The sequence below is a fragment of the Nicotiana tabacum genome, chromosome 17, assembly GCF_000715075.1.
Source record: "Nicotiana tabacum cultivar K326 chromosome 17, ASM71507v2, whole genome shotgun sequence".
NCBI classification, from domain to species: domain Eukaryota; kingdom Viridiplantae; phylum Streptophyta; class Magnoliopsida; order Solanales; family Solanaceae; genus Nicotiana; species Nicotiana tabacum.
This window is the reverse complement of record NC_134096.1, coordinates 36,600,417-36,744,595: the sequence shown is the minus strand read 5'-3', so window position 1 is coordinate 36,744,595 and position 144,179 is coordinate 36,600,417. Positions and strand designations below refer to the sequence as shown.

The following is a 144,179-nucleotide window of genomic DNA, read 5'->3' as shown; positions in this document are numbered from 1 at the left end:
GACTCCTGTCTTGGAAAAGTTTTGGTTCTCCGATGAAGTGTTTAGCAATACAGTAGATTAAAGTTGCAGAAGCATCTTCTCTAGCTTCTTGCTCTGCAACCTGTATTCCTGATTCAGTTTTCAGTCAAAGACGATAAACCAACTATTCAACATCTCCAAACAGAATTAAAATCTGTAAAAGATGAAATAAAAATGGTTAAGCTTAGACTTGACAAAATAGAAATGGAAAATCTTACTAATAAAAAAGAAACTATTGGAGAATACTTCATTGATGATGATAATTCAAAAATTGATAAAGAATCAACTAGCGGTACAGCTGTGGCAAAAATTACTAAAGTAAGAGCCCACAGTTATCATATTCCTATTACCTTAAAGGTAAAAGATATTACGATTAATAAATTAGCATTACTAGACTATATGAGGATAGAAACTACATAATGGAAGGAATAATACCAACCAAATACTTTGAAAAAAGTACTACAAAATTATATTCCGCCACAGGAGAAAAATTAAAGATAGATTATAAACTATCAAAAGCCCACATTTGCAATGATGGAATCTGTTTTATAAATGATTTTGCGGTAACCAGGGATATAAATGAAGAAATTATCCTAGGTATACCTTTTATAACTCAGATTAAACCATTTCATGATAATTTAGAAGCTATTTGTACTACAATATTAGGAAAGGAAATAAAATTCCCTTATCTTAATTCTATCTCCAAAGAGGAAAGTGACTTCCTCAAATCAAAGACTATATTTAAAATAAACTTGCTTTCAAATCAGGTAAATTATTTAAAAAATGATATAAAAGTTCACAAAATTGAACAAACTTTAAAAACCCCGGGAATGGAAGAAAGGATAAAATCTTTTCAAGAAAAACTCGAGTTGGAAGTTTGTTCAGAATTACCTAATGCCTTCTGGGAAAGAAGAAGGCATGAAGTCGAACTTCCTTATATCAATGAATTTACTGAACAAGCCATACCCACGAAGGCTAGGCCTATTTAGATGAATCATGAACTCATGAAAGTTTGTAAAAATAAAATTAACGATCTCTTTAAAAAGAAGATTATTAGACCCTCTAAATCACCTTGGAGTTGTGCAGCTTTTTATGTTAATAAAAATGCAGAAAAGGAAAGAGGAGCTCCCAGATTAGTTATTAATTATAAACCATTAAACAATGTTTTACAATGGATTAGGTACCCGATACCTAATAAAAGAGATTTATTAAAAAGAACTTATAAAGCAAATATTTATAGCAAATTTGATATGAAGTCAGGATTTTGGCAAATTCAAATTAGCGAAAAGGATAAATACAAAACTGCCTTTAATGTCCCCTTTGGACAATATGAATGGAACGTAATGCCTTTCGGGCTAAAAAATGCCCCATAAGAATTTCAAAATATTATGAATAACATATTCAATCCATACAGTAATATGTCAATTGTTTACATTGATGATGTTTTAATATTTTCTGAAGATATAGAATCTCATTTTAAACATTTAAATACGTTCTTTAAAATCGTAAAACATAATGGACTAGTAGTAAGTGCTAAGAAGATTAGATTGTTTCAAACAACTATCAGATTCTTAGGACATGATCTATACCAAGGCACTTACAAACCAATCTGTAGAGCCATTGAGTTCTCCTCAAAATTTCCTGATGAAATATTAGACAAAACACAATCACAAAGGTTCTTAGGAAGCCTTAATTATGTAGCAGACTTCATTCCTGATATTAGGAAAATCTGTGAACCATTATACAAACATCTCAGAAAGAATCCAATCCCATGGAGTCAAGAACAAACTGACACTGTCAAAAGAGTCAAATCTATTGTTCAAAAACTTCCTTGTCTAGGCATTCCTAATCCTGAGGCATTCATGATAGTCGAAACTGACGCTTCTGATGAATGGTACGGTGGTATTCTTAAACAGAGAGTCTCCTTAAACTCTTCAGAACAATTAGTCTGTTTCACTTCCGGAATTTGGAATTCGGCTCAGAAAAACAATAGTACAGTCAAAAAAGAGATTTTGTCTATAGTACTATGTATTACAAAGTTTCAAGACGATTTAATAAATAAAGAATTATTATTAAGAGTTGATTGTAAGTCAGCTAAAGAGATTTTACAAAAAGATGTTAAAAACCTCATTTCAAAACAGATTTTTGCCAGATGGCAAGCACTATTATCTAGTTTTGATTTTCAAATTGAGTTTATTAAAGGTGAGGAAAATTCTTTACCAGACTTTCTAACCAGAGAATTCCTACAGGGAAAAAATGAGACCTAACCAGAAGGGTCCCTTCAGGGTCTCACCAAAGAGAGAAAATAGATATTCTGCACTAGCAGATTATTATCCCCCCTTACCCATGAGACAACCTCTAAATATAATGGTAACCCCTCCAAGAGTTCCCACTATAAATAAACCAGCTACAATTAAAGTCCTTGGTACTATTCCAAAAATAGAAGGACCATTTCAACAAGATTCTTCGAAAGCTTCAACAAGCCAGACTGGTAAGACACTCACCAGTTCAGATTATGAAATGACAACCCCGGAGTCATTCGCTCAACCAGTCAAGCCAGAGACACCATCCAAAAAGGAAGGTAAAAAATCAGTTCCTCAAGAAAAAGAAATATTTGAAATAATTTCCAAAGCACCAATCAAAGTGATAGCATTGGACAAAGGATACGAAAACTTCGACAAACAAGATTTGATCAGACCTTGTTATACAAACAGGAATTATGTTGAAACAAGTGACCCTCTGAAGTCAAGAAGGTATTATGAATTTATTCTTACAGATACAGGTTCAGTCAGTTTTGAGCATACCCTCAGAGATGACAAAGACCCTGACAGTATCAAGTATTCTAGATTTACTATTCATAAAATCATGAGCCCTTTGAATGGGGAATGGATCATTTGCACACCCCGATTGTGCTCTCTGTACAATTCAGACCTCAAACATATAATTTTAAAGATTATATGGACGCATGGTATAACTTCATGTACCTACGCCCGGGTTCTCATACATGGTTCGTAAAATATAACGAACAAGCAACTAAGTCAGTCATACCAAGATGGTTCTATGACTGGTGGAAAATATTTGGAGGAACATAGCAATCAATGCCCCGAAGCTTCCATATTGATTATGAGAGATTCCAGAAAGAACAGGAAATCTCTACTCTACCAGACCATATCACGATTTGCAAATATTACTTTGCAAAATGGATTTCTTTTGTTATTAGTTGGACGTTCGAAATAGAACAAATCGAACGAATTCAATATTTAGTTAAGATACCAAAAATCAAAGGATGGGTTCCTGAATCAAGAGAAATCAAGAAACCCAAACCAGCCAGTAGGAGTGGATCTACCAGTTCACAAGCAGAATTAAAGAAGAGACTCCTAGAAGTCTTAGCAAACATTGAAACAACATGTCCAGTAGAAGTACAGGCTATGTTAGACACAGTATCAGCATCTTCCTCAACGGAAAACCAAGACAACGGGGACATGGAGGACCCACATAGAATAGCTCAAGCCCACCGGGCCTACGAAGAAGAAGAATAGTGACTGAAGAAAATGATTCTCCAGACAAAGACAAATGACTCTTCAAAAAGACGGAGTCATCTGATAATGACAACCACAAAAAGACAAACACAGTACTTGCCTCTTCAGAAAAGCAGCAGACGACCCTTCAGTAAAGCAACAGACAGCAAACTAGGATCGTCCATTCAAACGGTTAAGATTAACTTAACAAAAATCTGAAGTCTATATAAAGACTCCAAACTTTGTAATAGAGGGTAACCCGAAAATCTCCCAAGTTTTTCCTATCCTTTCTTTTCCCTCACTGTAAAATGGTCTATTATGTTTAAATAAAGCTTTTAACAAGTAAGTGCTTTTGTCTTTACTATTTAATTCCGCATTTATTTTACCCTCTATTACAAAGTTGTAAAATGTTCTATTATGTTTAAATAAAGCTTTTAACAAGTAAGTGCTTTTGTCTTTACTATTTAATTCCGCATTTATTTTATCTTAATTAAAGATAAAACTTAAGATCCTCTTAATGGTATCAGAGCCATGTTAAGCATGCTAGGCTAAACCTATTATACTGTCTTTAGGGTTCGTCGAAATCCTGTTATCATGTTCATGTTATAATTCTTAGATATTTCTATACTGTTCATTTCTGCATAGGTTTAATGTTCATCTTCCTTAAAGCTTCTGATCTTACTAGGTTACTGTTCTATGTTCATAGTGTGAGGGATCCTTGTAGGATGTTGATTAAACCTTATTAAACTGCCGTCATTTGCCGTCGTCCATAGGCTAGGGTGTGCCGCGAAAGACAGGACACAACAGGACACAGTTAACACGTTTGATCCCCAACCCCCAAGATAACTTAGAACATAGAACAATACCAAAATAGATCTGCAGTAATTAAGAAGATAAATAGTAAACACTATACAGTTAAGAGCATTATAGAATTATCTAGAAGACTATTACATGCTAGGATAACAGAGATAATAGACTTACACCTTAAAGATAGTATACCTCTTTAATACTGATAATTTTGAAAAACCTTTTCAAATGAAACGCCATCCTATTTTTCATAAAATAAGAATTTTAAATGAAGGCAGATGGATAGGCCTAAAAAGATTAAGAAAGATTAATAAGAAAATCTTTCGTGCTGAAAACAATATTGAAAAATATAAAGAACTTGTTTTTGTTGAACCAAGAAAACAAAGTTTAGAACAAATTTCTGAAGTTTTAAAAACTTTAGTACAAAAATTGTATGTTTATAAAAATAGAAGATTTTATATACTTCTGAATTTAAAAGCAATAAATACTTGTATTAATAGAACTGTATTATTATGAATAATTCAGATAAAAACAAAATCTTAAATAATATAAACCAATCTCTGGCAGTAACAAATATTGCCAAAATAGAAAATGATTTACAAAATTGGAGTATTCCTAGAGAATCCTACAGTACTATCTATCATACTGGTAAGTTTGATTTTATAAAAAATTATAACATCAAAACTTGTGAATCTACTATTGCCATCAATAACTCGATAGAAACAATCAAGTTATTAGTTGCACAAGACATTCAACATTACAGAAAGAAATTCAATTTCCTTCACATCGGATTAGTACGAGTGGCAGTCAAACCTTTATATAGATTAGGTTTAGACACCCCTCTCTGTCTCTTACTAAGAGATGACAGACTTCTTAACTTTGATGATTCTTTGTTAGGAGTCTTACAAAGTAAGTCTTTATATAGACTTCAGATTTATGTTAAGCTAATCTTAACCGTTTGAATGGACGATCCAATGGATCTTAAGTTTTATCTTTAATTAAGATAAAATAAATACGGAATTAAATAGTAAAGACAAAAGCACTTACTTGTTAAAAGCTTTATTCAAACATAATAGAACATTTTACAGTGAGGGAAAAGAAAGGATAGGAAAAACTTGGGAGATTTTCGGGTTGCCCTCTATATTACAAAGTTTGGAGTCTTCATATAGACTTCAGATTTTTGTTAAGTTAATCTTAACCGTTTGAATGGACGATCCTAGTTTGTTGTCCGTTGCTTTACTGAAGGGTCGTCCGCTGCTTTTCTGAAGAGGCAAGTACTGTGTTTGTCTTTTTATCAGATGACTCCTTCTTTTTGAAGAGTCGTTTGTCTTTGTCTGGAGAATCATTTTCTTCAGTCACTATTCTTCTTCTGCGTAGGCCCGGTAGGCTTGAGCTATTCCATGTGGGTCCTCCATGTCCCCGTTGTCTTGGTTTTCCATTGAGGAAGATGCTGATACTGTGTCTAACATAGCCTGTACTTCTACTGGACATGGTGTTTCAATGTTTGTTAAGACTTCTAGGAGTCTCTTCTTTAATTCTGCTTGTGAACTGGTAGATCCACTCCTGCTGGCTGGTTTGGGTTTCTTGATTTCTCTTGATTCAGGAACCCATCCTTTGATTTTTGGTATCTTAACTAAATATTAAATTCGTTCGATTTGTTCTATTTCGAACGTCCAACTAATAACAAAAGAAATATTTGCAAATCTTGATATGGTCTGGTAGAGTAGAGATTTCCTGTTCTTTCTCGAATCTCTCATAATGAATATGGAAGCTTCGGGGCATTGATTGCTCGTTCCTCCAAATGTTTTCCACCAGTCATAGAACCATCTTGGTATGACTGACTTAGCTGCTTGTTCGCTGTATTTTATGAATCATGTATGAGAACCCGGGCGTAGGTACATGAAGTTATACCATGCGTCCATATAATCTTTAAAATTATATGTTTGAGGTCTGAATTGTACAGAGAGCACAATCGGGGTGTGCAAATGATCCATTCCCCATTCAAAGGGGCTCATGATTTTATGAATAGTAAATCTAGAATACTTGATACTGTCATGGTCTTTGTCATCTCTGAGGGTATGCTCAAATCTGACTGAACCTGTATCTGTAAGAATAAATTCATAATACCTTCTTGACTTCAGAGGGTCACTTGTTTCAACATAATTCCTGTTTGTATAACAAGGTCTGATCAAATCTTGTTTGTCGAAGTTTTCGTATCCTTTGTCCAATGCTATCACTTTGATTGGTGCTTTGGAAATTATTTCAAATGTTTCATTTTCTTGAGGAACTGATTTTTTACCTTCCTTTTTGGATGGTGTCTCTGGCTTGACTGGTTGAGCGAATGACTCTGGGTCTTCATTTCATAATCTGAACTGGTGAGTGTCTTACCAGTCTGGCTTGTTGAAGCTTTCGAAGAAGCTTGTTGAAATGGTCCTTCTATTTTTGGAATAGTACCAAGGACTTTAATTGTAGCTGGTTTATTTATAGTGGGAACTCTCGGAGGGGTTACCATTATATTTAGAGGTGGTCTCATGGGTAAGGGGGGATAGTAATCTGCTAGTGCAGAATATCTATTTTCTCTCTTTGGTGAGGCCCTGAAGGGACCCTTCTGGTTCGGTCTCATTTTTTCCCTGTAGGAATTCTCTGGTTAGAAAGTCTGGTAAAGAATTTTCCTCACCTTTAATAAACTCAATTTGAAAATCAAAACTAGATAATAGTGCTTGCCATCTGGCAAAAATCTATTTTGAAATGAGTTTTTTAACATCTTTTTGTAAAATCTCTTTAGTTGACTTACAATCAACTCTTAATAAAAATTCTTTATTTATTAAATCGTCTTGAAACTTTGTAATACATAGTATTATAGACAAAATCTCTTTTTTGACTGTACTATAGTTTTTCTGAGCCGAATTTCAATTTCCGAAAGTGAAACGGACTAATTGTTCTGAAGAGTTTAAGGAGACTCTTTGTTTAAGAATACCACTGTACCCTTCATCAGAAGCGTCAGTTTCGACTATCATGAATGCCTCAGGATTAGGAATGCCTAGACAAGGAAGTTTTTGAACAATAGATTTGACTCTTTTGACAATGTCAGTTTGTTCTTGACTCCATGGGATTGGATTCTTTCTGAGACGTTTGTATAGTGGTTCACATATTTTCCTAATATAAGGAATGAAGTCTGCTACATAATTAAGGCTTCCTAAGAACCTTTGTAATTGTGGTTTGTCTAATATTTCATCAGGAAATTTTGAGGAGAACTCAATGGCTCTACAGATTGGTTTGTAAGTGCCTTGGTATAGATCATGTCCTAAGAATCTGATAGTTGTTTGAAACAATCTAATCTTCTTAGCACTTACTACTAGTCCATTATGTTTTACGATTTTAAAGAACGTATTTAAATGTTTAAAATGAGATTCTATATCTTCAGAAAATATTTAAACATCATCAATGTAAACAATTGACATATTACTGTATGGATTGAATATGTTATTCATAATGTTTTGAAATTCTGATGGGGCATTTTTTAGCCCAAAAGGCATTACGTTCCATTCATATTGTCCAAAGGGGACATTAAAGGCAGATTTGTATTTATCCTTTTCGCTAATTTGAATTTGCCAAAATCCTGACTTCATATCAAATTTGCTATATATATTTGCTTTATAAGTTCTTTTTAATAAATCTCTTTTATTAGGTATCGGGTACTTAATCCATTGTAAAACCTTGTTTAATGGTTTATAATTAATAACTAATCTGGGAGCTCCTCTTTCCTTTTCTGCATTTTTATTAACATAAAAAGCTGCACAACTCCAAGGTGATTTAGAGGGTCTGATAATCTTCTTTTTAAGGAGATCGTTAATTTCATTTTTACAAACTTTCATGAGTTCATGATTCATCTGAATAGGCCTAGCCTTCGTGGGTATGGCTTGTTCAGTAAATTCATTGATATAAGGAAGTTCGACTTCATGCCTTCTTCTTTCCCAGAAGGCATTAGGTAATTCTGAACAAACTTCCAATTCGAGTTTTTCTTGAAAAGATTTTATCCTTTCTTCCATTCCCGGGGTTTTTAAAGTTTGTTAAATTTTGTGAACTTTTATATCATTTTTTAAATAATTTACCTGATTTGAAAGCAGGTTTATTTTAAATATAGTCTTTGATTTGAGAAAGTCACTTTCCTCTTTGGAGATAGAATTAAGATAAGGGAATTTTATTTCCTTTCCTAATATTGTAGTACAAATAGCTTCTAAATTATCATGAAATGGTTTAATCTGAGTTATAAAAGGTATACCTAGGATAATTTCTTCATTTATATCCCTGGTTACCGCAAAATCATTTATAAAACAGATTCCATCATTGCAAATGTGGGCTTTTGATAGTTTATAATCTATCTTTAATTTTTCTCCTGTGGCGGAATATAATTTTGTAGTACTTTTTTCAAAGCATTTGGTTGGTATTATTCCTTCCATTATGCAGTTTCTATCTGCACCTGAGTCTAGTAATGCTAATTTATTAATCGTAATATCTTTTACCTTTAAGGTAATAGGAATATGATAACTGTGGGCTCTTACTTTAGTAATTTTTGCCACTGCTGTACCGCTAGTTGATTCTTTATCAATTTTTGAATTATCAACATCAGTGAAGTATTCTCCAATAGTTTCTTTTTTATTGGCTGCTTGTAATACTTCATTAGTAAAATTTTCCATTTCTATTTTGTCAAGTCTAAGCTTAACCATTTTTATTTCATCTTTTACAGATTTTAATTCTGTTTGGAGATGTTGAATAGTTGGTTTATCGTCTTTGACTGAAAATCTATTCATAACCTCTTTCATATTAAAGGGTTCTATTTTATGATGATTTCCTTTCTGATTAATAATGATATTTTTTAATTCTTTTAAGTATTTTGTTTTAATATCTTCATCATCTATGTGATTGATAATATCAAATAATACTTCTTTAGAGTCATTAGTAAGGACTTTAATAGAATTTTGTCCGCACACACATATTGCACCAGTGTAGTTACAGTTATCTTCTTGAGAACTACTGCTACTGTCTGAGCTATATGCCATGTTTATCATTTCATTGTCGATGCCAGAATAGCTTTCATCTGATGACGATGATGATGTGCTGTTTTCATTTTGTTCAAGAATAGCAAATAGCTTTTCTTTAATGTTTTCATCAAGTTCTAAGGTATTAACCTTTTTCTTTTTCTTGTTGGTGACTGGGCATTCATTAGCTCTATGCCCTGTCTTACCACATGACCAACATTTATCACCATGTTCTTTTTTAGAACGTCTTTTAAATCTTCTTTTCTTAGGAGTTCCTTCCTTTTTTACTTTACGCTTATGGCGTCTTTTTATCTTTTCAGAAGATTTCTTATGTTGTTTTGCTCTTTTAGAAGGAGCAGCAATAGTTTTGAAACCGAAGTCTTGATAGAAACTTTTTAATTCTGTTTTGGATTGAAGTCTGTCTTTTTTTATAAGACTTTTAAGTTTTAGGTATGTACATAAGTCAAGGCCTGTTACGTTAATAAAACTGATTAAATCCTCATATATAAGATTGTCATAAGGGATTTGACCATTAAATCTATCTTTGATTTTAGTTCTTACCTTTTCGGCAAATAATCTTGGTAAACCACTGCTAAATCTTTCTATCCAGAAAGCACTACCGCAGTCTTCTCTGAACATAACCTTTTCTATAAACATATCTTTATACCATCTAAAATCTGTTAATTTTGGACAGTTAAGGTTATTAAGAAGTTCTAGACTCCTGTCTTGGAAAAGTTTTGGTTCTCCGATGAAGTGTTTAGCAATACAGTAGATTAAAGTTGCAGAAGCATCTTCTCTAGCTTCTTGCTCTGCAACCTGTATTCCTGATTCAGTTTTTATTATAGTAGCTATTGTAGTAGCTCCTAGAATTTGATTTCTATTGAATTCTATAAGATAATTATCCCACCAATTTTTTAACATTCCAGTGAATCCTGAAACTATTAAAGTTGCGGCATATTTATCCGAAGCTCTTTTCATTTTATAGGTAGTTACTGCAATACCGACTTCATGTAGTTTTTTGTAGATTTGGCTTTCAGCCAATCCATCTATGTTCCATTCTGTGATACCAGTTCCTTCGTGACTTGAACTAGTTAAATAGATGTCTTCTTCAAATTGTACATCAGGGAATGAAGCCCTTCCATAGTAATTTTTTTTATTAGAATGTCTTGGATCGTTAGTAATTCTGTTGATTTCGGAATCAATGGATTTGATTGTAGAGACTATTTCTAATTTACTAATTTCTTCAGATGTATTTTTGGAGCTTTGTATTAGAAACTCAAGTTTTTCTTTTTTACCAAGAAAATCTTCTTTTATTCTTAAATCATTATAATCCTTTTCGATAGAACTTAATTTTTTAATTAAATTTTGAAGTTCTATAGATTTATTATTAATGCTGGTACTAGCTTGTTTTAAGGTAATATCTGGTTTAGAGATTACTAATTTTGTTTTAAGTTTCTCTTCTATTTGTTCTAGAAGTTTATCTGAAAAATCAAAATTTTCTTCTAATTCTGGGAATATTTCTTTAGAAAATTCAGGAAGTTTAATTAAAGGATGTGTTTCGATTTTAGAAGTTGTTATAGACCTTGTAGGGATTCCTAATTTATTAGTATTTGTTAACTGATTAGAGACAACATGTAATAAATTATTAGTGTAATTATTTTGCACAATAATTTTATTAATGTCTTTATTGGTTGGTCCATTATCCGTATGAATAGTTTCTCTTTTAAAAGGGGAAGCTGTGATTACTTCGCTTTGGACTGGTAATAGAATTTCTTCTAAGGGTGGATTAACGTCTTCAATTATACCTTTATTTTTGGTATACCATTTATTAATAATTATTTTTAAAGACTCCTTTTGATTTGGAATCTGTCCAGTTATTTCAAACCATTTAAAGAATTCAATATCACATTTGATTCTTTTTAAGTCTTTAATCCATTTATCTTTAAAAGATAATCTCTGTTCTAAAGAATAAGTATCTACATACCATTTTCGATTAATGGTATTGTTGGGATGTAACCACAGAGCATCTAGACTTTTCCAATTTATTTCAAAGTCATTGTCTCGGATTACCCTTAATTGATCAACTGTTTCAGCAGTTGGACTTTTCGGAGTAGCAATAAAAGGTCTGTTTTGATAAATCACTTTGGGAACAGTTTTATTAAAATCTACTCCTTTAATTTTTGTATCGATTTCTTCGATAAGTTCTTCATCACTCTTGCTATCCTTAGAAGCAGATTTAGTAAAGGTCATTCTTCTACTGGAAGAAGCTTCACTAGTTGAATTTAGACTTAAGAACTTTAAGTCTATTGCTCCAGAAGGATGTTGAATGACTTGTTCAATGTATGAACTCTCATGTTCATAAATTGGTTGGGTAATGGAGTTAAAACTCCATTCATCTTTCGAAAGAATTTCATCCCATTGAATCTTTCTAGGGACGAAGGTATTACTATATTCTTGGTTTGCTTCCATGAGCATAGTAACTCCTTTATTACTTTCGATCTTAGCTTTAGGGGCTAACGTTGTTTTCATTAGTCTGTAATAAACTCTATAAATTACAGCTATTTCTCTTGTATTAACTTTGCTGTTCATATTTTTTGTTTTTATATTAAGAGTTAATGTATCCAGAACATTCTGATCATTTATGTCAACAGAAAAGTTTGGATAACAATTAAAGTATACTGGGCCTTGGGCTAAGTTACTTTGTAAAACTCCTAACAAAGAATCATCAAAGTTAAGAAGTCTGTCATCTCTTAGTAAGAGACAGAGAGGGGTATCTAAACCTAATATGTATAAAGGTTTGACAGTCACTTGTACTAATCTGATGTGAAGGAAATTGAATTTCTTTCTGTAATGTTGAATGTCTTGTGCAACTAATAACTTGATTGTTTCTATCGAGTTATTGATGGCAATAGTAGATTCATAAGTTTTGATGTTATAATTTTTTATAAAATCAAACTTACCAGTATGATAGATAGTACTGTAGGATTCTCTAGGAATACTCCAATTTTGTAAATCATTTTTTATTTTGGCAATATTTGTTACTGCCAGAGATTGGTTTATATTATTTAAGATTTTGTTTTTATCTGAATTATTCATAATAATACAGTTCTATTAATACAAGTATTTATTGCTTTTAAATTCAGAAGTATATAAAATCTTCTATTTTTATAAACATACAATTTTTGTACTAAAGTTTTTAAAACTTCAGAAATTTGTTCTAAACTTTGTTTTCTTGGTTCAACAAAAACAAGTTCTTTATATTTTTCAATATTGTTTTCAGCACGAAAGATTTTCTTATTAATCTTTCTTAATCTCCTATCCATCTGCCTTCATTTAAAATTCTTATTTTATGAAAAATAGGATGGCGTTTCATTTGAAAAGGTTTTGGGTGTTAGATTTGACAAAATAGAAATTATTGGGGTTTTGGTACGATATGTTTGTATACATATATGGGCATGACGGGGCCCGGTTTCGTCCTTTATACAGTTGTACACTCTATTAGAGGTCTGTAGACAGTTATGTATAGTCGGATAGTGTGTGTCCTTGTCGGCTCGCCCTACCGTATTTCGTATATATATGTACATATGTCTTTTCGGCACGTTTTCTCGCGTATGTGATTCACATAATTCAGTAGTTTACTGCTAGACGTTATGCATGTCCTACACTTATTTCATGTTTTATCTTAGATTTATGGTTAGGGGTGTTCGACAGGTAGGCTCGGGCACTCATCATGGCCCATCGGTGTGGGTCGTGACAAAAGTGGTATCAAAGCAGTTCTGTCCTAAGGTTGTCTACAGACCGTGTCTAGTAGATTTTTGTTTTTGAGTGTGTTGTGCCCCACATTTATAAACAAGAGGCTACAGGACATATAGGATGTTATCCTCCCTTCTTATCTTAGATTGTGCGATATAAGAATTCATATTCCTAACAATGTGTTATGCCTAAGAAGGCTACAACTGCCCAGAAGGGCAAGTCCGTGGCTGATGAGACTACTAGTCAAGCGCCACGAGTTACCAGGACTCGGGGAGAGTCTCATAGTGAGATTCTATCTCAGACTTCACATACCCCACCCTCTCCAAAGGAGCTCTGAGGGGCACCAGCTCCACCGCCTGCCCCTGTACACCCAGCTCCTCATGTAGATGCACCGGGGCAGGAGATGAGAGATGTTATTCAGCTATTGACTCGATTAGTAGCCGCACAATCTCGGCATCAGGAGGTAGGTATTGGTCATGCATACAGGGCCATTAGTGTGAGGGTTCGTGATTTTATTAATTTGGACCCTCCGGTATTCACTGGAGCAGATCCAAATGAGGACCCTCAGGTATTTACCGATAGGATGCAGAGGACTTTGAGGGTAATGAAGGCCACTGCGACTGAGTCAGTTTAGCTAGCTTCCTATAGACTTTAGGATGTTGAAGTTAATTGGTACGAGTCTTGAGAGTTTTCCAGAGGTGAGGATGCCTCTCTAGCGGTATGGCATGAGTTTACAAAGGCTTTTCTTCATCATTATCTGCCACCAGAGCTTAGACCGGCCAGAGTTGATAGGTTCTTGACCCTTTGACAGGGTAATATGAGTGTTCGGGAGTACAACCTTTAGTTTGATTGTTTGGCTAGGTATGCTCCTACTAGTGTAGCTAAGATGTAGTATAGGGTTCATTGGTTCGTGATGGGGTTGGAGCCGCTCCTGCTTAACGATTGTATGTCGGTTTCACTTCATCTAGGCATGGATATTTCTCGTATTCAGGCATACTCTCAGGGTGTAGAGGAGCGTAAGCAAAAGCAGAGGGCCGATCGTGAGCATGATAGGGGCCAGAGTAAGAAGAGCGAGATCTTCGGGTCCTTCTAGTGAGTTTCGAGGTGGTCAGAGAAAACAATACCCGAGGTATCCAGCCCAGCCATCGGCTAGCGCACCCCCTCAGTTTGCCGATAGGAGATTTGATCGTTCTACATATTTAAGGCCTAGTTAGAATTCTAAAGCCTCTAGTTCTCAGTATAGGGGTGAGTCAAGTCAGATGAGGCCGCCCTTGCCACGATGTGCTCGGTGTGGTAAGCAACATGCCAGGAAGTGCCTTATGGGGTTGGGTGTTTGTTATACTTGTGGTTATCCAAGCCACGTTATGAGAGATTGTCCGACGAGAGGTGGTGCAAGCATAGTTTAGCTAGCCAGATCCGTAGCTGGTTCGTCATCATCACTACGCCCCTTAGGCAAGGTTCACAAGTACCAATGGGTCGTGGTAGAAGCAAAGGTAGAACATCTAGCTCGAGCGGTCCTCAGAACCGTATTTATGCATTAGTAGGTTGACATGATCAGGAGTCGTCACCTGATGTTGTTATAGGTATATTATCAGTCTCCTCATATGATATTTATGCATTGATTGATCCAGGTTCCACCTTATCATATGTCACTTTGTTGGTTGCTAGTAAGTTTGGGATAGAACTTGAGTTGATTAAACCTTTGGAGGTTTCCACACCTGTTGGGGATCCAGTGATAGCTAGACGGGTATATAGAGACTGTATAGTAGTAGTTCATAGTCGTTCTATAGTAGAAGACCTGATTGAGTTAGATATGGTAGAATTTGATGTTATAATGGGTATGGATTGGTTGGCTTCTTGTTATGCTAACGTTGATTGTAGATCAAAGATGGTTCGGTTCCAGTTTCCAGGGGAACCTATTTTGGAGTGGAAAGGTAATTCGGCATCGCCGAGAGGTAGGTTTATTTCCTATCTCAAGGTAGGGAAGATGATTAGAAAGGGCTATATTTATCACTTAGTTCGAGTTCAGAATGTGAAAGTAGAGTCACCAACCGTTCAGTCTATCCCTGTGGTTAATGAGTTTTCCGATGTTTTTCCCGATGAGCTTCCGGGTCTTCCGCCAGAGTGAGAGATTGATTTTGCTATCAATATATTACCAGATACTCAACCGATATCTAATTCCTCCTTATAAAATGGCACCTACAGAGCTAAGAGAGTTGAAAGAACAACTAAGGGATTTGCTTGAAAAAGGCTTTATTAAACCTAGTACATCACTGTGGGGAGCACATATGTTATTTGTGAGGAAGAAAGATGGTTCCTTGTGAATGTTTATTGATTACAGGCAGTCGAATAAGGTGACGATCAAGCATAAGTACCCGCTCCCGAGAATTGATGATTTATTTGATCCGTTGTAGGGTGCCAAGGGTTTCTCGAAGATAGACTTGAGGTCTGGGTACCATCAGGTAAGGGTTAAGGAGAAAGATATTCCGAAGACAACATTCAGGACCGGATATGAGCACTTTGAGTTTCGTGTTATGTCATTCGGTTTGACCAATGCCCTAGCAGTATTCATGGACTTGATGAACCGTGTGTTCATACCCTTTCTAGATCTGTTCGTGATTGTATTTATCAATGATATATTGGTTTACTCCCGTTCAGAGATTGAGCTTGCAGATCATTTGCGAAAGCTCTACAAAAAGAGATGTTGTATGCAAAACTCTCTAAATGTGAATTCTATTGAATTCTGTAGGTTTCCTTAGGCATATTATTTCAGGTGAGGGTATCCGGGTTAATAACCAAAAGATTGAGGCAGTGAAGACTTGGCCTAGACCCACGACACCGATGGAGGTTCTTAGCTTCCTCGGTTTGGCAGTTTATTACAGGAGATTTGTAGAGGGATTTTCTTCTCTTTCAGCACCATTGACAAAGTTTACTTATAAGGGAGCTAAGTTTCAATGGATTGATGCTTACGAGCGGAGTTTCCAGGCATTGAAAGACATATTAACTTCAGCACCGGTTCTAACACTCCCAGAGGGAACCGATGGTTATGCTATCTATTGTGATGGATTGGGTTATGTACCGATGCAACATGGTAAGGTTGCAGCTTATGCTTCTAGAGAACTAAGAAAGTACGAGAAGAATTACCCGACCCATGATTTAGAGTTAGCCGTGGTGATTCATGCACTAAAGATATGGAGGCACCATTTGTATGGCATTCATGTTGATATCTATACGGATCATAAGAGCCTTCAGTAGATCTTCAAGCAAAAGGAATTGAATTTATGCCAAAGGAAATGGTTGGAGATACTGAAAGACTATGACGTTGATATTTTATACCATCCAGAGAAGGAGAATGTAGTAGCCGACGTCCTCATCCGTAGATATATATGTAGCCTATCATATTTACAGCTAGAGAAGAGTGGGATAGCCCATGAGATTCATCAGCTAGCTAGTCTTAGAGTTCGATTACTGGACTCAGGCGATACCGAAGTTACTATTCATGACACGACAACATCCTCTATAGTAACTGAAGTGAAGGAACGCCAGTACGAGGATCCTGTGTTAGCTCATTATAGGGATACAACCCTTCATAAGTAGAAGACACCATTTGAGATTACAAGAGATGGGGTCCTCAGATATCGAGGACGATTATGTGTCCCTAATATTGCAGAGCTACGCCGACAGGTTATGGGAGAGACTCACTATTCTCGTTATTTTGTCCATCCAGGAGTAACAAAGATGTATCATGATACTAGGAAAATATATTGGTGGGACGGAATGAAAAAGGATATAGCGGAGTTTGTTGCTCAGTGCCCTAACTGCCAGCAGGTTAAGATTGAGCATAAAAAACCCAATGGATTATTGCAGGCTATAGAGATTCCGACTTGGAAGTGGGAAGTAATTAATATGGATTTCATCATAGGCTTACCTCGTACCCAGCGTAAGTTCGATTCTATATGGGTGATTGTTGATAGACTTACAAAATCATCCCATTTTCTGCCTGTTAGGACTACATATTCAGCAAAGGATTATGCAAGTCTTTACATTAAGGAGATAGTGCGACTTCATGGTGTCCTTATATCTATTATCTCGGATAGAGGTACTCAGTTTATAGCTAATTTTTGGAGGTCCTTCCAAAAAGGATTGGGGATTCAGGTAAATCTTAGTACATCATTTCATCCCCAGATAGACGGACAAGATGAGCGTACTATTTAGACACTTGAGTATATGTTATGGGATTGTGTGATAGCCTTCAAGGGTAGCTGGGATGATCATCTGCCGCTTGTTGAGTTCGCGTATAATAATAGCTATTATTCCAGAATTCTGATAGCTCCATATGAAGCTCTTTATGGACAGAAGTGTAAGTCACCTATCGGATGGTTCGATGTTGGGAAAACTAAGTTAGTAGTACCAGAGTTGGTACAACAGGCAACTGAGAAGATTAAGCTTATACATGAAAGGCTATTAGCAGCTCAAAGCCGTTAGAAGTCTTATGCAGATAATCGACGACGAGACTTGGAGTTTCAAGTTGACGACTGGGTATTCCTAAAGGTATCACCGATGAAAGGTATTATGAGGTTCAGTAAGAAAGAAAAACTTAGCCCTCGGTACATTGGACCATATAAGATCATACGCAAGGTAGTCCAGGTAGCATATAAGTTAGACTTGCCTTCTAACTTGGAGTCTGTACATCAGGTCTTTCATGTGTCTATGCTCCGTAAGTGTATCAGAGATACTTCTAGAATCATGCTAGTTGATGATGTTCAGGTCACAGAGCAGTTATCATATGAGGAAGCTCCCATTGCTATACTAGATAGACAGGTTTAGAGATTGAGAACTAAGGACGTAGCTTCGAATAAAGTACTTTGGAGAAACAATAATGTAGAAGAAATGACTTAGAAAGCTGAAGAAGACATGAAGTCTAGGTATCGTCACTTGTTTCCTCTACCAGACGAGGATCAGACTGAGACATCACAACCTTAAGGTGCGTGTATGGATTCTCGTGTTAGTTATTGTCTTTGGTCATGTGAGGCCATTGTCGCTATTGATAAATATAGCCATGTATGGACTTGCAGGGGTTTCCTCGATTAGAGTAGAGAAGGAATCTTGGCTATTATGCCAGCAGAGTTATCTCTTATGTAAAGGCTCGGCATATGGTCGAGAAGGGGTGTCTAGCTTATCTGGCTTATGTCCGCCATTCTAGTGCGGAGGTTCCTTTCATAGATTCAGTGCCAGTTGTTCGTGAGTTTCTAGAGGTGTTTCCTGCAGACCTGTCGAGGATGCCACCCGACAGGGATATTGATTTCTGTATTGATTTGGCCCCGGACACTCAGCCCATTTCCATTCCTCCATACCGCATGGCCCCGCCAGAGTTGAAAGAATTGAAGGAACAGTTGCAAGATTTGCTTGATAATGGCTTCATTAGACCTAGTGTCTCGCCCTGGGGTGCACCTGTGTTGTTCGTGAAGAAGAAAGATGGATCGATGAGGATGTGTATAGATTATCGATAGTTGAACAAAGTCACCATCAAGAACAAGTATCCATTACCGAGGATTGATGATTTATTTGATCAGCTTCAGGGTGCCAAGGTGTTTTCGAAAATTGATTTGAGATCTGGCTACCATCAGTTGAGGATTAGGGCATCCGATGTTACTAAGACAGCTTTTCATATGCGGTATGGGCATTATGAGTTTCTAGTGATATCATTTGGACTGACCAATTCCCCAGCAGCATTCATGGATTCCTTTGTGATTGTGTTTATTGATGATATCTTGATCTACTCCCACAGCCGAGAGGAGCATGAGCAGCACCTTCGGATCGTTCTTCAGACTCTGAGAGATAACCAGTTATATGCTAAATTCTCAAAATGCGGGTTTTGGTTGAGTTCAGTTGTTTTCTTGGGTCACGTTGTATCAGCAGAGGGTATTCAGGTGGATCCTAAGAAGATTGAGGCAATTCAGAACTAGCCTAGACCCACATCAACTACATAGATCCGTAGTTTCTTGGGATTGACAGGTTATTACCGTCGGTTTGTGAAGGGGTTTTCATCCATAGCATCCCCGTTGACAAGGTTGACCCAGGAGGGTACCCCATTTAGGTGGTCAGACGAGTGTGAGGCAAGCTTCCAGAAGCTCAAGATAGCTTTGACTATGGCACCGGTATTGGTATTACCCTCAGGTTCAGGATCTTATACAGTATATTATGACGCATCTCATATTGGTCTGGGTGCGGTATTGATACAGGGTAGCAAGGTTATTGCATATGCTTCGCGGCAGCTGAAGGTTCATGAGAAGAATTACCCTGTTCATGATCTTGAGCTGGCAGCCATTGTTCACGCGCTAAAGATTTGGAGAAACTATCTTTAAGGCATGCCATGTGAGGTATTCACGGATCATCGGAGCTTGAAGTATTTGTTCAAGCAGAAGGAACACAATTTGAGGCAGAGGAGGTGGTTGGAGCTATTGAAAGACTATGATATCACCATATTATATCATCCCGGGAAGGCCAATGTTGTGGCCAATGCTTTAGGTAGAAAGTCAGCTAGTATGGATAGCCTTGCTTATATTCCAGTTGGTGAGAGACCGCTAGCATTGGATGTTCAGGCCCTGGCCAACTAGTTTGTGAGTTTGGATATTTCTGAGCCCAGCCATGTTCTAGCTTGTACAGTTGCTCGGTCTTCTATGTTTGAGCGCATCAGAGATCGGCAGGATAACGATCCTCATTTACTTGTCCTTAGAGACACAGTGCGGTACGGTGGTGCCAAGCAGGTTACTATTGGAGATGACGGAGTTAGGGTCGTATTTGTGTGCTTAATGTGGATGGACTTCTTGAGTTGATTCTTGAGAACGCCCACAGTTCCCAGTATTCTATTCATCCGGGCGCCGCCAAGATGTATCAGGACTTGCGGCAACATTATTGGCAGAGGAGGATGAAGAAAGACATAGTTGCATATGTAGCTCAGTGCCTAAATTGCCAGCAGGTAAAGTGTGAGCATCAGAGACCTGGTGGTGTACTTCAGAGGTTAGAGATTCCTGAGTGGAAGTGGGAGCGTATCACTATGGATTTTGTTGTTGGACTCCCACGGACTCAGAGGAAGTTCGATATAGTTTGGGTCATTGTGGATAGGCTGACCAAGTCAGCGCACTTCATTCCTGTGGCAGTTCCCTATTCTTCGGAGCGGTTGGCAGAGATTTACATTTGTGAGATCATCCGTCTTCATGGTGTGCCCGTGTCTATCATTTCTGATTGAGGTACGTAGTTCACCTCACACTTCTGGAGGGCAGTTCAATGTGAGTTGGGCACGCGGGTTGAGTTGAGCATATCATTCCATCCTCAGACGGACGGGCAATCCGAGCGTACTATTTAGATCTTGGAGGATATGCTCCGCGCATGTGTTATAGACTTCGGAGGGTCGTGGGATCAGTTCTTTCCCCTTGCAGAGTTCGCCTACAACAACAGCTACCAGTTGAGCATTCAGATGGCTCCCTATGAGGCATTATATAGTAGGCGGTGTCGGTCACCAGTTGGGTAGTTCGAGCCGGGGGAGGCTCGGTTGTTTGGCACAGACTTAGTACATGATGCCTTGGATATGATCAAGATTATTCAAGATCGACTTCGCACAGCTCAGTCCAGGCAGAAGATTTATGCCGACTGCAGGGTTTGTGATGTTGCATTCATGGTCGGAGAGAGAGTGTTGCTTCGAGTATCACCCATGAAGGGTGTAATGAGGTTAGGAAAGAAGGGCAAGTTGAGCCCTAGGTATATCAGACCTTTTGAGATTTTGGAGAGAGTGGGAGAGGTGGCTTACAGGCTTGCGTTGCCACCTAGTTTAGCAGTTGTTCATCCGGTATTCCATGTGTCCATGCTTCGAACGTATCACGACGATCCATCCCATGTGTTAGATTACAACTTTGTCCAGTTGGACAAGGATTTGACTTACGAGGAGGAGCCGGTGGCTATTCTAGCCCAACAAGTTCGCCAGTTGAGATCAAAGAGTTACCCTTCAGTTCGAGTGCAGTGGGGGGGTCATCCTGTTGAGGCAGCCACTTGGGAGTCCGAGTCTGATATGAGGAGTAGATATCCCCACCTTTTCACCAGCCTAGGGACTTTTCTATGTCCATTCGAGGACGAATGATTATTTTAGAGGTGGAGAATGTGATGATCCAAAAGGTCATCTTATATTTTAGAACTTGATTCTGTGCTCTTAAGCCTTAAAAATCTCATTTTTACCCTTCTTAATTTGCGTGCGCAGTCCGGACATGTTTCCGGAAAGATTTTGACGGTCCCGATGGGTCCGTATCAAATTATGGGACCTGGGCGTACCCCCGGAATCGAATTCGGAGGGTCCCTAGCTCGAGTTATGAATTTTTTATGATAATTAAAAGTCTGAAATTTTAATTATTTTTAATAATTGGTTGATGTTTAGCCTTGTTGATGTCGGGTTCATATTTTGTTTTTGGATTCCGATATAGGTCCAGTATAATATTTATGACTTATTTGTGGAATTTGGTGAGAAACGGAGTTGGTTTGACGTGATTCAGACGTTCGGTTGTGAAGATAGAAATTTTAAAGTGTTCTTGAGAATTTCATTTAATTTGGTGCTAAATTCATAGTTTTAGGTGTTATTTTGGCGATTTGATCGTGCGAGCAAGTCCGTATGATGTTCAGACTTATGTGCATGTTCGGTTTGGAGCCCCGAGGGATCGGGTGAGTTTCGGATAGGCTACGGGATGTTTTAAACTTAGAAAATCTGGTGTGTCTATGATGTATCTGGTATCTGATATGTTTTGCTTTACGATCGCGTAGTCACTCTCGCGATCGCGAAGGGGAACCTGGGCTGGGGAGGATTTTACTCTACGCGAACGCGAGACCGTGGTCGCGAACGCGGAGCATTGGGGGGAGTTGCTCTACGCGAACGAGAACGCATAGCTTTAGCTAGGCTGGGCAGGGGACCTGGGAAACTCTATGTGAACGCGAGCCCTGTCTCGCGAACGTGAAGGTAAGGCGGGCTAAACCTTCACAAACGCGTAAATCCTCCCGCGATCGCGTAAGTCCTTAGGAGTTTTCTCCTCGCGAATGCGACAGTGTTCACGCGATCGCGATGAACACTATCGCCCAACACTTAAAATAGAATCAAACACAGGATTAAGCCATTTTTCCAACTTTTCATAAAACAAACGTGCTAGAGGCGATTTTTAAGAGATAATGTCTTCCCCAAAGTGTTGGTAAGTGATTCTAAACCATTTTCTTTCAATTACCCATTTCATTTCATAAAATTTCAACCTAAAATCTAGAGTTTTCATGGTAGAATTAGGGGTTTGGGTAGAAACTAGGGATTTCGAAAATTTGGAGATTTAGACCTCAATTTGAGGTCGGATTCCAAAACCAATTATATATTCGGGCTCACGGGTGAATGGGTAAATGGATTTTGGTACGAACCTCGGGTTTTGACCAAGCGGGCCCGGGGTCAATTTTCGACTCTTTGGAAGAAACATTGGGAAAAATCTAAATTTATGCAATGTAATTGATTCCTTTAGCAATATTTGATCTTATTGAGTCGTTTTTGAATAGATACGAATGGTTTGGAGGTGAATTCTAGAGGAAAAGCTGTGATTGAGTATTAAGTGGCCTTCAGAGTGAGGTAAGTGTTGTGTCTAATCCTGACTTGAGGAAATTAGGAACCTCAGATTATTTTCTATGTGAAATTCATGTGAGCGGCGTATATGTGAGGTGACGAGTACTTATGCGCTGCCAATTTACCTGTTTTCCCTATTTTCTCCGATTTTTCTTATATTGTCTCTTTCTTATGCTAAATTGTTACGTGTTTAGACTAGTGTTGTTAAATTGATCGTTCTTATCATGTTTACGAATTCTCTAGTGATAATTGAGTAATTATTTAAAAGTTGAGATTGACATTGTGGAGTCAAATGTTGAGGTAAGGCTTGTACTTGTTATTCTATCTCTCTGTTGTTATTCATGCATTGCATTATGGTAAGGTAGAGTGTCAATGCACGAAGGGTGATGCCGTACCATATTGTGAGTGTTAATGCACGAAGGGTGATGCAGTGCCATATTGTGAGTGTTAATGCACGAAGGGTGATGTCGTGCCATATTTTGAGTGTAAATGCACGAAGGGTGATGCCTGCCATATTGCGAGTGTTAATGCACGAAGGGTGATGTCGTGCCATATTGTGAGTGTAAAAGCACGAAGGGTGATGCCATGCCATGATATGAGAGTTAATGCACGAAGGGTGAAGTTGTGCCGTTTCTATTGATTTTATGGTGAGATTGATAGTAAAATCACGAAGGGTGATGCCGTGCATTTTTCCTTTATTGTATTCGTGCTCGTGTTGATTCATAGTATATTGGTTGTTCCAGTTCTCATTCTAATATAGCTCTTTATTTCGTATTTCCCCCAGCATGTTTCCCTCTCCCGATAATTCTTGTCTAGCTCTTCATTATTGTTATTTGGATATACACTGTTAAATTGTACAGGTTGATTTGTAGGTTCCTTGCCTTAGCCTCATCACTACTTCGTCGAGGTTAGGCTCGACACTTACCAGTACATGGGATCAGTTGTACTGATACTGCACTCTGCACTTTCTGTGCAGATTTTGGTACCGGTTCGGGTTGATCGAGATTTTAGTTGTTGGACCCACTATCCGGAGACTCAAGGTAGATCTGTCGGCGTTCACAGACCTTGAAGCCCTCGTCTATCCTTCTGTTTTACTGTTTCTTTCATTCAAACAATTGTATTTCTTTTAGACTATTACATGTAGTAAATTCTAGAATGCTCGTAAATTGTGACTCCAGATCCGGGTGGTAGTAATTAATACAGTTTTTATATTATTTCGCACTTATTATATTTCATCTTAGTCAATTATTGTTATTTACTGAATGGAAATAAGGATTTGGTTTAATGATTCTCTAACGTTGGCTTGCCTAGCAAGTAAAATGTTAGGCGCTATAACGGTCCCGACGGTGGGAATTTCGGGTCGTGACACCAACCCTCTTGGTACTTGTTATTCATGATCTTAAATATTTGTAACCCCAAAGGTGACATGATTAACTTACTGTATGTACTTTCAAGGATGATCTCATTTCTAAGCTTACATCAATTGACTTATAACGTACTCTTATGTACGAAAACATGGGGTGCTACATGAGACTCTTGGCGCAGAAGCGAGACCGCACCTGTGATAGGAGACCGCAGAAGCGGAGCCACAGATGCAGCGGATTATCCGTAAATGCAGAATCATTGGGCAGCTAATAACATTTTGAGGGTTTGGTCATTTTTTATTATTTGGAGTTAAGGAGCTCGGTTAGAGGCAATTTTTGAAGAGCTTTTCACCACAATTAAAGACATAAGTGAAGTTTATTTGATTTTGGTGTTAGATCTTAATTATCCATGGATTATTACACCTCGTTTATATGAATTAAAGGTGAAATTTAGGGATTTATAACTATGGTTTTGGAGAGTGAAAAATTGATGATTTGAGGGTCGATTTGAGTTTGAATTTAGATGAAACACATATATTTGGACTCGTATTGGAATGGGTATTCGGAATTTATAAGTTTTGATGGGTTCTGGGGTGCGGGCCTGGGTTGACTTTGCATATTTGAATCAAGATCCTAGAATTATGGTTTGGGGTTATTTCCTATGGCTTTTATTGATGATATTAAGTTGTTTTGGCTAGATTCGAGTCGCCAGGAGACCGATTCACATGGAAGGGCTTTTTGGAGTATTAATTCACGTGTTTTGAGATAAGTAACATATCTAAACTTGGTTTGAGGGTAATTATCCATGTGAACTATGATACTTAAAATGTGTTAGAGGTAACGTCCATGCTAGGTGACGGGCATATGTTCGTACACAGGTTTATTCATGTCCGGGTAGACTAAAGGCTACTACGAGACTAGTTTGCTTTCATGCTTCGTTATATCCGTATTTTCTCTACTTGAATGATAATTTGAGCTACGATTCATGCTAGAAATCATGTCTAGGCTATGTGCTTAATTATTTGAGACATGAAAGAGCTATTCTTATTGTTTTAAGTTTCTTGCCTTGGTTGTGATCATATTCTCAATCATAATTCTTCATCCGCATGTTATATCTCAATCTATGTACATCATTTGTTTGTCATATAACATGATGAGGTTGCCTTTTTTAAGGCCCCGTAAAATTTTACCTAAAACCCGGGGTTTTGTGGTACCGAGGTAGACTTATGCGTTGATGATTGTAGAGATTTTTTGCGGCGAGCTTGCTCGCCTCGATACAGACTTTTTGGGTTGAACAGTGCGTTGAGGAGTTGAAGAAAATTTTTGGCAGTGCAGGGAATTTTCTGCGGTCCATTCTGCGATCGCAGAACTGATCTGTGGACCGCAGATCTACCGCGAAATGAAGCAGAGAATTGAGCTAATTTTAGTACCATTATGCGGCCGCATAATCATTTCACGGGCTGCACAATCCATCGCAGATCCAACATAAAAAGTTCCGAAGGAAAGTTCTGCGGCGCATTATGCGACCGTAGAATTGGTCTGCACAAAGCAGACCTGTCGCAGAGTGAAGCAAAAATGCCCAGTTCCAAAGGGCCATTATGCGGTCCATTTCGTGGGCCGCAGAAGCTTTCTGCGGTCGCATATGCGACCGCAGATCTGCATCGGAGCTTTATTTTTCTAATTGTTTTAACCCAACCCTATTTCGATATATAGTCGTTGAAGACCATTTGTAAGGTAAAAACCTGATATTTTTAGAGAGAGGGGGTGCCAAAGAGTGAGAGAGAAAGTTACTAAGTTTACTATCCATCAATTCTTGCTCAAAGTTGGAGAATTCACAAGGAAAAACTCATAAGTTCTTCATCCAAGAGGTAAGGTTCCATGTCCTAGTCTTAATTTCGAATTTGGGGTAGAAGATGGTTAATGAGGGGTGTGATTCTTGGGTGTGAGAGTGTATCCATGCATGCATGTACAATCATGAGTCATGGGAAGGTAGTTGATCTCAAATGGGTAGACCTTGGGTTGTGGGGTGAAGGAATCCACCATAGGAGGACCTTGAAATCATAATACCCACCTAGTGTTTGATAAAATGCTCAAATGAGCTGGAACTATGAAATCCTTCCTAATTTGTGTTCAATCTTGCTATATCTCTAAATAGATCAAAGTTGCTAGGACTTCTGGAACTGTGTAGTGAATTAAGGAAAGCTCAAAGCGAGGTATGTTGGCTAAACTCCTCTTTTAGAATTGAATCCCACAATGGCCTTGTATGTCCCGTGTTGCTCATTATAAATTGATTATTTGGAATAAGCCTTGTGTCAAAAGATATATGCGTTCAATATGTATCCCAAATGTTCTTGTTATGTTGAGTTACTATTTGAGAAGGTGATTTAAGTATGGGTTGTGTGTTAATATGTTATGACTTGAAAACATGATTCTAATGAAAGCTATCATGTTGAATTGAGTAAGAAATCACATGTGCCTAAGGCCCTTAATTGCTCAAATGTGTACTTAAAGTCTTGAATAGAAATGTTTGTTGTTGACGATCCGTGATGATAATTGAAAGTGAAACAGTAAGTATAGAATATGAAATACAGCCAATGTGCCAACAATGATATTACATTTGGGGCCATTGTGCCAATGAATCAAAGAGGCGAGAACAAGATGTTGAAATGAGTTGTGAATCCTTTTAATAATAAATGCTTTGGGAGTATCGTTTGATTACCGAGGAAGGGTTGGTCAAAATAACCTAACCTCAAAACTACATGTGCCGGTGTAGGAGTAATTGATGGGTAAATCCCCGTGTTAATGTAATGAGGTTGTTTCCCATTATATGGGATGAGAATGATATGTTGAGATGTTTCCCCTTGAATGGGATGAGATTATTGCTAGCGAGATGTGATGTGATGTCGACCCACACGGCATTGTGGTGAGACAGCTTAGCCGGTAGGGCTGAGATCGGATTCCATACCGTGCACATGGTGGTATTGTGAGTGGATGTCTCGGGGTGAGACGGCTTAGCTGATCGGGTTGATATCTGACTCCGTGCCAAAAATACGATGGTGTATCGGTGCTAAAGATCTCCCAACTTAAAATGATTGAAACTTACTTGAAGTTTACCTTTCCCCTAACTTGACACCTTGATGCTGTTGAATCTCTTAATGATTTCATGTTTCCTTCTCCATTTACTGTTATTCGTTCTAATGAGGGGGTGTTTAGTTGTACATACTAGTACTATTCCATATGTACTAACGTCCCTTTTGCCGGGTGCGCTGCATCTTTAATGGATGCAGATGGTTCTTCAGCAGGTGGTGTTGATCAGTGATAGCAACACACCCTCTCCTCAAATGACTTGGTGAGCCCCACTTCATTTCGGGGTCCTGTATCTCTTGTCCTTTGTACATAGCATTTTAAGGTATAGCCGGGGGCCTTGTTGCCGACACTATCTTAGCACTCTTTTGTTTCTGTTAGAGGCTCCGTAGACATAGTATGGGTTGTATCTTGTTTTGGGAAAGTTGAACTAAAAATGTTATAATCTTATCATCTGTTCCACTTTAACTATGATTGTATAGTGTTCTATTTTGGAGACTTCCTAATGATGTAACTTATGGAAATAAATCGGTGTTGTACACATGATCTCTTACCGTCTAATTAATGAAATGTATTCTTCTCTTTATTCATGGGTGAGTTGGGTAGATGGCATTGTGTAGGCTTGCTCCACCGGGGTAACTCTGTTGAGTGTGCCCCCCGAGGTTGGGGTGTGACACCTTCTATATGTTATATTGTGGTAGGGCTGAGTTCTATGAGATGTGAGCCTTTGAGACTTGAGTGGTTGGTGATTGATGTGGGTCATAGATCCGTGTTGTGAGTTATATTGGATCGGATTGCACACCGCAACAGATTGATATTTGTATCGGGTTGCACACTGCAACATTTATATTGATTGATGATTAACGCTTGGGTCGGTATCCGCCCTTCTAGAGCCTGATATTATAGTAAGCACATGCACAATGATATATATGTGCTTTGGTGAGGGGCATTTGTGCCAGGCACCGGTACAGTGCTGAGTGTGGTTGTGTGTGTGATGGTGATGGGCATTTGTGCTGGCACCGTGAGTGTGCTGAGAGTGAGTGTACTTGATGATTTCACTATGATGTTATTGACGTGACATGTATATTTGACATGTAGGCAGAAATATATCATTTTCTCATGCTAGCTGATAAATTAAATGTCTTATTTGTTGTTGGAACTTTGGAAAATCACAGTTTCCTTGATAAACTCAAATTTTAGAAATTTCGGTGAAAGATTGGGCTTTGGCTGTTATACTTGAAAATCATGTCTAATTTTTTCGTAATTATAAACGAGCTGAACATGATATATTTTGAGTTATTTACTTTTACTGTCTTCATTATATTATGAGTTATTATTGATTATTGGTGTTGGATCCTGACTTTCTTTCGAGCTCGTCACTGCTTTCACCCCGAGATTAGGCTTGTTACTTATTAAGTACATGTGATCAGTTGTACTCATACTACACTATGCATTTTATGTGCAGATCCAGGTACTTATGGGAGTGGTGATTGCTAGAGTTCGCACTGCCACCAGCTTGTGGAGACTACGAGGTAGTTGTTTTGTCATTCGCATACCTTGAAGTTCTCTTTCATTTATTTATGTTATCACTGTTTTATTGTTCAGACAGTTTGTATTGAGGATTTTCCCATGTATTTTGAGATTATGTAGTGCTCATGTACTCGTTGACACCTGATCTTTGGGATGGTTGTAGTTGTGTTATTGTTGATTTTTCTCAGATATTGTATGATATTACCATTGCTGAGGTTATTAAGTTCTGTTATTCGATTTTATTGTTATTGTGAAATTGTTCACTTGCCTAGCAAGCAGTGTCAGGCATCGTCACAGCTCTGTTGGGAGTTTGGGTCGTGACGAGAAAACTACCCGAATAAGTAGGGTCAAATACTTATTGCCAGGGGCGTATGTAGAAGTTTTCGTATGCGGTGTCGACACTTAGAGAAGCGAATAAATGAACAAACATAACAGCGATACTATAATAAAAAAAGACAAATTATATGAATAAAATGCAATACAACTATAATACTATAACTTTCCTCAACTAGTTTTCACTTTTTGAAATGTATTCATAAAGCCTCATATAGTACTACATAATTATTTTTATATAGGGCATCATGTAACCACTCAAATTTAAATAAGTTTCAAGGAACTTAAAACAATTCTTTCACTTTGTCCGCCCCTGCTTATTGCTAGGTTGATCACCTAGTGGTTGTTCTTATATCAGTTTTGGTATAATGCTTATGGTGAAAGGTAAAGGATGATTTTTCTTATGGTTAGTCCTAAAGAGTCGAAAGTGATATTAATGACTTAATACCATTGAAAAATTTTATATGATTTTTATTAGAGTTATGGATTTATATAAATATTTTAAAAGTTTATATTATGATCTATATTTCATTAGCCTTTTCATTCAAAATGATAAAGAGCAATACTTGATGTAATCGTTCGCCCTTTTATATTGAATGTTTGTTGCATTATTTTTGTAAAGACTTGTCCCAAGAACTTGAGTTAGAGAGATTGTATGGCACTTACTGAATATTGTGATAGTTCACTCAGCCCTCGCGAGTCCCTCTCCAGGTGTCACGGCCCGACCTCGGGGAGCACGACCGGTGCTCAACCGAGATATCCCAGTCAAGCAAGCCTACTTGATGCCTCTACCCAACCTTACTCATAAATAGTTTAAGAATCAATGACAAGAGATAGATGTGAGAGGTTAAAATGTAAATTACCAAGTTCCATTACTTGTGGGAACTTCATTAATAATTACCAAAAGATTACAAGTTTATATTAAAAAGTGGAATATCCGACAACTACAACATTTATAGTCTATTTTCCCAAATCAAAACACAACCCACACTATGTCTACGGAGCCTATAAATGAAATAGAAAAGTAGTATAAAAGTGTCGGTGACAAGGCCCTGGTTATACCTCGAAATACAATGTACAAGGATCAAAAGACACAAGGCCCCGAGAGGAAGTGGGGCTCACCAAGTCAGCTGAGAAGAGGGTGTACTACTAGCAATGATCGATGTCGCCTGCTGTGGAACCACCTACATCCATGAAAGATGCAGCGACCTCGACAAACGGGACGTTAGTACATATGGAATAGTGCTAGTATATGAAGCTAAATACCCTCTCTTGGAAAAGAATGCCATCATGAGGAGAGAAATATGGAAATAATAAGCATACCACTCATATTTAAATGTCAAGTTAAAACAAAGTAAAACTTCAAGTAAATATTTTAATTTTTGGTTGGGATATCCTTAGTACCGACACACCACCATGCTCATGGCATTGAGACCGATCACTACCCGATTGGCTAAGCCATCTCACCCCAAAGTATGAGGATCGATATAGAAACACAATACCATTATGTGAGCGGCATGGCATCCGATCTCTACCCGATCGGCTAAGCCATCTCACCACAATGCCTTATGGGTATACATGATCCTTGGTAGATATCAACTCATCCCAATCAAAGGAAATAATCTCAATATAATATAACGGGAACTTGTCACCTCAAACAATCCCTACACCGACACGTGTAGTTTCAGGCTTGGGCATTTATAACCCAGCCTTCCTCGGTGACCTAACGATACTCCCATAAACATTTATCATATAAAAGATCGTTTCATAACCTTTCATACTTTCTTTTATTTCATTGGAACTCTTGGCTACACATGTAAATCATCATTGTTCGCACGATGGCCGCATTTTGTACTTCATGCTTTGCATTCTTTCATTTGTTAAACATTTAAAGGCACTTATAAAACATCAAGGGAAAATCAGAGCTTCAGCTCATGAATACATAAGGGCTTAGAACACATTGGGAACATTTACAAATAAGAGAATACTAATTTGCAATTGGAACAAGAATCAATTCATAAGTCCTTGGATAAGCTAACCATAGTAGCAGACTATAATGACAGAGATAAGAACTTGATCAAACCATATTCGAAGTTTGTGAGAAGTTCGAATAATCCGATTCTACGAAAAGAGTTTAGCCAACATACCTCGTTTGAGCTTTTCTTAAGATTACTACAACGTTTCAAGACTCCTAACAATTTCAATCTATAGGAAGATGATAAAATTGAATCATAGTTAGAAGGATTCTCATGATATAAGTCTATTGGGAATTTCATCAAATACCTGCTATGCAAGATCGATTACAAGGCTCTACAATGGTAATCCCTTCTCCCTCACCCAATCTCAACAAGAATCTACCTGTAATAGTTCAACAACACTACATAAAACCTCACATTGGGACATGCATGGCCTAACTCCTACTCCACAACTTACTTAGACCCATAACAACTTGCATGAAAGCTTAGGACAAGGACTTACTCGGATAGTTGATGGTTTAGTGAGTGGCTTCCTTGACTCTTCAAGATTGAGCAAGAATGGATTAGTAGGATGGATGGAGCTTCTTCTTCTCTGTCTAAAGCACTCCCCATCTCTCTAAAACAACTCATTTTTGCCTTAAGAAATAACCCCAATGGCTTTTAAATCAAAACAGGGTTGGATTACAAATTACACAAAATGGACCCTCCAAACCCAGTCTGCAGTCGTAGAATGCACAACAGAATAGGTCTATGGTCCGCGAAAGGGTTGCAAAATTGTCCTCCAAAATTGGGCTGGCCTGACCCAGTCTGCGGTAGAACTGCGGTCCGCATATCAGATGCATGGCCGCATAATGCATCGCAAAATCTCCCTCAGAAAATTCTCATATTGATTTTGTGATGGATGTGCGGCCCGCAAAATGGCTAAGCAGTCGCATATTGAACCGCATAATGACTTTCACCTGGTGCACTCTGTGACGGATCTACGGCCAGCAGAACAGTTCTGCGGTCGCATAATGGACCGCAAAAACGCCATGTTCTACAAATAATTTCATCAACTCCACAATGCATTGCACAACCCAACACATTCGCCTACTTCGACACCATAAAATCTTAAATTTCTTGGTAAAAGTTTACGAGGCCTTACACCAGGGCTCTACCTACTTTATGTATTTAATGATGAGGTATGGTACATGATGAGCGAACAAGGCTATGATGACTCTCTTTCCGAGGCATATGGTGAGATACTACTTCCTTTTGATGGTAGTTATCATGTTGTTGTTACTTTTATTAGTCGGAAATTGTCTCAAGTATTTATTTTTTTCTTGTGTCCTAGAAATTTCACAGACAATTGTTATTCTTTTAGGTTATAATCGATAGTTATTCATATGGAATGCATGAAAGAAATACTGTTATCCTTATGTATTTTTAATTATTGAAAAGGTTTGATTTAAAGATTGTGCATAATGCACGATTTTAATTATTTATAATGATTGTATTTGAAAAAGACTTCTGCATGAAATTATTAGGCATACTAGCTTTAGAATACGTGTGTACTTTATTGTAATGACTCGGCTGGTAGTTTTACGTATTCCAGCCATGCTCCCCCATTTACTGCTTATTTTATGTTTGTTTGTTGTTATTTGACTTGTCGGGGTGGTTGGTTTGGTTTCGGGGATGTTTCGGAATGAATTGGGACACTTAGTCCCAAGTTTGGAAGCCTAAGTTGTAAGAGTTGACCGGATATTGACTTATGTGAAAATGACTCTAGAATGGATTTTTGATGGTTTCGACAGCTCCGTAAGGTGATTTTAGACTTAGGAGTGTGTCCAGATATTTATTTGGAGGACCGTAGGTGATTTTGGCTTGAATTGGCAAAAGTTGAAAAGTTGAAGTTCCGAGAGTTGACTTTATGGTTACCGGGCTAGGATTTTTGTTTCGAAAGTTGGAATAGGTCTGTTGTGTCATTGATGACTTATGTGCAAAGTTTGAGGTCAATCAGAGTTGGTTTGATAGGTTTCGACATCGATTGTAGAAGTTGGAAATCCATAAGTTTCATTAGGCTTGAATTGGGGTGCGATTCATATTTTTGATCTTGTTTGAAGTGATTTGAGGCTTCGACTAAGTTTGTATCATGTTTTAGGACTTGTTAGTAGGTTTGGATGGGGTCCCGAGGGCTTATCTGGTGCCATCGCACCTGTGGTGGGCCTGGCCGTAGGGTGCAGGTGGGGGATTGCAAGAGCAAAATGCACATGAGCTTGGCAGGAACTGCAGATGCGAGGGGTTGTCCGCATCTGCGAGCACGCAGGTGCGGGAGTTTTGGTCGCAGAAGCAGAATTGGCCAGGATGGCCTGGGGGCGCAGAAGCGGACTTTGTCCGCAGGTTCGTGTGCGCAGAAATGCTCTTTGCCCGCAGAAGCGGGAGCGCAGGTGCACCTTTTGTACCGCAGAGGCAGAGACTGTCAGGCTAAAGTTGAAGCCGCACCTGCGATGGATTTTTCGCAGGTGCAGAGCCGCATAAGCGGTTGTTGGTCAGCAAAAGCGAAAATCGCTGGGCAAAAATAGTGAATTCGAGGGCTTTTCATTCATTCTTCATCTTTTGACCTAGAGAGCTCGGGGTGTGGTGATATTTAGAGAGATTTTCAAGGAAGTCTTCGGGGTAAGTGATTCTAACTTGGATTTGGATATTATACGTGAATCCATCATTGTTTTTGACATTTAATTAGTGTTTTGAGTTGGAAAATTTGGGGAAAAATTGTGAAACTTCGTAAACCGAATTTTGGGGATTTGAAAGGAGATTTGTGGTCGGAATTGGATAATTTTGGTATGGTTGGGCTTGTTGTTGAATGGGTGTTCAAATTTAGTATATTTTGTTGGATTCCGAGACATGGGCCCGGGGTTGACCTTTTTGGGTTGACTCTTTGACTTTGGTTAAAGAACTTAGCTTTATCGTATAGAATCTATTCCTATAGCTTGTATTGATTGTATTATGTTTTTTTGTGGCTAGATTCGAGTCGTTCAGAGGCCGATTCGTGAGGCAAGAGCTTGTTGGAGTAGAGATTTGCGCGGTTTGAGGTAAGTAACATTTCTAAACTTGGTTCTGAGAGTATGAATCCCTGAAATACGTGTTATGTGATAGGTATTGAGGTGACACACATGCTAGGTAACAGGCGTGTGGGCATGCACCGTGTGAATTGTGACTCGGTTGTTTCTGCAGTAACGTGTAGTTGTCAAACCTTATTGTTATTCATGTAATCCCTACGTGATAGAGTAATTGAGCTACAATCCATCCTAGAAATCATATTTAGGATACATGATTATTTCGTTGGGACCCGCTGAGGTCATTTTTGCTGTTGAATTATTTGCTTAAACTGCAACGTTATACTCAGTCACATTCATCATTTGCATATCATATATCAGTCTCTGTTGTCATTATTGTTACATCATGTTATCATTGTTTGGGCTGATTGGCATGAGATTTGTGAGCTTGAGAGACTGGAAAGATTGATGACTGAGTTGGGGTCTGAGGGCCGGATTATGAGTGATATTGATGGGATCGGGCTGCAAGCCGCAGTATGTTTGATTGATTCATGATGGGATCGGGATGCACGCCGCAACATGTATTATTTATTCATAATGGGATCGGGCTGCACACCGCAACATGTATTATTTATTCATAATGGGATCGGGCTACACGCCGCAATAGGTTTTATTAGCACTTAGGCAGGATCCACCCCTCCAGACTCTGACATACCAGTAGTGAGCGCAGGTACCGTACAATGCTGAGTGATTGAATGTGATGAGTGAGAGTTGAGACAGTCATATTGAGTACTCTGAGAGCATGAGTACATGGGAGTATCATTGTGATGCACTGCATTTGACATGCATATTTGTTTATGTAGACATAGAGATGCAACATTTCTCATGCTAAATATACTTGGCATATTTTACCGATTTAGCTTAACTATTGAATTTGAAAGCATGTCTACATTTCTATATTGTGTATAAACTGATTATTAGATGTCTCTAAGTATCACTGTCATTTCCCTGTTATACTTGTACTATTATTATTTGGATTTGGATTGTACCTTTATGAGCTCATCACTGCTTCAACCCAAGGTTAGTCCTGTTACTTATTGGGTACATTGGGTCGGTTGAACTCATACTACACTCTGCACTTCATGTGCAGATCCAGGTACATCTAGACCCGGTGGTTGCTAGACTCGGAGTAGTACCTGCTTGGAGACTTTTGAGGTAGCTGCTTTGGCGTCTACATACCTCGACTCTCCTTTTTTCCCCATTATATTTAGTATTGTTCTACCTTTCCAGACAATTGTATTAGAAGTTTTGACTGTGTATACATCTAGTATGTAACGACCTGACCGGTTGTTTTGAGCATTTGCACTTCGCTTGGTGGTTTGAGAGCATGAGTACTTCTGTATGATGTATTACGACTTGTGTGTATCATCAGTTTTGATTTTCGAGTGATTCAGAATTAGTTTGGAAGAATGAATTTCATTGTTGAAGCTTTAAGAGTTGACCAAGTTTGACTTTTATATATTTGACCCCGGAACGTAGTTTTGATGGTACCGTTAGGTACGGATGGTATTTTTGGCTTAGGCGTATGGCCGGATTTGCATTTGGGTGTTTCTAGAAGGTTTCGGCACTATTTGGCAAAAGTTGAAAATTTGAAGGTTTGGAATGTTCATAAGTTTGACCGAGAGTTGACTTTGATGATATCGGGTTCAAATTGTTGTTCCAAGAGTTGGAATAGGTTCGTTATGCCATTTGGAACTTGTATGAAAAATTTGGATTCATTCCGGAATGGTTAGGCTTGAATCGGACGCTTGGCTCAAAGTTAGAAGTTTATGAACTTCACAGATTGATCTTGATCGACGATTCGCGGTTTTGATGTTAATATGTGTGATTTGAGGCCTCGAGTAGGTCTGTAATATGTTTTGAGACTTGTTGCCATGTTCGGATGGGGTCCCAAGGGGCTCGGGTGAGTTTCGAGGTGGTTTCAGACTATTTATAGACCATTTTTAGTTGCTGATTTTTGGCTACAACAGTGTGCATCGTGATCGCGGACTTTGGGTTGCGTTTGCGAAGAGCGAAATGAAAAAAAGGGGCGTGTGAATCGCGTTCGCGAAGAAGAAATTCTGTTATCACTGAGCCGACATTGAAAGCTTATATCTTGCAAGCTATAAGGAATTTGAAGATGATCCAAAAACGAAAGTTTTATCCCTTGGTGTCTAGTTTTCAGAAAATCAAACCGTTTGTCAATTGGAATTTGGTACAAAAGTTATGGCTATTACACTAGAGGCTGTCTGGAAGAGTTGAGCAAGCTTGTTGGAGTTCGTTCATCGCGATCGTGGGGAAATGTTGGCGATCGCGAAGGGTAAACATTGAGCTGGAATATTTTTGAATCGCAATCGTGATGTTGGGGACAGCGATCGTGAAGAGGGACCCCTGGAGCTATGGAGCTCTGATTAGGGCTATTTTTAGGCGATTTTCATCACATGGATTGGGGTAAGTGTTCTCTACTCGGTTTTGATTATATTATATGAATATATCCTTGTTTTTGGTATTTGGTTGATGATTTCAAAAGAGTAATTGGGGGTTTTTGTCTAAAATTTCATAGAGTAAATTTTTGAGTTTTGAACATCGATTCAGAGTCAGATTAGAGTGACACTAGTATGGTTGGACTCGTAATTGAATGGTTTGTCAGATTTTATGAGTTTTGTCGGGTTCTGAAGTACGGGCTTGGGTTTGACTTGTTGGTTGACTTTGGGGCTTTTGATTAAATATTCTACCTTTATCTATTGGATTTGTTTCCTTTTGCATTATTTGATGTTTTGTGTTGCTTTTGGCTAGTTTTGAGCCATTTTGAGGTTGGAATGCGCGGGATGACATTTCTAGAGTATTGTTTGGCTTGCTCGATATTGAATTCAGCTTGTTCGAGGTAAGTAACACTTCTAAACTTGGTGCTGAGGGTATGAACCCCTGAATATACGTGTTATGTGTTTGGTGTTGAGGTGACGCACATGCTAGGTGACGGGCGTGTGGGCGTGCACCGTGTGAATTATGACTGGTTTGATTCTGTGGTACGGTGTAGTTATCTATCTTGTTATTATCCATGAAATTTCTACGTGTTAGAGTAATTGAGTTGTGATCCATGTTAGAAATCATATTTAGGCCATATACTTATTCTGTTGGGACCCACTGAGGTCATTCTTGTTGTTGAGTTATTTGCTTAAATTGTATTTACATACTCATTCTTATTCATTAATTTGCATATCATATCTTAGTCTATGTTATCATTTGTTGTCACATCATTTTATCATTGTTTGGGCTGATTGGCATGAGATTTGTGAGCTCGAGATACTGGAGAGATTGATGACTGAGTGAGGACGAGGGTCTGATTGTGAGTAATATTTATGGGATCGGGCTGCATGCTGCAGCAGGATTTATTGACTCATGATGGGATCAGGCTGCACACCGCAGCATGCCATGATTGGCTTATATTAGCGCTTGGGCAGGATCCGCCCCTCCGGAGTCTGACATACCAACAGTTAGCACAGGTACTATTGAGTGGGAGTGCTGAGTGCGAGTGCCAAGTGTGAATGCCGAGTGATTAAGAGTTTTGAGTGATTGGGAAGTGCTGAGTGATTGAGAGTGTTGAGTGATTGGGAGGTGCTTAGTGATTGAGCATGCTGAGTGAGGTTGAATACTCCGAGAGCATGAGCACATGAGTCTATCACTGTCGTGCATTATATTTGACATGCATACTTGGCATGTAGGCATAGAAATGCATTTCCTCATGCTACACGGTATTGTGACATTCATGACTTCAAATGCACATTGACATGTGGGTATAGAGATGTACTTTCATCATCCTATCTGAGAATGAAACATCTTATCTGATGTTGAAAGTTTTTGGAAAAAATCACAATTTTCTAATATACTCATACTTTGACGATTTCGGTGAAAGATTTGGGATTTTACGGTTATACCTGAAAAGCATTCCTATTTTTCTGTAACTATGAACGAGCTGAACATCATATATTTGAGTTATTACTTGTGCTGCTTTTATTATATCGTTACGAGTTGTTCTTGGCTAATGGTGTTGGACTCTGACCACTGTCCAAGCTTGTCATTACTTTCAACCTAAGGTTAAGTTTGTTACTTATTGAGTACATGGAGTCGGTTGTACTCATACTTCACTTCTGCACCTCGCGTGCAGATTTTGGAGTTGATGTTGCTGTGTATGGCGGGAGCTTGCATTGAAGATGTACCTGCGATCTGGTTGTATCTGCCTATTGTTCATGGTAGCTTTAGATTTATAAAAATCTGTTTATGTACATTTCAAACAGATTATGTATTTATTTCATACCAGCTTTGTAAACTCTAAATCTTAGAAGCTCATAATTTGTACTACCAATCCTTAGGATTTTTGTATAAATGTTCAGTTATTTCATCATTTATTTTCTCTGTAATTCTATTTGAATTGGATTGTTGTTAATTGGCTTACCTAGCAGGTTGGGTTAGGTGTCATTACGATTAGTTGAATTTTGGGTCGTAACATAGTAGCTCATACATTCAGTGACACCCGAATTTTGAAAATTTTATATTTGAGTCACAGTTATGCTTATCGGTTATTTATGAGGTTTCTCACTGATAAATGTATTACATCATGCTTTTAATTTAAAATGAGTAGTTATTTTATGATTTTCGGCTTACCTAGTACTGTGATAGGCGCCATCACGACAAGTTGAGTTTTGGGCCGTGACATTCATATAAGTGAGTATAAATTTTTAAAAATTATACAAATATTATTAACCTATGTAATTGAGTTATAAAATAAAACTAAAAAAACACAAGCTCTTGAAAATGATGAATATTGATCATATATAACCAACTTAATAAACAAATTACTATGAACATCACATAAATGTATTCTAATGTCTTATTATAACTTTGATATATGAGTTGTGCATTTACTTTAGTGGCTCAAACATAATAGAATAATATATTGACTCGTACTCAAATATATTTTGTAACAATGTAATGTTCTTCATAGCCTTAAAAAATAAATTCTATTTTCTCAAGTTCATAATATAAACTGAAAAATATAAAAGATAAAAAAAAAAAAGCTCCATATTATTAGGTTTAACTTCATACAAAGGATTTAACTGGATGAGTATTGTTTAAACCCAACTGTATGCGTTTTTAGGGGGAAAATGATTATCATAAAAAATTAAGGTAGAAAAATTAATATTTATTATTATTATTATCTTAAGCAACATGAAGGTATCGTAATGTAATATAATTCTCAAAAGGTATGAAAATCTATTAATATTTCATGTAAATTTTAATGTGCATTCAAATAAATCATTAATATAGTATTTGCAATGATTATTTTTAAGTTTTAAATAATAAACATACTTTTTGTCTCTCAAGTGAGTTTCACCCCATCAAAGAATATAATTCATATTATCTCAATATGAAAATTATGTTAATTTAAATAAGATAAAATTTTTATTAATTTTAAAGTCCCAAATATTAAGATTTCTTATGTATTTTAAATAAGGAAAGATTTTTAGTAAATATTTTCTTCATTTTAAAGTATTAAATATTAGAAAATTAATTACATAATTATTCCTAAATATTAGAGAAATAATTAAATAACTATTCCTAGTTATTAGGGAATTAATTAGAATGATTATTTTGTCCAGTGTAAACTCTATTTTTAAAGGGTGAAAAAACGAATAACATTTCGCTAAGAGTTTTCGTGCTTTTAATATAGTATAGATAAATTAATATTCTTGTACGATTGATTCACTTGGATCAGGTAGTGTAGAGGGTTCCAGTCACATAATTTTGGATCGTAACATCATCACTCCTTAGATCAAGCTTTATTGTCCTTGGATAACCTTTATTTAATATGCTTATACCTAATCAGTTTGCCTACATGACGCTTATGTTTTCGATCTAGTTTCTACAATTTTCATATATATATATATATATATATATATATATATATATATATATATACCCTCTGCTCTCTTGACTCGAGGTACGGCCTGAGCAGTTACGGGGTTAATTGAGTTTTTGGCTCTTTACAAACTTTGTTTTTAGTTTTATAGCCCTATCTTTTTTTTTATACATGTGAGATTTACTTTTACACATAAGAGATTTACCTTTTACATATAAGAGATCTAAAAAGCTCATTTTTTTTAATTTTAAAATTGTAAAGGGGCATAATATATAAATAGTACGCAGTTAGGTGAATCGTTCTTAACTTCTATTTCAGTTGGTGATTCTCTAGTGGCCATATGGATTTACAAGAGTTGTACCATTACAGTACATAGCCGAAACACTATGGCAGGTCTTATGCCGAAATACTATGGCAGGTCTTATCGAATTAAAAATAATTTGACGTTGATACAATTATGTGCATGAATTGATCTTGTTATTGAATGGAACGGAAATATTAAATTATCGTTGGGTAGGTTTTTCCTACATTAGGACAAGAAATCGCCAAAGGTTACTTTATTAGTGAGAGTTAGGACATAAATATGCCGATGCATCATCCCTTCAGCCCTTGTTGTTTGTGCATAAATTTTTGGATATCTTTCTTGAGTAAGCTTTATGTCAAAGACACAGCCCATATCTGTCTCGCCTTATCGAATGGCTCGGACAGAGTTAAAGGAACTAAAAGAGCATTTATAAGACCTCTTAGAGAAGGATTTCATTTGGCCAAGTGTATCGACTAGGTGTCTACCGGTCTTATTTGTCACGAAGGAATATGGTTCACTTTGTATGAGCATTAATTTTATCATGTCATTGCATTCATATATCTAGTCGAATTGTGCTTCTCTACAGATTTATTTAAATTAAATATTTATACAAATTTATTATCTTTGTATATAACTCTTTTACAATCCACAATCTTGGTAAATAGCCACTTATCAGGTCAGCTATTGGACTTTAGCCACATTTTGAATTGTATTGGCAAAGTAATCACTTATTTGTAACGACCCGAAAGGTCATTTTGAGTACTAGACTTAATGTTTATGTTCTAAGACCTCTCATAGTTTCATTTGATGTTATATGACTTGCAGGCATGGTCCGTGTCATTTTTCAGAAAGCTTTTATGTGAAATTTTGAAGAAAACGTGATTTTTGACTTAAAATGAGGCTAGAGTTGACCACGGTCAATATTTTTGGTAAACGACCTCGGATCGGTATTTTGACGATTCTAGTAGGTTCGTATAATATTTTTGGACTTGTACGATGTAACAACCCGGCCGGTCATTTTGAATATTGTAGCATGTTTTCCCATTTATTGCTTATTTTATGTTCATTTGTGGTTATGTGACTTGCCGGAGTGGTTGGTTTGGTTCCGAGGATGTTTCGGAGTAAATTGGGACACTTAGTTCCAAGGTTGGAAGTTTAGGTTGAAAGAGTTGATTGGATGTTGACTTATGTGTAAACGACTCCGGAATGGAGTTTTGATGGTTCTGATAGCTTCTTATGGTGATTATGGACTTATGAGTATGTCCAAATATTGATTTGGAGGTCCGTAGGTCGTTTTGGCTTGAATTGGCGAAAGGTTGGGAAGTTGAAGGCTTGAAAGATTGAGAAGTTTGACCGAGAGTTGACTTTATTGATCCGGGCTCAAATATTGGTTTCGGGAGTTAGAGTAGGTCCGTTGTGCCATTTATGACTTGTGTGCAAAATTTGAGGTCAATCGGAGTTGGTTTGATAGGTTTCGGCTTTAGTTTTAGAAGTTGGAAATTCATTAGTTTCGTTAGGCTTGAATTGGGTATGATTCGCAAGTTTTCTTTCCCAAAAGAAAAATCGTTGGTGCGGTGTTTATGCTCGCAGAAGCGAGAATACCCGGGCAGAATGATATAGTCGTGAGTTTGAGCCATTTTTTTCATTTTTGGACTTTAGAAGCTCAGATAGTGGTGATATTTGAGAGGGATTTTACTATAATTCAAGAGGTAAGCAACTTTTAATCATTTTTGTCCATAAATATTGAATACCCATTGATTTACACCTAGATTATGTGTGTTTGAGGTGAAATTTGGGAGATTTGTGGTCTATGTATTGGAGAGTAAGATTTGGGGATTTGAGGGTCGATTTGTGGTTGGAATTAGATAATTTTGGTATGGTAGGACTCGTAATTGAATGGGTGTTTCGATTTTGTAGATTTTGAGAATTTTTGAGGCGTGGTCCGGGGGTTGACATTTTGGGTTGACTTTTTGAATTTGGTTAAAGATCTTAGCTTTATCGTATGGAATCGATTCCTATAGCTTGTATTAATTATATTAAGTTGTTTGTGACTAAATTTGAGTCGTTCTAGGGCCGATTCGCGAGGCAAGGGTTTGTTGGAGCATTGAGTTGCGCACTTTGAGTTAAGTAACACTTCTAAACTTGGAACTGAGGGTATAATCCCTGGAAAATGTGTTATATGGTTTGTGTTGGGGTGACGCACATGCTAGGTGATGGGCATGGGGGCGTGCATCGTGAAAATCATGATCTGGTTGATTCTTTTGTACTGTATTGTTAACAAGTCTTGTCCTATCCGTGAAATCCTTATTTGTTGGAGTAATTGAATTGCGATTCGTGCTACAAATCATGTTTAGGCTATGCGCTTATTCTGTTGAAACCTAGTGAGGTTATTCCTGCTATATTGAGTTATCTGCTGTAACTGCAATTAGGTGCTCAGTCATGATCCTTCATTTGCATATCATATCTTTTCTCCATTATCATTTACCGTTACATTACATGTTTTTATTGTTGAGCTAGTAATATGAGATTGTGAGCCCTTGAGACTTGAGAGATTGATGAGTGAGTTAGGATTGAGAGCCGACTTATGGGTGTTACTGTGGATCGGGCTGCATGCCGCAGCAGGCCTTATTGGTATTTTTATTATTGTGGATCGGGCTGCACGCCGCAGCAGGCCGTATAGGCTTTATATTAGCGCTTGGGCAGAATCTTCCCCTCCGTAGTCTGACATACTAGTAGTAAGCGCAGGAACTGTAATTTATATACACGTGCTTTGGTGAGGGGCATTGATGCCAGGCTCCCGTACAGTACTGAGTGATTGTCTGTGATGAGTAGGAATATGAGATAGACAGATTGAGCACTCTTAGAGTGTGAGTACCTGGAAATATCACTGTGATACCGTACTTTTGACATTCATATTTGACATGTAGGCATAGAGATGTACCATTCCTCGTGCTAGCTATACTTGACATGTTCTTATCAGTGTTGGTCTTTAATTGTGAACTTGAAAGCATGTCTAAATTATTGTACCATAAACCAGATAAATATGGAAGTTTCTCTAACCACAAATGAATATCGAAACATCCCCGGAACCAAACCAACCACCCCAACAAGTCACATAACCACAAATGAATATAGAATAAGTATTAAATAGGGAAACGAGCTACAATACTCAAAATGACCGACCGGGTCGTTACATTCTCCCCCTCTTAAACAAGCGTTCGTCCTCGAACGGGTCTAGAATCATACATGAGTCTCAAATAGATATGGATAGAGTCTTAGACCACCTCGAAACTCACCAGAAGGACCTAAAGATCTCGCTATCTTACTTTGGCCCCTATCATGCTCACGGTCAGCCCTCTGCTTCTGCTTACGCTCCTTTACACCCTGAGTGTATGCCTGAATACGATAAATATCAATGCATGGATGAAGTGAGACCGACATACAGTCATTAAGTAGGAGCGACTCCAACCCCATCACGAACTGGTGAACCTAATCCTCCATCTTAGCTACAATAGTAGGAGCATACCTAGCCAAAGAATCAAACTGAAGGTTGTATCCTGAACACTCATATGACCGTGCCGAAAGGTCAAGAACCTATCAACTCTGACCCGTTTAAGCTCTGGTAGCCTTTGTAAACTCCTATCATACTGCTGGAAGGGCATCTTCACCTCTGGACAACTACCAAGACTTGTACCAATTAACTGCAACATCCCAAAGTCTATAGGAAGCTAGCTCAACTGACTCAGTCAAAGTGGCCTTCATTACCCTCAAAGTCCTCTGCATCCTATCGAAAAATACCTGAGGGTCCTCATTTAGATCTGCTCCAGTGAATATCGATTCCTATAGCTTGTATTGATTATATAAAATTGTTTGTGACTATATTTGAGTCGTTCGGGGGCCGATTCACGAGGCAAGGGTTTGTTGGAGCATCGAATTGCGCACTTTGAGGTAAGTAACACTTGTAAACTTAGAACTGAAGGTATAATCCTTGGAAAATGTGTTATATGGTTTGTGTTGAGGTGACACACATGCTAGGTGTAAGGCGTATGGGTGTGCATCGTGGAAATTATGATCCGTTTGATTCTTTTGTATTGTGTTGTTAATAAGTCTCGTATTATCTGTGAAATCCTTCTTTGTTGGAGTAATTGAACTGTGATCAATTCTAGAAATCTTGTTTAGGCTATGTGCTTATTCTGTTGAGACCTAGTGAGGCTATTTCTGCTATTTTGAGTTATCTGCTTTAACTGCAATTAGGTGCTCATTCATGATCCTTCATTTGAGTGAGTCATGATCCTGCAGCAGGCCGTATAGGCTTTATATTAGCGCTTGGGCAGAATCTTCCCCTCCGTAGTCTGACATACTAGTAGTAAGCGCAGGAACTATAATTTATATACACGTGCTTTGGTGAGGGGCATTGATGCCAGGCTCCCGTACAGTGCTGAGTGATTATGTGTGATGAGTAGGAATATGAGATAGACAGATTGAGCACTCTGAGAGTGTGAGTACCTGGAAATATCACTGTGATACCGTACTTTTGACATGCATATTTGACATGTAGGCATAGAGATGTACCATTCCTCGTGCTAGCTATACTTGACATGTTCTTATCAGTGTTGGTCTTTAATTGTGAACTTGAAAGCATGTCTAAATTATTGTACCATGAACGAGTTGAATATCTCATTACTATATCTGTGTTGTAAATATATTGGTTCTGACTGTATCTTTCTAAGCTCGTCACTGCTTTCAGCCCAAGGTTAGTTCTGTTACTTATTGAGTATATTGGGTCGGTTGTACTCATATTACACTCTGCACTTCGTGTGCAGATCTAGGTGCATCTGGATGCGGTAATTGCTTGATTGTTGCCAGTACTTGCTTGAGAAGTGGCTCCTTATGAGGCCTTATATGGGAGGCGGTGTCGTTCTACAGTTGGTTGGTTTGAGCCGGGTGAGGTTAGGTTGTTGGGTATTGATTTGGTTCAGGATGCCCTAGAGAAAGTCAAGTTGATTTAAGATCGGCTTCATACAGCACAATCTAGACAGAAGAGTTACGCCGATCAGAAGGTTCGTGATGTTGCATATATGGTGGGAGAGAAGGTATTGCTCAGAGTATCGCCCATGAAGGGTGTGATGAGGTTCGGGAAGAAGGGCAAGTTGAGCCCTCGGTATATTGGCCCTTTTTAGGTGCTTGAGAGGATTGGAGAGGCGGCCTAGAATCTTGCATTGCCACCTAGTCTATCGGCTGTTCACCCAGTGTTTCATGTTTCCATGCTCCGGAGGTATTATAATGATTTGTCTCATGTTTTGGTATGTGACTTTAAGAGTCACCATTTGGATTTGACGTGCTGCCACATTGGGAGATGTATTTCTTATCCAAATATTTGAATTAATTATCCACTAATCACTTGATTAACTTGTTAATCTCCCATTAACAAATGATTAATCAATTACCTGCATAATTAAGAATTATCTCAAATTACTTAAAATACTACTCACTTTTAACATGCCTTATACACCTCACTATCATGGTCATGTGGTACCTTGTATGGCATTAGTCCTTGAATACGGGGTATTATAGCTTGGATCGTATTTTATCCCCAAATTGCCAAACTTTGACGGAATTCATTTTCTTCGATTTGCTCAACCTCTCACCTTCACTAATTTATTCATCACTTGTTTGAAATAGCATAATGCTTATAATCTCAAAATAATCTCATTCCCGAACTTCCATCAATTTACTTATGGCGTACTTTCACATACGAAAATATGGGATGTAACAAACGTATGAAAACGCGAGACGTAAAAACTCTAGCCATGGTAGATCTGGCATAGCCAACGTCACCGTCTTGACGTGATAATAAACGATAGCGTGATAGGGCGACAACTAGTCCATGCCCAAAATAACATCTAAATCCACCATACTGAGCAATAATAAATCAACTCTGGTCTCAAAACCACTGATAAAAATCAAACACGACTGATACATGCGGTCAACAATAATAGAATCACCCACGGGTGTAGATACATAAATAGAAGAACTCAAAGAATCACGGGATAAGCCCAAATAGGGGGCAAAATAAGATGACACATAAGAATAAGTGGATCAGGTATCAAATAAGATAGATGCATCTCTATGACAGACCAGAAAAATACTTGTGATAACATAATCGGATGCGATTCCTAGCAGGAAGGGCATAATATCTAGCCTGGCCTCCCCTCTTGGGTGACCTCTACCTGTCCGACCTCCACCTCAAGTTGGATGTGCAGGTGGAGTGGCAACTGGTGCAGTAATCATGTCCTGAGAAGTCTGAGAGCCCTGTAGAATAGGTGGAGCCTGCGAAATCTGTGGAGGTGCACCCCTCCTGAATCTGGGGCAATCCCTCACCATATGACGAGTGTCACCACACTCAAAACAAGCTCTCAGAGGACGTGTCTGCTATGACTGGCTCGGGCCTAATCGACTGGACTGACCGCTGGAAGCACCCCGTACAGGAGGTACACTAGACACTAGCGGTGCATAATAGGGATCCTGGGGCCTAGAAGTGGCCGGAGTACCGCTGGCGGCTGGATATGCCGAATTAACAGGGCGACCCCCATAACCCCTACCCTGACGAGCTGTAGATGGGGCACGAGAACTATTATACATGCCAGAATCTTGGGGTCTCTTAGCTCCCCTTTCTTCTCTCTCCCGGATCTGCATACCCTCCAACCTCCTAGCAATTGACACCACTTGCTGGTACGTGATGTTCATCTCCAACTGTCGGGCCATACTGAATCTGATACTAGTATGGAGCCCCTCAATAAATTGTCAAACTCGCTCTCGAACAGTAGCAACCAAGGCTGGTGCATGCCTAGCCAAATCACTGAATCGGATCGCATACTCTGACACGGTCATAGAACCCTAGCATAACTGCTCAAACTCTGCGCGCCATGCATCTCTAAGACTTTGAGGAACATATTCCATCAAGAACATATCTCAAAACTTAGTCCAAGTGAGTGAAGCTGCCTCAGTCGGACTATCCAGCTCGTATTCCCGCCACCACTGGTAGGCCGCTCCTCTAAGCTGGAATGTCGTGAAAGAAACACCACTAGAATCCACAATACTCATAGTACAGAAGATAAAGTGACATTCCTCAAGAAAACTCTCAGCATCTTCTGAAGACAAATTGCTGAAAGTGGGAGGGTGGTACTCTTGTATCTCTCAAGCCTGGGATGTTCCCCCTCCGAAACTACTGCCCTAACCTCGGGCCGAACTGGGACAACTGGCTGCACTGGTATAAACTTTGGGGCATGGTCAACCTATGCCCGTGGCTCTGGGGTACGGGCGGCAGGAGTCTGTGCTCCTCCCCCAGCCTAAGATGTGGCAGGAGCAAGTGGAATCAACCCTGCCTAAGCTAGAGTACCAAACATGCTCAAAGACTGAGCAAGAGTCTCCTGAAATGCAGGGGTAGTAACAGATGTCTCAGGTGCCTTCTCTCCAACTGGAGCTACCGGTGCCTCTGCTGCTGCAGCTCGTGTAAGTGCTCTGGCTGCACCATATGGTCTTCCTTAGCCTCTGCCCCGGCCTCTGCCCCGGCCTCTGCCCCGGCCCCGGCCTCTTGCGCCTCCAACAGGGAGCGCGGGTGTCTGATCATCGGATCTAGTTATGCGTGACCTCACCATCTGTGAGAGAATAGAAAGACAAGAGTTTAGAATTTCGAAGTCAACAAATGCGCACGATAAGGAATCAAAGAAATGAACATTTTCCTAACAGTTCCATAGCCTCCCGAAGATAAGTACAGACATCTCCGTACCAATCCGCGAGTCTCTACTAAACCTGCTTGTGACTCATAACACATATGAACCTAGAGCTCTGATACCAACTTGTCATGACCCCAATTCACCTTCCGTAGGATGTCGTGATGGCACTTAGTCTCTAAGACTAGGTAAGCCTAACAAATTGTGGAATAACATAATAAGAGTCTGAAACTCAAACCTCAATAGTTGTAATAAATGAAAACTGCAAGTCAAAGAACAATAATCACCCAAAACCCGGTAGAAACAAGTCACAAGCTTCTAAGAGAAATACTAATGTCTCTATACATCAGAGTCTACTAAAATAAGGAAAATAACATGATAAGGACAGAGGGGGACTCCGAGGTCTGCGGACGCTGGCAGATGTACCTTGAAGTCTTCGCACACAGGTGGCTCACTGATATCTGGGCTGGTAAGAAGTACCTGGATCTGCACATAAAGATGTGCAGAAGCGTAGTATGAGTACACCACAGCGGGGCCGAGTAAGTGCCAAGCCTAACCTCGGTAGAGTAGTGACGAGGTCAGGTCAGGCCTTACTAAAAATAATAGAAAAGTAAGATAGAGGATATAATAATATAATGAAATGACTGAGAAGTGAACAACACAGCAAATAGAGGTAAACAACAGGGGCGCTCCCGAGGTATCGCCTCGTAGTCCCAAAAGTAAATATGCAGTACAGGAGGATCTCCCGAGGAACTGCCTCGTAGTCCCAAAAGTAAATATACAGTACAGGGGAATCTCCCAAGGAACCGCCCCTTAGTCCTAAAAGTAAATATACAGTATAGGGGGATCTCCCGAGGAACCGCCTCGTAGTCCCAAAATAAATATGCAACAGATATCTGAAGGAAACAACGAATTTACAGCAAAAATCTCACGGTTAAAGATTTAAATCAAATCAAGTAAGCAGGTAATTCAGCTAAGCATGTTGAACATATCGCAAGTAAGAGTTAGGGCACGTAGACATGTGATACTAGACTAAACATGATCACTACATATACTAAAGCAACTCAGTTAAAGAATTTAAAAGAAGACTACTCAGCAAGAACCAATATGTTACATTTCGTGTTTTCGTACGTTAAAGTTTCGTCGTAAGTTAATCGATGTAAACTCGGGAATGAGATTATTTTTTAGATTATAAGCATTTATGCTCTTTATAACATGTGATAAGTAAATTCGTGAAGGTAAGAGGGTAAACAAATCAAAGAAAATGAGTTTCGTTGAAGGTTGTCATTTGGGATAAAATACGGTCCGAGCTATAATACCCGATATTTATGGACTAGTGCCATATAAGGTACCACATGACCATAATAGTAAGGTATATAAAGTATGTTAAACGTGAGTAGTATTTTAAGTAATTTGAGATAATTCTTAATTATGTGGGTAATTGATTAATTGTGGGGATAATTATGGTATTAAATAGGATTAAGTGGATAAAGATTTTTTTGGGGCTGCCACATGGCATTAAGCTAGGCCAAGGTGGCACCAATGTGCATGATGAGTCATAACACATGAGGTGCCTTGCTTACACGTAAAAGTTCTTTGGATAATTACCTTTGTTTGGTTTCTTTATTGGTAATGTAACTTGGAGAATAGGAAATAAGTTATGACATGCTTGCCACTTTAGAGTTTAGACCAGCAACGTTGGTGCTGATTAACAGGTTTAGTTGTTATTCATCATTGAAAATGATATCTTTCAATGGAGTGAATATTAGTCGGATAAGAAATAATGTGCTATGATATCAAGAATATCATACGGATATTTCTCTACTTCGATCCGCCGTTACGTGGTTTGTCGCAATTAAATGTGATGTCTTTAGTAGAACATGTGTGTACTAAGACGTGTAAGCTTCTTGATAAGGATCCCTAAGGCAAGAATATCTATCCACTCGTATGGTAAAAAGGAATAAGAGAATCAAAAGGTAGACATAAGTTTCAACAAGTAAAAGAAGCAAGGTAAAGGAGGGTATGAGATACCTAGTTAATGAAGATTATTAGTATTACAATTCGGGCAGAGAAATATAAGCATTTTGGGTTACCTTCAACAGTAACAGATGTATGTACAATTAGCCACACCCATATCAATTATGCCATATGGGAGCAGACAGATATAGTTTAAGAGAAGGATAGGTATCAGGATCAAGCTAGGGTTAGAGTAACCCAAAATTGTGGATGGATTGTTAGCATTAGTTGACATTTCCAAATGATGTTGCAAATGTGCTAATAGATCTCCTTGTGAGACACCCAGATGGTGCACTCTAAAATAATACAGCTAGATATGAGTACTACAAAGATAGGCACTATTAATTATTACAAAGACAGGCACTGCAAGCCTGGAAGGGATAAATATTATCTTAGTGTGGCTCTCGTCCCTATTAGAGAGAGAATGTTAGGCAACCCAAAGAGCCAGTGGTTGGAGCAAGGGGAGCTAAAAGCAAAAGAATATCTTGTTGAAGTTTTTATAATAATATGACAGACAGAAATGTTAGCAGGGAAATAAGAAGAGAGTTAATGAAGCATTATGAGTAAGATATGATACATGGATGACAACGGTAGATCAAAAAAATGACAGTATTACAGAGTCTATAGTCAAGTGAAGAAAAAGATGAGAGGTTACAGGCCTTGGGACAACAAAAGAGTATAGGACATAAAGTCATATCCTCATTTCGAGAAATAAGTTCGTGACTCTAACATGATTACCAGAAGGAAAAGTTAGACCCCCAAAGTAATATAAATCAGTATGGGCTGGTGAACAAGATAAACTAAACATGAATTAGGGATTGAGTGATTTGATAATAGTTGGAATTATGAGAATTTCAGAGATTGTGTTCCGGCAATAATAGAATGGACGACAGAAGAATAACCTTTAAAGGTCATTCAGGAAGACGCTTCCTTAAAGCAAAGCAATGTGAGCAAGGTTAAGCTTAAGGGACTATGTGTGCCAGTTACACTAGGTGTCACCCTTTTGAGTAAAGAATTTCGTTATCCTTGGTACAGAAGGATTATCGCAAGGCGAGTAAGGATCATAGATGATGTGAAAATATGCCAAAGATGAAGATGTAAAACATCTATAGGTAGATCGTCGTAGCACTAAATCTTAGTACTCCCCAAAAGGGGGGAATATGGAGTGATGTGGCATTAAGTCAGAATTAAGTGGTTCTAGTAACTATGGAATGGTAAAGGAAGAATGCAATAAAAATGAAAATGGGATGAGATTGCACTTATTCAAATCTTACAGATATGCTACGATTCCAGAACATTATGCAAGCGCGACGTCAAGGAGAGGAAGTAAGGGTTCTGTCCTGGGATGTTATTGATAAAGAAGGAGCTAGTGCGAGATGTAACTTTAGACAAAGGAAATAAACCAAGAAAGATTACATGGAATATTGATATGAGAATGGGCCAACGAATAGTTAGCAGTTGATTCAGGAAGAGCCTAGTTATGGCTAGACAAGAGGATACAGACAAATCAATAGATCGTGCAAGATAAATATAGTGAACCCCAACATAGTGAATCAAGTCTCGCAGATAATGATATCGTGATCCTTGAAAAATATTCAGATAGGAGTTGGGGTAGATAAAGGTACCGTATGAGTGTTACAGAAATAAAAGAGAGTGCCACTAAGAAAACAGTCAAAATATCAGTTCAGAAGCAACCCTACAAGAACAAGGGCATGGAGATAAGTAACTACGGATAATTATAAGCGAGAAAGGACATCAAACATTCCGTCGAGTATACGATGTAATAAGCTCGCAGCTTTACAAGAGTCAGAGGGTCCTCCCTAAGTACTACAATGAAAGACTAGCTGAGAAAATAAGGAAGAAGGCGTCAACCTAAGCATAGTAACTTGAAGAAGAAATGGCCATGTAAAAACAGTCTCACTACAACATTGTATGCACTCCATAAGAAAGTGGCATCTACCGTGGCTAGTGAACGGAAAGTAAAATCAAAAGTAATATTCGAGATCATATGAGTTGCACGAAAATTCTGGCATGCGTGGAAACTAAGATAAGCTAAGTATGCACGCAACAAGGGTACAGAAAGACCATAGCTTACGTTTAAAGAAAGATGAGAAGGAACGAAAAGAATTATTCGATCAATGATCCAAAGTTAGTTACGTTATGAACGCACTTAAGATTTCGGAGTATTATCCATGCAACATATATGCTGACAATCATACAGTCGTAGAAGACTCCGGTATAAGTTAAAAGAAAGAATTGAGTCCAGGTCATAGACAAAGGATTGAATCGTTAGAAGATTATATCATGGATATTCCATAGCGCCCATGAAAGGCTAAAGTAATAACTAATACCAGGAGCCGCAGATCGGAAGATAGTTTAAGCCTACATAAAGGTTGATCAGAGGGAAGAGGAAACGAAAGAGTGAACATTGTAGAATCACTCTTAGTATTAGAGGTACAAGAGAGATAGTACAACAACCATATTCTATAACGGCTCTACGATAAAGCCAGTTAGAAGAATACCAGCCTCATAAGAAGTCAGTATGAAGCTCCCACCGGATTGTGTATGCACCAGAGGAACAAGTATTATAATAGAGCTTCAAGTTGTGGATTTACATTATACCTATGTGGAACGGAGGTTATGAAAGAGATAGAAGATGTGGCAAGATTTTAAGGTAAGTAAGGTAAAGGTGAACAATGTACGAGATACTCAAATGCATAAGGTTGTGAATAGTCCATACTTCGGATAGAAGGCTAGAAGCGCGGAGATTCAGAATCCAGGAATGATAGCGGAGTCGTCAGTGGTATATCTTCCAGTCTCTGGTTTCTAGGTATCGAGAGGTCTAGTTAAAAGAGTAAAGAAGAGTTTGAGACGATGTGATGTCTCGCTTGATGTTCCAAAAGAACATAAGGAAATCTATGGTGCAAGCAAGTTGAAGGAAGGTTACAAGTAGTATAAATAGATATGTGTAGGTCCCGAGCTAAAGTATGGTGGAGCGACAAGGTTTTAGGAAGACATTAGTAAGGATAAGGAAAGGCGAGTGAGAAGGTGACGAGAATGGATAAGTCCTCGGGATTAAGCCCAGGAAAACAAGAGAGCGAATAGTTTCTCTAAGTTATAGAAAGTTCAGTATAGCCTGAATGAACTCAAAGAAGTCTAAGACTAATAGCACTTAGAAGAGATGGAATGTTGCTCTGGTAGTATAATAAGGGTGTAATTGTGATAGATAAAGAATGACGTTTGGGCCTTCGATTGAGTAATGATTTGAAAAAAAGGGATTTCACGAACGACACGGGATTAGAATACCCCCTAGATATGAACCCTAGTGGCAGTGTTACATAAGATATCAAGTTATCAGTGGTAGATTGTATATCAATATTGAGGTGAATCAACAATGGATGGATAAAAGTTACAAAGTATGAGATGAGATTAGGTCGTCATTCTTAAGAGGAACAGTAATGAGGAAGCATTAAAGGACTTAGATTTATACATATGGGATAAGCAACGAGAGTAACCTGGAGTTTGGTAGCAGACCTCAGTAACCTGGAGTTTGGTAGTAAACCGAAGTAAGAGTTATGGTATAGTATGACCTACTTAGATGTAGTAAAGCCATAGACGCCCAGAGGTATAACTTGTCATAATTCTGTATATGTTCACAAAGCGAGGCCTAGAGATTAGCTAAAGGCTGGATGAAAAATAAGAGAAGGGTAACATAGGCGCACATACAAGGACAAAGTTGTACAGACTACATGATAGAAGGTAACAATAGTTACGAGATTGAAAGAATTCCAACCACAAGCCTTGGTGTGAGAAAGAGGCCTAAAGGTGGGAATGCCCTGACTTTGGCTTTATTCACAGAACAGTTTCCTAGATGGAAAGGACAATATTATAACCATTTGTAAGAGCTATCCGGTTATAAGATAGATAAGTACATCAGTTAAACATTCGAGGACGAATGTTTCTAAGGGGGGAAGGATGTTACATTTCGCGTTTTCATACGTTAATGTTTCATCGTAAGTTAATCGACGTAGACTCGGGAATGAGATTATTTTTGAGATTATAAGCATTTATGCTCTTTATAACAGGTGATAAGTAAATTCGTGAAGGTAAGAGGGTAAACGAATCAAAGAAAATGAGTTTCAATGAAGGTTGTCAATTTGGGATAAAATACAGTTCGAGCTATAATACCTGGTATTTACGGACTAATACCATACAAGGTACCACATGTCCATGATAGTAAGGTATATAAAGTATGTTAAAAGTGAGTAGTATTTTAAGTAATTTGAGATAATTCTTAATTATGTGGGTAATTGATTAATTTTGGGGATAATTATGGTATTAAATAGGATTCAGTGGATACAGTTTTTTTGGGGCTGCCACATGGCATTAAGCTAGGCCAAGGTGGCACCAATGTGCATGATGAGTCATAACACATGAGGTGCCTTGCTTACATATAAAAGTTTTTTGGATAATTACCTTTGTTTGGTTTCTTTATTGGTAATGTAACTTGGAGAATAGGAAATAAGTTATGGCATGCTTGCCACTTTAGAGTTTAGACCAGCAACGTTGGTGCTGATTAACAGGTTTAGTTGTTATTCATCATTGAAAATGATATCTTTCAATGGAGTGAATATTAGTGGGATAATAAATAACTTGCTATGATATCAAGAATATCATACGGATATTTCCCTACTTCGATCCGCCGTTACGTGTTTTGTCACAATTAAATGTGATGTCTTCAATAGAACATGTGTGTACTAAGACGTGTAAGCTTCTTGATAAGGATCCCTAAGGCAAGAATATCTATCCACTCGTATGGTAAAAAGGAATAAGAGAATCGGAAGGTAGACACAAGTTTTAGCAAGTAAAAGAAGCAAGGTAAAGGAGGGTAGGAGATACCTAGTTAATGAAGATTATCATTATTACAATTCGGGCAGAGAAATATGAGCATTTTGGGTTACCTTCAACAATAACAGATGTATGTACAATTAGCCACACCCATATCAATTATGCTCTATGGGAGCTGACAGATATAGGTTAAGAGAAGGATGGGGTATCAGGATCAAGTTGGGGTTAGAGTAACCCAAAATTGTGGATGGATTGTTAGCATTAGTTGACATTTCCAAATGATATTGCAAATGTAATAATAGATCTCCTTGTGAGACACCCATATGGTGCACTCTAAAATAGTACATCTAGATATGAATACTAGATTGTTCAAAAATATTAATTATTACAAAGACAGGCATTGCAAGCCTAGAAGGGATAAATATTATCTTAGTATGGCTCCCGTCCCTAGTAGAGATATAATCTTAGGCAACCCGAAGAGCCAGTGGTTGGAGCAAGGGGAGCTAAAAGCAAAAGAATATCTTGTTGAAGTTTTAAGAATAAAGTGATAGACATAAATGTTAGTAGGGAAATAAGAAGAGAGTTAATGAAGCATTATGAGTAAGATGTGATACATGGATGACAACGGTAGATCAAAACAATGACAGTATTACAGAGTCTATAGTCAAGTGAAGGAAAGTACGAGAGGTGACAGGACTTGGGACAACAAAAGATTATAGGCCATAAAGTCATATCCTTATTTCGAGCTATTTAGACTTAGATGTTGAGTCTTTTACTCCATGTTTATCTATGTCTTTTATTTACTGATTTTCATTCCTTACATACTCGGTACATTATTTGTACTGACATCCCATTTGCCTGGGGAAACTGTGTTTCATGCCCGCAGGTCCCGATAGACAGGTTGAGAGTCCTCCAAGTAGGCTATCAGCTCAGCGAAAGGTGTTGGTGCGCTCCATTTGCTCCGAAGTTGCTTATTTGGTCAGTATGATTTGGACATATATTGATTAGTATGGCAGGGCCTTATTCTGACCTCTATGGTATTAATCTACTCTTAGAGGCTTGTAGACATATGTCATGTACGTGAAAGATTATATGGCCTTGTCGGCCTATGTTCAGTGTACGAGTGATCATTTTGGTCTTATAGGCCCGTATGTCACATGTATAAGTTTGTATTACATGTTGGGTCATCCAATGTTGAGTATTTTCTCTTGTTTTATTCTACTTATTTCAAGACAGCCTCTCCAGCTCATTTACCTATGATAGTATGATACGAAAGATACGTTACGTTGGTACTCGATTGAGTAAGGTACCGGGTGCACGTCGCGGCCCATCGGTTTTGGTCGTGACACAATATTTCCAAATTTAGCCTATGTATGCATTCATTACCTCGCGTACATGCAAAATGTTACAACAGTATCAAATCCTAAGAGAATTTTCCCCATACAAGGTTAAATAAGACACTTACCTCAAGCCAAGTTTAATCAGTCAATAAGAATGCATTTCCCTAAATTTTTCGACTCCGATCGGCTCGAATCTAGTCATAATTATTCGATTCAGGCAATACAAATTATAGGAATTAATTCCATATGAAAATATAGAGTTTTCAATAAAAACCCAAAATTTAACCTAAAAATCGCCAGTGGGGCCCACGTCTCGGAACCCAACAAAAGTTACAAAATATGAACGCCCATTCAACCACGAATCCAACCATACCAAGTTTACCAAATTCCGACATCAACTCGACATCCAAATCGCAAATTCTTATTTTGAAATCCCTAAGCCCAAATCCTCTAATTGCACCTCAAAAATATGTAATCTAGTCGAAATACTCAATGATAATCTAATATTATTGACTAACAATTATCACAAGTGACTTACCTCAAGTTTTCCCGTGAATTCTCTCTGAAAATAGCCCCAAAACCGTGTTGGAAATGTCCAAAAATGACAAAAACTCGCAACCCTCTGTTTTTCTTACAATGCCCAAAGGTTCCGCTTCTGCGGAATTTTTAACCGCATCTGCGGTTTCGCTTTTACGGTAAATATCTCGCTTCTGTAATAGCCTTCGCTTCTGCGAACAAGGATTCCACTTCTGCAGACTCGCTTCTGCGATGAAGCGTCTGCTTCTGCGGTCCAAGGCCCCCTTAGCCCAGGCTGCATCTGCGACCATTGCATCTCTTCTGCGGTCGCGCTTCGGCGATGCCTCATCCTCTTCTGTGGACCATCCGCTTCTGCGATGCCAGGCTCGCTTCTGCGAGCTCATACCTGCGAGCCAAATTCTGCATGTGCGATTGCATCAGTAGGTAGTAGCATGTTTCAATTGTTCTAAGTCCAAATTTGATCTGTTAACCATCTGAAACTCACCCGAGGCCCCCAGGACCTCAACCAAATACACCAACAAGTCCAAAAATATCATACAAACCTAGTCTAAGCCTCAAATCACATCAAACAACGCTAAAGTCACAAATCACACCACAATTCAAGCTTAATGAACTTAAGAATTTTTAACTTCAACATTCGATGCCGAAACCTATCAAATCAAGTCCGATTGACCTCAAATTTTGCACACAAGTCATAAATGACATAATGGAAGTATTCAAATCTTTAGAATCGGATTCCGGCCCCGATATCAAAAAGTCAACTCCCCGATCAAACTTCCAAACTTAAATTTTATTTTAGTCATTTCAAGCCTAATTTAACTACGGACTTCCAAATACTTTTTCGGACACACTCCTAACTCCAAAATCATTATACGGAGCTATTAGAACCATCAAAATTCTATTCCGGGGTCGTTTATACATAAGCCAATATCTGATCAACCTTTTCAACTTAAGTTCTCATTTTGGAGACTAAGTGTCTCAATTCATTTCAAAACCTCACCGGACCCGAACCAATTACCCCGACAAGTCTCATAACAATTGTAAAGCACAAATTGAGCAGTAAATAGGGGAACCGTATTGTAATACTCAAAATGACCGACCGGGTCGTTACACCAAGACTCTTTTTGGAAAGGTTTTATGTGAAAAATTGATTAAAATGTGGAATTTAGCCTTAAAATGAATTGAGTTAACTACTGTCAACATTTTGCAAACGGGCCCGGATTAGTATTTTGATGGTCCCGGTGGGTCCGTAACGTGATTTGGGACTTGGGTGTATTCCCGGAATTGAATTCGAAAGTCCCTAACTTGATTTAACATGATCTATTGAAAATTAGTAATTTGAAGGCTAAAAGAATTCCTAAGTTTGACCATATGTTGACTTTGTTCCTACCGGGTTCAAATTATGATTCCAGAACTTGGTATAAGTTCATTTCAGTATTTATGACTTGTCTATAAAATTTGGTACAAAACGGAGTTGATTTAACGTGATTTAGACGTCCAGTTGTAAAATTACATGTTCTTGAGTTTCTTTGCAAATATCATTCATTTTGACATCTGATTCGTAGTTCTAGGTGTTATTTTGGTATTTTTATTGCATGAGCATACTTGTATGACGTTATTACACTTGTGTGCATGTTTGGTTTGGAACCCGAGGGACTCGGGTGAATTTCGGATAGGCTACGGAGTGATTTTGGACTTAAGAAATCTGTTGGTTTTGGCTGTTGCTGGAGTCTGACATTTTGTGCTTCGTGATCGCGAAGGAACTCTCGTGTTCGCGAAGAGGAAAATGGGCTGGGGCGGAAAGTATTCATCGTGAACGCAAGGAGTTGGTCGCGAACGCGGAGCAGTAGGGGCTCTACCCTTCGCGAACTTGACCATTCCTTCGCGAACGCATAGTGTTAGGAGGGGGAACTAGGGAATTGAATTTTACTCTACGCGAACGCGAGCCTAGGCTCGCGAACACGAAGGCAAATGGGGCTTAGCCTACGCAAACGCGGAGGGTTGATTGCGATCGCGATGGCCAACTAGGTAGTGCTCTTCGCGAACGCGTTAGGTGTCTCGTGAACGCGATGAACACCTGACGCCCAGTCATTTAAACTTCTAAAAATCGGTATTTCACCCATTTTTCACTATCTTCTCATTAGAACTCGGTCTAGAGGCGATTTTGAAGAGAGATTTCATCCCTACTTCATAGGTTAGTGTACTTTAACTCGTTTTCTGCCATTTCCATCACCACCCATTGATTTCTAACCTTAATGTATGCTCCTTTGTGGTAGAAAATTAGGGATTTGGGTAGAATTGGGGATTTTTATAAAATTGAGATTTAGACCTCAAATTGAGGTCGAATTTTGAAACTAATTACATAATTGGGCTCGGGGGTGAATGTGTAATTAGGTTTTGGTCCGAATCTTGGATTTTGACCAAGCGAGCCAGAGGTTGACTTTTGTTGACTTTTTTTAAATCATTAAAGATTGAATCTTTTTCACTCATGGGTAGTTTCTAAAGCTTATTTTGAATTGTTTGAACGATATTTTGTTAGATTCGATTGGTTTGGAGGCGAATCTTAGAGGACAGGCCCCAATTGAGCTTTGATTTGATCGTGGAGCGAGGTAAGTATCGTGGTTAACCTTGACTTGAGAGATTAGGACTTGTTTGCCTATTTTCTACGTGTTTAATGTGTAGGTACAATGTATATGTGAGGTGACGAGTACTTATGCGTTGTTGTTGGGTTAAAGCGTACGGGTGGAACTTGTTTCCTTGTTATTTATTGCCTTTTTAATTATGATATCCATGCTTATGTTAGATTATCACTTATTTGATCATTCCTTTCGTAATTATTGCTTAGTTAGTAATTGTTAAGTATTTTGGAAGTTGAAGTTTGGTATCTTGGCATCATATTTGACATTAGATACATTCTCTGCATTATTTATTTCCCAAATTTATATTATCTCTATTACATGGTAAGGAAGAGTGTTAAAGCACGAAGGGTGATGTCGTTCCATTGCATTTATCTCATTTATTGATTAATACATAGTAAGGAAAAGCATTAAAGTACAAAGGGTGATGTCGTGCCTATTATATCATTTATTCATTATATTATGGCGAGGAATACAGTAAAAGCACGAAGGGTGATGTCGTGCCATTCATCTCATTTATTCATTCTTACATAGTGAGATTGAGAGTAAAAGCACGAAGGGTGATGTCGTGCCATTTTATTTTACTTATGTCATCATTTCATGGTAAGGAAGAGTGTTAAAGCACGAAGGCTGATGCCATGCCATTTTTATATCATTGGTTTATTTTTCTTCATTGGTTGATGATTTATTTGCCTATTACGTGATGTCATTCCTACCGTAGTTGTCGTATGTTTCCCCTTTCGCGTGTCCCCTCCCAGTTGTACATTGTTAATCTCTTTTTTTGTTACTGCTTCATATATATATATACTTGTACAGGTTTATTTACGTAGGTGTCCTATCATAGCCTCATCACTACCTCGTTGAGGTTAGGCTCGACACTTACGGAGTACATTGGTTCGGTTGTACACATACTATACTTCTACACTTCTTGTGCAGATTTTAATATTGGTCCCAGCGGTGCGTGAGGTGCGACAGCTCGGATCATTACATACGGAAACTTAAGGTAGATTTGTTAGCGTCCGCAGACCTTGAAGTCCCCTTCCTCTTCCCTCTTTTACTGTTAATTTCCTTCAAAACAGTTGTATTTATTTGAGACTTTATTTGTAGAACTTCTAGTTGCTCGTGTACTCGTGACTCCGGATCTTTGGGAGTAGATATTACATGACTTATGTTGGTACTGTATTAGATTGAGTTCCTACCTCATATTATTTATTTTCATTTTGTTTAAACTATTAAAATTTAGCTATTTAACTATCTCACGTCGGCTAACCTAGCAAGTAAATGTTAGGTGCCATCAGGACCCCGAGGTTGGGATTCTGGGTCGTGACAAGTTGGTATTAGAGCACTCGGTTGCCTAGGTCTCACGAGTCATGAGCAAGCTTAGTAGAGTCTGGAGGATCGGTACGGAGACGTTTGTACTTATCTTCCAGAGGCTTTGGAGTTTAGGAAAAACTTCACTTATTTCTTTCGCTATCATGTGATTTTATTCTATCATTGATGATTGACCCATTCTATTCTTTCTCTCTCACAGATGGCAAGAACACACACTGCATCTACAGTTAGATAGGAGCCGGAGCCCCCTGTGGCAGCTACTACTAGGGGCAGAGGCCGAGGCCGAGCCAGAGGCAAAGCTCAGCCTAGAGCTCAAATAACAACATTCACAGTGAAGCCTCAGATTTATCACGAGGAGGAGGTTCCAGCTCAGAGTGTACCCGTAGGGCCAGCTCAGGTTCAGAGGGGTTCATAGCCACTCCAATGCTTCAAGACGCTCTAGTCTTTTTGGTGGGTTTTATGGAGACGGTGTTCCAGGCTGGTACATTCACGGTGATTCCAGCCGTCTCTCACGCTGGGTAAGAAGCACAAACTCCCACCAGTTGGGGTGGTTCAGCCGGTTGTTGCAGCACAGGATGGTGATAGACCTGCTATGTATTCTGAGGCTTTGTTGAGGTTGGATAAGTTTACCAAGCTCTTCCCTGTTCATTTCAGTGGTGCACCTTCTGAGGACCCATAGAATTATCTAGACCGTTGCCGCGAAGTGTTGCGGAACATGGGTATAGTTGAGACCAATGGGGTCGACTTTGTAGTGTTTCAGATGACTGGTTCCGCCAAGAGATAGTGGAGTGATTATATGTTGACTAGACCAGCTGGTTCGCCTACACTTACCTGGGATCAGTTCTCATAGCTATTTCTAGAGAAGTTCATTCTTGTCACTCTGAGAGAGGATTACAACAGGCAGTTTGAGCGTCTTCAGCATGGTAGCATGACTGTTACCCAGTACGAGACTCAATTTGTGGACCTAGCTCGCCATGTCATTATCTTTCTCCCCACTGAGAGGGAGAGATTGAGTAGATTTATTGATGGGTTCACTTTCACTATCAGGCTACAGATGGCCAAGGAGACTGGAGATGATATTACTTCTTAGAGGGCCGTAGATATTGCCAGACAGATTGAGATGGTTCATGGTCAGGAGAGGGGGCTGGTGTATGATAAGAGGCCTCGTCATTTCGATGGTTTCAGTGGTGCCTCGTCTGGAGGCATGGGTACTTTTGGTAGAGGCCATCCTCCCAGGCCATTTCAGTAAGTGCTTCAGGTATCTCACGGTGCTTCGGGCAGTCGGGGTCCTTCTGTGTCTCATCCTGAGCAGCTAGCCTACAGTGCACCACCAGCTCTTATTAATGAACCTCAGATCCAGAGTTATCAGAGTGGTTACCCAGGTCGACAGGGCCAATTCCAAGGTCAGCAGTCAGAGCAGTCGAGGGCTTGTTATACTTTTGGGGATCCGAGGTACCTTCCTAGATTTTGCCCCAGATCACATAGCAGTGTGAAGCAACAGGGTTCTCGTGCCATGATTCTGGCACCGGTTGCTTCACCACCTGCTCAGCCAGCTAGAGGCAGAGGCCAGGCAGCTATAGGTGGAGGTCCGACCATTAGAGATGGAGGTCAGGCCGTTAGAGGTGGAGGCCAGCTAGCTAGAGGTCGTCCCAGAGACGTAGGTCAGAGTGGTAGGACCAGCCCCGATTTTATACTTTCCTAGCTAGACATGAGGCAGAGTCATCTGACATCGTTATCACAGGTATTGTTCTAGTTTGCCAAAGATATGCTTCATTTCTATTTGATCTAGGTTCTACGTATTCCTACATGTCGTCCTATTTTGCTTCATATCTGATTGTGCCTCGTGATTCTTTGAGTGCTCATGTGTATGTGTCCACGCCTGTGGGAGATTCTATTGTTGTATATCGTGTCTATCACTCGTGTGTGATCACTATTAGGAGTCTTGAAACTAGTGTAGATCTCCTGCTTCTTGATATGGTAGACTTTGATGTTATTTTGGATAGGGATTGGTTGTCCCCTTGTTATGCTTTATTAGATTGTCACGCCAAGACGGTGACCTTAGCCATGTCGGGGTTGCCTTGATTAGAGTGGAGATGGACTCCTGGCCATTCTACCAGCAAGGTTATTTCTTATGTGAAGGATTAACATGTGATCGAGAAGGGATGTCTAGCTTATTTGTCCTATGTTCGTGATTCGAGTGCAGAGGTTCCTTCCATGGATTCAGTACCAGATTGTACGTGAGTTTCCAAAGGTATTTCCTGTAGATCTGTCGGGGATGCCACCCGACAGAGATATTGACTTCTATATTGATTTGGCTCCGGGCACTCAGCCCATTTCTATTCCACCATACCGTATGGCCCCACCGAAATTAAAGGAATTGAAGGAGCAGTTGCAAGATTTGCTTGATAAGGTATCCATTAGACCTAGTTTCTTGCCCTGGGGTGCGCCCGTGTTGTTTGTGAAGAAGAAAGATGTCTTAATGAGGATGTGTATAGACTATCGGCAGTTGAACAAAGTCACTATCAAGAACTAGTATCCGTTGCTGAGGATTGATAACTTATTTGATCAGCTTCAGAGTGACAAGGTCTTTTCAAAGATTGATTTGAGGTATGGTTACAATCAGTTGAAGATTAGGGCATCGTATGTCCCTAAGACAGCTTTTAGGACTCGGTATGGGCATTATGAGTTCCTAGTGATGTCATTTGGGTTGACAAATGTCCCAACAACATTTATGGATTTGATGAACCGGTTATTCAAGCCCTATTTGGATTCTTTTGTGATCGTATTCATTGATGATATCTTGATTTACTCCCGCAGTCGAGAGGAGCATGAGCAGCACCTTCGGATCGTACTTCAGACTTTGAGGGATAGTCAGCTATATGCCAAGTTTTCAAAGTGTGAGTTTTGGTTAGACTCAGTCGCCTTTTGGGGCATGTGGTATCAGCAGAGGCTATAAAGATGGATCCTAAGAAGATTGAGGTAGTTCAGAACTCGCCTAGACCTACTTCAGCTACAGAGATTCAGAGTTTCCTGGGTTTGGCGGATTATTATTGCCGGTTTGTGAAGGGGTTTTCTTCCATAGTAGCCCCATGGACTAGATTGACACAGAAGGGTGCTCCATTCAGGTGGTCGAGTGAGTGTGAGTTGAGCTTTCAGAAGCTCAAGACTACTTTAACTACGACGCCAGTGTTGGTGTTGCCCATAGGTTCAGGATCTTACACGGTGTATTGTGATGCATCTCGTATTGGGCTTAGTGGAGTATTGATACAGGATGGCAGGGTGATTGCATAAGCATTGTGGCAGTTGAAGGTTGATGAAAAGAATTACCCTATTCATGACTTAGTCTCTCTTGGATTCCGAGATGTGGGCCCGGGGTTGACTTTTTGACTTTGGTTAAAGAACTTAGCTTTATCGTATAGAATCTATTCCTATAGCTTGTATTGATTGTATTAAGTTGTTGGTGGCTAGATTCGAGTCGTTCGGAGGCCGATTCGCAAGGCAAGAGCTTGTTGGAGTAGGGATTTCCACGGTTTGAGGTAAGTAACACTTCTAAACTTGGTTCTGAGGGTATGAATCCCTAAAATATGTGTTATGTGGTAGGTATTGAGGTGACGCACATGTTAGGTAACGGGCGTGTGGGAATGCACCATAGTAATTGTGACTCGGTTATTTCCGTAGTACTATATAGTTGTCAAACCTTATTGTTAGTCATGTAATCCCAACGTGTTAGAGTAATTGAGCTGCAATCCATGCTAGAAATCATATTTAGGATGCATGCTTATTTTGTTGGGACAGGCTGAGGTCATTTCTACTGATGAATTATTTGCTTAAACTGCAATGTTATACTCAGTAACATTCATCATTTGCATATTACATCTCAGTCTCAGTTGTCAATATTGTTACATTATGTTATCATTATTTGGGCTGATTGGCATGAGATTTGTGAGCTTGAGAGACTGTAGATATTGATGACTGAGTTGGGGGCCTGAGGGCCGGATTGTGAGTGATATTGATGAGATCGGGTTGCGCACCAAAACAGGTTTGATTGATTCATGATGGGATCGGGTTGCACACCGCAACAGGTATTATTGATTCATAATGGTATCAGGTTGCACATCGTAATAAGTTTTATTAGCGCTTGGGCAGGATCCGCCCCTCCGGACTCTAACATACCAGTAGTGAGCGCAGGTACTATACAATGTTGAGTGATTGAGTGTGATGAGTGAGAGTTGAGATAGTCATGATTGAGCACTCAAAGAGCATAAGTACATGGGAGTATCATCGTGATGCATTGCATTTGACATGCATATTTGTTTATGTAGACATAGAGATGCAACATTGATCATGCTAGATATATTTGGCATATTTTACCGGTTTAGCTTAACTATTGAATTTGAAAGTATGCCTACATTTCTGTACTGTGTATAAACTAATTATTAGATATCTCTAAGTATCACTGTCATTTCCCTGTTATACTTGTACTATTATTATTTGGATTTGGATTGTACCTTTATGAGCTCATCACTGCTTCAACCCAAGGTTAGTCCTGTTACTTATTGGGTACATTGGGTCGGTTGAACTCATACTACACTCAGTACTCCGTGTGCAGATCCAGGTATATCTAGACCCGGTGGTTGCTAGACTCGGAGTAGTACCTGCTTGGAGACTTTTGAGGTAGCTGATTTGGCATCCGCAGACCTCGACTCTCCTTCTTTTTTCCCCTCGGTATATTTAGTACTGTTCTACCTTTCCAGACAGTTGTATTAGAAGTTTTGACTGTGTAGACATCTAGTATGTAATGACCTGACCGGTTATTTTGAGCATTTGCACTTCGCTTGGTGGTTTGAGGGCATGAGTAGCTATATATGATGTATTACAACTTGTGTGTATCGTCGGTTTGATTTTCAGGTGATTCGGAATTAGTTTGGAAGAATGAATTTCATTGATGAAGCTTTAAGTTAGAAGAGTTGGCCAAGTTTGACTTTTGTGTATTTGACCCCGGAACGGAGTTTTGATGGTTCCGTTAGGTCCAGATGGTAATTTTGGACTTAGACGTATGGCCGGATTTGCATTTGGGTATTTATAGAAGGTTTCGGCACTATTAGGTAAAAGTTAGAAATTTGAAGGTTTGAAATGTTCATAAGTTTGACCGATAGTTGACTTTGATGATATCGGGTTCAAATTGTTATTCCTAGAGTTGGAATAGGTTCGTTATGTCATTTGGAACTTTTATGCAAAATTTGGATTCATTCCAGATTAGTTAGGCTTGAATCGGACACTTGGTTCAAAGTTAGAAGTTTATGAACTTAAGAGATTGATCTTGATCGACGATTCGCAGTTTTGAGGTTTAGAATGTTCATAAGTTTGAGGCCTCGAGTATGTCCGTAATATGTTTTGAGACTTGTTGCTATGTTTGGACGGGGTCCCGAGGGGCTCGGGTGAGTTTCGGGGTGATTTCGGACCATTTGTAGGCCATTTTTAGTTGCTGGATTTTGGCTACAGCAGTGTGCATCACGATCGCAAACTTTGGGTCGCGTTCGCGAAGAGCAAAATGGAAAAAATGGGCATGTGAATCGCGTTCGCAGAGAGATCTTTGCATTCGCAAAGAAGAAATTCTATTGTCACTCAGTCAACTTTGGAAGCTTATATCTTGCAAGCTATAAGGAATTTGGAGATGATCCAAAAATAAAAGTCGTAGCCCTTGGTGTCTAGTTTTCAGAAAATCAAACCATATGTAAATTGGAGTTTTGTACAAAAGTTATGGCTATTACACTATAGGCTATCTCGAAGAGTTGGGCAAGCTTGTTGGAGTTTGTTCATCGCAATCGCGAAAGAATGTTCACGATTGCGAAGCGTAAAAATTGAGCTGGAATTTTTTGAATCACAATCACGATGTTGGGGGCCGCAATCACGAAGAGGGACCTCTGGCAGTGCATTAAAACATCAAATTTCGGGATTTTGAGTTCATTTTAACATATTTGGATTTAACATATTTGGAGCTACGGAGCTCTGATTGAGACAATTGTTTAGGCAATTTTCATCACATGGATTGGGGTAAGTGTTTTGTACTTGGTTTTGATTATATTTCATGAATATATCCTTGTTTTTTGTATTTGGTTGATGATTTCAAAAGAGAAATTGGGGGGTTTTGTCTAAAGTTTCATAGAGTGAATTTTTGAGTATTGAACATTGATTCGGAGTCGAATTTGAGTGAAACTAGTATGGTTGGACTCGTAATTGAATGGTTTGTCGGATTTTGTGAGTTTTGTCAGGTTCCAAGGTGGGGGCTCAAGTTTTACTTTTTGGTAGACTTTGGGGCTTTTGATTAAAGATTCCACCTTTATCTATTGGATTTGTTTCCTTTGACATTATTTGATGTTTTTGAGTTGCTTTTGGCTAGTTTTGAGCCGTTCGGAGGTCGGTACGCACGGGATGGCATTTCTAGAGTATTGTTTGGCTTGCTCGATATTGAATTCGGCTTGTTCGAGGTAAGTAACACTTCTAAACTTGGTGTTGAGGGTATGAACCCCTGAATATACGTGTTATGTGTTTGGTGTTGAGGTGACGCACATGCTAGGTGACGGGCGTGTGGGCGTGCACTGTGTGAATTATGACTCGGTTGATTCTGTGGTACGGTGTAGTTATATATCTTGTTATTATCCATGAAACTTCTACGTGTTAGAGTAATTGAGCTGTGATCCATGTTAGAAATTATGGTTAGGCCATATACTTATTCTGTTGGGACCCACTGAGGTCATTCTTGTTGTTGAGTTATTTGCTTAATGTAAGGCCCCGTAAAAATTTCATAAAGGAATTTATGTTTTCGTGGTGCTGAACTAGGATCATGCCACAACAGGCTTTATTGACTCATGATGGGATCGGGCTGCACGCCGCAGCATGTCATGATTGGCTTATATTAGTGCTTGGGCAGGATCTGCCCCTCCGGAGTCTGAGCGTAGGTACCGATGAGTGGGAGTGCCAAGTGCCAGTTCCAAGTGCGAATGCCGAGTGATTGAGAGTTTTGAGTGATTGGGCGGTGTTAGGTGATTAAGAGTGTTGAGTGATTGGAAGGTGCTTAGTGATTGAGCATGCTGAGTGAGGTTGAATACTCCGAGAGCATGAGCATGTGAGTTTATCACTGTGGTGCTTTATATTTGACATGCATACTTGGCATGTAGGCATAGAAATGCCTTTCATCATGCTACACGGTATTGTGACATTCATGACTTCAAATGCACATTGACATGTAGGCATAGAGATGTACTTTCCTCATGCTATCTGAGAATGAAACATCTTAGTTGTTGTTGAAAGTTTATGGGAAAATCACAGTTTTCTGATATACTCATACTTTGACGATTTCGGTGAAAGATTTGGAGTTTTACAGTTATACCTGAAAAGCATGCCTATTTTCTGTAACTGTGAACGAGTTGAACATCATATATTTGAGTTATTATTTGTGTTGCTTTTATTATATCGTTACAAGTTGTTCTTGGCTAATGGTGTTGGACTATTGTCTAAGCTCATCACTGCTTTCAACCTAAGGTTAGGTTTGTTACTTATAGAGTACATAGGGTCGGTTGTACTCATACTACACTTCTGCAGCTCGCATGCAGATTTTGGAGCTGTTGTTGCTGTGTATGGCGGGAGCTGGCATTGAAGATGTACCTGCGATCCGGTTGTAGCTGTATCTTGTTCATGGTAGCTTTAGATTTATAAAAATCTGTTTATGTACATTTCAAACAGATCATGTATTTATTTCATACCAGCTTTGTAAATTCTAAATCTTAGAAGCTCATGATTTGTACTACCAATCCTTAGGATTTTTGTATAAAAGTTTAGTTATTTCATCATTTATTTTCTCTGTAAATCTATTTGAATTGGATTGTTGTTAATTGGCTTACCTAGCAGGTTGGGTTAGGTGTCATTACGATTAGTTGAATTTTGTCGTGACATAGTAGCTCATGCACTCGGTGACACCCGAATTTTAGAAATTTTGTATTTGAGTCACAGTTATGCTTATCGGTTATTTATGAGGTTTTCTCACTGATAAATGTATTACATCATGCTTTTAATTTAAAATGAGTAGTTATTTTATCATTTTCGGCTTACCTAGTACTGTGATAGGCGCCATCACGACAAGTTGAGTTTTGGACCGTGACATTCATATAAGTGAGTATAAATTTTTAAAAATTATACAAATATTATTAACCTATGTAATTGAGTTATAAAATAAAAATAAAAAAACACAAGCTCTTGAAAATGATGAATATTGATCGTATATAACCAACTTAATAAACAAATTACTATGAACGTCACACAAATGTATTCTAATGTCTTATTATAACTTTGATATATGAGTTGTGCATTTACTTTAGTGGCTCAAACATAACAGAATAATATATTGACACTATTCAAATATATTTTGTAACAATGTAATGTTCTTCATAGCCTTAAAAAATAAATTCTATTTGCTCAAGCTCATAATATAATTTCATCTTATTCTTAATGGAACTCAAACTGAAAAATATAAAAGATAAAAAAAAAAAAGCTCCATATTATTAGGTTTAACTTCATACAAAGGATTTAACTGGATGAGTATTGTTTAAACCCAACTGTATGCGTTTTTAGAAGAAAAAAAATGATTATAATAAAAATTTAAGGTAGAAAAATTAATATTTATTATTATTATTATTATCTTAAGCAACATGAAGGTATCGTAATGCAATATAATTCTCAAAAGGCATGAAAATCTATTAACATTTCATGTAAATTTTAATGTGCATTCAGATAAATCATTATTATAGTGTGTGCAATGATTATGTTTAAGTTTTAAATAATAAACATACTTTTTGTCCCTCAAGTGAGTTTCACCCATCAAAGAATATAATTCATATTATCTCAATATGAAAATTATGTTAATTTAAATAAGATAAAACTTTTATTAATTATAAAGTCCTAAATATTAAGATTTCTTATGTATTTTAAATAAAGAAATATTTTTAGTAAATATTTTCTTCATTTTAAAGTATTAAATATTAGAAAATTAATTACATAATTATTCCTAAATATTAGAGAAATAATTAAATAACTATTCCTAGTTATTAGGGAATTAATTAGAATGATTATTTTGTCCAGTGTAAACTCTATTTTTAAAGGGTGAAAAAACGAATAACATTTTTTCGCTAAGAGTTTTCGTGTTTTTAATATAATATAGATAAATGGGTATTCTTGTACGATCGATTCACTTGGATCAGGTAGTGTACCAGGTTCAGTCACATAATTTTGGATCGTAACACCATCAATCCTTAGATCAAGCTTTATTGTCCTTGGATAACCTTTATTTAATATGCTTATACCTAATCAGTTTGCCTACATGACGCTTATGTTTTCGATCTAGTTTCAGTACATTATATATATATATATATATATATATATATATATATATATATATATATATATATGCCCTACTTTGCATCGAGATTCGAGGTATGGCCTGAGCAGTTACGGGGTCAATTGAGTTTTTGGCTCTTTACAAACTTGTTTTTAGTTTTATAACTCTGTCTCTTTTTTTATACATGGGAGATTTACTTTTACACATAAAGAGATTTGCCTTTTACATATAAGAGATCTAAAAAGCTCATTTTTTTTAATTTTAAAACTGTAAAGGGGCATAATGTACAAATAGTACGCAGTTAGGTGAACCGTTCTTAACTTCTATTTCATTTGGTGATTCTCTAGTGGCCATATGGATTTACAAGAGTTGTACCATTACAGTACATAGCCGAAATACTATGGCAGGTCTTATCGAATTAAAAATAATTTGACGTTGATACAATTATGCGCATGAATTGATCTTGTTATTGAATGGAACGAAAATATTAAATTATCGTTGGGTAGGTTTTTCCTACATTAGGGCAAGAAATCGCCAAAGGTTACTTTATTAGTGAGAGTTAGGACATAAATGCTGATGCATCATCCCTTCACCTCTTGTTGTTTGTGCATAAATTTTTGGATGTCTTTCTTGAGTAAGCTTTATGTCAAAGACTCAGCCCATATCTGTTTCGCCTTATCGAATGGCTCTAACATAGTTAAAGGAACTAAAAGAGCATTTATAAGACTTCTTAGAGAAGGATTTCATTTGGCCAAGTGTATCGACCAGGTGTCTACCAGTCTTATTTGTCACGAAGGAATATGGTTCACTTTGCATGAGCATTAATTTTATCATGTCATTGCATTCATATATCTAGTCGAATTGTGCTTCTCCACAGATTTATTTAAATTAAATATTTATACAAATTTATTATCTTTGTATATAATTCTTTTACAATCCACAATCTTGGTAAATAAGCCACATTTTGAATTGTATTGGCAAAGTAGTCACTTATTTGTGACGACCCGAAAGGTCATTTTGAGTACTAGCCTTAATTTTTATGTTCTGAGACCTCTCATAGCTTCATTTGATGTTATATGACTTGCGAACATGATCCGTGTCATTTTTCGGAAAGCTTTTATGTGAATTTTTGAAGAAAACGTGATTTTTGACTTAAATTAATGCTAGAGTTGACCACGGTCAATAATTTTGGTAAACGACCTCGGATCGGTATTTTGACGATTCTGGTAGGTTCGTATAATATTTTTGGACTTGTACGATGTAACAACCCGGCCGGTCATTTTGAATATTGTAGCTCGTTTTCCCATTTATTGCTTATTCTATGTTCATTTTTGGTTATGTGACTTGCCGGAGTGGTTGGTTTAGTTCCGGAGATATTTCGGAGTAAATTGGGACACTTAGTTTCACGGTTGGAAGCTTAGGTTGAAAGAGTTGATTGGATGTTGACTTATTTGTAAACAACTCCGGAACAGAGTTCTGATGGTTCTCATAACTTCTTGTGGTGATTTTGGACATATGAGTATGTCCAAATATTGATTTGGAGGTCCGTAGATCATTTTGGCTTGAATTGGCGAAAGGTTAGGAAGTTGAAGGTTTGAAAGATTGAGAAGTTTGACCGAGAGTTGACTTTATTGATATCGGACTCAGATATTAGTTTCGGGAGTTTAAGTAGGTCCGTTGTGTAATTTATGACTTGTGTGCAAAATTTGAGGTCAATCGGAGTTGGTTTGATAGGTTTCGGTATTAGTTTTAGAAGTTGAAAATTTATTAGTTTCGTTAGGCTTGAATTGGGATGCGATTCATATTTTTGATGTTGTTTGATGTAATTTGAGGCTTCGACTAAGTTCGTATCACGTTTTAGGATGTGTTGGTATATTTGGATGGGATCTCGGGTGAGATTCAGATTGATTTCGGATTGGTTTTGGACTTGGAACTTGGCTGAATTTTCTGATGCCTGGTGTGATCGCATTTGCGATACTGGGGCTGCAGGTGCGAAGTCGAAGAAACGACAGGAGGAACGCAGGTGTGGAGACTGTCTAGGCTTGGCAAAGGCCGTATATGCGAGGCACTTTTCGCATTTGCGAGCTGGCAGGTGTGAATTTTGGATAGGAGAGCTGGAGTCGTAGAAGCGGAGAAGTTCTGCAGGTGCGCTCCCGCAGGTACGGAACTTGGACCGTAGAAGCGGCAGGTCGGAAATTTTAATGATTTTTCGCGGAAGCAAGTTTTTTTGTGCAAAAGCGAAATTGCAAGTGTAGTGTTTGAGCTCGCAGAAGCGAGAATGCCTGGGCAGAAGGATATAGTCGAGGGTTTGAGCCATTTTCTTCATTTTTGGACTTTTGAAGCTCGGCTAGTGGCGACCTTTGAGAGGGATTTCACTATAATTCAAGAGGTAAGTAACTTTTTATCACTTTGTTCATAAATATTGAATACTTATTGATTTTACACCTAGATTATGTGTGTTTGAGGTGAAATTTGGAAGATTTGTGGTCTATGTATTGGAGAGTAAGATTTGGGGATTTGAAGGTCGATTTGTGGTTGGAATTGGATAATTTTGGTATGGTTGGACTCATAATTGAATGAGTATTCGGATTTTGTGAATTTTTGAGGCGTGGTCCCAAGGTTAACTTTTTGGGTTGACTTTTTGAATTTGGTTAAAGATCTTAGCTTTATCGTATGGAATCGATTCCTATAGCTTGTATTAATTATATTAAGATGCTTGTGGCTAGATTCGAGTCGTTCTAGGGCCGATTCGTGAGGCAAGGGTTTGTTGGAGCATTGAGTTGCACACTTTGAGGTAAGTAACACTTCTAAACTTGGAACTGAGGGTATAATCCCATCAAAATATGTTATATGGTTTGTGTTGGGGTAACGCACACTCTAGGTGACGGGCGTATGGGCGTGCATCGTGGAAATTATGATCTGTTTGATTCTTTTGTATTGTGTTGTTAATAAGTCTTGTACTATCTGTGAAATCCTTCTTTGTTGTAGTAATTGAACTGGGATCCATGCTAGAAATCCTGTTTAGGCTATGTGCTTATTCTGTTGAGACCTAGTGAGGTTATTTCTGTTGTTTTGAGTTATCTGCTTTAACTGCAATTAGGTAATATTATTCAGTCTGTGATTGTTTACTTTTGGTTCATCATGACTTGTTGGTATGATGACTCGGTAGGTCATTTTCAATTTTAGCTTTTATTTTTGTGTTTCGAGACCTCGAATAGATCTGTTTAGCCTTCCTCGATTTGTATGCGCAGCCCGTGTCTCTTTCCGAAAAAAATTTATGTGAAACATTTATAAAAATGTAAAATTTAGCCTTAAAATGAATTGAGTTGACTACAGTCAATATTTTGTAAACGGACCCGGATCAGTATTTTGATGGTCACGGTGGGTCCGTATCGTAATTTGGGACTTGGGCATATGCCCGGAATTGAATTCGGAAGTCCCTAACCTGATTTAGCGTGATCTGCTGAAAACTAGTAATTTGAAGGCTAAAAGAATTCCTAAGTTTGACCGTATGTTGACTTTATTGCTACCGGGTTCGGATTATTTTCTGAAACTTGGTATAGGTTTATTTCAGTATTTATGACTTGTCTAAAAAATTTGGTGCAAAACGGAGTTGATTTGACATGATTCGAACGTCCGGTTGTAAGATTACATATTGTTGAGTTTCTTTGAAAATATCATTCATTTTGACGTCTGATTCATAGTTCTAGGTATTATTTTGGTGTTTTGATCGCGCGAGCGAGTTCGTATGATGTTATTACACTTGTGTGCATGTATGGTTTGGAGCCCGAGGGACTCGAGTGAGTTTCGGATAGGTTACTAAGTGATTTTGGACTTAAGAAATTTGTTAGTTTTGGTTGTTGCTAGAGTCTGAACTTTTGAGGGGGGTCTACCTTTCTTGCGAATGCGTAGTGTTAGGAGGGGGGACTGAGGAATTGAACTTTACTCTACGTGAACACGAGCCCAGGCTCGTGAACGCGAAGGCAAGTGGGGCTAAGCCTATGCGAACGCGGAGGGTTGATGGTGATCGCGATGGCCAACTGGGCAATGCTCTTTGCTAATGCGTCAGGTGTCTCGCGAACGCGATGAACACCTCACGCCCAGTCATTTAAACTTCTAAAAATTGGGATTTCACCCATTTTTCACTATCTTCTGATTAGAGCTCGTCCTAGAGGCGATTTTGAAAAGAGATTTCATCCCCACTTCGTAGGTTAGTGTACTTTAACTCGCTTTCTTCCATTTCCATCAACACCCATTGATTTCTAACCTTAATTTATGCTCCTTCATAGTAGAAAATTAGGGTTTTGGGTAGAATTGGAGATTTTTATAAAATTGGGATTTAAACCTCAAATTGATCTCGGATTTCAAAACTAATTACATAATTGGGCTTGGGCGTGAATGGGTAATTGAGTTTTGGTCTGAATCTCGAGTTTTGACCAGGCGGGCCCGGGGTTGACTGTTGTTGACTCTTTTTGAAATCATTAAAGATTGAATCTTTTTCACTCATGGGTAGTTGCTAAAGCTTATTTTGAATTGTTTGAATGATATTTGGTTAGATTCGACTGGTTTATAGGCGAATTTTGGAGGAAAGGCCTCGTTGAAAGTATTTTCTATCAATAAATACCTATTTTGCAAAATTGATTAAGTATTAGTTTTAAAATTAATAACCTAGTATTAACATTATGTAATTAAAAATATACTTACTACTTTAAATATCATTAAAACAATTTCTAAAATAAATCTTCTAGGCTTTATAATTAATTTCACGAATTATTTCTCAAAGTCCGATTAATTAGATTGTTATATTCAAAATTAGTTTTATAATTTTAAAGAAAAAGTATTTTATAAATAATTAATTATTATTACTAGCGTATTTGATGATTCTAATTTCTACTATGTTTTATTGGAAATAATTAAGTTTAATTAAATTAATTTCAAAAGGGATTAAAAAGGCTACAATTGCAAATCTCTAATTAAACACAAGATGGCCATCTTTTAAATTCATTTTGGCCCTAATGACAAGCCCAATCCGGAAAAACACCCAGTCCAAAAGACCCTCTAAGCCACTGTGGCGATCTGCGTCCCTCTCCCTGAATCAATGGGATCGTGCCACATCATCATCCCTAATCACTTACAAAATAAACACACATGTACCTGAACTGTTGGTCCATCTGATCAGCGGCTAACATTTAATCTCTAATTTTCTTTGATTTTTAAACACCCGCCCCCAGAGATCTTATCTCCATCTTCCAAATCCCATGATCCAATGGCCACAAAAATTCCTTCCCAAAAATCTTAAACAACCGAATTATCAGGGTCGTTTATCACCAGATCTAACGGCCCAGATCCTATCTCCTATCTTTAACCTTAGAGACAACCCCCAATACCCCAACATACCCTAAAATCATTTCCTCCGACACAGTCGCCTCTCTTTCTCCTTCCTCTCTCTTTTCTGTCAACCACACAAGCCAAATCAATCACCAGACCTTGCACAAATTCGTGCAAGGTCACGAATTCATCAGAGATTCATCTCATTTGCCTTACCTAGCTGTGATTCCCGCTGAACCTTTCCTATCTCATCATCAGAAACTTAAACTCCCAAATCCGAACCCTAACCCCCAAAAAATAAAACCTCAAATCGCCATTAATCTTTCAAATATGTGGCATGCATGGCTATTCGTTTTGCTCTTGTATCTCAGACTTTGTCACTCTTTCCATTTTCACGATTCGATTTCAAATCCTTAATCTAAAAATTCAGACCAAAAGGGTGAAATTTTAACTCGCCGGATTTTCTTCCTTCGTCTCTTCAAATCAAAGTAAGCCTGAGATGCTAGTTGGCTTCAACGTTGGTGTTCGACACCCAGAGGTAAAATGCAATGACCTCTGGGTATTAGGGTTTTGGCTAGTGGTATCTCATGCCTCAATGGCCGGCCTCTCACTTCTCTCCTCTCAGGTAAACCCTAAATGATTTCCCATATGTTCCCCATATTTTTCACTCGATCTTGCTTGCATCACTTGGCAATCGTCACTCTCCACTATTGAATTTGAATTCTGCTGAAATCCTAAGCCATTAATGGCACTATAAATAAGGCTTTCAATGCTCTCACCTAACACATAACAATATAGACTTAACATCTTCAACCTACAGAACTAACACACCCAATAGACACAAAAAGCTATCGCAAAATTACTTAGAAAGATCTCGATTTTAGTTTTGAGTAGTAAATTAAGCAAGGGTTCTAACTAGCTTCTGGTTTCCTTCTGATTCTGAGTATTATACTGGTCGGGGTGAGTTCTAGATTTTACACGGCTAAACAAGAGTCTTTTGTTTGGTATGCTGCTCAAAAGGAGGCCAGTACACCTCCATCCTCCCTCCCTTAATTGCTTCATTTGAAAATCATGAACACGATATTATTTTCCTGGTTAATTGTTTAGTTTATAATATTTATTCAGTATGTGATTATTTACAAAAGTTCAGCATGGCTTGTTGGTGTTCTATGATAAGCTGTAGTATTTATCTAGTGTTAATTAAGTAGTTGTTTAACTTTAATAGCCTCAATTTCTGCATTGAACAGCCTATGTATTTAAATTGCTTAACCTGACTTGATGATTTCTCAAAGCTACCGAGACTTCAGACTTTACTCAAATGTTCTATTGTAATCTTCATGATCATCATGCTATGTTCTATTCAATTATAATCCTCATGTTCATCATGTTATATTCTCCTAAGCTATGTTACTATGTATTCAGGTTCTGCTATAGTCTTCATGTTTAACATGATGTACCCTTCTAAGTTCTATTATCTTATACTTAGGTTTTTCTATTCATCATATATTCTTTGAGTTATGTTATGCTATATTTAGGGTTCTTGTTGCAATCTTCATGCTCATCATGCCATGTTCTTTTGAGTTCTATCATCCCATACTTGGGTCCATTGTTAAATGATTCTAGTTAGGGTTTGCATGAAGATATATATGATAACCCTGCCTCAATTAGTTAAGGCTTGTGAAACCTGAGTATTCAAAATGCTTTCATAAATGCTTGTTAGTCCTTGAGTATCATTTGGATCCTCACCATGAATGTTTCACATCCATGTCTAACTATTAGTTGCAAACAATCCCACTAGGATGAACTTCAGTGCACATCAGTGATACTTGTTATGATCAATTTATCACTTATGAGTTAGGGAGTAGTTGTACATGTTGTGGTTGAATGCCAACTATTTTCTGTAGTTGAGTACAACTCCACCATGTTTAGTATTCAACCTATGCATGTATAGCTGACTTAAGTCTGTTCAAGTATGATGTTTCCTCTATCCTTAACCCCTTAATGATACTGATAACCTGATTCTCTAATATTTGGGACTCATCTTGTCTTGTGAGGTTATAATCTTGATTGAAATCTTTGTATTTGTAGGCGTCTGGTATGAACCTCTATTTATCCCTCGTGACTTCATATTTTGAACACTGTTTTGAAACTATACTCAGTCCTTCCTTTCCCCGGTCATTCTGGATTGAATTTGGTAAAGGAGAACCCTTTAGCTATTACTTAATTGAGTACAGTAACTTGCCTATATCATTGTCTGAACCTTTACTAAGAATTCCAAAGGATTCAAGTGGTGTTATTCACTCATGTGTATGTTCACATCTAGTGTTGAACTAACATGTGATCAATCCATTAAGATAATAGCTATTTGTTGTTACAGCTCTAAGACTATATGCCTTATCTGTCTATAAGTCATGTGACTCCAGTTGTTTGGTTCTTTAGCAGCAGTAGTAAAAATGTTTTCTTTCCTCCATATGTGCTTAGAACTTGACTTTTAAACCTGTTCAATATGTGTTTCACTCACTTAATACTGAAGCATAGTCATACTGTCTCTAAGAGTTTTCCTAAGTTATTCTGTTAAGAAGGAGTATGCTTTTGTGGTAAGAAATATCATAGCGGTTGGTTTCCATTGAAAGGGCCTCATTGGCATTCAAACCTATAGGGAAGAATTAGTCGTTAGTGGTTAAAGGTATTTGGGAGTGGAGTTTAACTCTAGGTTGGGTGTCTCTTCCCAGCACAAGCATTACCCTAGGCTTTGAAGTGTCAGGGGATTCAAAGGGGGCATCGGCTTTGAGTAGAATTCTTTCCTTAGCTTTTAATCCATTAACACTTATTAATCTCTTTGGGCTTGGTGTTTAATAACAACGAAAGGTGTTCAATGTGGATCATTTACTAGGCATAACCTTCACATTAGTATGACTTTCCTTAGCATTTAAATACTGCCAATGATCTTTACTTTTATTATTTGCTTACAAATTTCAAATGAAAATGTATATACTACTGTTATTCTAATGACTTTCTCTTCTTTTTCTTTGAATATGTACAATGATTTGGGCATGCTGAGTTCTTTAAGAACACGGGCTCAAGTTTAGCCTTGCTATGTATAAGAAGGTTTAGGGTTAGTTGTCACTCGTTGCTCGTCCCTGTTACGGCTGGGCCTGCCTCTTTGAGGCCCAAACCACCCAGAGTCACTTCTTTCCTTTTGCTTCTTTATTTATTGTTTTCATTATTCTCCAGTTGCACTATGTTGTTGTTCTTTGCTATATTTCCTATTGCTTTATCTCATATGTATATGACAATTATATATTGGATTGGATGCTCTATTTTATCCTCTTAACTCTTATAAAATAACTTAGGCAAGACTTGAAAAACCTAGGATTAAAAGAGGCATTAGTTAGCAATTATTTCTATAACCACCAATCGCGAGCTTGTTATCAATTCATTATGCCTTGCTAATCTTTTCCTTAAAGATTTTTGAATTCCAAAGACTTAACAAAGGGAGAAGTCTCTCTTTCAAAAAGGAAAATTAGAATCGCCGCGAGTTTAAATTTTCTAAAAGGAATCAACCATGTCGAGAAGATTAAAGTATTGTTGTCCCAAAAAACAAAGGCTTTCAAACAAGTTTTCCATTTGAAACCAAGATACATCTTAGTATCACTTTCACAATACTTTCACCATATTAAAATAATATATGCATTAACTTAGCTTCTTTGAATACTTTCATAACAAATGTTCCATCTTTCAAAGTTCTTTTCAATAAGTAAATATATATATATATATATATATATATATATATATATATATATATTTATATTTATATTAACACTAATTTCCTAAAGGCTTTTGTTTAAATCCCTCTTCTTTAAACCACACTCTTCCCTTATAAATATTGTGTCCTAATATATGGTAAGCTACACTCTTTGAAAACTAGTTAAAACTTAGAACAAACAATTAGTCTTAAATTTAGTCTAAGTCCTATGGAGCTACCTCAGGTAGATTTTAAAGGGTGCCTAACACCTTCCCCTTAGAAGAACAAGAACCCTTACCCATAATCTCACCGGTTAGCAGATCAATAAAGAATATAACCTTTAGTAATTAAATAGGTACCCTAGTATACCTTTAAATATTAGGTGGCGACTTTCTTTCATCAATAACAGATAAACCATAAGTTGAATCTTGTTTTGACTAGTGCAAAATAGGGTGCAACAACATAGCGACTCTGTTGAGGATTCACACTTAGGTTCTGACCTTAGCAGACTTAGACTGAATTTGGCACTTAGATTTGTTTGTACATTGTTTTATTGTGGCTAAATTTGAAATTACATGCTTACCTGCTTTATTTGCTCTTTATTCTTATTATCATGCTCCTTGTTTCGACACACTTATCTATTACTGCTTTACATATAATGTCATCACACTTCTTCCTATCGAGTCTTGGCCATACACTATCACACACAATGGCACATGAGGGTTGTCTTTTACGCCCCTCCGAACATTCTTTTCAAAACTCTCTAGTTTTAGAGAATGGCTTTGTTAGGTCAACTGACATAACTTCTCGCAGTCTTCACTCCAACTCAAAAGTAGGAAATACTCTACTCTAGCAAAAATAGGTCATATTGCATAAACCTTAGGTGAGTCGGTACTTGGCAACGACACACAATTAGGAAAGCCACCCTAATGTCAACGGGTCATGCACCCAACAATATGACTTCTGTGGAAAGATGAAAAACCCTGACAAGACATCTAAAGATCCAAAGCAAACACTTACCAAAGTCTTTTTTACCCACTTCAGAAAATGGAAATCAACCAAAACATCCCCGAGATTAACATGGTAATGGGAGCGCCACACAAGTTGAAGAAGTGGTGGAAGAACATTCACTGGGAACACAAAGATGAGATTCGGACACACCTGGGGGAACTAACCGATTTGCTAAACATACGAGCAGAAAGGGTGCTCACTCGCCTGCTGATAGAGTTCGGGGATCCAGCTAAGGTGGTGTTCAAGTTTGCCAATTATGAGTTAGTACCGACATTGGAAGAAGTTACAAGTTTCACGGAGTTGCCATTCATAGGAAGGAAGCCAATACTACCAGTCACTATGCCCGGTTACAAGTTCTTAGATACTTTGGGCCTGACTAACAGTCGGGGTCTGAGAAATATCGAGGATGGATGGGTGAGCCTCGACCAGTTGTTCGACAGATTTGACCATCATGAAAGTTATAAGTGGTATTCGAGAGAGTTTCAGTGTAATCAATCAATGTGGGAGAGTCTCAGGCCTATCACCTTCTCATTGGCATTGTGGATTATTGGTCTTCCCATAGAGTAAGGGTCGGATCAACATCAACTTATTACCCGTGGTTCTGGCGACCTTCCATGGCAACCTTCAAGCTACATTGGTGCCATGGTGCTAACTGAGATTATGCGGGCTTTGTCCGCATGTGCACGAGGGTATGATTTCTTTAAGGGTTGTAACTTGCTACTTCATATCTGGGCCACAAAATATTTCTTCCAGCGAGAGGCCACCATTGACTACTTGGTGGGCATCAACAACATGATCTACAGCCACAAGGAGAGGATGAGACATTGGGTCTCCCCACATGGGCAAGAAGAGTGGAGGGAAATGCTGACTAATCTAAGTGGAGAATGGGTCAACTGGAAGCTATCATGGTTAGGTGGGAGGGAAATCTTAAGGATTCCTCATAAATACTTCATTGAGCTGATCGGACTTGAGGGCATCTAACCATACTCACCCCTGCGGGTTCTCAGACAGTTTTGGATGATCTAGGATGTACCTGTATGCACGAGAACAACGCTATATGAGGATGAGTACAACGGACGAATTCCAATTCCTAGGATAAGAAGGCTCCAAGAAGAGTGGAACGACCTGGTCACAATGCTGATGGGTCAAAACTCGTGGTGCACTCCGGAGTATTATGTCTGGATAAATGAAGAAGACGAGCTAGCCCTACCAAGCAAGAGAGGATATAGCCTGGATGGAGGACACAGTGGCTGTTTTGCAAATCTACCATGAGATTTTGCCACATTACCTTATGACAACCTCAATGCACCATCAAATGGTCCCAGGATCCATCGATCACATGTCGTCACCCGCTGAAGACGATGATCGGGTAGTGGAGTGCATCCAGATAGAGTTTGGGACAGAGCCGAAAGAAGATCTAGAGGAAGGGTCTGAGTTCAACGATGAAGAAAAGGAGTTTGAAGAAGACACGGAGGAATATCCGGAGGAAGAAGAGGAGATGGAAAATGATTCCGGGGATGGTTACTAGAAGTTGGTTGATTTCCCATTCTATCCCACTTTGTACCCTTATCCCCAATTTTTTCTTACTTTCCTAAAGGGCAAGTTGTTTAAGCCTATGCAGTTCTATGAATATCTGAAACAGTGATGTAATCTTTGTTCCCACTTATCTCCCTCCAAAAACTATCAATGAAAATAAACTTGCTTCGGATCTAAATGTGTCAAGTCTAATTGCTTGTCAAACATCCGTGATTTAGGCCTACCTCCGGCAATGAGAGGTCCCGCGATCTAACCTTAATACGTGAATTAATTTCTCTGTGTGGTTTCCTGCTTGTATAAATGAAAAAACTGATTCCTGCTTCTTTTTCTTTTCTTTCCTCTTGTTTTTTTTACTTTATTATTGCTCCCCAAAAAGAAAGTTGGTTTTTGTTGACCCAAAACTGGCGGAACCACCATACTATCTAAGATCAAAGGGAAAGATGCCTGCTGCAGAAATCCTGACTGAACATGCTCTGGTCATAGTCGATAGCCCGGGGTGATCGGGAGAGAAAGACGATACCAGGAATGATGAACATGTGGCCGGGATGACCCAAGAGATGGAGTCTTTAAGGGAGGAAGTACAACATATTATGGAACTAGCACATCTAGCTGTGACAATGCTCCCTCAACTACCTCGCTTTCCTTCTTTGGATTCAATACCCGACCACTTTCCTTCCACATCACGCCAAAACAACAACACCCCAACTTCAGTCCCTACTATTCAAGTCATACCTCCAGTAACCCCTGCAAACCCACCAAATCCCCCTATCCACACTCCCTACGTACCACAGTATGTTCAAACACCACAAACCCCCGCCTATCACCACCAACGTAACTCACACCCCTGCTCGTGACGGAGTCACTTTTACCACTCACCCAAATCAGCACATACCTGTGGCATATACCGCCGCCCATGAGCGATATGTTCCTCCTATATATGCCATTTCTGAACCGACCTTTACATTGCCTGTCACGGTCAGGGTGCCTTATGAGATTGACCAATACGTCGAGATGGAGAGGGAAGTCAGGCGTAAGGAAGAGGAGTCACTATCTGAGCAATTGTAAATCTTGAGAAAATAAATGAAGAACCTCTAAGTTGCCCGGGGAAGTGAAACTTTGGACTACGAGGATCTGTGTATCCATCCGGATGTGGATATGCCAATAGGGTATAAGCCTCCAAAGTTCGATATCTTCGACGGGACGGGTGATCCCCACGCGTATTTGAGGACATATTGTGACAAGTTAGTCGAAGTGGGGAGGAACGAGAAGCTAAGAATGAAGTTATTCATAAGGATCCTGACGGGAGAAGCACTCACCTAGTATACTCGACAGGATCCGCGAAACTGGAGAACCTGGCAAGATATAGCGGAGGACTTCATGAATCGCTTTCGATTCAACATAAAGATCACTCCCGATAGGTTCGCACTGGTGAACCTGCAAAAAATGCCATCTGAGTCATTCAAGAATATGCACGTCGGTGGAGGTCAGAGGCCTCCAGGGCGCAACCTCCGCTGGACGACAGTGAATTAACCAAGTATTTCATCAGAGCCCAGGAAGGGATATACTTTGAAAAAGTGATGGGAATGATGGGACAGAAATTCCCCGAGCCGGTCAAGATGGGAGATTTCTTTAAAAAAGTTATAAAATCTGGTAAAGTGCAATCCATGGCAGCACTACAAGCGGCCAGCAAGGCAATCCAATCAGGGTCAATCGGTAGCAGAAAGAATAAGAAAGAGGAGGTCTCAGCAGTCGTCCCTTACTATCAACCCAACCAACATCATGAAAACACTTCATATTCCCTAAACAAACCATTCACCGCCACACGCTTACGCCGCAGTCTATAACACCCAGCCATATTACCAGCCCCAACCCCAATACAACCCTCCTTGAGCCCATAACAACCCGAACCCACAATGACCATATGCTCATGTCCAAACCATTACCCATCAAAACCGGCCCACTTATGCACCACGCCTTCGTCCCAATTTTGAAGAGAGGGGTCCCAGAAATTATACCCCGATTGCTGATCCTCTGGCCTAATTGTTCGAGAGATTAAGAAGAGCAGGATTGATACATCTAGTGGAAGGAAGGATTCCTGAGTATCCCTCCAAATATTTTTATGCAACTAAAAGGTGCGTGTACAATTCTAACATGCTTGGGCATGATACTGAAGATTGTTTTAAGCTAAAAAATGAGATTGAAATATTGATCAAGAGCGGAGCCATTCAGTGCACTATGGCACCACCCAATGTGAATCGCAATCCACTCCAAATGAAATTTACTTTACGCAAACGCGAGCCCAGGCTCACGAGCACGAAGGCAAGTGGGGTTAAGCCTATGCGAACGCGGAGGGTTGATCACGATCGCGATGGACAACTGGGCAGTGCTCTTCATGAACGTATCAGGTGTCTCACAAATGCGATGAACACCTGACGCCCAGTCATTTAAACTTCTAAAAATCAGGATTTCACCCATTTTTCACTATCTTCTCATCAGAGCTCGGTCTAGAGACGATTTTGAAGAGAGATTTCATCCCCTACTTCGTAAGTTAGTGTACTTTAACTCGTTTTCTTCCATTTACATCAACACCCATTGTTTTCTAACCTTAATTTATGCTCCTTCGTGGTAGAAAATTAGAGATTTGGATAAAATTGGGAAATTTTATAAAATTGAGATTTAGACCTCAAATTGAGGTCGGATTTTAAAAACTAATTACATAATTGGGCTCGAGGGTTAATGAGTAATTGGGTTTTGGTCTGAATCTCAGGTTTTGACCAAGCGGGCCCGGGGTTGACTTTTGTTGACTTATTTTGAAATCATTATAAATTGAATCTTGTCCACTTATGGGTAGTTTCTAAAGCTTATTTTGAATTGTTTGAACGATATTTGATTAGATTTGATTGGTTTGGAGGAGAATTTTAGAGGAAAGGCCCCGGTTGAGCTTTGATTTGATTGTGGAGCGAGGTAAGTGTAGTGGTTAACCTTGACTTAAGGTATTAGGACTTGTTTGCCTATTTGCTACGTGTTTATTGTGTGGGTACAGCGTATATGTGAGGTGACGAGGACTTATGCGTTGTTGTTGGGTTAAAGCATGCGGGTGGAACTTGTTTCCTTGTGATTTATTGAATTTGTAATTATGATATCCATGCTTAGGTTAGATTATCACGTATTTGATCATTCCTTCTGTAATTATTGCTTAGTTAGTAATTGTTGAGTATTTCGGAAGTTGAAGTTTGGTATCTTGGCATTATATTTGGCATTAAATACATTCTCTGCATTATTTATTTCCCGAATTTATATTATCTCTATTACATGGTGAGGAAGAGTGTTAAGGCATGAAGGGTGATGTCGTGCCATTTTATTTATCTCATTTATTGATTAATACATATTGAGGAAGAGAGTTAAAGCACGGAGGTTGATGTCGTGCCATTTATATCATTTATTCATTATATTATGGCGAGGAAGACAGTAAAAGCACGAAGAGTGATGACGTGCCATTCATCTCATTTATTCATTGTTACATGGTGAGATCGAGAGTAAAAGCACGAAGGGTGATGCCGTGCCATTTTATTTTACTTATGTCATCATTTCATGGTAAGGAAGAGTGTTAAAGCACGAAGGGTGATGCCGTGCCATTTTTATCTCATTGATTTATCTGTCTTCATTGGTTGATGATTTATTTGGCTATTACTGGATGTCATTCCTGCTGTAGTTGTCGTATTTTTCCCTTTTCGCGTGTCCCCTCCCAATTGTACATTATTAATCTCTATTTTTTTACTACTTCATATATATATACTTGTACAGGTTTATTTACGTAGGTGTCCTGTCATAGCCTCGTCACTACCTCATCGAGGTTAGGCTCAACACTTACGGAGTACATTGGGTCGGTTGTACTCATACTACACTTCTGCACTTCTTGTACAAATTCTGGTATTGGTCCCATCAGTGTGTGAGATGCGTCAGCTCAGATCATTGCATAGGAGGGCTTGAGGTAGATCTGCTGGCATCCGCAGACCTTGAAGTCCCCTTCCTCTTCCCTCTTTTACTGTTCATTTCCTTCGAAACAATTGTATTTATTTTAGAATCTGTTTGTAGAACTTCTAGTTGCTCGTATACTCGTGATTCTGGATCTTTGGGAGTAGATATTATTACATGAGTTATGTTGGTAATGTATTAGATTGAGTTCCTATCTCTCGTTATTTATCATCATTTTGTTTAAACAGTTAAAATTTGGCTAATTAGTTATCTCACGTCGACTTGCCTAGCAAGTGGATGTTAGACGCTATCACGACCCCAAGGTTGGGATTCCAGGTCATAACAATTGGTGATCTATGATAAGTTATGGTATTTATCTAGTTTTAATTAAGTAGTTGTGTGACTTTAATGGCCTCAATTTCTACATTGAAAAGCCTATGTGTTTAAGTTGTTTAACCTGCCTTGATGATTTCTCACATCTACCTAGACTTCAAACTTTACTCAAATGTTCTGTTGTAATCTTCATGATCATCATGATGTGTTCTGTTCAATTATAATCCTCATACTCATCATGTTATATTCTCCTCAGCTCTATTACTTTGTATTCAGGTTTTGCTATAGTCTTCATGTTTATCTTGATATACCATTCTAAGTTATGTTATCCTATACTTCGATTTTTCTGTTCATCATATATTCTTTGAGTTCTATTATGTTATATTTAGGGTTGTTGCTGCAATCTTCATACTCATCATGCCATGTTCTTTTGAGTTCTGTCCTCCCATACTTGGGTCTGCTGTTAAATGATTCTAGTTAGGGTTTGCATGAAGATATATAGAATAACCCTGCCTCACTTGGTTAAGGCTTGTGAAACCTGAATATTCAAAATGATTTCATAAATTCTTGTTATTCCTTGAGTATCCTTTGAATCCTCACTATTAATGTTTCACTTCCATGTCTAACTATTAGTTGCAAACAGTCCCACTAGGATGAACTTCTGTGCACATCGGTGATACTTGTTATGATCAATCTATCTCTTATGAGTTAGGGAGTAGTTGTACCTGTTGTGGTTGAATGCCAACTGTTTTCGGTAGTTGAGTACAACTCCACCATGTTTAGTATTCAACCTATGCATGTATAGCTGACTTAAGTCTATTCAAATATGATGTTTCCCCTATCTTTAACCCCCTAGTGAAACTGATAACCTAATTCTGCAATGTTTGGGACTCATTTTGTCTTGTGAGATTATAATCTTGATTGAAATGTAACGACCCGGCAGGTCGTTATGAGAGTTATAGCCCCGATCCCCTAATAACTGCTTCTCCCATATCTATTTCTGCTATTATGACTTACCGGGAGGTTTCGTTTTGGTTTTTGGAGTGTTTTGGGACACTTAGTTCCTAAATGGAGGTTTAAGCCTTAGGATTTGGACCGTAGTTAGAACTGTGTGAAGGCGACTCCGGAATGGAGTTCCGTCGGTTCTGTTAGCTCCGTTAGGTGATTTTGGACTTAGGGCATGTCTGGATAGTGTTTTGGAGGTCTATAGCTCATTTAGGCTTCAAATGACGAAAGTCGAAGTTTTGGAGATTTGGACCGGTATTGGAATTTTGATACCGGGGTCAGATTCTGATTCCGAAAATTAGAATAGGTCTGTAGGGTTGAATATGACCTGTGTGCTAAATTTGGAGTCAATCGGACGTGGTTTGATAGGTTCCGGCATCGGTTGTCGAATTTGGAAGTTTCAAGTTCTTTAGGTTTGAGATCGGAGGATGATTCGTGATTTTAGCATTGTTTGAGGTGGTTTGAAGGCTTGACTAAGTTCGTATGGTATTTTGGGATTGATTGGTATATTTGATTGAGGTCTCGGGGGCCTCGGGTGTGTTTCAGATGCTCAACGGACCATTTTGGACTTAAGGAAGATAGCATATTTTCTGGTATTTTGTTGCAGACTTTTTCTTCATCGAGTTTGCGAGGGAGGTCTCGCGATCGCGTAAGGTAATCTAAGAGGCCAGCTAAAGTTTTTCTTCGTGTCCGCGAATTTGAGGATGCGATCGCGTAGGTTAGTCAGGTTGTTCATCGCGAACGCTTGGGCTAGGCCGCGTTCGCGAAGAGGAAGTAAATCAACAGTGGAATTTAAGTGTTATTCTTCGCGAACGTGTGGGGTTGTTCGCGATCGCGTAAGCATGAGAGCTAGTGAACCGCGTTCGCGTGGAGATTTTCGTGTTCGCGTAGGGTTAAATCCTAGGGCAGCAAAGTTGTTCTTCACGATCGCGAGGCTATTTTCGCGATTGCGATTAAGAAATCAATGGGCAAATTTAAAGGTTCAAATCGAGGGTTTATGTCAATTTTCACTATTTGGACTTGAGAGCTCGGATTTAGGCGATTTTTGGAGGGATTTTCACGTGGGTGTTTGGGGTAAGTGATTCTTACCTAGTTTTGGTTAGTTCCCATGATTATTGTCTTTAATTTCATCATTTAATTAGTGATTTAGGTTGGAAAATTGGGAAAAATTTGAGAAAAGTTCTTAGGCCGAATTTTGGGATTTTGATCAAGATTTTTGGTATTGGATTTGAGTAATTTTGGTACGAGTGAACTCGTGAGTGAATGGGTGTTCATATTTTGTAATTTTTACCCGATTCCGAGACGTGGGCCCGGGGAGACCTTTTGGGGCGATTTTCTAATTTCTTGCCTTAGCTTTGATTTCATTAATTAGATTAATTTCTTATAGTTGTATTTATGGTATGTAATTGATTTTGGCTAGATTTGGGCCATTCGGAGTCGGATTTTCGTGGAAAGAGCATTGTTACGGATTGATTGAGCTTGGTTTGCGGTAAGTGTCTTGCCTAACTTTGGGGGGGGGGGATCCCCTTAGGATTTGGTATTGTTATGATATGTGAGTGTCGTGTATGCGAGGTGACGAGTGCGTGCACTAGCTATTTGTGGAAAAACCTGATTTTTACCGAGTGATAGCCTATTTTCAGCTTATCTGAGTATACTAGCATGTGTAGTTATCCTGTTAGCCTAGAATAGCATGCCTACGTGTCCTAATTGCCTATTTCAACTCTTTGCAGCATGTTTAGAAGAATCATGCTTCTTTCTTGACTTGTACTTAATCTAAATTATAGATTTCGTGTTGTAATTGTTATATTCATTTGTTTGAGCTGCGTATTTACTTTGGGACTACGGGACGGTATCCCGAGAGATCCCTCTGCATATTTACTTTTGAGACTACGAGGCGGTTCCTCAGAAGTTCTCCCTGCAAATTTACTTTTGAGACTACGAGGCGGTTCCTCGAGAGTTCTCCCTGCATATTTACTTTTGAGATTACGAGGCGGTACCTCGGGAGATTTCCTTGCACCTTTATTTTTTGGGACTACGAGACTGTATCTCGGGAGATCCCCTACTGTTTATCCTTGTGTTCTGCGTGCTACTTTGCTATGTTCTCGTTGTTTAAATTCCAGTCTCTTATTATATTGTTATACTCTCCTGCTTATTTACTATATATATACCAGTAGGGCCTTGACCTGACCTCGTCACTACTCGGTCGAGGTTAGGCTTGGCACTTACTGGATACCGCTGTGATGTACTCTCGCCCTTTCCTGCACATATTTTTTGTGTGCAGATCCAGGTTCCTTTTACCAGCCTTGTCCTTAGTTGCAGTCGCTGCTGTTTTTGGAGAAATTCAAGGTACATCTACCCGCGCTCGCAGATCCTCGGAGTCCCCCTCTATCCCCCTATGTTGATTCTTCTCTTATTTCTATAGCCACTGATGTATAGAACAGTTAGAACTTCGTAGACGCTTGTGACTTACGGTGTTCCAGGTTTTGGGAGTGTTTTGTATATTTCGAGAGTTGATTATTGTATATGCCGAGCGGCACCTCAATTGCTTATTTAAAATATATGTTACTGTTAGTTGTTAATTTTCATATTTTTGTTTTAATTCTTTTCCGCAAGCTGTAGGCTTACCTAGTCGTAGAGACTAGGTGCCGTCACGACGATTCACGGAGGGAGAGTTTGGGTCGTGACATGAAATCTCTGTATGTGTAGGAGTCTGGTATGAACCTTTGTTTATCTCTCGTGACTTCATATTCTGAACAATGTTTTGAAACTATACTCAACCCTTCCTTTCCCTTGTTATTATGGATTAAATTTGGTATAGGAGAACCCTTTTGCTATTACTTAATTGTGTACAGTAACTTGCCCATATCATTGTCTGAACCTTTACTGAGAATTCCAAAGGATTCAAGTGGTGTTATTCATTCATGTGTATGCTCACATCTAATGTTGAACTAACATATGATTAATCCATTAAGACAATAGCATTTGTTGTTACAACTCTAAGACTATATGCCTTATTTATCTATAAGTCATATGACTCCAGTTGTTTGGTTCTTTAGCAACAATAGTACAAATGTTTCCTGCCTCCATATGTGCTTAGAACATGACTTTTAAACCTATTCAATATGTGTTTCACTCGCTTAATACCGAAGTATAGTCATGATGTCTCTATAAGTTTTTCCTAAGTTATTCTGTTAAGAAGGAGTATGCTTTTGTGGTAGGAAATGTCATAGTGGTTGGTTTGCATTGAAAGGGCCTCATTAGCATTTAAACCTATAGAGAAGAATTAGTCGTTAGTGGTTAAAGGTATTTGGCAGTGGAGTTTAACTCTAGGTTGGGCTTCTTTCCCCAGCACAAGCATTGCCCTGGGCCTTGATACCTTTGGGAACTTTAAAGTGTCGGGGGATTCAAATGGGGCATCGGCTTTGAGTAGAATTCTCTCCTTAGCTTTTAATCCATTGACACTTATTAATCTCTTTGGGTTTGGTGTTTAATGACAACGAAAGGTGTTCAATGTAGATCATTTACTAGGCATAACCTCCACATTAGTATGACTTTGCTTCGTATTTAAATACTGCCAATGATCTTTACTTTTATTATTTGCTTACAAATTTCATATGAATATGTATATAGTACTGTTATTCTAATGACTTTCTCTTTTCTTTTCTTTTTTAAACATGTACAATGATTTGGGCCTGCTGAGTTCTTTAAGAACTCAGGCCCAAGTCCAGCCTTGCTATGTCTCAGAAGGTTTAGATTTAGATGTCGCTCGTTGCTCGTCTCTGTTACTGCTGGGCCTGCCTCTTTGAGGCCCAAACCTCCCAGAGTCACTTCTTTCCTTTCGCTTCTTTATTTATTGTTTTCATTATTCTTCAGTTGCACTATGTCGTTGTTCTTTGCTATATTTCCTAATGCTTAATCTCATATGTATATGACAATTATATATTGGATTGGATGCTTTATTTTATCCTTTAACTCGCATAAAATAACTTAGGCAATATTTAAATAATCTAGGATTAAAAGAGGCATTAGTTAGCAATTAATTCTATAACCACTAATCGAGAGCTTGTTATCAATTCATTATGTCTTGCTAACCTTTTTCTTTAAAGATTTTTGATAGCAAAGGCAACAATCTCTCTTTCAAAAAGGAAAATCAGAATCGTCGCTAGTTTAAATTTTCTAAAAGGGATCAACCATTTTGATAAGATTAAAGTATTGTTGTCCCAAAAACAAAGGCTTTCAAATAAGTTTTTCATTTGAAACCAAGGTACATCTTAGGATCACTTTCACAATACTTTCACCATATTAGAATAATATATGCTTTAGGAAACAAATGCATTAACTTAGCTTCTTTGAATACTTTCATAACAAACGTTCCATCTTTCAAAGTTCTTTTTTTCATGTATATATATATATATGTATATATATATATATATATATATATATATATATATATATATATACACACACTAATTTCCTAAAGGCTTTTCTTTAAATCCCTCTTCTTTAAACCATACTCTTCCCTTATAGATATTATGCCCTAATATATGGTAAGCTACACTCTTTGAACACTAGTTAAAGTTTAGTACAAACAATTAGTCTTAAATTTAGTCTAAGTCTTATAGAGCTACCTCAGGTAGATTTTAAGGGGTGCCTAACACCTTTCCCTTAGAAGAACAAGAACCCTTACCCATAATCTCACCGGTTAGCAGACCAATAAAGAATATAACCTTTAGTAATTAAATAGGTACCCTAGTATGCCTTTAAATATTAGGTGGCGACTTTCTTTCATCAACAACTGAGAAATCACAAGTTGAATCTTGTTTTGACTAGTGCAAAATAGGGTGCAACAACAACATATATTGAAATGATATTGGAATCGAGTTGCGTGCCACAACGGGGTATGATGTTTTGTAATTGTTTGTAGTTGTGGTGTTCTATTTTTGTACTGTGGTGTGAGGTTATGAGATGATGTTATTCTAGGTCCCTCTGTTAGTTGACCTTTGGGTCCTGTTCTTATGAGTTTATTCTTTTTCTCTATATTTCTATTGCCTTATATTTATTATTCGTATAGGTTTATAGTGAGTGTATTGTCATAGCCTCGTCACTACTTCGTCGAGGTTAGACTCAGCACTTATGGAGTACATGAGGTCAGTTTTACTAATACTACACTTCTGCACTTCTTGTGCAGATTTCGGTATTGGTCCTAGCAGCGCATAAAGGAGATTTCTCGGATCAGATCTATCCAGGAGACTTGGGGTAGAGCTGCACGTCATTCGTAGTCCCTAAAGTCCCCTTCCTTATCTTATTTTACTGTTTATGTAAGGTCCCATCAAATTTTGCCAAGAATTTGAGGTTTTGTGGTGGTGAGGTGGGATAATGTGTTTTGAAGACTTTTTGGGTTGTGCAAAACATTGTGGAGTTGGTGGAAATTTTGCAGAAAAATGGCAACTCTGCGATCCATTTCGCGGCCGTAGATCTGTTTCGCTGGCCGCATAACCGTCGCAGATTGAACAAGAAAAAGCTTAATTTTGGAGGTCATTTTGTGGTCCAATATGCAACCGTATAACTGTTCGCAGGTCGCACATCCATCGCATTTCAGCAAGGGAAACTTTTGGGAGGAGATTCTGCGGTCCAATATGTGACCACAAAATTGATCCACGGATCGCAAAATCGACCGCATATTTGATTAGGCCAGACCAATTTTGGAAAACTATTTCGCGGTCCACTTCACGGCCGCATACCTATTTCGCAGTCTAATCTGCGATCGTAGAACCGGCACAAAGGTTGGAAAATTGGGAAATTTTACCCGACCCTATTCTAATAAAAAGACATAAGGGTGTCGTTTTGAAGCAAAAGTTTGATATTTTAGAGAGAGAGAGAGAGAGAGAGAGAGAGAGAGAAGGAGAAGCACTAACATCTCCACACTTCAATTTCTTGCTCAAGCCTTGGAAATTCAATAAGGAAAGCTTGCAAGGTCTTCTACAAAGAGGTAAGGTCTTCCCCCAGCTCTCAATTTCGAATTTGGGGTTGAATGTGAGGAGTGGGAGGCATGATTCTTGGGTCAGGAGTTAGTCATTTGTGCATGCATGTACCAATGATGGTGGTATGAAAGTTGTTGAACTAATGTGGGTGAATTATTAACTTGGGGATTGGTTGTGGGATGAAGGATTTCCATCATAGAACTTTGTAGTCGATTTTGTATAATTGATGGTTGCAGAAATGCCTAAATGAGCTAAACCTATGGGCACCTTCCTAATTATTGTTAAATTTGGTGATGTTACTATATATTGAAGTTACTAAGAGTAGGAGAAACGTTGTAGTAATTCTAAGGAAAAGCTCAATCGAGGTATGTTGGCTAAACTTCTTCCATAGAATCGAATTTCACAGATTTCTTGTAAATTTTGATTATGGTTTGATAAAGTTCCTATTTCCATCATTCCAAATCTACTTCTATGGTTAGTTTATCCAAAGGCTTATGATTTTAAATTCATGTTTCAAAATGCAAATCACTATGCTTTTCCTTGAACTTAGTTCCAATGTGTTTGAGCTCTTGCATACTTATGAGTTGAAGCTGTAAATTTCCCAATATTTCAAATGTATTTAAATGTTTTATAATAATTCGTGGCAAGTAAAGAAATTAGAGTATGAAATGTCAAATACGGTCATCGGGCCAAGAATAATGATTTACATGTGTGGCCAAGAGTGCCAATGATATGAAAGGAAATATGAAAGGCTATGAAACAAATATGATTCTTTTATATGATAAATGTTTTTGGGAGTATCGTTAGGTTACCGAGGAAGGCTGGGTTATAATTGCTCAAGCCCGGAACTACACGTGTCGGTGTAGGAGTGATTGAGGGGTGAATCCCCGTTATATTATATTGAGATTGTTCCCCTTGATTGGGATGAGTTGATAGCTAGCGAGAACCATGTCGACCCACACAACATTGTGGTGAGACGACTTAGACGATCGGGCGGAGATCGGATGCCATGCCGTCCACATGGTAGTATTGTGTTGTTGTGTCAACCCTCATGAATTGGGTGAGATAGCTTAGCCGATGGGGCGGGCGGGAATCAGACTCCATGCCATATGCATGAACTTGTAATCTTTTGGTAAATATCAATGAAGCCCCTACAAGTAATGAAACTTGGTACTTTATATTTTATCCTCTCACGTCTATCTCTTGTCATTGATTCTTAAATTATTCATGGGTAAGGTTGGGTAGAAGACATCAAGTAGGCATGCTTCACTGGTATCTCGGTTAGGCACAACTCGCGCTCCCCAAGGTCGGGACGTGACCGTTTATCTTATTTCAAACAATTGTATTTTATTTCAGACTATATTTGTAGTATTCTAGTCGCTCATGTACTCGTGACTCCAAATTTTTGGGATTAGTATTGACAACGTTACTTATGAAATTATTTCATGTATTTCATAGTACTTCAACTTTTTATTATTAATATTATGCTTTTAAAATGGTTGAACCGGTTAATTCTTTAACTAATGTCGGCTTGCCTAGCAAGTGGATGTTAGGCACCGATTAGTTGGGATTTTGGCTCGTGACATTATTAATACGAAAATACAAGTCTGTACAAAAATACCCCTATCTAAAAATACGGAACAACTCTAGGAACAACTACTGAACTTTGAATATTTGTAAGTTTAAAATCTAAGAATTGTTCCTGGAGTTTGAACGTCCTAAAGTAGTAGCTCTCAATTGTTGAAGTATAATGTGAATTAAAAAATTAGGAATTGTTCATGAATTTTACACTAGTAAAGGTTCAAAAATTAGTAATATTTTTTATGGATTTTGTATTTGAAGGTTACAAATCTAGAAGTATAATGTGAATTCAAAAATCATGAATCGCTCCATGAATTTTTCTAAATTTTGCACTAGTAAAGGTTAGAATACCAGTAATTTTCCTGAATTTTGTATTTAAAGGTTAAAACTTGCTGAAATACAATGTGAATTAAACAACCATGAACTGATCTTGAATTTTATTGGATTTTGCAGCAGTAAAGGTTCGAAAACCAATAATTTTTCCTAAATTTTTATTTACAGCTTGTTTGGATTGTTGTTACATGTCGTTTCATAATGTAATCGTATTGTATTGTAATGCATTGTATTGTATTGTTTGTAGAATATAACGTTTAGATAGATTGTATCGTTTGTCATCATTTCATGATGTCACGCACCAGCAATAATTTGCCACATTACGAAGAAAAAATAGGACACATAGTAGAATTATTATATAAGAAAGTAGGATAAAGGACAAAATAAAATTATTTAATAATAAGAAAGGGTAAGATGAGAGAAAAAAGTAAGGTAACAACGCCATCACATCAAATCCGTAGTTACACAAAGTGACACTTTTTGTCGTTACATAACGGTGTATTTAACGATATAATACAATAAAATTTAAGTAACGATCAAAATAAATATTGTATTTAAAGTACCAACGCGATATAATACAATAGATAACAACCATCCAAACAAGCTGTTATAGGTTAAAAATTGCTGAAGTATAACGTAATTCAAAAATCATGAATTATTACTGAATTTTCTTGAATTCTGCACTAGTAAGAGTTAAAAAATCAAGAATTGTTCGTGGAATTTGTATTTTGTCTTAGGAAATGTTCAATTCGAACTCCAGTATCGATTACTGGAGTTTTGTTCCATATTTTAGTTAGAGGCAAACACGTCAATTTAATCGTATCAATGGCTAATTTGTTATTACAATTTAAAATAGAAAATTTTACATGTTATATCTAAACAATGCACCCTATTTATTATAAACCAAAATACTTTAAAATATTATTATTTATAACCACTTTTTATATTTTATAGCAAAGTACAAATATATACAAGTGATCCCTCAACCTTTCCCTCAACCCTTTCTTTTCTCTATCAACTCTCTCTCCATTTTCCCTCTCTCGGCAAGGCCGCTGTCCAGATCTCGCGACTTTAGATCCAGATCCAGGAAGTGGGTGGCGACTTCGTGATTTCACATCTGATAGTGCGTGGTGATGGGCCTGATTCGATGGTTGTCATTTGCGGATACGACGGAGAGTGGTGATGTGTGGAGACGAAGGAGGGTGGTGATTTGCTAGAAATAACACATTGGAATTGTCTTATTCGAGACGTGGGCAACAAGTGAGACACACTTGCTTTTTGAATCTTGACCCTCTAATCCTTGCCCTGTTTTCTTCTTTATAATCGTGACTAGATTTTACAATGCAGAGATTCGTATCCCACAGAGCCAGAAATCTCATCACCGGTAATGTAACCAGAACCATAACTACTTCTATATTTCCTCCTCATCCTCTTACTTGCCCTGCTACGCTTTGTTTCTTGTCCACTATTCGTCCTTTTCTCCAGTGAACTTTCTTCTCTTATTTGCTATTGAATCACATATAATGATACAAATACATTGTATTCTGTACAAATACACTCAAATTTGAGTGTTTTATGTATTTTTTAATGCAAATAATTTTTTTAATGTATTCCGAAGGTTATTTTTTTATGGCAGATCCCTGTATTGTTTTTGAATTTTTGTTGTCTGAGTACATCCGAATTAAATACAGTAAATTAAATACAGTGTAGAAGCAGCTACGAATGAATATAGTGAATTGAATACAGTTGAATATCAATGTTTTTGTGATTTTTTATTATTTGAATACAATCGAATTACATACAGTGAAATTGAATACAATGTAAAATAGTGAAGAATGAATATAGCCGAATTTGAATACAACATATACAGACGAATTGAATTGAATTGAGCGGTATACACCTCATTTCTTGATTTTTTGTTGTTTGAATACAACTGAATTCAATAAAGTTAAAATTGAATACAATGTAAAATATATAAGAACGAATACATCTGAATTGAATATACTGTAAATCACATGTCAAATAATTAGTAGTTTCGAAATATAATTAGCTAAATTATAGCCACGCCAGCAATAAGCCGCCAAATAATAATAATTTCCGAAAGTTTCCCCTAGCGGTCCCAAAAAGTGACCACCCAAGATGGGACACCTAATAACGAGCAAAGAACTTGTTGACCCATAACTAATCAAGCAACTGGGCGACCCGGGTCGTATCAGGAAAGTTCTTTGCTTCGAAAAGAAAAATCAATTTTACGCGTTCGGATTAAATTAAAAGAACTTTCCAATTCTACACGAATTTACTCTCTCTCCTCCGTTGAAAACTCATAAAAGTAAAAAAACAACAACATTCTTTTGTCAATATTAAACGGAGAAGAAGATGTAGTAAGAATAAAAAAGGGAAATTCCGATAAGATTACCAAATCCAAACTCTGGATAATCTATAAATTCGCTTTCAATTTTTTTATTCACATTTCCAGAAAATTGGGAATCCCCTTATTGCCAATTTTGCTGTAAATTTGTGTGGAATATATTACCAAATCTGTTTGGCCCTAGCTTTCTGGTTTCTTCTACTGGTAAGCAATTGCTTTTCTTAAATTTCTGGTTTTATCATCTGTTTGGATATTTGAAAATCAGTTTCTTATGAATTTGGATATTGAAATTGGGATAGATTTGATTTATAGATAAGCTTATACACTGTTTTGTTGATAAAATATGGTTATGCGTTAGGTGTTTTGATAATCTTAGCATGACGAATTGTCTAGATTGGACTTTGTACTTCCTACGTCCCATTTTCCATTTTATGAGATGTTCTTTGACTAGGCACTAAGTTTAATAAAGAAAAAAAAATATTTTGAACCTGTGATGTAAGATAAGTTATAAATATTTGTTTAGCTATAAAATAATCATCTCATTAAGTATAAATTGGGAAGTTTAAAGTTAAATTGTTCATAAGTATAGACATGTACATTCAGACTACAAAGGAAAGTGCATAACATAAAGTGGGACAAAGGGAGTATTATTCTTTGAAGACCAAAGTATTGAAGAATTGTTGATTCAATATGAGGACAGTGCTTGATATATTAGGTATAGGTTGAAGAGAAGTAATTAAAAAATGTTACATATTTGATCTGTTCTGTCCATGAATTTTGTTTTGATTTTTGTAAAACTTAGAGTCAAAACATTAGTTTTATGGTGTAGGATTGGTATGCATATTTGGTTTTTGATTTTGGTAATGGTGCAGCTATGCAGAGTCAGTTGGTGTGCAGTGGGTGTAGGACAATTCTTCTTTATCCGAGAGGAGCTACTAATGTCTGCTGTGCAGTGTGCAATGCCCTCACCCCTGTCCCACCTCCTGGTATCTGTCTTTTCTTGCTCTACTATCAGTGCTGTGTGATAAGAACATGCATCACCAGTTTATTTGGCACTTCTTTGATACTATTTCTGTCTAGCCACTGGTGAATAAAAGGGAAAAGAAGAAGAAATAGTAATAGAAGAAGAAATGGTAATATCTTGAAACTATAAGTTCATCTTTTGGAATTTGGTTAACTGCTCTATTGGGAGCTGACACGCGCGACTGCACATAGATTAAGTTGGTAGTGGAATCCCCTCCTCTTTCCCCCCCTCCCACCACCAAAAAAAAAAGAAAAGAAAAAAGAAGAGAGCCTGTTACGAGTTCAAGATAATGCCTATTCCAGCAGAATGGTAGTCAAAATATTTAAGGACTTGGAACTTAATTTCATTATGGTTTTTCTAAGAGGAAATAAATATGGACTTTATTACGACATAAAACTCGTCCTTACAAGTGTTTTTTAGATACGATATATCGAGCTTCTAGTTGAAATGGATTAGTGATCAGCTGTAGACATATGGTAGTAGTGATCAACTAAAATTTTGCTTTTGTAAGATAGGAAAGTTGTTCCATCACAAATTTGGTCCCAAAGTGCAAGAAGTAACTTGCTTAATAAATACTAACCCGAAAGCAAGAAATCTAATATGCTAAGAAATCTGATAGTCATTTTCAAACATAAAGAAAAGTGCATAAGCTAAAGAATTGAGCTAGACCCCTTGGTTAAACACTTATTTCCCGACAGTGTCTGATAAAGGATAATGGAGCTGACAAATGCATCTTTTCTCTTTCTTGAGTTCTACATCAAACAAGTGGAAGAAGAAGAATTTGAACTTATGTAAAGAAGCTTCAATAGATTTACAGTCAGCACCACTCGGCTACTCTTTCCTTCGGGATAAGGTCCACATCATGGGTTCTAATGTGAAGAAGGGACCAACATCTTGTTCCAATCAAAGCTTATTGACTTAATTGAATGGAATTTAGACGATTAGCTTTGCTAGTGTTTTAAGAGAATCTAAGTGGATTTCTTATAATCGAGAAATCTCTGGTGAGTTTGCTGGCCCAACCTCAGTTAGTCCACAGGTTCAGTGCTTTGGGGTGTATGATTTGCCCCTCTGCTCTGCTCCCACTTAACTACTAGACTCTTTGTCGACGAGGCAAGGGAGCGACTTGTGTGGTCTTGTGTGCAGTCTTTCCATTACAAGAATGAAATGACCCTAGAGCTTGACTCGGCTGAAGACTCTTTACAACTTGCACCTATAACGGCATTGAGTGGCTGAAAATTGATCGAAAATGCAGGCCCGACCAACTTCCCATCCCATAACAGCCTATCTAATCGTATTCATAGTTCGATTGGAGGTCAAAACTGCGGTTAGAGTGAGGCCGAACTCGTGACGTGCTCCATATCCATTCATTCCAAGTGTGTCATTATCACTGAACCAAAGCCCTGGGGGCAGGAGAATCTAACAAAAAGTATGAAAGTGTTTGTCAAGTGTTAAAACTTCTTTCTAGGGAAAGTGAGTGGAACACAAAAGTTTTGCTAACATATTTGCATAAGAGCTGGGAAATCAATTGATAGCAAAACATATTACCTACAAAGGCTCTGCATTGGAGACTGGGGTATGAATTTTGGGCTCTTAAGAGCAGTGGTAAGTATTGACGGGAGAAGTAAATCAAGAGATAATTGGAAAAGCTAGTTTTTTCTGATCTGCGCAAGAGGTAACTCTAGGTGTTTTTATTCTTGACTGATGATGTTGGTGTAAACCTTTTTGGTTTTTGATGTTAGCTTGGTTATGTTTTTTTTTTTTTTTGATGAAATAAGTTGGATGTCATTAACAAGAAGCATCCAGAGGATGCATAGGTAAGAAAGGGAATTATCAGCCCGATGACAAAAAAGCTATTGTAATGCTAAGGCGCTGATAAATTCCAAATAAGACTCAGGGTTATAGGGTAGAATTAACCTAGCTAAAAAGATTAACTAAACATTTGGCCTTGAGTGCATGGTTGGCAGTTGAAATGCCATCAAAACATCTTTGATTCCTTTCTGTCCATATACACCACAAAATACAAGCAGGAATCATAGACCATATCTTTTTGATGGACTTCCCAACTCTCCAGGCATTCCAACTCAAGAAAGCCTCCCTGACATTGCATGGCATAATCCAGTGCAGTCCAAAAAGTGACAAAAACATGTCCCATATACTTGTTGCAACTCGGCAATGAAGAAACATGTGACTAATTGTCTTTCAGTTGCAAAGGCACCTGATGAGATTGTCCTGAGTTAAGCATGCTCCTTTGGTTATGTTCTTTGTTTCAGCTTTTGGCAATTGTGCTAGTACATCTTTGGAACTTGCAGAATATCATTTTCTTGTATCTTGTAACTAAAAGAAGCTTATGATGGATTTTTAGCCAAACAAATGCTAAATATTCTATAGCTTTTATAATGCTAAATATTTTAGGACTTCTATAATAATTTGACTCTAAAGACAAGTATGAAGTTAGAAATGCTTTGCCCCTAAAGATGTTAGTCATATTGTTTTGACCAGCAGCTTTTGAGAAAGACAGAATGCCTACATTTAAACCAGTTCAACGAACCATGCCTCAAATTTCATCCATGTACATTCTTTATTACTTCTATGAAAATTATTGACTGTGAAACAACTCTAGGCGCTAATTCCCTTTTTTTTTTCGAGAAAAGGTGAGTAGACTTAAGGTTCTAATTACGTTAGTGTATCACAGCATTTCTACCGCCATTTTCAGATAGAGAATTTATATTCTACCCTATTCCATTTGAACACGGTTCAAAGCTTCAGTCATTTCCAATGAGATGTTGTTTCTTCCTGTTCATTTTTCCGGATCGATGATCCAAACTGTTTATTTTCTAAAAACGATTTATGCTTATTTTGAGAAGAACCCCCCCCCCCCCCCCAAATAAAAAATAAAAATAAAATAAATAAATAAAAGAGGAAAAAAAAGCATGGATTTTAAAACATAGCATTTAGAAGACTAGAAAACTAAATGATACAATCTTTTATTGATAAGGTACAATCTAAAGCAGAGAAAAATAAATGATATAGGAAATCGACTTCATACCATTAGCTACTATCAACTATCAAATCATCATCATGCCATAAAATCAACAAGATTACTAGCATCCAATGTTTAATAGTACAAGCAAACAACATGAAGTTCCACAACACATTACGACATATTGCCTCATCTTGCTTTTGTAGTTTCCATCCATTAACTAGAAGCTACAAATTGCATTGGTGGGCATGAAAGGCAGTTTATGAGCCTCTAACTTTGGACACATTGATTCCATCGGTGCGCATCTGTGAAACGATCCAAAAATTGAAAATTATTAATCCTGGGGTTTGGTTTTATTTTGGTTGGCTAGGTGAATTCATCCATGGGTTTGGTTTGGTTTAGGTTGATATTGCAGTTTCAATTTTCTGGTGATTCTTTTAGAGACCTCAGTAAGCAAGAAGAATTGGGATCTATAGGATTTGAGGGAAAGTTGTAATAATTTATTTTCCCCCCTTATTGTAGCTTTTCCTTTTTGGTCCAGCAAATGTATTTTTCATTATGTTCTTTCCATTTTACTTTTATGTGGGAGCATGCTTTCTCTTGGCTAAATTTGGATATTTAGAAAGTGATCAGAAAATGTCTGTGAGATAAATGAAGTGATGCAAGAAAGGAAAATTATTTTATTGTGCATTATTAAAAACAAAGATTGAATGTGGTTGTTAAACATTATGATCTCTGCTTCTTTTTCAAGACTTATGTTGACAAGTGCTACTCTAAAATAAAGTTTGGAGTAAGTGTTTTTTTTTGATAAATTTTATGGTGGTGACATCTGGGCTGGTTGAGCGCACTTCAATTAATCTATTAAGCAGCGTGCTAGAAGCCCATAACCCACAAGCACATGTGCCAGATAATCTTGCTCAATGTTTTAAAAGGCATTTTCTGGACGAGCCTCGGGCGAGCCCTGGGGCGAGGCGTACCAAAAACGGACAGAGGCGTACTGGCGGGGCATAAGTATCGTGGGGCATAAGCCATTACATTCGGGGCATTCGCCTAGGCGTAAATCCTAATGTATTGGGCGTTCATTTGGGGCATAAGCCCTTAGAACTTTCTAAATTTAAGCCAAAATTGCTTAATAATTTTTTTTTTTAACTTAAACATCCAAAAGTTAACTCATAGTAAATTCTTAAACTAAAAAATCTCAAAAGCCAAAGGTTTTTTCTTATTGTTTATCCCAATTTCATAATCTTTACCCTTTGTCGTTTACTACTGAGTAGCAAATACACTTTAAACCTTTGTTTGCAAAGTGCAAACTACAAAGCAAAGAGTTTTGTCCTCCAATTCTTACGCTGTTTCCATGTTTGCATTTTTTTTCTTTATGCTTCATGTTCATTTTTTTTTTTTGCATTATTTAGTTTATTCTTTTCAAGTTAATTTTTGGATTTAGAATTTCTTTTGAAATCGCTCTGTTATTTTGATGACTCTATTCTGGCTATTATATTATACAATAAGTATTTGTGATTTGTTATCTAGTTTAGGTTTTTAAAAAATAACTTTATATTATTATCATTTTTATTCTTTGAATTATTAAGAATTAGAATATTATTTTAATAACTCTATCATAATCATGTTAATTATAGGTTTTCTTATAAGGTAGTCATGTTAATTATATGTGTAATGCATCTTTTCGTCTCACTTTTTCAAGTATAGAAAAAAATTCTTTCGTATGGTTCATGAACAAATTAGCATGTTTATTATAGATATATATACTTTTTCCTACTAATTTTATAATTTTCTTAAACGTTTTACAATTTTAATGAGTAAGGCAGGCTTGGAATGGCTCACTAGGTTATTTAACATCATTTTAGGACGACGAAGATGCCTGAAGAATGGAGGTGGAGTACGATGGTTCCGTTATACAAGAACAAAGGTAATATCCAAAATTGCAACAACTATATGGGTATCAAGCTGCTGAGCCACACTATGGAAGTTTGGGAGAGGTTAGTGGAAGCATAGGTGAGGAGGAGTATGTCTATTTCCGAAAACCAGTTTGGATTCATGACGGGTCGTTCGACTACGGAAGCCATTCACCTTGTAAGGAGGTTGGTGGAACAATATAGGGAGAGGAAGAATGACTTGCACATGGTATTCATTGATCTAGAGAAAGCCTATGACAAAGTCAATAGGGAGGTTCTATGGAGATTTTGGAGGCTAGAGGTGTTCCTGTAGCGTATACTAAGGTGATTAAGGACATTTATGAAGGAGCTAAACTCGGGTGAGGACAGTGGGAAGGGACTCGGACCACTTTCAAGTTGTGATGGGGTTGCACTAGGGGTCAACTCTTAGTCCATTTTTATTTGCTTTGGCGTTAGATACACTGACGCGTCACATTCAAGGGTAAGTGCCCTGGTGTATGTTATTCGCGAATGACATTCTACTAATTGACGAGACGTGAAGTGGTGTTAACGCGAGATCGGAAGTTTGGAGACAAACCCTAGAGCCTAAAGGTTTTAAGTTAAGTAGGACCAAAATAGAATACTTGGAGTGTAAGTTGAGTGATGGGACCAGTGAAGCGGACGCGGATGTGAGGCTTGATACACAAATCATCCCCAAGAAAGATAGTTTCAAGTACCTGAGGTTTGTAATCCAAGGTAATGGAGAGATTGACGAGGATGTTACACATCGTATTGGTGTGGGGTGGTGAAATGGAGGCTCGCATCCGGTGTCTTATGCGATAAGAATGTGCCTCCTAAACCTAAAGGTAAGTTCTACAGAGTAGTAGTGAGACCTAATATGTTGTATGGGGCAGAGTGTTGTCCAGTTAAGAATTCTCATGTCCAGAAAATGAAAGTAGCAGAAATGAGGATGTTGAGATGGATGAGCGGGCATACCAGGATTGATAAGATTAAGAATGAGGATATTCGGGCCAAGGTAGGAGTGGCCCCCATGGAGGACAAAATGCGGGAAGCGAGACTTAGATGGTTTGGGCATAGTTAAGAGAAGAAGTGCAGATGTCCCGGTAAGGAGGTGTGAGAGGTTGTCCTTAGGGGGTCTTAGAAGGGGTAGAGGTAGGCCAAAAAAGTATTGGGGAGAGGTGATTAGGCAAGATATGACTTTGCTTCAGCTGACCGAGGACATGATCCTTAATAGGAAGGTGTGGTGGTCGAGGATTAAGGTTGTAGGTTAATAGGTAGTTGTGCGGGTTTTCGGACATTTCCGGTGTTATTAGTAGCAGTCTTGTATTCTAATATTGTAAATTTCTATCTTCATGTTGTTTCTTTCGCCTTGTTTTCTTTTATTTTGTTCTCGTTATTTCTTCTTGCTACTGCTCTTTTCTCATTTTTCCTCGTGTCGAGGGTCTACTGGAAACAACCTCTCTACATTCACTGCAGGGGTAAGGTCTGTGTACTATCTACCCTCCCCAGACCCCACTTGTGGGATTATACTGAGTTTGTTGTTATTGTTTTAATTAATCTATAAAATATTAAAAATTAAATACCAATGGGGCTTTGCCCTACACCTCAAGGATTTTGCCTCGCCCCGTGTTAGATAAAACGCCTCGCCTCTCGTCCACGCCTTTTAAAACATTGATCTTACTCACAAGGGTTGGAGATAGACTTACACAGAGTGTTGTAGCTAAAATTTTGACCAATGAGCTTTCCTTCTCTTTTTTTTTTCCATCAATCAAGCAGTTCACAATACCTGGGTAACAGAAGTAGTCTTTAGAGCAGTTTCTCTTCACTCCTGAAAATTTATTGCATCCCTCCCCGAGGAGAAAAAACTGATTTGATAATCACGAACTGATTTGATAATCACGGTGAGGAACTATGTATCATCTTATTGCGAACAGTCCCAGATGACACCTGTTCGCTGCACGATATATGTCTTACGGCTTACACTTTACCGTTCTTCCAGTGTTGCTTAAATTCCGTCCTTTATGCAGGAATGGAAATGGCTCAGTTGATATGTGGAGGCTGTCGCACCTTGCTGATGCATCCACGTGGGGCAACTAGTGTGAGATGCGCTTGCTGTCATACGGTGAACCTTGTGCCAGGTACTTTTTTCTTTAGAATTAAAGAATCACATAGTCTGCTTTTGAAATTTAGCTTTTCTTCCTGGAAGCCCTCGTCTTACTTTCCTTTGAGCATATTTTCATATCTAGCTTTTGAGAATTTCTACTGTATCTTGACTTCCATTTGTTTTACATTCTTCCAGTAGGTCTTACATTAAGATTTGAATTTCCTTCCCCCCCCCCACAAAAAAAAAACCGAAAAAAAGAAATCTGTTGTTTCCATGCTGATGAAGAATGTTTATTATGCGGAAGAAAAAAAAAACATCTTGTTGATGTAAACTTATGCAGATTGGATTGTGGAACTTTTAAACTTTTATGAAGGTCATATTTGTTATTGAAACTCCTAAACTAAGTGGGTGGTCTAGTTTATTCTTTGCTAGCTTGAAGCACTGTAGCACATCAAATTCTGCTGAAGGCAAGAGTTTGTATACTTTTGCTTTTGTCCGGCTGATACATACTCAGTGCAACTTGTCTGTTTTTCACTCACTTTTTTCCAATTTAGCAGTATTCTTGCCTATAAGATAGCTCTAATTAACAATTCTTTTCGATAAGGTAAGTAACTCTGTGCATTTAGTATCCACAGGATACTTGCAAGTACACTTATTTTTTGCCCTTTTATAAGAATAGAAAATGTATGGAGCGAATAAAATCCACCATTACATGTATTTACAACTTCTGTTTGACACCAAAAAGCTACAGACTGCCGGCATTGAAGTCTTCAATTTCTTAGTTGGAGTGTAATTTCCTTAGAGAGCCGAAGGTCTATCGGAAACAACCTCTCTATCTTCGCAAGGTAGGGGTAAGGCTATGTACACACTACCCTCCCCATACCCCACTTGTGAGATTACACTAGGTTTTTTTGTTGTTGTTGAGTGTAATTTCCTTAGAAACATCTCCAATTCATCTCTCCATCATGGCAATTGCATATAATAGCGATGGTACTATATATTCTTTACTTTCCTTTCCTGTCTTCGTTGGTTCCAAGATTTGTTTTTTCTTATAAAACATCTATTTTCATAACTTCAGGTATCCTTTTGTTGGAGGGATTAGGAAAAGTCATCTCAACATAAAATCTTGCTTAAAATAATACAATGTTCGGTTGGAGAGGTTAGAAAAATAATCCTACGTAACTAGGTAGCGTTTGGTTGGCCGTATGGAAAAGTCTAATTCCCTAGAAACATCTCCAATCATCTCTCCATTATGGCAGTTGCATATAATAGCGATGGTATTCCATATATTCTTACTTTCCTTTCATGTCTTCGTTGGTTCCAACATTTCTTTTTTCTAGAAAATCTATTTTCATAACATCAGGGATTCTTTTGTTGGAGAGATTAGGAAAAATAATCTCAACATAAATCTTGCTTAAAATAATACAGTGTTCGGTTGGAGAGGTTAGAAAAATAATCCAATGTAACTAGGTAGCGTTTGGTTGGCCGTATGAAAAAGTCTAATTCCCTAGAAACATCTCCAATCATCTCTCTCCATTATGGCAATTGCATATAATAGTGATGGTATTCCATATATTCTTACTTTCCTTTCCTGTCCTCGTTAGTTCCAACATTTATTTTTTCTTCTAAAACATCTATATTCATAACTTCAGGGATACTTTTGTTGGAGGGGTTAGGAAAAATAATCTCAACATAAATCTTGCTTAAAATAATGCAGTGTTTGGTTGGAGAGGTTAGAAAAATAATCCAATGTAACTAGGCAGCGTTTGGTTGGCTGTATGAAAAGTCCAATTCCTGCATAACTAATGCAACATTTGATTGGTAATGTAAATAAAACCTGCATTAAGTCATGCAGGAACATTCCTGATAAAGAAAAGTGATGCAGGAATCTTTGAATTATTTTATGTAGGAATATAAGATAGAATGTGGAATAAGAAGACGTGTATTAGCAATATTGGAGTAAAAGTATTTAAGTCACTAGTTTAATTCTTGCTTGTCTGTTTGTCTTATCTGTACGCATTTCTAGTGGTTAGAGTTGTAAGTGTTAGAACTTAGACTTGCCTCCTTTAGTTTAATCCTTTGTCTATTTTAGCGACAGTTCTAGCGTAATTTTCCGTAGATTATAGTAGCTGGGGTGAGTGATGGTGGAATTACGTCATGTCCTCGGGTGGGGGTGGGGGGTGGGGGTGGGGAAAAAGGGGGCAAGTAAATCTCTAGGTTGAGAGTGGGGTCCTGGAACATACGAACTTTGACGGGGAAGTCTTTAGAGTTAGCGAAGATCCTCCAGAAGAGGAAGATCAACATAGCTTGTGTCCAGGAGACTAGATGGGTGGGTTCGAAGGGTCGAGATGCTGATGGGTTTAAATTGTGGGTCTCAGGACGCGAGAGGGGTAAGAATGAGATAAGTATTTGGTTGACAGGGATCTTAGGGAGTTAGTGGTAGAAGTTAGGAGGGTGAACGACAGGTTGATGGCTATTAAGCTGGTTATGGGAGGGTCTACTTTAAATGTGATTAGTGCTTACGCGCCTCAAGTGGGTTTGAACGAGGAGATTAAGAGGCGCTTCTGGGAAGAATTTGTCGGGTTGATACGTGGCATTCCGCTCACCGAGAAGTTATTCATAGTAGGGGACTTCAATGGTCACATTGGGGCGACATCTGGGGGGTATGACGGCGTGCATGGCGGCTTTGGCTTTGGAGTTAGGAACGGAGGAGGTACTTCGTTGTTGGACTGTGCTAAAGCCTTTGATTTGGTGATTCCCAACTCGTGTTTTCCGAAAAGGGTAGAGCACTTGGTTATATTCCGGAGTTCGTTGGCCAAGACTCAAATTGATTATCTACTCCTCCGGAAGTGCGATAGGAGTCTGTGCATGGATTGCAAGGTTATACCAAGCGAGAATCTCACGACTCAGCATAGATTATTGGTGATGGACTTAGAGATCGTGAGGAAGAGGGCCGTGTATGGTCAACCCATGATCAGGTGGGGTGCTTTGACTAGTGACAAAGCGCAGGAGTTCGGGGAAAGTTGTTGGCTAGGGGAGCATGGAGGAGCAGTGGGGACGCGAGTGTATGTGGACCACGACAGCGGAGTCTATTAGAGTAGCTGCGAGAGAAGTGTTAGAGGTCTCGAAGGGTTTCTCTAGCGGCCACAAAGGTGACTGATGGTGGAGTGAGGAGGTACAAGAGAAAGTGGAAGCCAAGCAAGCGGCGTACTTGACGCTTATAGAGAGCATGGAGGCGAAGAGGATGAACATGGAGGGGTATAGGAGGGCTAAGAAAGAGGCGAAGTTAGCGGTTACTGCGGCTAAGACTGCGGCATTTTGGCGTTTGTATGAATAGCTTGGGGCTAAAGGCGGGGGACAAGAAGCTATACAGGCTAGCCAAGGTGAGAGAGGAAGACCCGTGATCTGGATCAAGCTAAGTGTATCAAAGACGAGGAAGATAGAGTTTCGATTGAAGAGGCTCAGATTAGACGAAGATGGCTAACATATTTCCATAAACTCCTGAACGAAGAGGGTGATAGTGGCATTGTGCTGGGCGACTTAGAGCACTCCGAGATGCGTCGGGATTTCGCGTATTGTAGGCGCATAAGAGTAGAGGAGGTCGGGGGGGTTATGCGTAAGATGCATAGGGGTAGAGCTACCGGGCCAAATGAAATACCTGTGGAATTTTGGAAGAATACGGGTAGGGCAGGTTTGGAGTGGCTCACTAAGCTGTTTAATGTCATTTTTAGGACGAAGAAGATGCCCAATGAATGGAGATGGAGTACGATGATTCCTCTGTATAAAAACAAGGGCGATATCCAAAGTTGCAATAATTATAGGGGGATTAAGCTTCTAAGCCATACTATGAAAGTTTGGGAGAGGGTGGTTGAAGTGAGGGTGAGGGAGAACCAGTGTGTCCATTTCTGAGAACCAGTTCGGTTTCATGCCGGGGCGCTCGATTATGGAAGCCATTCACATTGTGAGGAGATTGGTGGAGCGGTATAGGGAGATGAAGAAAGACTTGCACATGGTTTTCATTGACCTAGAGAAAGCATATGACAAAGTCCCGAGAGAGGTGCTCTAGCGATGCTTGGAGGCTAAAGGGGTCCCAGTAGCCTACATTAGAGTGATTAAGGACATGTATGATAAAGCTAAGACTTGGGTTAGGGCAGCGGGGGTAGACTCAGAATACTTTCCGGTTATGATGGGGTTGCACTAAGGATCAACTCTTAGTTCATTCCTATTTTCCTTGGCGATGGACGCGTTGACGAGACACATTCAAGGTGAGGTGTTGATGACATAGTTTTAATTTACGAGACGCGGGGTGGTGTTAACGGGAGGCTGGAGGTTTGGAGGCAGACTCTAGAGTTTAAGGGTTTCAAGTTGAGCAGGACCAAGACGGAATACTTGGAGTGCAAGTTCAACAACTGTACCCAGGAAGGGGATATGGAGGTGAGGCTTGATACGCAAGTCATTCCCAGGAGAGGTAGTTTCAAGTATCTTGGATCTATAATACAAGGTAACAGGGAGATTGATAAAGATGTCACGCATCGTATCGGAGCAGGATGAATGAAGTAGAGGCTCGCTTCCGGTGTCTTGTGTGATAAGACTGTGCCGCTGAGACCTAAAGGTAAGTTCTACAAGGTTGTAGTTAGACCGACTATGTTGTATGGAGCAGAGTGTTGGCCGGTCAAGAACTCTCATACCCAGAAGCTAAAAGCAGCTGAGATGAGTATGTTGAGGTGGATGTGTGGGCATACCCGGTTGGATAAGATTAGGAATGAAGTTATTCGGGAAAAAGTGGGAGTGGTTAGCCTTGTGGAGGATAAGATGCCGGAGGCGAGGTTCAGATGGTTCGGGCATGGTAAGAGGAGAAGTATAGAAGCCCCAGTTAGAAGGTGCGTGCGGTTAGCCTCGGTGGGTAGCAGGAGGGGTAGAAGTAGGCCTAAGAAGTCTTGGGGAGAGATTATTAGGCGGGACATGGCGCAACTGGAGCTGACTGAGGACATGGCCCTAGACAGGAGGGTGTGGAGGTCAAATATTAGGGTAGAAGGTTCGTAGGTAGTCGAGCGTTTCTCTTTGTCTTACTCAGATCGCTAGTATTAGTGTTAGTATGATATCTTTTATCCATAGATGACTATTACTACATAGAGTTTGACTGCATTCTTGAATTCAATCTTATTTCATCTTGCTGTTATTCCTACTTGTTGTAATTACCTTTTCTTTTTCGGTCGTTCTCTAGCCGATGGTTTATCGGAAATAGCCTCTCTGCCCTTCCAGGGGTAGGGGTAAGGCTGCGTACATCTTACCCTCCCAAGACCCTACTTGTGGGAAACTACTGGGTTTGTTGTTGTTGTTGTTGGAGTAAAAGTATTTAAGTATTTAAAGATAGACATGCCTTTGAAGTATGTAGTTCCTACATAACTTTCCCTTTGTATTATTCACCACAGAGGAATCCGTACATTATTATTCGATACATAAAAATCCTTTATTGTTATTCACCCCATAACAATCCTTCTGTTATTATTTACTGCATAAACAATGCATGCCGTATAAATCCCGCATAACTAGTATGTGAACCAGACGACCCTAAGTATATTAGTTTATCGACAACTAGTTAACTTGGAATACTACATGATTTAACATTATTTAATATGTTAAGTAGTAGTTTATTGATAATAGTTAAATGGTGCACTACATAACTTGAAGTTTATATTTTTTTTGATGAATTAATTTGTTTATTGATGGCATCAAGAAGATGCAGTAGTACAAAAGATAATACATCAAAAAGAACTAAGTCAGCTCTAATACAAGAAATGTTAATTTAAGACCAAGGTGCTGACAAAGTTCAGAAAGCTATCAGGGGTGTCTACAGGGGACAATTTGTGCCAATTAAAAAGAAACATTAAGCACCTAGCCTTAATAGAGTGAATTGGAGTTGATACACCATCAAAGCATTTCCTATTTCTTTCTGTCCATAAACACCAAAAAATACTAGCAGGGATTATTCTCCAGATTTGCTTGATGGTTTTATCAACTTTCCATGTGTTCCAGTTTCTAAAGGCTTCCTTGGTGCTCTGAGGCATGACCCAGTTGAGTCCAAAAAGTGAGAGAAACATGTTCCATACATCTGCAGCTACTGGACAGTGTAGAAACAAATGGTTGTTGGTTTCTTCATTGTTCTGACACATGTAGCATCTATTTGCAATCTGGATGCTTCTTTTCCTTAGATTATCCTCAGTGAGACATGCATCTTGTAGTGCAGTCCAACAAAAGCAGGTGACTTTTAAAGGAGCTCTTGTTCTCCAAATAAGCTTCCATGGCCAGCTTTCTACCATTTCATTTTGTGCTGTCAAAGATGTATATCCAGCCTTGACAGAATAGAGACCTTCCTTGGACTTGCCCCACTTTAGCTTGTCTACTGCATGAACATTGATTCCATTATTCTCTACCCTTGACAGTAGATTTAGCAGCTCCTCATACTCCCAGTCTTGTATATACCTTCTAAGAAGAATGTTCCAACTATTATTTTCCCTGTATTGAGCAATGGATGAGTCAATGGATGAGTCAGGATCACAAGAGATGTGATAGAGGTTTGGAAAGTCATCTTTTAGAAATAGTTCCCTTGCCATTTATCTTTCCAGAATTTGATGAGCGTCCCACTTCCTGTAGAGAAGTAGGCATTCTGATAGAATTCATCTCTGAGTCTGCTAATAGAGATAAAAGCATACAAGGGAAGCAAATGGAATATGGAATTCCCAAGTATTTTCTGATATACTTCCTTACACTTCATATGGGGGTTATTTTTCTTGAAGTCCATAGTCCTCCATCCTCTCCCTAATTAGCTGACATACAGGTTTATAGGCTGTTTATGTCTCTACTAAATCATCATAAGCACTTCCCAGCAAGCTGATGCTATGTTTGCCGAAGTTTCTAACACCAAACTCTTCTCTTTCACCGGTTCCTTTCCTTGTCTTATTGCGTTTTTGTGGATATTTGCTTATTTTCTTTTTACACATAAAAACCAAAAAATAATAGGAAATGAAGATCTATAAGACGTACATGTCTCCCTGAAAACAATTATAGGATATCAGTTCTATTAGTATAAAACATCTACTAAAAGAACAAAACAAAACAAGTCCTAATATACATAATAAGGTACAAGTAATCTAGACAACATACTACTATATGTTTAGGAAATGTATACTATAAATATGTTATGTTTTTGAACATGTGATCTTATGTGTGAAATTAATGAATAAATGTCCCAATGTTAAACCCTATATACTTATTCTTTGAATTCACATAAATATACAAAAAGGGATAGCTTAGTGCACTAAGCCCCTGTTGTTCGCAGAGTTCGAGGAATGTTCGCACTACATCGGGTCTATTATCTTGCTTACCTCACATTTCTGCAAAAATGCTGTTTCCCCGGCTTGCCGTCACTTAGTCACACGTCATTAACTCTTAGCGTTGTACTTAGGTTCCCCTTCAATTAACATAAAGTATATATGTAGATATTCTTACATGCTGCATAGGCACATTTTTATTTATGTATTGCAAAAGAAATATATGTTAAATAATATTGCAAAAGAAATATATGTTAAATAATACTAACATATAGTAACTAATAGAAAAATGTTGGTGTTATATGTTTGTTACTAGCTTACCTGATATATACATGAATGTTGAATACAATGAATTAAATATGCATAAATGAAAGCAGCGAGAGAAGCCCTTTTTCCTTATGTTTGGATGTATAGGAGGTTGTTGCTATAATAACAACAATAACAAGAAAACAATATTAAAAATTATTTCTATCTTCAGTAGTATTAGTCTTTGTAAAGGTGTGAAGAACCTTTACTTTTTTGATGTATGTGTGAAGAATTGTTTAGATGAATAAATGGTGATCTCTGTTGAATTGATAGGTGACTAGCACATAAAGTTTGCAAATTCTATCATTTACTAGGATAATAGGATCTAGCCAAGCTGAATTTGTTGAATGGTGTCAGCTCGAGGTTTTCGTCTCCTTATCTTCGTTTTCTCATTTGTCTTTGTTATGCTTTGATGTACTTCCCGTGCAAATTTTAATTTTCTCTTGATCTTCAGGTCCTAACCAGTTTGCTCATGTCAACTGTGGAAACTGTCGTACTATGCTGATGTATCCATGCGGAGCTCCATCAGTTAAATGTGCCATATGCCACTATATCACACACGTTAATGTGAGAATGCTAGTCCCTTTTTTAATTCTTTGGTGGATGACTTAATGTTTCTGTATTTATGTTTTATTGTGTCTGGGAAAAAAGAGATAAGAATAAGAAAGAGAACAGATATAAATCGAGAGTGTAGAGAGAAGTTAAGAGAGGAGATGAATATAGAAGTGAGATGGAAAGAGGGAGAAACAAGGAAGTAAAAGGAGAGTAGGATACAATTTATATCCAAATCAATATATCATGTGTTTTTTGGAGTGTCTCCAAAAAAGTAATATAGGTCATATTTACCTAGTATGAAAAAACTGGGAACAATTTAGAGCTTTTAGACAATTTAAACTTTTAACTCTAGCCACAAGACAAGAATAAAATAAAATTAGAATAAGTGATAATAATAAGGGATAAAATCTAATCTAGAAAAGCTAAGCATAATCTATCTAAAAAATAAATATGAAAATAAATGTAAAACTACTCAGAAATCTATAAGAAAATCTCAAACTTACAGTAGTTAATCTTATTCCAATATAAAATCTTTTTGATAGGGATATCAAAAAAGGCCATATTTGCCCCTCTACTATCGAAAATAAGCTACATCTACCATCCGTTTTAGTTTCTAAGTATAACTATCCCTACCGTCATACTTTTGGATCATATTTGCTTCCCACCCATTAAATGGCTTGGTCCCATTTTAAACAAAAAACTGGTGGCTGGCCCTGATTGGATAAAAAACCCGCGTCATTTCTAATTAAAACCCACTCGACCCGTACTAATAACCCACCCATTCCAAAAAAGGAAAAAAAGAAAATTGAACCTATAATATCTCTCTCTCCCAGATTTTCCTCGATGCCAAAAGTTACATTAATTAAACCCATAATTGAAACTTTTTCCCTTCTAAAGCACTGTAGCACACAGACATACTAACACACCCCTTCACCACCACCATGAACCATGAATCCTAGGATTCCACCACCACCATCCGAGAGCCAACCCTGCCGCGACTCTACCCCAGAAAGAATCGCCGGGATCTGACACCCCACGCGCGACAGATCTCCGACGACCCCTAGCCCACGCGCCGGCGCGTGACGCCTTTTCAGGCAAGATCCCGACTTTTTTCCTTCAGACAGCCTCTTCGAGAGGCTATTCCGACCTCACCCATCCATCAACCTCCAACTTCCGACCACTTTTGCTATTTTCCGGCGACAGAGGTGTCTTTTTCCGGCCAGATTTCACTCCCTCTCACTTTCCCTTCTTCAATCAGTCACCTTGCGAGGCTCTTGGTTTAGCTATGACGGACTCTACAGAGAGAAGCTCCTACTTCTCCCTAGAATCTAGAAAATTAGAAAACATGTCTTTTAGCAAAGTTGCATCTTGGCCAGCCCTCGAACTTGGGGGAAGATGCCAGCGAAAGCTTGACGTAGGGCAGGAGCCACACTTCTCGCTGTCCGAGGAGCACACTTTCAGGCGCAAAGGTTTCTTGGATTCTTGTTTGATTGGCTCTTTCTCCAAATGGGTTGGTTCCCCAGAAGCTGTTAGGAACTGGGCAGCAGAGGCATGGAACGTAAAGGACGGGCTGAAAATATCGAAACTGGGTGACACGCAATATCTCTTTCGATTTGTCACCGAGTCTCAAGCTTCAGAAATTCTCGTAAGAGGAAACAGGTGGTTTGATGGGAATTTCCTAAAGTTAGACAGATGGGTGGAGCACGATGGGTGTCTCGACCCTCGTTTCCCTGCCGAAACATTGGTGGTCAACATGGTGGGTCTCCCGGTGCATCTCTGGTGTCTTGACCTATTCAAGAAGGTTGGGGAAATCTGTGGGGGTTTCATTGATGTCACTTGCAGCTTGCACGATCTCTCGCGAGTAAGGATTGTGGTGAGGAAAGGGGGCCGAATCCCTGTCTCCACTGTTGTGGAAGATGGCTACTTGAGCTACAGGGTTTGGTTGAGCCCTAAATTTCGCCCGGTCTTTATGCCTGCGATTTTGGCGGAAGAAAGGGAAAGGTCAAATAGAAGGGAGGGAAGGGGAAACCAGTTTCTGAGAGGAGGGAAGGGCTCACCGGACCAGCGGACTAAGCTGGAATCAGACGGTAGATCGAGAAGTGACGGGAGGTTTGAACTTGGGAGAAGAAGACAAAATCCTAACAGGAGGGCAAAACGTGAATGGGTTAGTGATGCGGGCTGGAAAGGTAGAATGAGTCGGTCCTCTTTTAACTATCATAGGGTCGGGCAAGATTTCAGCGAGCATATGTCTGGGCCTCTACACATGGCCCCAGCAACCTTTCCCAATTCTATTAGAATCGATCCAAAGGGGCCCAAATTATATCAAGCGGCGTCCGATAAGGCTCCTAATCATATGGGAGCAGTCACTCCTCCTTCTGCCAATGATGCCTCAAACAGTGCTGTACCAAACACTAGGGGCTTGTGCTCCTCTTCAGCCACTGTTCCAGGGGCAGCACCGGCAAAAGCTGGCGGTGTTATTCCACGGCCCCCCGTCTGTGATGGACCCAGCTCCATCGCCCCTTCATCTCCCACTGTGCTTAGATGTGCTGAGGCTACAATACAATCTCCTCCAAGTGAGGCATTATTTCCCGAGGTTGGTGCCTCTCAACGAAACGACGTGATCCACCCGGCACACAGAGTTCCTACTACTAGCAATGCTATGGTTTTGCATTCCTCCGATAGGGGCAAGGAAAAGGTAATTACAGAAGACGCATGTACAATTTCGTCACGGATCGGAGAAGTGGACATGTCCTTATGGATGGAGGATAAACTATTAAACTTTGGGAAGTTCTTAGGTGTTTCTTTTGAAGGGAAGGAAGATAGGATGCTGGAACTGTTGAGGGAGTTTGAGCAACAACCCTGTTACGAAGGCGCGGGGAGGGAGTTGGGTAAATGTGTTAATCAAAATAAAACAGGTGATGTAGTGGTGTATCAGAGAAGGGGTCGAGTGGGTGACACGGAGAAAGGGACCTCGTCTAGGGGGGTGGGGAAATGGGGGCTATTGTTGCTTATGGAAGTTAAGATCCTTTCATGGAATGTCAGGGGGATGAATGACCCGAACAAAAGGGCCATCATCAAAGTGGGAGTTAGGGAGTGGGGTGCCAACCTAGTTTGTTTTCAGGAGACCAAAATGGAAGTTTTGTCGGATGCGATCGTGAGAAGTCTCTGAGGAGGTAGTTGGGTGAAATATGACTGGGTCCCTGCAGCGGGAAGTGCCGGGGGTATTCTACTTATGTGGGATGATAGAAGTTTGGAGGTAAAGGAGATTAGGAAGGGAGCTTTCTCTTTGGCAGCTCTCGTCAAAGATAGAGTGAGTGGAATGGAGTGGGGATTTGGGGGAGTGTATGGGCCGGTAGGGGAAGGGTCCAAAGTGTCTTTCTGGGAGGAACTTGCTAACATTATGGGGGAATGGGACATTCCATGGGTTATAGGTGGAGACTTTAACACAATTAGATTCCCGGAGGAGAGATTAGGGTGCAATGTGATTTCGAGGGCCATGGAGGAGTTTTCTGACTTCATCAATGATCACTTTCTCATTGATCTTCCTCTGTCAGGGGAAAGGTTTACTTGGGCGAGGGCGGAGGATTCAAACTCAAGGTCCAGACTCGATAGATTTCTGATATCGTCCTCCTGGGATGAGCTGGTGCCGAATGTGTTGCAGATCCCTTTACCTAGGCTGACTTCGGATCACTTGCCTATCTTGCTAGATGGATGCAGAGGGAGGGGGGTCCGTGCTCCCTTCCGGTTCGAGAACATGTGGTTGAAAGTGCCAGGATTTTGCGACAAAGTGAAAGAATGGTGGACCAACTACGGGGTATCAGGGTCACCCTCATTCCGTCTGTCGAAGAAACTCAAATTGCTCAAGGGAGATATTATTAGGTGGAACAAGGAGGTCTTCGGGAGGGTGGAGGTCAAAATGAGGGAGCTTATGCATGAATTGGGGGAATTAGAGAGAGGGGAAGGGGCGAGGGAGCTAGATGAAACTGAAAAAGTGAGATTGGGGGAGGTTAAAAGTGAAATAGTCGAGCTAGCAATAGCTCAGGAGACTAGTTGGCGACAAAAATCAAGGGCGCTCTGGTTAAAGGAGGGAGATTCGAATACTAAGTTTTTCCACAGGGTTGCGATTGCAAATCGAAGGAGAAACTTCATAGAGTCCTTAGTTGTAGATGGGGTAAGGATTGAGGGAGAGGAAGAGGTAAAAGGGGCGATAGTGGGGTTTTATGAGAACTTATACAAAGAGGAAGTTACCTGGAGGCCTACTTTGGGGGGAATAGAGTTCAACCACATAGGGGAGGGAGACAATGAGTGGCTAGAAAGAGCTTTCGAGGAGGAGGAGGTGCACGATGCTGTATCGAGTTGTGCTGGTGATAAGGCCCCTGGGCCTGATGGTTTCTCCTTGGCTTTCTTCCAGCTCTGTTGGGACACTGTTAAGGGGGAGTTGATGGAAACCATTGAATACTTCCACGTGAATGGTGCTTTCGAGAGAAGCATCAATGCTTCTTTTATTACCATTGTGCCTAAGAAAGAAGGCGCATCTTGTATCAGAGACTATAGGCCCATCAGTCTAGTGGGGAACATTTACAAGATTATTTCTAAAGTGCTTTCCAACAAACTAAAGAAGGTTCTTGACGTTTCCGTTTCGTCTTCCCAGAATGCGTTTGTGGAAGGTAGGCAGATCCTGGATGCTGCTCTTGTGGCAAACGAACTTGTTGACTCCAGAAGGAAAAATAGAGAATCCGGATTACTGTGCAAGTTGGACCTTGAGAAGGCTTTCGATCATGTCAATTGGGAGTTCCTGGACTTCATTATGAAACAGATGGGGTTTGGGGAAAGATGGAGGGGATGGATCAAGTTTTGCATTTCAACAGTCAGATTCTCTGTCCTGGTTAATGGTAGCCCGTGTGGTTTCTTTGGCAGCTCCAGGGTGCTCAGGCAAGGTGACCCCCTATCCCCCATGCTATTCATTTTAGTGATGGATGCTCTGAGTAAAATGATGGATCGTGCGGCGAGTGGAGGCTACTTGAGAGGTTTCTCAGCTCCGATCGGGGTGCTCAGTGCCCGAAGGGTCTCTCATTTGCTTTTTGCGGATGACACCCTAGTTTTCTGTGACGCCGATATGGATCAGTTGACCTGCCTGAAGCAAGTACTGCAGTGGTTTCAGATAATATCAGGACTCAAAATCAACCTCGGCAAGTGTGAGATTTTCCCGGTGGGTGAGGTTGCTAACATTGATGCTTTGTCGCATGTTCTCGGATGCAAGATGGGCTCTCTCCCCACTACTTACCTGGGTCTACCGTTGGGTGCTTTGAAAAAGGATACTACTGTTTGGAACCCAGTCATTGAAAGGGTTGAAAACGATTAGCAGGCTGGCAGAAACGGTATTTGTCAAAAGGTGGTAAGGAAGTGCTTATTAAAAGCACTTTGTCAAGTATCCCTACCTATTACTTATCCCTGTTGCAAGCACCTGTGAGCATCACAGAAAAACTGGAGCGACTTCAAAGGAATTTTCTCTGGGATGCGGCAGATGGAACTAGAAAGTTTCATCTAGTGAATTGGCAGACAGTCACTTCCCCAAAGAAGTGGGGTGGACTTGGAGTAAAAGATCTCAGGGTATTCAACAGAGCTTTGCTGGAGAAGTGGCTGTGGAGATTCGGGGTAGAAGAGCATGCTCTATGGAGGGAGGTCATAGCAGAAAAGTATGATTCCACGGGAGGGGGTTGGAGGACCAAGGCAATCACAACACCGTTCGGGTGTGGCATGTGGAGGAACATCATGAAGAACTGGGAAGCTTTCTATGGCAGCATCACTTACAAGGTGGGAGATGGAAGGAGAATCAGCTTTTGGAATCACAAGTGGTGTGGAGAGGCTACTCTGAGGGTCTCTTTCCCACACGTCTACAGAGCTTCAAACCAGAAGGAATTGATGGTCCAACAAATACGCAAGGAGCATGAAGGGGGATAGTATGGGACCTCTCTTTTAGAAGGAACATGCAAGATTGGGAGATTGCGGAGCTCCAAAACTTATTGGCACTGCTATACGGGCAAGATATGCCCCATCCATCTTATGACTCTTGGAGATGGGGGTTGCGTGATGATGGCTTGTTCACCGTAAAGTCCTTCTACCAGAGTATGTTGGTGAGACAGGAGGCTACTTTCCCATACTCATCGATCTGGATTTCTAAGGCGCCCACGAAGGTGTGCTTCTTCGCGTGGCTAGCAGCGAGGGGAGTGATCTTGACATCTGAAAATCTGCGAAAGAGAGAAATTACACATGTTAGTTGGTGCTACATGTGTAAAAGCTCAGGGGAAGAAGTTGATCATTTTATGCTGCATTGCCCTGTGTCCTGGGGTCTATGGAGGGCAATCCTGAATCTTTTTGGTGTTCAATGGGTGATGCCAAACACTGTAAAGGAAATGCTATATAGCTGGGCCGGTTTCCGTAGAAGAAGCAAGCAAAAAGCGTGGAAGTTCGCCCCGTTAGCTCTCATGTGGTTAGTCTGGGGAGAGAGAAATAAGAGAGTTTTTGAGGGGATTGAGTCTTCGTTTTCACATCTTAAGAATAGTCTTTTATCTCTGATCGCTTTTTGGTGCACACATGTAGCCCCTACTAGTGTAGAAGATTGGGCGTCATTTGTAGGGAATCATGTTCTAATGTAAATTCTCTACTTTTTGTATACCTCTTGTATGCGGGAGTTTTTTCTCCCTTTTGATTAATACAAGAATATTCCTTTCGAGCCCAATCATAAGCAATAACAACTATATATTTGACAGTAATGTAGATTGTAACTCAAATCACAAATGTGTTCTCCTATAAGATGAGCAAAGTTGATGGTGGCTGCAAAGTTTGTGGCGCCTGGTTCAACTTTCCATTTTCTATTTTTTTATTTGAAATTTCATTTTCTTGAGATGACTAGTCTGCAACCATGTTTTGGATATTTCCCACCATTGTAATTGAAATAATAATTATATTGGGAGCTAAGTGGTTTGTGCATTTGATGCTTGAAACTTTAACTGTTTAAATTTATACAAATTAAGCCAAGATATTGGTGAATTTGACCTCTGTAAAGAAAATTACTTCATGTAACCCATCATTAGCAGTTTTATGCATATGGGTTCAACATGGTGCATTAATAGCTGTGGACTCTATGCATCAGTCAAAAGTAAAGTTTGGAGACCAGAAGGTTGTTTCAGTTGTCTCTTGCTTGCCATGGCTATAGTTTATTTGATGGGTCATTTAAAATATGCCCTTTTCTGTAGTGTCTCCTGAACCCTCTTCTTTCAAACAGATCCTTTTCCGTGCCCTGGACATATGAACATTGCCCCAGTTGAACAATGCCAAAGCAGCCATTTCCTGAAATTTTTCTCTTGCAGTGCTGTAAAGGCATTGAGCTTCTTCACTTGTGCTGAAAAGGCATTGAGGAAGGAGATGGGGTGGAATGAGTTCAATATTTTTTTTTTTTTTTGGAATTGGTGGGCTATTAGTATTGGTCAGGTGGGTCTTAATTAGAAACAGACGGGTCTTTTTCATCCAATCAGGGCCAACCACCTATCTTTTTTAAGATGAGGACCAAGCCATTTAACAGGGGGAGGGCAAATATGAGTCAAAAGTATGGCGATAGGGGTAGTAGTTATACTAGGAAATTGAAACGGAGGGTAGATGTAGATTACTTTTGATAGTAAAGGGGCAAATATGACCCTTTTCCGTAGAGATATTCCAATATAAAATCTTCCGCCAGAGGGAGAACATTCGACTTTGGCAAGTAGGATTTTTGGTGCAACTCAAAAATATCAGGAAGTATCGTCACCCATCATTATTCACGTAGTATCTTGTGGTGGTTGATCCTTCAATAAACAATGTGCCTGTATGAACTATCAGTTTATAATGGATCAAATTCCCATTTGTACTAGGGTCTTACAAAACTTTAACATTGTAATAAAATTGAGAGATTTCTTTATCATGAATCCTACTTGAAGAGAAAAAAGAGCGGATTGATAAGGTATAAATTATAATAAAAAAGATCCAAGTATAATTTAGAATATAAATAAGAAATTTGTCATAAATGTAAAATAGTTTGAAATCTATAACAAAATCTGAAAAGCTAATGCATCTAAAATGAAATCCTTAAAATCATACAACAGTTTATCTTATTCTACTATAGCATCTCCTAATCCACTGCATCCACCACTTCATCCCAAAGTCTATTCATAAACAAAAGGTGCTTACTAGCCATTTTGAGAAGGTGATAGCATCCTATGAAGCTCAACTATATTCAAGGACAAAGATGAAGTTTTGGAATCTCAAAGAGGGCCTTTAACAAGATGTCAAGCTAAAGAGTTGCAAAACAAGGTCATTATACTTCAAGTGCAAATAAAGAAGTTGTTAATTGGGAGGAAGAGTTTAAGGATAAAGGATGTGAATTGGCTAGGTGTTACAATTGTTTTATGGCCCAAATTTATGTCCAAGAAGAGGAGTATTGGATCCTGTGTGAAAATATGTTATTGATATTGGATGAACAATACAATACAAGAGGTTCTTATTTATAGCTATACTATACAAGGACATACTACTCCTCTACCAATGTGGGACAATACTACACTATATACATGCTGTAAAACTAACACTCCCCCTCAAGCCGGTGCATACAAATCATATGTACCGAGCTTGTTACATACATAACCAATACGAGGACCAGTGAGAGACTTGGTGAAAATATGTGCAAGTTGATCATTCGACCTCACAAACTTTGTAGCAATCTCTCTTGAAAGTATCTTTTCTCTGACGAAGTGACAATCAATCTCAATGTGTTTAGTTCTCTCATGGAACACCGGATTTGATGCAATATGAAGGGCAACTTGATTATCGCACAAAGTTCCATCCGACTGATTTCACCAAATTTCAACTCCTTGAGCAATTGTTTGGTCCAGACTAGCTCACATGTTGCCATAGCCATTGCTCGATATTCTGCTTCTGCACTAGACCGAGCAACTACATTCTGTTTCTTGCTCTTCTAGGACACCAAATTTCCTCCTACTAAAACACAATATCCAGACGTAGAACGTCTATCAGAAGGTGATCCTGCCCAATCAGCATCTGAGTATCCAATGATCTGCCCATGACCTCGATCCTCAAAGAGTAACCCTTTGCCTGGAACCAATTTTATATATCGAATAATGCGGACAACTGCATCCCAATGACTATCACAGGGAGAATTCATAAACTGACTTACAACACTCACAGGATAAGAAATGTCGGGTCTAGTCACTGTGAGATAATTTAATTTTCCAACCAGCCGCCTATAGCTTGCAGGATCGCTAAGCGGCTCCCCTTGTCCTGGCATAAGTTTAGAATTCGGATCCATCGGAGTGTCAACAGGTCTGCAACCTATCATCCCCGTCTCCTCAAGAATGTCTAAAGCATATTTTCTTTGAGAAATAACAATACCTGAGCTAGACTGGGCAACCTTAATACCTAAAAAGTACTTCAATCTGCCTAGATCCTTATTTTGGAAGTGCTGAAAGAGATGCTGCTTCAGATTTGTAATACCATCCTGATCATTGCCAGTAATAACAATATCATCAACATAGACTACCAGATAAATACAGAGACTTGAAGCAGAGTGCCGATAAAACACAGAGTGATCAGCTTCACTACGAGTCATGCCAAACTCCTGGATAACCGTGCTGAACTTACCAAACCAGGCTCGAGGAGACTGCTTTAGACCATAAAGTGACCGACGCAAGCGACATACAAGGCCACGAGACTCCCCCTGAGCAACAAAACCAGGTGGTTGCTCCATATAAACCTCATCCTCAAGATCACCGTGAAGAAAGGCATTTTTAATGTCCAGCTGATAGAGGGGCCAATGACGAACCGCAGCCATGGATAGAAAAAGGCGGACTGAAGCCACTTTAGCCACGGGAGAGAAGGTATCACTGTAATCGAGCCCAAATATCTGAGTATATCCTTTGGCAACAAGACGGGCCTTAAGTCAATTAATCTGTCCATCGGGACCAATTTTGACTGCATAAACCCAACGACAACCAACAGTAGATTTACCTGAGGGAAGAGGAACAAGCTCCCAAGTACCACTTGTATGTAAAACAGACATCTCGTCACTCATAGCCTGTCACCATCCTGGATGAGACAACGTTTCACCTGTAGACTTAGGGATGGAAACCGAGGACAAAGAAGATATAAAAGCATAATAGGGAAATGGCAGACAATGATAGCTCAAACCGACATAATGAGGATTAGGGTTAAGTGTGGTCCGTATACCTTTCCGAAGTGCAATTGGTGTACTAAGAGCAGGGTCCGCAGCAGGAGCAGGGTCAGGTGCAGGACGAGAACCAGTTGGGCCTGATGGAGGACGCAAACGACGACGATAAGTCAAGAGTGGTGTTCATGTGGCTGGGAACTAAGGGGAACAACACTAGACTCCTCAACAGTTGGTATGGATGAAACCTCTGTGGTCGAAGGTGGAGGAGGAGCTATAGTAAACTCCTCAAAGGTCGGTATAGGTAAGGCCTCAGATATATCATGGTGGTCAGCAGAAGTAAAGAAAGGTTTAGACTCAAAAAATATGATGTCAGCTGACATAAGGTACCTACGAAGATCTGGAGAATAACAATGATATCCCTTCTGAATACGAGAATAACCAAGGAAGACACACTTGAGAGCACGAGGAGCTAACTTATCTTTCCCAGGGGCTAAGTTATGAACAAAACACGTGCTCCCAAAAACACGAGGTGGAAGAGAGTATAAGGGTGACTGGGGAAACAATACTGAATGCGGAATCTGATTCTTGATGGGAGATGAAGGCATCCGATTAATCAAATAACAAGCTGTGAGAACTGCATCGCCTCAAAAACGCAACGGAACACGAGATTCAATTAGAAGTGTGCGAGCAGTCTCAATAAGGTGCCTATTTTTTCTCTCAGCAACCCCATTTTGCTGAGGGGTATAAGGACAAGATGTCTGATGAATAATTCCTTGAAAAGTCATAAACTGCTGAAATTGAGAAGATAATTATTCTAAGGCAATATCACTGCGAAAAATGCGAATAGAAACACCAAATTGGTTTTTGATTTCAGCACAGAAACTCTGGAATATAGAAAATAACTCAGAACGATCTTTCATTAAGAAAAGCCAAGTACATCTTGAATAATCATCAATGAAACTAACAAAATAACGAAATCCCAAGGATGAACTGACTTTACTAGGATCCCATATATCAGAATGAACTAAGGAGAAGACAGATTCTGCATGACTCTCAACTCTACGCGAAAAGGAGGCTCGGGTATGTTTCCCAAGTTGACACGACTCACAATCTAATGTAGACAAACTAGATAAACTAGGCACCATCTTCTGAAGTTTGGATAAACTTGGATGTCCTAAACGTCTGTGGATTAGATCTGGAGGATCTGTAACTAGACATGTTGTGGAAGGACTGAGTGAGTTAAGTTTGTAAAGGCCTTCTGATTCACGTCCTGTACCAATTATCTGTCCCGTACTGCGGTCCTACATAATAAAAGAATCGTCAATAAAATATATACCACAATGGAGGGCACGAGTCAAACGACTAACAGATGCAAGACTAAAAGGACAGCCAGGGACATAAAGAACGGAATCTAGGGTGATAGAAGACAAGGGATTAGCTTGTCCAACTCTTTTTGCCTTAGTTTGACATCCGTTGGCTAAAGTAACAGTGGGAAGAGACCGTGAATATACAATATTTGACAAAAGTGATATATTACCAGAGATGTGATCAGAAGCGCCTGAGTCCATGACCCATGGGCCAAGAGTGCTAGACTGGGAAACACAAGCAAAATAATTACCAGTAACAGAAGTATCAGTCTGAGCAACTGAGGCTACTTGTGGAGATGTCTGTTTACTTGCTCGATACTGAAGGAGTTCATTATATTCTTCTTTAGATAAAGAAAATCCCTGGTTACTTGGAGTCTTGGTCTGAGCAATGTAAGCATTTTTGGGTGGACGGCCATGTAAGGAATAGCACATTTCACGAGTGTGTCCAAGTTTGTGACAATAAAAACACTTGGGTCTAGATCTTCCAAAACGACTTCCTCCTCGTCTATGCTCCACAGTTTGAGATGCCCGAACATCCATTGTCTGGGATGCAAGAACAGAGGAATCAAGTATATGTGATGAGATCACTGGTGGACTTGGTGCTGCATCAAGGCGGAATAATCGAGAGAATAATTCATCAACTGTCGGGACAGTCGGACTAGCCAAAATCTGGTCGCGTACTGAATCAAGATCATTAGGAAGTCCAACGAGGGTAAGAACGAGAAACTATCGTCTGTCACTGCTCTTGTTGTTTTTCCACAGTAGCAGAAACTGGCATCAACTTCTCAAATTCCTCCATGACTGCCTGTACTTGACCCAAGTAAGTAGACATATCTAATTCCTGTTTCTTTAAGTTTGTCATCCGCGATATCACATCATAGAAGCGAGATATGTCATTAGTGTATAAGGTGCGTGCCTTTGTCCAAACCAAATAACATGTCTGGAATGGACGAAACAAGAGCATCAACTTGGAATCAATAGATCGCCACAAGATGCTACATAACTGAGCATCGATTTTTGCCCAAAGTGCTATTGCCTTTTCATCTCCATCGCTAGACTGTTTAATTAGATGATCTTGAACACCTTGACCTCTACACCACAACTCGACAGATGAAGCCCATGCTAAGTAGTTTGAACTTCCCATTAAAGATTTTGAGGTAATCATAACACTAGAGCTTCTAGAACTCATGTTTCTAGATCCAAAAGCATCAAATCTCAAAGACATTGTTGCAAATTATTACCAAATAAGAGAAAGAATCAACTGTAATCCACTGAAACAGAGTACGGAAACACAGAAATAGAATACTGAAATACTGTAGCTGCCGGAATCTACTGTAGCTGTCGGAATAGTACTGTAGCTGTCGGAAAAACTCAAAGTTGTCGGAATGAAATGAAAACAGTAGGGGTAGGATCGGAATTACCAGGCGACCCAATTGTTCTGAAGGAAGATTTTCAAAAAATGGCCGGAAGTGGTCATACGCGCCGGCGCGTGAGCTTCTAGTGGCGCGTGGAGGCGCGTGAGGTGGCTGCTGCCGGAGCTTTTCACTGGGGTTTGGTCGCCGGACAGTGACGCGTGGTAGTGTTGGATTTTGCACAACACTGACAGAGATGAAGCAGATAGAAAACAGCCTTAAAAAAGTACTGATTTCTCTTTCCCGGAATCGCTGGAATTTATGCACAGCGATAAGTCTCTCACAATTGCTCTGATACTATGTGAGAAGGTACGGGAGAAAATATGTTATTGATATTGGATGAACAATACAATACAAGAGGTCCTTATTTATAGTTATACTATACAAGTACATACTACTCCTCTACCAATGTGGGACAATACTACACTATATACATGCTGTAAAACTAACAGATCCCAAGAAATATCCTTTGAAGAAGGTCCTAATCAGTCCACTTTTGGACCATAACTTGCAGCCCAATTAGTCCTACATGAAGTCACGTATTTTATAATATAAAAAGGACTTACTTGATGTCAAAGAAGGTTACAATAGTTGTGCTAGAAGTTGAGTGCAAGTTGGTGCCAAGTTCCCTTGCAAATTTCCTTCAAGATTTTCAAGATTTCCAAGATTTCCAAGATTCTATCCAAGATTGGTTTTGGACTTTCAAGATCGTATCCTAAACTAATCGCCTTTGGTAGAGAATTAAAAACAAGAGATAGATTGTGAAACCCGACCCTTTAGAATAACAAGAAGAACAATAAGCCTAAACTTATCATCTTTCTTGAATACCTAGAAGTGATCTAAGATTTCGAAAAGGGTTTAATCTTACCACCTTAAGTTGATTCTTGAAGGTTGAAGAATAAATCCAAGAGTAGCCACACACAGGATTGCAAGAAAAATCTCACATTTTTTGTTGATATTGTTCATCATAATCTGCCCTAAAAACAAAGAAGACATCCCTTTATATAGAGAGGGAGTTACGAAATTCTACCACAAAAACAAAGAAAGAAAGTCCTAACTACTTTGGACAAAAAGTCGAACTATCTTAGGATAGGATCTTGAACGTCCAAAACCAATCTTGGAAATCTTAGAAATCTCGCCCTAACTACTTTGGACAAAAAGTCTAAGTACCTTAGGATAGGATCTTGAAAGTCCAAAACCAATCTTGGATAGAATCTTGGAAATCTTGAAGGAAATTTGCAAGCAACTTGGCACCAACTTGCACTCAACTTCTAGCACGACTATTGTATCCTTCTTTGACATAAAGCAAGTCCTTTTTATATTATAAAAAATGTGACTTCATGTAGGACTAATTGGGCTGCAAGTTTGGATACATTTTAGGTGCCAAAATGGTCCAAAAGTGGACTGATTAGGACCTTCTTCATAGGATATCTCTTGGGATCCAATACTCCTCTTCTTGGACATAAATTTGGGCTATAAAACAATTGTAACACCTAGCCAATTCACATCCTTTATCCTTGAGATCTTCTTCCCAATTAACAACTTCTTTATTTGCACTTGAAGTATAATGACCTTGTTTTGCAACTCTTTAACTTGACATCTTGTTAAAGGCCCTTTTTGATATTCCAAAACTTCATCCTTGTCCTTGAATATAGTTGAGCTTCCTAGGATGCTATCAGAAGCGTTAATACAAAGAGGATGACCTGGAAGTCTTGTTCTTGTCTTTAAAGAAATTGTGCGTAGTTGTCCTCGGCTAGCTTGAGATATTATCTATTTTTTTCTTTAGACTGCTTCTGCTTTTATTGAAGTGTTGGGTATGGGGGATCATTGCATTGATGTAGTCTAAGATTTACAGCATTTTTGGTTGAAACGAGCTTTGCTTGAGCTCAGATTCGACTATTCTGTGGTAGTTGCACCTATCTGTTGCTACTCATTAAAATTGAAACGTTAGGACTGATAGGGAAATAATAAGATTTACAGTTGAGATTAGAATTATCCGAGATGATAGCACCAGATAATTGAAACGGACTGTTACCGAAAAGACAGATTATCAAGCTTTACAATAGGTTATGGTTTCCTGGGAGTGAGCAGCAGTTGTCTCTAATTAAGTCGCTTCTACTGTGGTTCGTCCAGTCTGCTCCTGGTTTAAACATCTAGTTATCGTGATTTAATTTATGCTTCACTTCAAGGGTTGTCAAGTGACGATGATGGAAGGACATATATTATGACAGATATTGAGGTCTTACATAAAGAAAGGTGGGAAGTGGTTTCATGTCAAAATGTGGTCCTTGTTGAAGCCATGTTGGAAAGTAAAAGTTGAATCATGTTTTGCCATCTGAGATCCATAATTTGGAGGCAGTTTCACCAGTTGCTGTGAGACTAAAGAAATTATGCTGTCTGCTGATTAATTTTGTATTTCATTTTGCATAAGTTCAGAGGTTATATATGTCACAGGAGACTATTTTTCTGCAAATGCATTACTCGTCTAATTCACCTTGCTAGCTTGGCTGTTAGAAACGGTCAGGTTTCAGTTCCTAATCATTGCTTAGGCAATTAGTGTTCACATCTGGTTGTGATGATTCATCTTCAGTTTTAATTTGTCTACGAATCTCCTTGCAGGCCGGAGATGGAAGAGTCCATGTTCCTGTGCACACCCCAAATGGTGGTGCTACATCCTCTGCAGGACCCACTTCTTCAACTGTGAGTTCTTAATATGGTGCATCTTACTGTCTCTTTGCTACTTGCGATTGACCAGCCAGAATTCACTTCTGAAACATTGTTTATCTGGTATAGGCTACAGCCCGTTCACAGAATCAAACCGTGGTCGTTCAGAACCCTATGTCTTTAGATGAAAGTGGCAAGTTGGTGTGTTTCTTTGATTATGACCTCTGTTTATTCATCTTTTACTGCTCACGTCTGATTCATTTTTTCTTGTGCTTCATTTGAGGTAAGTATTTCTGATAATCATTTTCATATTTGCTAGGTGAGCAATGTCGTTGTTGGTGTGACGACTACGACTTAGGATTATCTATGGAATGCAATAGCAGAAGGATTAAGATTCCTATGTATGTGAAGTACACTAGTTGAAGGGAGTAAGGTTTTTGTTTGCTTCCATTGGAATGATGAGTACAAAGGTGGTGCTATATAGATATGGTAATATTTAGAGCTAGTATCAAAGCATTTCTAGATTGAAGAACTGTACCAGATGTCGGACCATTTGTGATAACAATCACAAAGTGATTGGAAGATTTAGGCTTCAGGGATGTGTGATTTTTGGAGTCGGTAATTGTTGTGAAATTAGATTCTGTGGTATGAATACGCCCGATGATCCAAGTACAGAATGTTGATATGTACCATTTGTCCTCTTGTTAATAAAATTGAATCAGCTTGGTTTATATGATCATGACCTTACTTCTCTTAGGCGAGCTTTTGAAAATAAAATTTGTCTTGGAGGTACTGGGTAACTCTACCCACCAACACTAATGCAGTTGGGAATAAATTATCTAGTTTTGTTTGCCTCTACTTTGATTCAGACCGTCTGATAAAGGTTTTTATTTAGCTTCATTAGGCTACATCCTTGAGTGCTTGGAATGATGTTATTTTTACTTCGTTTCTTTCACTTCTGTTTTTCTTTTTTTCATGTCCTTTGTCCACATAATTGACGTCCGTGCTTAGTTATTGTTGATGTATTAACCCATCCTTTTTCTTTGTCTGAGCATTTCTTTAGCAACTTCACACTTTAATAGTACTTTTGCGCATAAGGCCTCACTAGACTTGAGTGATTTTCTGTAACTTATGCCTTATAAAAAGGAGTATATATTAGTGGAAGCACAGACTAGTAAAGCAAAAGAAGATTACCCATGACATATATATAGTAAAAGAAACAGCTAGCATACTTGATTCTATCTTTTATCAACGAAAGAAACATTACAGAACACTTACAGTGTGTAATTAATCTATGCTTAATTTTGAAAAAGTAGGACAATAAACAGCTGCTAATTAATAAAGTATTAATAAAAACAACATCATACCACGTGGATAATTCAAAACATATTTTCTAGGATATATGTTGAATAATAAAATGTTGTTAATTTCCTGAAAAACATGTCTAGAAGCGGGACTGCATCAGAATGGTTGTGTTTCGATCAATTTGGAAAGCCTTGTCAAGAATATCAACAGGAATAGCAGGATTCGAACCAAAAACTGAAGTTGCAACAGAAATAAGTCCAGGATTTTGGCTGCTAAGAGCTGCAACTGCAACTGCAACTGCAACTGCAACTGCATTAGTGTCTCTTATATTTTTCTGGAAATGGATGAGACCCGCTTGAAACACGAAAACATCGCCTACTTCAAGTGTTTTAGTTATAAGGCGATTCTCGGGACTGGAGGTCACAAATCCTACTTCAAGACAACCCTCCAGGACTACCAATATTTCAGAAGCACGAGGGTGAGTGTGTGGAGGGTTCACTCTATTTGGTGCAAAATCTAAACGCACCATAGAAATGCCAAGAGTGTTGAGTCCTGGAACTTGAGCAACATTAACTGGAATCGAACGGAATCCAAGTCATTTGATGTGTTCCCTGCTAAGTGCAGTCCACTGAAATAGAAGTCATCTGCTTGTACTAGCTCCGGATCCTTGCAAGCCATGCCATTGAGAACCACTGCCATGATTATACAAGCAGCAGTGCAAAGTTATTCATTGGGCACTAAATTTCTCACCTAGGCAATCACCTTTTTAAGCTGGGTGTTAGTATACTTGATTCAACATGTTAAAATTAATACATTGATAGTGCAAAATTTTTACTATCAGTGTATATTTAAATCCTTTTAAGTTTTGAATATTCTCTTTAACAGAAAAGCAATACAAGGAAGAATATAGGAAACCATACCTGAGCTTGAGGAGTCAGTTGCACAAAAATCTTGGAGTGGACTATGATCAGATGCTAAAGCAACTAAAAAAGTTATAAAGACAAGGAGCCCTAATAAAAGAAACTTTGAAGCCATTTCAACGTAAATTTCTTTTACTTAGAGAGAATTAATGAATTGCTTATCGGAACAAGCTTTTGTTTTTTGGTTGCAGACGAAAGCTTTCGCTAAGGACTGCATTTATATGTAGTCATGGAGAAAGAGAAAGTTTACATTGCTTTGTGCCGTCCAGAACCTTAACACACGAGTCGGAGAGAGAGTCTATTGATGCTCATTGTTAACGATAAAACGTGTGGAAATAGTAAAATGACATTCTTCTTTTGTCAGACTCCAGATGGAGCCTAACCAGTGTGCAAAATGAAACGATCACTAAAATATTGAATATCTATTTCTAATTTTTACAGGGATGGAACTTTATCTATGTTTCATCAAGGCCGGCTCAAACGTACGTAACGACTCGATCGGTCATTCTGACCATTTGTATTCCGTTCGGGTGTTTGAGTCCATGAATAACTTCAAATGATATAGTATGACTTGTGTGAATCGTCGATTTTAGTTTTCAGGTCATAATGGATTGATTTGGAAGAATGATTCTCAACTAAGAAGCTTTAAGTTGGAAGAGTTGACCAAGTTTGACATTTGTGTATTTGGACTCAGATCGGAGTTTTGATGGTTCCGTTAGGTCTGGATGGTAATTTTGGACTTGTGTGTATGCTCGGATTTGCATTTGGATGTTTTTAGAAGGTTTTGGCGCTAATTGGCGAAAGTTGGTAATTTGAATGCTTGGAAGGTTTACAAGTTTGACAGAGAGTTGACTTTGATGATATCGGGTACAAATTGTTGTTCGGATGTTGGAATAGGTTCGTTATGTCATTTGGAACTTGTGTTCAAAATTTAGGTTCATTCCGGATTGGTTAGGCTTGAATTGGACGCTTTGGTCGAAGTTTGAAGTTTATGAACTTAAGAGATTGATCTTGATCGACGATTCGTGGTTTTGATAATATTATGTATGATTTGAAGCCTCGAGTAGGTCCGTATTAAGTTTTGGGACTTGTTGGTATGTTCGGACGGAGTCCCTAGAGGCTCGGTGAGTTTCGGGGTGGTTTCGGATTATTTCTAGGCCCTTTTTAGCTGCTGGTTTTTAGCTACAAGGGTGCAAATCGCGATTGCGGACCTTTTGGGTCGGGTTCGCGAAGAGCAAGTTGTTCTTTGAGCCTTGTGAATCGCGATTGCGGAAGCCATTCCTGCGATCACGTAGAATAATTCTGCTGTCACCAGGCTGGCTTTGGAAAGTCATATCTAGCAATCTATAAGGAATTTTGAGGTGACAAAAAATGAAAGTTGGAGCTCTTTGTTTCTAGTTTCTATAGAATCAAACCGTTTATCATTTGGAGTTTTGTACAAAAAATTATAGCCGTTATACTATAGGCTGTCTCGAAAGAGTTTAGGAAGATAATGGAATTTATTCATCACGATCGTTGGGAAATGGCTGTGATTGCGAAGGGTAAAAACTGTGCTAGACAGTTTTGCAATCGTGATCGCGTGGTTTGAAATCATGTTCGCGAAGAAGGACCACTGAAAGTGCATTAAAACATCTAATTTCGGGATTTTGAGTTTATTTTATCATATTTTGAGTTATGGAGCTAGGATTTGGGCGATTTTGGAGGCGATTTTCACCACATGAATTGGGGTAAATGTTTTCTACTCGGTTTTGATTATATTTTGTGATTCCATCTTTGATTTTGGCATTTGATTGATAATTTCACTGATAAATTGGGGGGTTTTGTCTAAACTTTTCTAAAGTGAATTTTTGAGTTTTGAACATCAATTCAGAGTCGGATATGAGTGAAATTAGTATGGTTGGACTCGTAATTGTGGGTTGTTGGATTTTGTGAGTTTTGTCGGGTTCCGAGGTGCGGGCCCGGGGTTGACATTTTGGTTGACTTTGAGTATTTGGTTAAAAGATTCGACCTTTTTTGATTGGGTTTATTTCCTAAGGCATTATTTGATGTTTTTGGGTTTCTTTTGGCTAGTTTTGAGCCGTTTTGAGGATGTTTCGCGCGTGATAGCATTTCTAGAGTATTGTTTGGCTTGCTCAATACTGGATTTGGCTTGTTCGAGGTAAGTAACATTTCGAAACTTGGATTTAAGGGTAATTATCCGTGTGAACCATGTTATTTGTGATGTGTTGAGGTGACACACATGCTAGGTGACGGGTGTGTGGACTTGCACCAGGTTAATGATGATTCAAGTTAAGTTTTAGACTAGTACCGAAATTGTTCTGCTATCATATCCTGTTATATCTGTAATTTTCCCTACTTGTTTGATTATTTGAACTGCGATTCATGTTAGAAATCATATTTAGGCTATGCTTATTCGATTGAGACCTAATGAAGCTATTTCTGTTCTCAGTTCTCTGATTTAACCACAATTATACACTCAGTCATGGTTCTTCATTTGTATATCATATCTCAGTCTTTGTTGTGGATCGGGCTGCACACCGCAGCATGTCATATTAGCTTTTGATTAGCGATTGGGTAGGATCCGCCTCTCCGGAGTCTCACATATCAGTAGTGAGTGCAGGCACTGTGATATATACACGTGATTTAATGAAGGGTTTATGAGCCATGCACCTAATACAGTGCTGAGTGGTTGTGTGTGTGATGAAGTGGGCAATTAAGACAAACAACTTGAGTATATTGAGAGTGATAGTACCTGGGGATATCACCGTGAAATCATTCATATGACACGCATACTTGGCATGTAGGCATAGAGATGCACTTTCCTCATGCTAGATGGTAATGTGACATTTATGATTTGACATGTAAGCATAAAGATGTATATTCCTCATGCTAGGCGGTATATGATAATTGATGACTTGACATGCATATTGACATGTATGCATAGAGATTTACTTTCCGCATGCTAATTGATAAACGAAAAGTCTTATCTGATGTTGTAAATTGGAAAACAAAGTTCTTTTGATAAACGCTTGTTTAATTGATTTCATTGGTAAGATTTAGACTTGGACTATTATACTTGAAAGGCATGTCTACTTTTCCGTATCTATGAACGAGATGAGCATTACATCTCTTGAGTTATATACCCTTACTTTCTTCACTATACTGTTATGAGTTGTTATTGGTTATTGGTGATGTGAACTGACCTTCTTCTAAGCTCGTCACTTCTTTCAATCCGAGGTTAGGTATGTTACTTATTAAGTACATGGGGTCAGTTTTACACATACTACACTTCTGCACCTTGAGTGCAGATCTTGGGACTGATATAGCTATGTATGGAGGGAGCTGGTTTTGAAGATGTACCTGCGTTCCGGTTGTAGCTGCCACTTGTCCTTGGTAGCTTTAGATTTGTAAATCTGTTTATGTATATTTCGAACATATGATGTATTTACTTCGTACCAGCTTTGTAAACTCTAAGTCTTAGAAGCTTATGATTTTACTATCAATCCTTGAGATTTATATAGAAAGTTCAATTATTTTATTCATTGTCTCTTACTACTTGATTGAAGTTGTGGTGACGGTTATTTGTCTTACCTAGCGGGTTGGGTAGGTGCCATCACGACTAGTTAAATTTTTGGGTCGTGACAAGTTGGTATCAGAGCACTGGGTTCATAGGTTCTACGAGTCACGAGCAAATGTCTAGTAGAGTCTTGCAGATCGGTATGATGACGTCTATACCTATCTTCGAGAGGCTACAGGGCATCTAGGATAAAATTCTCATCTTTCTTACCTTATAATGCGGCATTGCTTCAGCTTGAAGAGTATCTCTTTGAATTACTTCCACTCGCTCGTATGTTATGTGAGCGCTTGGTATAAACTGTGCATCGACGACTTGTGATTCCATGGATGAGGTGCGAGATGTGTCTTTTATGTTTGGTGATGGGCTAGTCTGAAGGACTTGAGGCTAGGTTTAGAGCACAACTTAGGCTCTGTAGTTTCAGTTGTGTAAGCATGTGCTTTTGGACTTATATGTCCGGTAGTGTCCCTAGGAGTGAGATTTTTGGCTTCTTGAGTGGTTGAATAAGCTATATGATGAATATGATGTAACTGCAGGATGTGTTCAGATGGCTTGGATGTGATGAGAAGAGTTTGGTTGGGATGTAAAAAGGACTATTGGGTGCTTGATTTCTGTCTTGATGTGTTGTACAGTCTCGAGTTATGAACGTGTTGAGCAATCTTTCATGTTGTCCAGTTATGGGATGAAATAAATTCTTATGTCTTGTTGACGAGTTTAGACTCAGGAAGATTTAACGATTGCATGATGGCTGTGACCATGGTAGGACGAAGTGAAATGCCAGTTTGAGGCTAAGCAGGTGGGTTATCTTCTGCGGGGTGGTCTATGGATGTGTGATCCTTATGATGTTTGTGTGGAGGGTTTATTTCTACCAGTGGGTTATATGTGTTGAGATTTGAGTTTGGATCGATTAAGAAAGTCAACTTGATTGGAGGATGAATGCGAGCTTAGCTGATGATTTGAGGTATTTTGTGGTTGTGTTACATGAGCTTATGAAGGATTCAGTTGAATTTCAGTGCGGGATTATGGCAGTAATGGAGTAAGGGTATTATGGGTTATCAGATGTATTAGTTATATGGCTTCGAGCCTAGTGGGGGAGTCTACCATAGACGATAAGGTTGCATGGTTACGTGTTGTAATTGTTTCGGCCTGAGGCATGTTTGTGAATCAGTAATGACTTGAAGATGTTGATTTCGAGGATGACTCGAGTAAGGAATTTATGGAAGCGTGATGTATTAAACTTTATGGATATATGGAAATCTTAGAATGGTTTGGGTTTGTTATTCGTGATGGTTGTAATGTGCTAAGAAAAGGGAGTCACTTGGTTGCGTTAATGTGGGATTACTTCTTTGGGTGTTAGTGTGCTAATAGAGCACAGGTCGTTCGGCTCATTTGGGCGGTGCACTTGAGATTAGAATAAGGTGGATGACTCTCGAGAAAGTTCTAATGAGTTCAAGATTCATATGTGGTATTTGAGAAATTTCCGAATTCGTATAAGGCTAAGATCTAAGATTTGCAATGGGTGGTGTCGGAACTCGCAGTATTTCTGTATCATTATGGATTATATATTTTAGTATTAGAGGGGTTAAGGAAACAACTTTAGATTCACCTAAGGCCTCTTCAGAGTTGGTATCTCAGATGCGGTATTTTTGGGTGCTTAAGAAGGAATATTGTGGCTTATGGGCTTTAGGGCAATGTGGTTTCATGCTAGGATCTCTTGTGTTGAGCCTTGGTTAAGGATTGTAGTGTACTGGCAAGAAGAAGTGTTAACTTGAAGGCAAGTCAAGAAGAACTCGAAGAAATGGGTCAGCTTGGTAGTGATTCAGAACAATATAATAATCGAAATGATCAGTTCTTTTGATGCGGTGAGACTGAACGAGTGTTTTTGTGATAATATTCTTGGGTTTGGAGACCTGCGTGATTTGGTTGAGTTAGAGGGATTCAGTTATGACGATTTATTTATGTGCTAATGGATTTCGAAGAGTTCTCGATGATTTCTACCATGGCTTAGAACAAATGTTTTCGACAGGAATGGGGAGTATGTTGAGTGTTGTGATTTTCTCGCGGATGGGGTCAAGTGGAAGGTTTGTGGTTGATGGGGTGTCTATCCTACTTGTGAATCAGAGTTGGTAATGGGTGTCACGATCCCAATTTTTCTCCATAGGATGTCGTGATGGCACCTAATCTCTACGACTAGGTAAGCCTAACATACATGCAATATTAACTGAGAATTTATAAAGAACCTTCAAATAACTCAACCATTATCATATAAGAAAACCCCGTAACTCAACAGAACACAACTTCCCAAAATCCGGCGAATATAAGTCACAAGCTCTATAAGATGGTACTGAACATCTATACATCAGTGTCTATAAAAGGATAAGAAAATAAGATAGACTAGATAGAGGGTGACTCCGAGGCCTGCGGACGGCGGTAAGTATACCTTGAAGTCTCCGAACCTGGGCTCGTCTCACTGGTGCCTGGATTGGTAGGAGGTACCTGGATCTGCACAAAAAGATATGCAGAAGCATAGCATGAGTACACCACAATGGTACCCAATAAGTGCGAAGCCTAACCTCGGTAGAGTAGTGATGAGGTCAGGTCAAGGCCCTACTAGAATAAATAAGAAACTGAACAGGTATATAACAATGAAATAATGATAACAATAGAAATGAAACAATAAAGAAACTGAGATTAGCTACACTAAACTAAGGCAAATAATGCACCACGGAAGAAAAATAAGGAGTGCTATGACACGAAACAAAGCAACAAAACACAAGTGAAGTAATGGAAAAGTATCAACAAGAATCACTACCGAGGTACCGCCTCGTAGTCTCAAATCACTACCGAGGTACCGCCTCGTAGTCTCAAATCACTACCGAGGTACCGCCTCGTAGTCTCAAATAACAAAACATTTTACAATCTTACCTTATATCACCGCGGGAGCCTTGCATTTAGTTTTGAAAATTATTTTTTCCAAAATAGCATCCCGCATTTTAGCCCACCTTATCATACCGCGTGACTTCAAGTAGTTCCCCTACTAGCAACACACGTATCAATCTCACCTTATCTCACCGCATGCGTTTCAACCCCAAATCCTTATACCACCATATGCATATCAATATCACAACGTATCACAAATCGCGCCTCAAGTGCCCAATATTACAACTTGCCAAGAAACCAACAACAATAGTGTTTTCACAACAAATAGCACATGGCTTAACCACAATAAGTACAAGAGTCTCAGAATAACAACCAGAAGTGAATAACTCAACAAGAATAGTATTTCAAAACTTTACAACCTTGCCTCAATGTAAATCACGACCTTTATAACTCAATACCAATTTCAACAACAAGATATTCCAAAAATAACAACTTCAAGTAAAGAACTCAATGGTTAAATAAGAATAAGGAATAGAGGAAACAATACTTCAACTAAACATGTAAAGACAATTAACAATTGAGATATAAGACAAGTAGAGCATGTGAAGATAGACTAATGATGATGATTATAACATGTTAAGGTAACTCAATTAAGGCATAAAAGGAATCTACATAGCTAAAATCAGTAATTTTTTATATTTAGTCTGTGTACATACTCGTCACCTTGCATACACGGCTTTCACATATCACAATTAATGCAAACCAACACCAATCCTAAGTGGTAATTTCCCTATACAAAGTTAGGCAAGACACTTACCTCAAAACACGCTAACTCAATCTACTAGTAAGCCTTTCCCTCGATTATCCAACTCTGTACGGCTCGAATCTAGCCAAAACAACTTTATACCATAAATATAAACTATAGGACGCTATTTCGAACAATAAAGTTGTAATCTTTAAAGAGAAATAAAAAGTCAACTCAAAAAGTCAACTCGGGTCCGTGTCTCGGAACCCGACCAAAATAAAAATATTCGAACACCCATTCGATAACGAGTCCAACCATACAAGAATTACTCAAAACCGACCTCAAATCGTCTTTCAAATCCCCAAAATTAGCCTAAGAGGTTTTCACAATTTTCCCAAATTTCCAACTTAAATCACTAATTAAATGATAAAAATAACAATGGATTCGTGTAATATAGTCAAAACCGAGTTAGAATCACTTACCCCAATTAATTTCTTGAAAATCTCTCGAACAATCGGCACAAACCGAGCTCTCTAGGTCAAAAAATGGATAATGAAATCAAACCCTCAAACTAGGCCTTTTCTGCCTAGTGATTCTGCATCTGCGGTCACTCAGTCGCATCTGCGATGCCGCACCTGCGGAAAAACCATCGCAGGTGCGGTTACTAGTTAGGTCCTTAGATTCCGCTCCTACAGAACTCTTGCTCGCACCCGCGAGCCCATTTCTGCAGAGAAAATGACTGCACCTGTGGTCATGCCAAGGACTTCCACCAAATTCCGCTTCTGCAAAAGCAAAGTCCGCTTCTGCGGAGGCGCACCTGCGAGCTCAGACCTAGGATGCCCCTATCCGCTTCTTCGCTTCACCACTCGTACCTGCGAGTCCGCACCTACGACCAATTCCTCCGCAGGTGCGATGACACCAGAAAGGCTGGAATTTGAGCAACAAGACTAAGTCCAATTTGGTTCCGGATTCAATCCGAATCACATCCAGGATCCCCCAGACCCCGTCCGAATATACCAACAAGTTCCAAAACACATAACGGACCTATTCGAGGCCAAAAATCACATCAAACAACATCGATTCTACGAATTGCAACCCAATTCAAGCCTATTGAACTATGAACGTCCGAATTCCAAAACTAGTGCCAATTCAAAGCAAAACAACTCCTATTGACTTCAAATTTGGCACACAAGTCATAAATGATATGACAGATGTATTCCAACTTCCGGAATCAGAATCCGACCCCGATATCAATAAAGTCAACTCCCGGCCAAACTTTCCAACCTTCCAAACCTTCAACTTTCTAACTTTCACCAATTCAAGCCGGAACGACCTACAAACCTCCAAATCAACATCCGGACACGCTCCTAAGTCCAAAATCACTATACAGAGCTATTGGAACCGTCAAAACTCTATTTTAGAGTCGTCTACACAAAAGTCAAACTACAGTCAACTCTTTCAACTTAAGCCTCCAACTTAGGGACGGGACCATCTGTCCCATTTCACTCCGAAACTCACCCAAAATCCAAAACCAAACACCCCCGGCAAATAACATAACCATAATACAACATAGAGGAGGCAACAAATAGGGGATTCGAGCTAAAATACTCAAAATGACTGGCCGGGTCGTTACATCCTCTCCCTCTTAAAACAAACGTTCGTCCTCGAACAAGTATAGAGACATACCTGAAGTGGTGAAAAGATGAGGATAATGGTTACGTATACCTGAAGTCACCCCTCCTCTAAACCTTTACTGAAGCAATGCTCTTCAACCTCAACTTTCGTACCTGCTTTTCCAAAATGGCCACCGGCTCCTCAACATAAAACAAATCCTTGTCCAACTGGACTGAGCTGAAATCCAACATATGAGATAGATCTCCATGATACTTCCGGAGCATAGAAACATTGAATACTGTATGAACTACAGCTAGACTAGATGGAAGTGCAAGCTTGTAGGCCACCTCTCCAATCCTCTCAAGAATCTCAAAAGGTCCGATATACCAAGGGCTCAACTTGCCCTTCTTCCCGAACCTCATAGCACCCTTCATGGGCGAAACCTGAGCAAGACCCGCTCCCCAACCATGAATACAACATCACGAACCTTCCGATCCACATAACTCTTCTGACTAGATTGGGCTGTACGAAGTCGATCTTGAATCAATTTAACCTTTTCCAAAGAATCCTAAACCAAGTCAGTACCTAATAGCCTAGCCTCACCCGGCTCAAACCAACCCACCGGAGAATGACATCGCCTCCTATACAAGGCCTCATACGGAGCCATCTGAATGCTTGACTGGTAGCCGTTGTTGTAGCCTAACTTCGCAAGCGGCAAGAAATGACCCTAAGAACCCCTAAACTCCATCACACATGCACGAAGCATATCCTCCAATATCTGAATAGTACGCTCGGACTATTCGTCCTTCTGGGGGAGGGGGGGATGTTGTACTCAACTCAACCCGTGTGCCCAACTCACGTTGTACGACCCTCCAAAATTGCGATGTAAATTACGTACCATAGTCAGAGATGATGGATACCGGCACGCCATAAAGTCGGACAATCTCACGAATATAAACCTGAGCCAACTGCTCTGAAGAATAAATAGTCACCACTAGAATGAAATGAGCCGACTTGGTCAACCTATTCACAATCACCCATACTGCCTCAAACTTCTTCTGAGTCCGTGGGAGCCCAACAATAAAATCTATAGTAACACGCTCCTATTTCAACTCTGGAATAACTAGCCTCTGAAGTAATCCACCTGGCCGTTGATGCTCATACTTCACCTGCTGACAATTTAGGCACCGAGCTACAGACTCTACTATGTCTTTCTTCATTCTCCTCCACCAATAGTGCTGCCTTAAGTCCTGATACATCTTAGTGGCATTCGGATGAATGGAGTACCGTGAATTGTGGGCCTCCTAAAGAATCAACTCATGTAAACCATCTACATTGGGCACACATAGCCGACCTTACATCCATAACACACCATCATCCCCAATAGTAATATACTAACGCTCTCTAATACGATTATATAGAGAAGACCAAGAAACCACACATGCCAAAACTCGACTCGGCTCTAACAAAAAATCTAACAAACTGGTTGGCCAAGGCCTGAACATCCAATGCTAATGGACTCTCCGCTGCCGGTAGATATGCTAAAATGCCCAAGCTCTCCGCCTTACGACTCAAGGCATCGGCCACCACATTGGCCTTCCTGAGATGATATAGAATGGTGATATCATAGTCCTTAAGCAACTCTAACCATCTTCGCTGCCGTGAGTTAAGATCCTTATATTTGAACATATGTTGTAGACTCCGGTGATCAGTATAAACCTCACAATAGACACCGTACAAATAATCTGCCAAATCTTTAGGGCATGAACAATAACTGCTAACTCAAGGTCATGGACATGATAATTCTTCTCATGTACCTTTAACTGTCTAGACGCATAGGCAATCACCCTACCGTATTGCATCAACACCGCACCGAGGCCAATACGCGACGCATCACAATACACAATGTAAGACCCCAAACGCATAGGCAACACCAACACTAGGGCTGTAGTCAAAGTAGTCTTGAGCTTTTGAAAGACCTCCTCACATTCCTCGGTCCACCTGAATGGAGCACCCTTCTGGGTCAATCTGGTCTTAGTTGCAGTAATAGATGAGAAACCCTCCACGAATCGACGGCAATACCCTGCCAAGCTAAGAAAACTCTGGATCTCAGTAGCTGAAGACGGTCTGGGCCAACTCTGCACTGCTTCAATCTTCATCGGATCTACCTTGATCCCCTCATTCGACACTACATGCCCCAAAAATGCCACTTAATCAAGCCAGAATTCACACTTTGAAAATTTTTCATACAACTTCTTTTCTCTCAAGGTGTGGAGCACAATCCTCAGGTGTTGCTCATGATCCTCCCATCTCAGGGAGTACACCAAGATGTCGTCAATAAACACAATGACGAATGAGTCAATATAGGGCGGGAATACACTGTTTATCAAGTGCATGAATATTGCTGGGGCATTGGTCAGCCCAAATGATATCACAAGGAATTCGTAATGACCATATCGAGTCCTGAAGGTAGTCTTCAGAATATCTGGATCCCGAATCTTACAATGATGATAGACTGACCGCAAATCAATCTTTGAGAACACTTTAGCACCATGTAGCTGATCAAATAGGTCATCAATTTGTGGAAATAGATACCTGTTCTTCACTGTAACCTTATTCAGCTATCGATAATCAATACACATGCGCATAGAACTATCCTTCTTCTTTACAAACAAGACCGGAGAACCCCAAGGTGACACACTAGGCCGAATGAAGCCCTTATCAAGAAACTCTTGCAGCTGCTCCTTTAACTCCTTTAACTCCGCTGGGGCCATACGATATAGTAGAATAGAAATGGGATGAGTTCCCGACGACAAATCAATACAAAAATCGATATCCCTATCAGGCGGTATGCCCGGTAGATCCATCAAAAATACATATGGATTGTCCCTCACTACCAGAACTAACTCAACGGTAGGAGTATAAACACTGACATCTCTCACAAAGGCTAGATATTCCTCACCCCCCTTCCCAACCACCCGTTGTGCCTTAAGGAAAGACACCGCCCTGCTAGGAACATAATCCAAAGTACCCCTCCACTCCAACCGCGGCAAACCTGGCATAGCCAATGTCACCGTCTTGGTGTGACATTCGAGAATAGCATGATAGGGAGACAATCAGTCCATGCCCAAGATAACATCAAAGTCTACCATACTAAGTAACAATAGATCAACTTTGGTCTCAAAACCACCAATGACAACTAAACACAACCGATACATACAGTCCACAATAATAAAATCTTCCACATGCGTGGACACATAGACATGAGAACTCAAATAATCATGGGATATACCCAAATATAGAGCAAAGTAAGATGATACATAGGAATAAGTAGAGCCTGGATCAAATAAGAATGATGCATCTCTATGACAAACCGGAACAATACCTGTGATGATTGAGTCATATGCAACCGCCTCTGTCCTAGTCGGAAGAGCATAACATCTGGCCTGGCCTCCCCCTCTAGGGCGACCCCTACCCTCCCGACCTCCACCTCTAGCTGGCTGTGCAGTTGGAGTGGAAACTGGTGCAGTAACCACGGCCTGAGAAGCCCGAGGACCCTATGGAATACTTAAATCCTGAGTGGTCTGTGGAGGTGCACCCCTCCTGAGTCTGGGTCAATCCCTCACCATATGACGAGTATCACTACACTCAAAACAAGCTTTCGGAGGACGTGATTGCTGAGACTGGCTCGGGCTTGGTCGGCTGGACTGACTACTGAAAGCACCCCGTGCAAGAGGTGCACTAGACAATGGCGGTGCATAATGGGAAACCTGAGACCTGGGAGTAGCCGAAATGCCACTAGAAGCTAGAAATGCCGAATGAATGGAACATCTCACGTAGCCTCTACCATGACCAACTACAACTGGGGCACGAGAACTACTATATGTGC

The 144,179-nt window shown here is 39.0% G+C and overlaps 1 protein-coding gene and 1 pseudogene across 1 annotated transcript; one reads left to right on the top strand and one right to left on the bottom strand.

The window, feature by feature from the left end:
- The first annotated feature begins 97,304 nt into the window (after window positions 1-97,304).
- LOC107825065 (protein LOL2) lies at window positions 97,305-129,983 on the top strand. The gene is made up of 7 exons (XM_075234197.1): window positions 97,305-97,584; window positions 98,253-98,366; window positions 105,325-105,435; window positions 113,493-113,605; window positions 129,208-129,288; window positions 129,382-129,453; window positions 129,572-129,983. The coding sequence occupies exons 2-7, from the start codon at window positions 98,255-98,257 to the stop codon at window positions 129,608-129,610; spliced, it is 528 nt and encodes a 175-aa protein (XP_075090298.1). The 5' UTR covers window positions 97,305-97,584; window positions 98,253-98,254; the 3' UTR covers window positions 129,611-129,983.
- Window positions 129,984-130,530: 547 nt separating this feature from the next.
- Window positions 130,531-131,796, bottom strand: LOC107825066 (putative germin-like protein 2-1; annotated as a pseudogene).
- Between the last annotated feature and the right edge of the window lie 12,383 nt (window positions 131,797-144,179).

Excerpts from the sequence above, each read along its gene's own strand:
- LOC107825065 (XM_075234197.1), top strand. The coding sequence starts at position 98,255 with ATGCAGAGTCAGTTGGTGTGCAGTGGGTGTAGGACAATTCTTCTTTAT. Across the intron at positions 98,367-105,324 it reads CACCCCTGTCCCACCTCCTG|GAATGGAAATGGCTCAGTTG; the intron begins GTATCTGTCTTT and ends TCCTTTATGCAG. Across the intron at positions 105,436-113,492 it reads TACGGTGAACCTTGTGCCAG|GTCCTAACCAGTTTGCTCAT; the intron begins GTACTTTTTTCT and ends CTTGATCTTCAG.